Source organism: Aythya fuligula, chromosome 1 (assembly GCF_009819795.1).
Source record: "Aythya fuligula isolate bAytFul2 chromosome 1, bAytFul2.pri, whole genome shotgun sequence".
NCBI classification, from domain to species: Eukaryota; Metazoa; Chordata; class Aves; order Anseriformes; family Anatidae; genus Aythya; species Aythya fuligula.
In genome coordinates, this window is record NC_045559.1 from 177,200,031 (window position 1) to 177,342,735 (window position 142,705).

The 142,705-nt window shown below is 40.5% G+C and overlaps 3 protein-coding genes across 8 annotated transcripts; all 3 read right to left on the bottom strand.

Annotated features, from left to right (window-relative positions):
- Nucleotides 1-1,165: 1,165 nt before the first annotated feature.
- Nucleotides 1,166-48,096, bottom strand: ZC3H13 (zinc finger CCCH-type containing 13). 3 transcript variants are annotated; one of them, XM_032181384.1, is made up of 20 exons: nucleotides 48,068-48,096; nucleotides 42,172-42,297; nucleotides 41,613-41,722; nucleotides 36,067-36,178; nucleotides 29,338-29,446; nucleotides 26,604-26,743; nucleotides 25,681-25,841; nucleotides 24,174-24,371; nucleotides 22,658-22,831; nucleotides 19,059-19,369; nucleotides 17,606-18,070; nucleotides 16,552-16,731; nucleotides 13,788-14,331; nucleotides 12,633-12,736; nucleotides 11,279-12,292; nucleotides 9,741-10,250; nucleotides 6,712-6,861; nucleotides 5,608-5,808; nucleotides 2,257-2,420; nucleotides 1,166-1,651 (listed from the first exon to the last, which is right to left on the bottom strand). In XM_032181384.1, exons 2-20 carry the CDS (start codon nucleotides 42,286-42,288, stop codon nucleotides 1,481-1,483), a joined length of 4,935 nt encoding a protein of 1,644 aa, XP_032037275.1. In that variant the 5' UTR covers nucleotides 42,289-42,297; nucleotides 48,068-48,096; the 3' UTR covers nucleotides 1,166-1,480. The 3 variants fall into 3 exon arrangements, with proteins under 3 accessions (XP_032037275.1, XP_032037258.1, XP_032037266.1); XM_032181367.1 differs by having other exon boundaries at nucleotides 6,706-6,861; XM_032181375.1 differs by having other exon boundaries at nucleotides 6,706-6,861; nucleotides 42,172-42,294; nucleotides 48,068-48,083.
- Nucleotides 48,097-49,761: 1,665 nt separating this feature from the next.
- Nucleotides 49,762-67,209, bottom strand: CPB2 (carboxypeptidase B2). Its single transcript, XM_032205589.1, has 12 exons — nucleotides 67,107-67,209; nucleotides 66,434-66,530; nucleotides 62,810-62,885; nucleotides 60,150-60,274; nucleotides 59,951-60,059; nucleotides 59,279-59,380; nucleotides 58,624-58,728; nucleotides 56,652-56,768; nucleotides 55,597-55,687; nucleotides 52,042-52,244; nucleotides 50,080-50,164; nucleotides 49,762-49,946 (listed from the first exon to the last, which is right to left on the bottom strand). Exons 1-12 carry the CDS (start codon nucleotides 67,207-67,209, stop codon nucleotides 49,762-49,764), a joined length of 1,398 nt encoding a protein of 465 aa, XP_032061480.1.
- Nucleotides 67,210-75,694: 8,485 nt separating this feature from the next.
- On the bottom strand, nucleotides 75,695-121,508 carry LCP1 (lymphocyte cytosolic protein 1). Of its 4 annotated transcripts, none has more exons than XM_032190058.1 (17): nucleotides 121,439-121,508; nucleotides 95,573-95,655; nucleotides 93,482-93,633; nucleotides 92,480-92,609; nucleotides 91,222-91,354; nucleotides 90,571-90,652; nucleotides 88,473-88,638; nucleotides 84,932-85,074; nucleotides 84,058-84,081; nucleotides 83,620-83,715; nucleotides 82,798-82,993; nucleotides 81,450-81,528; nucleotides 81,126-81,240; nucleotides 80,136-80,269; nucleotides 79,102-79,225; nucleotides 78,525-78,649; nucleotides 75,695-77,128 (listed from the first exon to the last, which is right to left on the bottom strand). In XM_032190058.1, the coding sequence occupies exons 2-17, from the start codon at nucleotides 95,637-95,639 to the stop codon at nucleotides 76,996-76,998; spliced, it is 1,899 nt and encodes a 632-aa protein (XP_032045949.1). In that variant the 5' UTR covers nucleotides 95,640-95,655; nucleotides 121,439-121,508; the 3' UTR covers nucleotides 75,695-76,995. The 4 variants fall into 4 exon arrangements, with proteins under 4 accessions (XP_032045949.1, XP_032045933.1, XP_032045942.1 ...); XM_032190042.1 differs by having other exon boundaries at nucleotides 84,058-84,084; XM_032190051.1 differs by lacking the exon at nucleotides 121,439-121,508 and adding an exon at nucleotides 104,937-105,118 and having other exon boundaries at nucleotides 84,058-84,084.
- Between the last annotated feature and the right edge of the window lie 21,197 nt (nucleotides 121,509-142,705).

Genomic DNA, 142,705 nt, shown 5'->3' on the forward strand with positions numbered 1-142,705 from the left:
TATTGTGTGGGAACTTAGGAAATATAAATAATCCCCCCACACACATTTTCTTTAATAACAACTATTTCAATGTAGAATAGCAAGATGTCACTGAAGTAAGAGGCATTATAGGAAAGCATTACAGGTAAGAAAGCTTTGCATGAATGTTCTGAAAAGTGAATTTGAACCAAATTGGAATTTGTATTTGGGTATTTACTTGAAGCCAACACAACTCTAAGCACCAGGCAGATGCTAGATAAGCCCATCACGTCGAACTACACACAGACAACATCCCCCTCGCTGTGTTGGTTCCAACCAGAGCAAAAGGATAAGAAGCTAGTATCAGCCAACCATCAAAAAGACTTGTGGCTCATCACTAATTTCTAACCTGTATGAGAACGGTGAAAACAAGTTGCTTTGCAGCAAGCCAGTACCAGGGTTAAGCTCTGGATTTCTTTCTCATCCTGTGTGAGCAGACTTCAACGCAACAGTTCAGGTTTAAACCTGGGACAAGTATAGAGGTGTACGCAAAGACTTAATTTAAAGTTTCAGAAGCCTCAGTTTCACATGGAGGCTTCCACAGACTACATAAAGATGGCTGACTGGCATAATCCAAAGATCCCACTAGAGATTCGCTTCTCAAACTGAAAACAATTCTTACAAAACTGAGCCCAAGCTTGATGAGTCTCCAATCAAGCCCCTGAACCTGTAACACCCAATAAAACACAACTGCTCACTGCCTTTACTGCCAACATCTGAAAACTTACCAAGTGTGAAACACCCTCAGGCTACTGCAGGAAATTGATCTGTCCTGATATGTACAGAATGTAAAGCGTGCACCAGTCTTCCTTTGTAAGCAGCAGGCATTTCCAAAATGCAGTGAGTCTCATAAATACAGACATCTAAAACTGGTCAGAAATCGCTTCCTGGAAGGTTTTTCTTTCCATCTATCACACTAGATTTTTACATCCCGAAATTATCAGAGGAAACCACTGCTAAAGATACAGACCTAGAGCTTTGTCCAAATCCAGATCCACACCAGAGGCTACTGCAATAAGGAAAGGGATTTGAAAAGCAGAGGTAGAAAAACTCCCAGGAAGCAAGCCACTTAGGAAATTCCAGACACCTGTGAAGGGTCTTCAGTGGTGGTGTACAAACCCATTTGCAATAAGGAAAGAGATACACAGACTGTTTTCTTCACTTTAATATCAGCTGGAGTTATAAACTGCTAAAACCAGACATCTTCACATTATTACACTTGATGCACCATAAAACAGGTTTTTGTTAGTGTAAGATTCATATTACAAAACTTGCAGAGAACTTCACACAGAAGTCTACTTTTTACCACTTTTATTCACAACCAAAATCCCCAATTCTTTTCTGTGTACAAACAGAGTCTTTCCTTCCATCTTCTACAGCTGCTTTCCAACCAACCAGTTCTAAACAGTACCAACACTGGGAATGGGATATCAGCTAGAAAGAACTGCTGCGGTTGTTTGCTTTAAGACACACACACTTCTTGCTGGATAGCTGGCTGTGGAATTTTACTATCCTCTGTCTTTTCTTGCCCAGGAGCCTGGCACACAGTCTTGCGTTTGAATAACCGTAGACTCAACCGTAACAAGTCACTGTCCATGGCTGCAGGATTCGTGTAAGCTTGTTTTGTTGCACCCTATTGAAATTAAAATAAAAACCAAAAAGAGTGGCTTTTAACATGCAAGCTGAGAAATTAACATCAAGTATTCTCAATAATTACAGGTTTAACGGTTTAACCATGCATATTCATTAGTAAATCTTCAAGAACTAAAGATTTTTCTACTAGCCTGCCAGAATACAAAACCTACTGTAGTATAAGAAATGGCTGAAGTATCTTTTGTTTTTGAAAAGTATCTAAGCTCTTTTAACTTGGAAGAACAGAATCTTACAATTCTTATAAAAGTACGTGGACTCTTAAGCAGGAAAATTATTCAACAATTATACTTGAAAATGCATTTTAACCAATTACTTTGATTACATATTCTCTAAATGCAGAAAGCACCTCCAGAATTTAAATGCCACAATAAGGAATAGTTTAAGTCTCCATCTTAAATTAATGTCCCAGCTTAATGAAAACATAAAAACCCTACAATATTTCAATAAGTCTGTTCTCCATTATTTAAAGGACTAGATCTGCTCCAGAATAAACAATTACTGCTAAAATTACCACCCTAGACAAACGTTGTGCACAGTAGGACCTGTTTCCACATTTTAACCCAGCTCTGTAAGTGAACAACTTGCCTTTTCATTCTTCATTAGCTGCTTACGAATTGCAGAATCCCTTCTAAAGCACAGAGCTTTACAGCAAGGACCCAGATTACTGAGCAGACCCGCTCTCTCTTCTTTTCGTAGAAGTGCAGCCATGTTCAAGGCCCCCAGTTCATGTTCAAAAAGGTTTTCCGCATCTGCAAGTAAACGACATTTACAAAGATCAACAAACACATGGCATTTTGGAACAATAATATACAGCAATATGAATTTACTGGAGTTAAAAACAATCTTGCATGAGATTTAACAACTGCCTTGAAATTTTACTGTTGGTGTTTCTGCCTTTTAAATAATGCCAAGCTTTGGGAAAAAAAAGGTATTGCAGCTTGTAGAAAAAATGAATAAATTCCTCACCATCTGAAGGTAAGTATGGGTACACTTGGATGTAGCTGCAGCACTGGAAAGCAATATTGAGACAGCAATCACCAAGTGGCCTAAAAATCGAGTGAGAGCTCTGATGCAGAAGAGGGGATATCATTCATGATCTGACATATGAAGAAAGGTGTTTACTAGCACTAATCAAAAAGTGGTTAAAATTGTACTTCCCTACAAAGAGTAGGACTCTACCAGTGTTAAAACAGGGTTTGTATAGCTAAGTAGGAGTGAAATATACACAATAACTCTTTTATCCATGGTGGTGAACCAGGAGAACAACTGAACAATGCTAATAAGCTACTCCCTTCCTTTAAACTCACTTAAAGCATTAGCTAATAGTACTTAAAGCAGCAACACTAGGCCTTTAATACATTTATCAGAAGAATGTGTGCAGCTAGAACACATTAACCAAAGTTGCTTTTCAAGATGGATCCTGAGGCAAGGCTTGTTCATCTTTTCTATGAAATGTTGACAAAGATCAAAAGACTGCAGCATATTGACTTACAACCAACCCTTTCACAATAAATAAGAAGATACAATATGATTGGAAAAAAGATGCTAAGTTATGCAGTTAGTAGTCCAATCCAATCTTCTGTATTTAACAAAGCACATGGTTTTTAGCAGAGAATCGAATGCCTAACTGCAGACACCAGCAAACCTGGGGAAAATTTAGCAGCTAAAAGCAAAGACGGTAGTTTGGCAGAACACACCCAAGAGAGAGCAAGGACACCACCACTTTAAACCACTGAAGTTGCGATGGAGCTGAGTATGATTAGTTTTCAAAGAAGGTGAAAAGAAACAAAAAAAAAAAGTTAGAAGGTATCAAGGACAGGTTAAAGAACTGCACTGAAGTTATCGAGACAACCCCAACAGACAACCAGCACAAGTGAGACACATAAAGGCCACTTCAAAGCTGACAGAAACTGCTTGTAGTGCCTATGTGCCAGGTGCTGAGCATATCTGACAACAAAATACTGTTTGATGCTCATCCTCAACTGCACACAACAGGTGAGGGAAAGTCAGATACAAATCTCAATTCCATCACATGCTACAACTGATTCTTGGTTTTCAAACGAAATGAACACAAAAATCCCAGTAATAAGCCAGCACTTCCTTTTTTTCTGCATTTCAGAGTATTACCAGGAACTACTCATCCATAAATAAGAACAAAAAAGTGAACACCAGAATCAGGAATAAAACAGGGAAACAAAGACATTATATGACCATGAAGAAATCCACAATGAACACACTGCATTTTCACTGCAACACAAACTGAATGCCTAGCTCAACATCTTCATTTTTCAGGGCACCAAAATTTGTGCCTTGTTTTAGAATACTCACTTTGTGGCTGTGTAATCACTATACAAAGAATCATCTCACCTAACAGCAGATTACAGAGAAAATGCACACGCTTGAAAGCAATACTGGCACTTCCACATGTAGTAACTTTGATGAGTGAGAGACTGCACACGCTAAAGAGAAATTAACAGAGGCATTCAACCTTCCTTCCTCTCCAGAGCAAAGTTCTCCTGCATCTGAGCACGCTTGAGACAACCCAGAGGCAGCGCTAGAGAGACTCCTACCATCACCACTCCCCTGGACTTTATTATTTCTAGAGAAGCACGCACAGACTGCTGAGGTTATTTCAGGCAGCGTATTAAATAGCCAGGTGGATTCTGCACTGCAGCTCCTTTTGAAGTATGCAGCAAAATTAAACCTTAACGGAGAAAGACACAGTTCATGCCTTTACTATGTCAGACAGCTTGCATACTCAGGAAGATACAATAGTGCATCGATTACATCAGTTACTTAAATTCCTACGCATAAGAGCTACAATTTTCTCTTAAGCTAGAAAAATGCTAATACTGCATAGAAATAACTAAGTGTCCACTGCAAAATAGTCACTAATACCAAGCACACACCTCAAATTACACTATATAAGATGCATTTAAAATGTCTGCATAGAATTGGGCTTTAAAAGAAATGTAGGAGCAGTAGCAACTGACCATGATTAACAGTTATATGTTTTTAATGGCTCAAGCAAGTAGTGAAATTCATGAAGATTAACAGGGCTCGGAGAAGCAAGTTAATTTTTTTTTTTCCCTCTCTACTGCTTGAAAGCAATCTTCCTGTAAGGTTAACAAGACAACTGCACAAAGGGTAACGTTGCAAAGAATTAGAGTACTGTTGCAGGGTGTTTGGACAACGCTCTTGGAAATAGGGTTTGGGCTCGATGATCTTTGTGGGCCCCCTCCATCTCAGGATATTCTATGGTGTCATGTCAAGAACTAGAATTCACAGAGTTAAAACAAAAACCTACTCCCTAAGACCAAGGACTCTACAGAAACTGTTATTTCTAAGGCACACTTTTATCATATTTAGATCCTGAAGTAATTTGCATAGCGATCTTATAGAGAGCAAATGTTTCATAGACCTAAGTAACAATTTTACCAAGTAAATTGTTGCAAGCAGCTCAGCTGGTTCCTGGGACGCTAAAATCAGTACCCTCTCTCACACAAAAGCCCTACTTGCCCTACGCAGCTGCAGTGAATACCACTGGTTTAGTTCTTGCCCATTCCATCCATCATGCATGTCTTAGGCCCACGTATTTTGACCCAGTGCTAGACCTGCATACTATTCATTTAATTTCTCACTTCTACTACATAATACACAAATTTCACTGAGTTCTTCATTCTGAACCAAAAGAATATTCCACTATGACAAAAAAAATAGGCAGTTTGTATAGGCAGTTAAGACCTTTCTACCACTGCTAGAATTTAAACATTAATCTGATTGATATACAGCTGTATTACATTCCTGGAATTTTTACACAATGCTCAGGATACACTTTCTATGGCCTGGAAACCTAGAATAATGAACTAGAACCCATTTCATTAAGTATCTTTACTAAGCACAAAAAGACAGTTTAAACCCTGCAGAAATAATTACCTTTAGGTTTTTCTAATACTCTCTGGCAAGTCTCTTTAATTTTGGTGAAGAGTTCTGGTCCTGCCAATCGCTTGGAAATGCCAACTCTCAACATAACGGCCCCTGGTGTGAATTTTAAGAGTGCAGCCCCAGCCTCCCGTGGTTCTTTTGGCTGCTTTGGCATAAGACTGGACCAATCGACATCGATAACATCCACAGGATCTGCAGAAATATTGACAGAAAATGAGTTACCACATCATCGTCTCCTACCACAGCTGATTAATTTCACATGCTGCAGATATCTCTGTCTCCTAAATGCAATGTACATTGGATGAACATTGTTCTGCAGTTCTCAAAGACAGCTCTTTGGACACTTCAGATAAGAACATTCAAACTCACTTTGATCAGTGCTGAAAAGGGGCATATAGTTCCTTAAAATATAAAGCTTCTTGGATTAAAATAACATTCTGTTTCACTTTGATCGTAATCACTTTGGGGAAGGCTGCTCAGACCCTGCTTAGACAGCAGATTTGGACAGAACCACTAACGTGCCACGATATATCCAAATTAAATACTTAAAAAGCTGGCAATTCAACTCTGGATGCTGCTTTTTTCAAAGGAAGGGTATATATTAGTCATTGAATAACCATACAACTGTGGGTGCGTATTTATTACATAAAATATGAACCCTGATCATACAGCCCAGGTGACCTAGAAGATTCCATGTTTCCCGGTGCATTCGGGAAGCATTCAAGCATGGACAAAAATCTATTCCTGAAAATATCAGTTCCAAATAATGATCAGCTCCAAATGGGCTAGCATTTGTAACCATTTATGTTCATTTATAACATTTATAAAACCAAAGCTGCTGCTTCTAGCTATAAACATAATAAATATTACTTCAAAATGAAGTTTCCAGAACTTTTTAGTTACCTCTGTACCTCACAGGCATACCCGACCATTACAGAAAAAATGAGAAATACTGAGGAGCACAAAAACAGTGCTCTGAATTCACAACTACTCTACATTACAATACATTTTGAGAAGGAACAAAGTAGCTTTACATGCAAACAGATCTCATCTTTATATTCAAATAAATGTAAAGGGGTTTTGTTATACTTTTACCAGGCATCTTCTCATCCTCTTGTTGATCCTCCCTCTTTTCGGCATCACCTGCCAGGATTTCATCCAGTTCATCATCACTGATTGGTTCATATTCTCCAGCACCAGATCCCAGCGACTGAACATCATCAATCTTTGCTTCATCTTCTCCTCCTACAGACACAGATACAGACTGTAGCTTTAAAGCAATCATTCTTGTTTTTCAGACATGCTTCAAGCAGACTGACAAAAAAAACAGGGTCCATAAACGAGCTTGTTAATTTTTGGGGGGTTGAGTATATTCAAAATGAAAAAAAAGTATTCACTTATGGAAACAAAGTTATTTCTCACGTAGACAAAGTGGCCGTTTGAATTTCACACATCTTGGCCAATTATTTTTTGTGCAGTTTTACTCAAAGTGCTTGTAGAAGACCATATTCAGAAGAAATGTAAGTTGATGATCTGATATGTAGTTATGCAGCACCACCATGAATTCTACCAGATGCTTTTGCACATGAATCCTAACTCAAATGTAGCTGCTTGCAGCTCACGAAAGGCACCTCTGAAGGTATTCTCTCACCCCCAGCACTGAAAGACCTGACTGAAGCATTCGCAAACCCTGCTGCTCAAAATTCAGGCTTCCTTAGGATTCTCCGCCAAGGTACTTGCAATCAGTTGCACAGTACAAAATTGACACAATTTACAGGGGTCATCCCCTGTGGATGACTAATCTATTTTCTCCAATCTTCCCTACCCAGAAGAGAAACTGCCTCTGTGTTAAGATATCCCCTCACCTTTTTTTTTTTTTTTCCTTTGTAAAGCCTGCAGGAAAAGAAAAGTCACCTCAACTAATCTAAAAATCAGCACTGAAAAGACAAGTAAAAGAGGTGCTAGCAGAGTGTAAATTAACTACTCAGACCACCTGGCAGCACTTTGGAGGAAGCATCGAGTATCTTGGGCATCATTTAAACCTATTCCTGAAGCAAACACATTAAGGTTCAACACATCACCATAATTAAGTAATTATATCCTCACACATCATGTTAGACAATGTACGGCAGTCATTGATCCAAATAAATACCAGATACCTCCTTACCATCACCAGATCTGGAAATTTTATTCAGTTAGTTTGCTATCATCTTTAAAGGGAAAAGTATAGCAATCTTTACTAGATTTCATTTTCTATCTTGTGATTTTAAATATTGACTGCCTGCACGATCCATTTTCTGCTTCCACACGGACCTAGCAGGTACACCAGCTCACTGTGACTGCACGCTTGGATGGCACAGATGGACCATTAAAAATTACTGTATGAAGCAATTAAAAACAACAATCTACAGTTCTCGATATGTAATCCAAAAAAGACTGAATTTCAAATCAGGTTGATAATTTCTAAATTATATTATCACTACCTTTACTGCTTTTTTGCAGAAATGTCATTTTATATTAATTCTGATTTAACACAACACAGCTAAAAAAAGGAACAGGAGTAACAAATTAATGAAAGAGAATAAAATACTCTACCATCTTAGAAGATCAGAAATATGTTGTTTATAGCATGCTTCACTAAAATTGTCACCTGGTATTTTACAAGACTTTTCTTCTAAAAAAAAAAAAAAAAAAAGAGAATCCTAGATCCTAGACTAATATACCATAATTTCCTACACATGATCATTTTTAGATAACACACAACCTTTGAAAAATACACGAATTCATATTAAGATTCTTACAAGAAGTCTGCGGAAAGGCTAGACCTAAGAATGCATTTAATATTCAAAGTCTGTTTGGCTCCAGGCCCTCTCTGAAACAGAAGATAAACCTAAGAACAGCCTTTCACTAACTCTTTTCTGAAGTTACCACGCTGTACTCTCAGATTTACTACACCATTCCTTCCTCTTGCTTAAAAATGGATGAATTCTGTCCATTGTACCAAGATAGGGCAGTCTTTCCCCAGGCTCGCTCCAAATATTATCTCTGACAAATGCTTCCACTCCACAGATAATCTCCTTAAATGGAATTTTCTCAATTGTACCAGTCAACCGTAATGACCATTTTGTGAGCAATCAGGTAAGAGATATTGTACGTAGTAAAACAGCCCTCCTCATCCTCTCCAGACTGCCCAAATGAACAGGTACCTACAATAAGATAATTCTTTTTAAGAATGCAGATATGATGAGACAAGGTGCTGGTATCTTACGGAAAGCCACAAAAGCTTACTTTGTTTCTGAAGACTTCAGGCTTTACCAGCCCAAACACCCCAAATTCCAAATCCTACACATCACCTTCCTTCTTATTAGAGGATACAACACTACGATCACCAAAAAAAAACCCTACTTACTGAACATAACCATAACTTACACCACTTACTCTGGATTTAGATTTCTGCTTTTTGCTTTTTTATAAAGGTTAGATGTACTTCCCAAGCTCTTTCTTCTAGCAAAGCTCAAGCTATGTGAATTTGTCAGCATTTGGCCCTTTATTTATTAATCCTAAGCGTGTTTTCCCCAGTACCATTACAGCCGGCAAATTGAAGCTACAGTTAATAAGATTACTTCAGTAAAGTAATTTTTGGACTGTTGTGCCAAGCCATACATATGTTTCATCTACTAATCAGACTATCATTTCTATGGTAATTGGGCTCTGCAGAAAAAATCCCAAAGAACAGCTGCAATTCAACCCTCATTTTTTTTCATTCATTACCTGTGACTTCCTCACTAAAAAATATATCTTATAGCGGTTTAACAAGGCAATCAAACCTTTGGTGTTTCAGCAAAGTGCCTATGCAGAAATGTTACACCTTGGCAAAATTATATCATTTATGAGGCATATCCTAACGCCTCTTTGACTCCAAACTTTAGAAATGAAACACTACCATTCACACAATTAACATTAAGAAGATGCTGGCCAGAATTCTCCCTTATCCTGCTTCTACAGTAGAGAAGCTGGGGCCAATACACCTTTCAGTAGCAAAGTGTTCTAACACAGTTCAGCGTTGTGCTAAAAGGGAAGAATGAAATACTTGACAGTGAAGGTTCTTTCCCAGAATATCTCACCTTCTAGACTCTCCACCTTCTCAGCCTCATTTCCATCTTCAAAACCTTGTAAAGGTCCTAAATCTTTGTCTGGCCTTTCCTTCTCTGAAGCTGCAGAATCACGACAAACACTGTCAAATTCTTTTTCATGATCTCTGTCCAGTTTTGTTTCACTGTGTTTTGTTGATTCTTTTTGAGAGGAAATGTCAACAGTTCTGTCTCTCTCTCTTTCAACAGGGTCAGGTAGCTGTCTGTCTCTCTCTCTGTCCAGCTCCCTTCTCTTTTCCCTCTCTCTCTCCCGTTCTCGGAGTCTCTCTCGCTCCCTGCTCCTTGGCCAGTCTTTGTCAACATCTCGATCCCATTCTCTTTGTCTTGCCTCTCTCCTCTCTCTCTCCCGCTCTCGATCGTGGTCATGTCGATCTCGCTCCTGAAGCCTTTCCCTGCTGTCAAAGGACCCAGATCTGGAATGAACCTGACGGTCTGATTCAGGAGAGCTTCTTCTTGAACTGTGGCTTCTTGAATCTTGACGATCTGGATAAAGTATTTTAAATACAGGGGCATGAGTACAGCTCATGAACTTAACACCATTTTCCTACACCAAAATGTTTTAAAGATTCTGGTATGAAAGTGGACTTGTGAAAAGCATCATCTTAGGATTAAAAATGGTATTTCTCACTCCCCAAAAAACATTTTTAGTGGCTAATTCAACTATTACAGAAGTCTAACTGAACCTACATAATTTACTCATATATTTAAGCAATAAAATATATATTTTTTAGAAGAATCATCTTAAAATTATTTTCAAAATATGTTTTTTTAAAAGCTAGTATATAATACATTCAGAAAGGTAATTTCAGGCATGTGACCATGTTAAGAACAGAAAGCCAAATGGCTTTCGGAGGAAGATATTTTTCTATTGATGCTGTATGTATTTTAAGCAAATATTTTACCCATTTCTTTACAGGAACTACAGAAATAAAACAAGGTCATTGTGATTACTTTGATTCGCAGCAAAGATGATTTTCATATTTATCAAAAGCATGCCTGAGAAGAACCACAACAGATTTCCCTCAGCTAAAAAAAGCTCCAGAGATCATAATGGATCTCTCTCTCCCAGAGCGAAAGGGCATTTCAATTTTGCCTAGATTTCAGTATTTCCGTATCAAAATGAATGTTAATAGCAAATTTAAAAACATTATTTATACAAAACTAGCTCAACGGTCTTTTAGCAAAAGGACTTTTTCGTTCTTTCAGTTTCATTTGTTCTACAAATTGCTTTATCCTCTAGACAGCATGAACTGCTAAAGCTGACTGAATATTTTGGCATAAACAAAGTGGTAATCATCATGCCCACTGAGGATCAACTTTTCAAGTATGGTAACACTTCCAGGAATCTTAATTTGCTCTGGTTTTACTATGAATTGCATAGAACCTCCCTCTCCCTTCACACTAATTACAAATTAAAAGAGTATAGGGCCACATAAGAATGATTTGGGATTTGTAGCTTTGCACTTTCATGAAGAGTGATAAGTCAGCCTCGCTAAAACATATCTCGTTACCTGAAGACGTGCTGCGACTGGGCTCCCCTCTTTTCAACTGATCAATCCTGGACTTTCGTTCCCCAGTGATTTCTAAGCTTTTCTTCTCTCTGTCCCTGTCCCTGTCCCTCGAGGTACTGTGCAGGATCCTCTTCCGTCCAGTCTGGTCATCGCCACTGCGATGAGCTGACTCGTTGGAAGGGGATCGAAGTCGGCTCGAGGCATGGCTCCGATTGCTGCCGAGACTGCTGCTGCGCTTCTGATCCACGGGTTTACGGTGTGGTCCATCATCTATAGTAACATGAGGGGCTTCCACCTTTTCTCCCCTCGTTCTATGACTTTTTCTATGGGAGTCCTCAGTGCTTCTTTCTGGAACAACGATGTCGCCACGTTCGGGAACATCTTCATCTGACCAGTCACTAAATGTTGTCTCTTCCCTTTTTGGGGGGACTTCTGCCACAGTTTTCTCAGGTGGTGCTTCAACCAATTCTTCTTTTGTGACAGGGGGGGTTCTTGGGCCTTTCTTCTTTTTATGATGTGGAACAATTTCTTCATCAGAAACCTCAGAATCACCCTTGGATCTCTTCCGCTTTTTCTCTATGTTCTTCTTCTTTTGACCTTTCTTGGGTGAGAAGACCTGGCTTTCCTCAGTCGTTGACTCAGTAGCATACCTTTCCACCCCACTGTCATCATCTTTCTTTTTCTTTGTGGCCTTTTTCTGTATTTTAGACTTTTTCTTGCTGTCATCATGCATTCTATCAGAAGCATCTCTTTCTTCCGAGGGACGGTGCCCAAGGTTTTCCTGAACCCTGGACCGGGAGCTTTCTGAAGCATCTGGTTGCTCTCTTTGCTTATCTGCTGAGGAAATTCTCTCTTTAAACTCTGGTTCTTCGTAACGCCGGGAACTTTCCTTTCTGTCTGATTTACGCTCTTCTTCTTTCCAGCGACTCTGCCTATCTTCTGCAGCATGAGAGGGGCTCAGTGACCGGGATTCCTGTGGTCGCACAACCTGGCTCAGAAGTCTGTGCTTTTCATCTACACAATGGGAAAAAGAACACACTTGCATTGTTTAGAAAGGAGAAAGGATGCACATTTGGTATCTTTGCAGGCTAAGAAGTATTAATCAAAACAAAAAAAAAATCCATCATTTCAGTTACACAAAAGTTTTGTTTGTGTTTTTTGGTTTTTAAAACTGCTGCTGCAGCAGCAGACTACCACCATTTTGGTAAACGTACACCTTAACACACGAGAAAGGAGACGAGGACCTTTAAAAACTCTCCCCATGTTTTCTTCTATTTAAGATTACAGATTATTTTCCATAGGCAGAGGATAAGCTGGATCCTGCCTACAGCAGAAAGAGACAACTCCTACTTACTTTTATCGTCTCCACTGTTGTAAGCATCACTATCAGGAGAGTGCTCACGGCGACGTTTGGGTGACTGACGAGGACTTGGGCTGCTTTCATTTCTGTGACGCTTCCTGCAGGACAAACATTTGTAGTCAAATTCCTTGAGGATTCTTTGAAGAAAACCTTCAGTGATTGAGTTTATCATCAATACAATCCCTCAAGTGTAAACACCTCACACAGAAGATCTAAGGATGCTAGGAAGTTTTGTAGCTTTCTAAGTTGTTATTTCAAAACTTCCAGAAGTATTTGTCTTGTCGTATATATATGATACCTTAAAACTAAAACTTAAACACTTAGGACAGCTATTTTATTTTTTTTTTTAAACAAAAAAGTACAAGAGGCAATTAAGATCACTTTTTTCCTATGGCAATGATCTTTGCAGTGGGTTGACCCTAGCTGGCAGCTCAGCCAGACGCTTGCTCACTTCACCCCATGAGGGACTGAGAAGACTCTGTACTGGATGATTTATAGGATTCCATACTTCTCTCACACAAAAGCTGCTAATTATTTCTAGGCAAAGCAGTCCTAGATGGGACAACACTGCTTTGCTCATTACTGATGTCACAATGAGAATGTTATTGTACTAAATGGAAAAAAAAAAAGAGAGAATCAGTGCCATTTAGATAAAACAATAGAAGCACCACACATTTACTTGAAATATTGTTGATGTCTTCATTGGTAGCCTTCTGGTGTTGAAAATTCAATAGTGCAAAGGGTAATGTAAGTTCCACAGAAATCTGATGAACAAAGTCATGAACCCTGACCTGGTAAGTTCCTACCACACTCTTGAGACTTCAAAAAGTACCACAGCCTCCTATTAGGTTTCAAAGAATGCCTGCATTATTAAAGCCAAGGCCAAACAAGCAGACTTTAGCAGTTCCACGATTTTGCATTAGCAAAAAAGCATCAGATTAACATCACCAACACAGTACACAGCCTAGAATCTGATTTTGGGGCCACCAGCACATGGGACACAGATGCAGGGGAGACATGGCTCCAGATCACACCTCTGAAGGGTATCTTCTCCTTCCTTATGATATTCCCCTGCTTACTATCTTACCAAAATCAATATTAAGAGAGTTTTTTATTGATGTTATTGAAGGAACAGTCAGATCCACTCACTTGGATTTTCGTTCTTCATGGACATCTCTTGAACTTCTTTCTTCTCTGATATCTTCTCTCTTGTCCCTGCGGTCATCCCTTCCTTTTTCTTTGTCATCCCAGTCTCTCTGGCGCTCTCTCTCTTTATCTCTGTCTCGACCTCTCTCCCTTTCTCGCTCCCGCTCTCGATCTCTCTCACGCTCACGCTCCCTTTCCCGCTCCTCCCTCTCCCTCTCTCGCTCCTTTTCTCTCTCTCTTTCTCGTTCCCTTTCCCTGTCATGGTCCCTGTCTCGATCGCGCTCCCGGTCCCTGTCTTTGTCTCGCTCCCGCTCTCTCTCCCGTTCCCGAGCACGATCTCGTTCCAGCTCCCTCTCCTTCTCCCTCTCCCGTTCACGGTCTCTCTCCCTCTCCCTCTCTCGATCCCGCTCTCTTTCTCTCTCCCTCTCACGGGCCCTTTCATCTCTCCTATCATCACTCCGATCTACCCTTCGCTCTTCTCGTCTTTCGTCCCGCTCGAGGTCATCACTTCGTCCTTGATGTCGTACCGGTGAACTTGCTCTCGTATCTGTGAAGAGAAGCAAGTTTGATTACCAGAAATTAAAGGGATGTACATTGCTACCACTACACTAATAAAACACCCATGGCTTGGTGTTTTGGCAATCTAGCTACTGGTTTGTGCCAACTGAAAAGCAACTCCCTGTAGCTCTGAAATATTTTTCCAGTATTTCAAGAGTGAGTTATCCTTAGTTTAGAGAAAAGTCACTATAAAAATTTATTTTCTACCGGGCATTTCTGAACGGCTTCAAAAGCTAATTATACTGCCCCAGAGCCTAGCCATTATTATTGCATTACGGAGTCATTCAGAATCTGTTACAGGATCTTGGAAAGCTGAGAATGACATACATATGAAAACCAAGTATCAAGATTTCTGTAAGAAAATTTCACTTCCACAAATTCAGAGTCTCAAGTTGATAAGAACTTACACTGTTTATTTTCCTGTAACTTTACTAGGTGTTATAAGAAATATTGTCCTCTCTCCTCACAGAAGAAGAGATCCCTGCATAGAAATATACAACCAAATCCAAGAGAAAGGGAGAGATGAGGATGAGCTACAGGAAGCATAACTGCTGTAAGCTTCCACATGCATTCACATAAGGTGAGTTTTTCAGTGTTCAGACAGTGGGCTAGGGTCATGGAGAAAATTATATTCATACAGAAAACAACTGATCCAGAAAGATAGTGAAGACAGCTTAGATAAGGGTATTGATTCTCCACAGACTTAAGGCTAAATTTGGCTGCGCTCTGTTAGTTATTTTTTGATATTTTTGGAGTATTTATATACATTTTGACTACTTTATAATAATTTTTATGCTAACGTTTGTAGCATTCGAACAGGAACAGACCAGTCAAACTTCTTTCACAATATATATTCAAAGCATTACAGAAAAGAACAAGAAGGGCTTGAATAGAGGTTGGTATTTTTAGGTCCATTACTCTGATGCTGCGTGTACTTCCCTGTAAATTGAGACCATGTCCACCGGGGACAAGCAGACAGAGCTTGAACAGGGCTAAGTCAATAAAACATGCATTTCCATTAGTTTAATCAATTTTAATCTCTGAGTGAATTAACAATGACTTAATGCTCCCCTGTTACCAGGTAAAATTAAAAGCAAACTCGAGTAACATTTCTGTCATAGATGTAACACTTCTTTTTTTTACAGATTTAAATGATCAGACTAAGCAAATGGTTCCATGAATATGTTTCATCTTCTTTTAATGGTGCCTGTAAGTTTATAATCTGATTTATTGTGCATACCAAGTAGTAGGTTTTATACAAAAGTTCTGTAACACCTGTTTACTGTGTCAGTTTTGGGTGACAAAACATCTACACACAACTCTTGCATGAATCAAGACGCCTGTAAGTGTATTAGACAACTGAACATGGATTGTCAACACTTCTGACACGACTTTGTTGTGATAACATGGTTTTACTTCCAAGTTGTTGGTTTTTTAAAATGAAAAACTTGGTCTGATAAGCAAAGTCCAAATTATATGATAAGGTATCTAGCATTTACTGGAGGTTTGGAGGTGGAAGAGGTGAACGCTAGTCTGCAAGAGCCAACCTTCCAGACACATTCAGACTGCAGGGTTTTTCAGCTGACAAGAAAAAGACGGTCTGGAGATCAGGTTTATTGAAACCCTGCCTTGAAGACATGAGAGAATCTAATGTAAAACCTTTCGCAAGAATAGGTGATATCAGACATTTCAGAGAGCCAAAAAGCATTTCACAGAGTAGCATACAAAACATTCCTCTGAAAAACTGCAGGTGAACAACAGCTACCACACACCTTTCCCTTCCAAAACTCTCTTCTTAAAATAGAAAAAATCATTTTCATTTTGTATTCATTCTTCACATCCTTTCATTTCCATACTATTTTTATTTTCTTGACTCCTCCTATTGTCTTGATTGGTGAGCAATGCAATTATTCTCCAGAGTGACAGTTGGTACTAAGTTCCTCAGAGACAACAGCAAACTCTTTCAGGTGCAAAAGTTTGACATCTTGCACACTAGGTCTGAAAGAACAGTCTTGTACATGCTTTCCATGATCACTGCTATCTGTATTGGCTACCTGTACTAACAACGTTAACTTACATCAAGGATAGCACTAGTTTCAACATGCAATTATTTATGAATTGGTAGTGGAAGGAAATGATAGAAAAACACATTCCTACATATACTTTCAACTCCATATATATGTGTGTGTAAAAATATACATGAAAATACCTCGTTCCCTGTTGTCACGCCTGTCCCGTTCACTATGTCTTCTTTCGAAGGAGGAATCTCTTGCTTGGTCTCGACTATCGTAGCGATCTCGGTCAGGGTAGCTACTCCTTGATTCCCAGCTATCGTGGTAGTTTCCACTACTGCTGTGACCGTCCACCTGGGAGCTTCTAGTCCGACTGCCTAATAGTGATGTACCGATATAGAAGATGAATTCCCACACGTTAGGAAATCCAGTGATGTTTTATAACATCTAACTAAAGCAGCAACTTTTTAACAAACTTCAATTAACCATTCATGGAAATAAAAATTGCACTGTCAAACTCTACTTAACCAAAACCTCTTAAATTTCACACCTTTTAATTGTAAAGTTATTATTTTCCAACCGCAGACTCAAGATTTCCTACCTCACCCTCCCCTAGCCATAACATGAGGTCTCCTGACTAGGAATAAAACAGTTCAAAAGCCAGTTCATATTTGTTCCGAGTATGATGTAAACTTACAGACTTGGCAGCAGGAGAATAAGAAAGATCATTTTCCCTGTAAAAATTGTATGGCCTATTCTTCTTGCAAAAAGTTTAAATGCCATTTATTAGAGAGGTAAAAGGTGATAAGTGAAGCTGTTCTACAAAGTGCATCAAGCTTTCAAAAATACTGCCAAAGGTTAAAATTGCATTTATGGTCAATCAAGAAGGGTGGCGAGAGTGAAAGATGGTTTTCAAGTGCCTACGCAGCTGCATTTGAGAAAACAAAGAATTGCTACCCAGTACTTTGAGACATGCTGCCTCCTGCTAATCCTGCACCACACATATGCCTCCTGCGTTTGTGGCCCATGGGAAAACCTAGGGCTGGGTTGCAGAAACATTAAGAGCGATGAGGTCTCCCCTGAGCCTCCTCTTCCCCAGACTAAACACCCCTAGTTCCCTCGGCCGCTCCTGAACACTTTTATTTGGCAGCATTTGCACATGTTATATCAAACAAGGTAATACAAGTGTCAGTGCTTGATCTCCAATAATAAGGACACTTATTATTTATTTTTCTTTAAATCATGTAATACCTTTATCAGATAGTTCTGGCCCTCTGCCTCGACTTCGGCCAGTTCGATCACTTCTGCTGTCGTTTCTGGAGTCACTTCGGGAGTCGTTCCTTGTTTCGGCACGCGAGCTCTCCTCTCTGCCATGGGACCTTCCATAGCTGCGTGAGTCCTCCTGATACTGGTCATCCTTTTTATGGGCATCCCGACTTTCTCTGTCTCTGTAGTCATGAGAATCTCGCGTGGAACGTGAGTCTCTTTGATCACGACTATCCTTGTTATCTCTGCTATAATCCCTTGTATCTCTGGAGTCTCGAGTGTCTCTGGATTCCCTCGTCTCCCTCCGATCTCTGGTATCTCTCGTTTCTCTCCGATCTCTTCCATCCCGAGATTCTCTGTCATCTCTATGATCCCTGGAGGTACTCTGCTCCTGGTCATAATCACGATCATCTCTTGTGTCTCTTTCTTTTTCCCTTTTCCCTCTAGTTTCTGTAAAATGTTTAAAGGAGTGTTATATACTGAGCTTAATCAAAGCAAGCAAAAATTTAGAGGACAAGTAACACTAAAATAATACAGTCAAAATATACTTCTGTTACACATATTAATTTAAATTTTGTGTGTAAGAAGAAGGGTAAGATTGTTCTTGGCATCCACCTACATATTTCATTAAGCTTTAAACATCTTTTTGTGAATTTGAGCTTTACAAATATTTATGTGTTCAAAGGGGGAGTAAGTACAGTAAAAATAAATTTCTAAGACATTAGAAAGCAAGCACACTTCAGTAATTTAAAGGTAAGCTCACTTTTCCTACAATCATAGGTTCCTTTGTTTTCTCTACACACACTTTCAATAAATTTGTGCTATAATTAGACCATTTGCTTTTAAGACCTCTTTGCCCTGATAAAATCATTTTTTAAAATTATTTATTTACAATGTTACTGCTAAAGGAAAGTGAGTTTACAGTCAGTCTAAAAAAAGCTGACATATGCTCTCTATAATCTGTCTATTTAGAGAAATGGCATGTTTGACCATCACAGATTGCTCAACCAACTTTAAAGATTTCCAGAGGGAATGACTCTTTGCACACACCTCACTTAATGTCAGTGAAAAAGACAATGGACAAAGCAATCAGTGATGACTGGATTAGCATCTGATCTGCTAGCATACGCCTCGTACACAGAGAAGATCACTTACCTACAGAAACGACCACTGCATTACACAAAAAATATCTAAACAGATGCTTACAGGATCTCTTGAACCAGCTGAGCCTACCTAAGCAGTCCTATCAGGAACAATGCCCTTGCACAGTCCCTAAAAACAGCACCACAAACACAGCAAGAATTATACAGATTTCTACCAGTGCTTTCTTCACCACCTGGCCATTGGGATAGGTGCAGATCATGCCACAAACCGAAAATCTTGTTCAAAATGCAATCTGCAAACAAACATCTGTTGGAAGTGTTATTTTTATTCATACCATCCCGCCTTTCGTGGCGCCTATCGTGAGACTGTGAAGTCCGATCACGATCGTGCCTTCCCTTTTCTCTTCCAGGAGACCGGTGCCTTGAAGGGCTTCGCTTCCTCTGAGGAGAAGAGGAAGAGCGTGGGGGGTAGGGGGAAGATGACCGCCTCGCAGGCGGGGAAGCTGTCCTTTGATAGGAGGGAGAAGGGGTTCTTTTGCGGTGTGGGGAAGGAGAATGTCTTTGAACAGAGGAACCCGACTGCGATGAAGAGGAGTGATGTCTGGAGGATATGGGAGAATGATGCTGACCTGACGGAGAGGCAGACCTGCAAGGAAGGGTTAGAATAGCCACATATGAAATAACTTGATTTGAAAAGTTAAATTACTGTACCCTACACAAAATAGAGGGATTAAACTAATTTGTGCATTCTCTATCCTCTGTCTTGTTGAAAACAAGTGCTGTGTCTATAACATTCAACTAATCTGCCCTCATATATTTCAAAGTATACTTATCTCTAAATGGTAATAGTTTATTTAATATCCTAGAACAAGTTTTTCAATCAAAATTACATTACATATACTGCATTACATAGATTAGACTGCTTTCCCAGGGGAAGAGAGGGAAGAGTCGGAAAAAATGCGATTTCTCCCACCCCATGAACCAAGTACAATTGTTTTCTTCAATATATACTACTTCTTGGTCTTCGTGATAAAATTAGGCAGATACCTTTTATACAGTGTTACATAAAAGCATCCCCCCTTCCTCCCAAATAGCATTTTTTTTTTCAGAGAACAGTGGTGTCTCCTTTTTTTATTATTTTTAATTTCTTTCTTTTATTACAAGCGTTGATCTTTGAACTACTTAGGCCTGAATCCTAGAAACAGCATACCTACTTAAAAGTTTAGCAAGCATGAATGTTTCCACAAGCAGGGAGATCTCTTATCTAATGGACTAAGAAAAAATATATACCAAGTGTCTCTCATCTTGGAAATCCCATAGATTAGCTAAATATCATTTACATACCAGTGAACAGATTCCCTCATGTTATCACATGCACAGTCTAACGTGGACACATCCACGCTTCAAGCCTTTGAGCTCAGTAGTTTTCATTACTTATCAGCATCTGAGCAACTTGAAAGCATCTTTTCTCATGAAATACGCATTGCCCTTTATTCCCAACTGCCTTCCACTTCACAAATTTTCAGAGACAACAAAGAGAAAAGTCAGAATAACGACACACAGACAATAAGTTCTCAAAAAAAATCACTTAAGCAATTTACTTTCTGCTTCTGAATATGCATGCCTATAAGTGTCAGTGACTTCAAACAAATACCCTGATCATCCAGATGAATTCTTCAGTTTCAGGTGACTCACAAAGGAAGGAATACTTTACCAAAGGCAGGACCTTCCTGCCATATTCCATAATAGCCCAGCAGTTGTTACAGCTATATAGGTAATGCAGCTTTTGCTGAGTACCTTGCAAATGTCAAGATTTTTGTCTCAGCAAGATAGCTGATGTCAGTTGGGCACTGAATAGAAGGAGCTCTGAAATAATTCAGATTAGCAGGCTTACAGCGTGTCGCAATGCTCTCCAGGACCCAAATGGACAGACATCAATGCTGTTCAGCAGCGGATCTCACAGCTAAGGCCATTTTCTAAAAGACCCAGACATTGTGCAGCTAGAAAGGCTTTCCTTATGTCAAGAACACAGAGCAATGATTCAGCTTCCAAGGAGCAAAGCTCTGGGAACAGAATGTTATGTGAAATCACTGGCAACCTGAGGTAGAAACTCTGTAAGGAAGTCTTTTTTTAGGTAAAATACATCACAGTGGGAATCTTCTATTAATATCAGCGTTTTATCCTTACTTATAGTCAATGTCAGTGACTCAAGAAAATTGCCTCCAGTGCCCCATGGAACAGTACGTTGGTTATCACAGGACCAGTCTCACAAAGGTGTTGGTTCTACACCTGGATTCCATTACAGAACCAGATATACCCACTAACGGATGCACTGTGACTTTTCCTTGAGGCACTTCAACTTCAGACTTGTCAACTGAGGGAAGTCAAACAACATTTTTTACAGCACAGCTGCAACAACACTTGAACAGAACCACTTTGGTTCTATTAGAAAAACACACAGGAAAATGGCAGAAAGAAAGGGGTGAGATAAAAATAAGTAAAATCAGCCTTTATAACATGCTTAACTGAGACACGTCGAGACAGGCTGTATCTGTTTTTTGATTTAATTCACACAGTGTCTGTGAACCTGTATGCTCAGATATTGCCAGGCCTGGAAACTATCCCACTGAGATGCATCTATGCCATGGTTAGTGCCAGAGACTATTTCTAGTCCTCAGCAGTAGACTAAGATTTGCATCTCCTTGTCTGTGTAAGTAAGAGTGCATGGGGTCCAGCTGATGCACTCCTGTAGCTTAGGGATGCCTTGAATGTCTACGTGCAGTCTGACCTCCAGGATGTATGTGTGTAGCTTCTTTTGTCTGGAGAAAGAAAAAACCTCGAAGTCTCCTGTGCATGCTATAGGTAGGCATTCCTCAAGGATAGCAGGAAAGAGTAAACTCAAATTTTTGTTTCCGTGACTGCATATTTATGCTGGCTGTAGCTTTCTACCACGAGAGGAAAGATTTGACCACTGAAAGCAGAAGACACTTTTCCTGAGAGAACAAGTAGCCTGCATGCCTCTACGCTGACCATTTGTACACATGCTCACATACAATTAAAGCAGCCTGGATTTAGTAGTAAAGCTTCCAAAGCACTCAAATTGAAACTCTGTAACAGCCAGAACTGACAAAATCTAATTTAATGACTTACCGTCTTTTAACAAAGACTACATTTACTTTTCACCATTAAACGAAGCGTATGAAACAGACACAGGGTTACCAAAATTTGCTTGCGTGGAAGACTATCAGCTGTTTGGAGACAAACAGAACATTTCAAAACCTGCTTCGTTGCCTCTAGCAGAAGGCAAGAGGCACTTTTCTTCCCTGCTTAGCTCCCTTCCACAACACTTTGTATACCTGCATAGAACCTCCCTGCAAGTAGCAACACGCAGAACATTGGAGTAGGCTAGAAAAAATGGGGAAAGAGGCGCTGCAAAGGTGATTTTCAGTAAATTTTCTCAGAATGGCAAAAGGTTTTCCTCTAAGGCCCCTAGAACCAATAGGAACTGTATCTTCTCTGAAGGGTCTCTGAAACTGTCCTCACACTGTTACGTGTAAGTCAGACACACTTGCTTTTGTAATTTTTGAAAATTTTCTTAAAGATTTTGTGATCTTTAAGAAGCAACGAGAGGAGGAAGAGGAAAAAAAATTCCCAAAGCATCACAGAAAGAGCATGTCTCCTATCAAACTTCTAAAGCTCCACCCCAAGCCAAAACATTTGAGAGGCACTGACGAACAGCAACTTGCACAATGATTTGTGTTCCTGACCTGACAGGTATCTATAATATTTGAAAACAAAACAACAACCAAAAAACCTCACATCAACACCAATACACATAAAGGAGCCTCTGAGCTCAAGTTCAAATAGGCAAAGCAACAGAGGAAGTTTCTAAACTAGATTAATGAAAGTTCTATCTTTGCAACTGACCACCTACCTGCGAGAGGGGGAGAAGTTATGCTTGTGAGTAGTTGACTTTGCTGGGGCTCGGGAGGCTTGTCGCCGCCTTGCAGCAGGTGGTGAATACTCTCTGGAAGGAGAGGAGTTGCTGCCAGAATGATCTGCAGGACTGGGAGAACGCTTCTGCCTATGGGAGCCTTCAGAAGGATCTCTGGGAAACAAAAAGAGCAGTCTGTTCAACAGGCATACCAGGACATCAGTACATTTCTAAGAATGAACCTGTGCTTACGAGGTCAAAAACTACTCTTAAAGAGTGCTTTGTTCCATCTGTAATTTCATGAAATTACCTGAAAGTTAGCAGAACTAAGGAATGCAAGACCCATACTAAATTTCTTCCTGATTTCTGGATCATAAAATCCAGGACTATAAGATAGTAAAACCAAAATACATTTATATTTTTACCTGATATTTCAGGCAGTGGTGAAACAAAATTCCTATTAACAGAGACTCTTTTGCTGCTCTATTAAACATTTCTGTTAACATTTTCTTCAAGAATCCTTAAGTTCACAGACATTTTCAAACACTAATCGCAACTTCAAATGAATTAAAAATATCTCTGAACCTTCAGCTATTTCACATCATGAAGCATTGACATTACGTCTGATTTTCTATTATAAAAAAGTCAACAAAAATCCAATACTGAAATTAAAGGTTGCAGTCACCATAGCAATACCTAAATATAGTACAACCATGAGCCAATTACTCTCTTGACCCTTTCAGCACTACCTAGAGCTTTTTTTTCTACTGCTTATGGCCTTCCAGTAATAGAGTGGGCAAGTACAAGTGAAATAAAATATTTTTAAACAAATTACTGTGTTTTTACTACACTGATTACAAATAGACAATTTACTGGTCTTCAACCTCTTAGTCTTTGCTATACTGGTTACAAGAGATGCACTTGTGAATACATACCCTATTCTCATCAAAGGAATACAGGACTTAAAAATGCAAGTGTTATATTTAACAACTTAAATGGACAACTAAGCTTCAGAAAATAATGGGAATAGTCATGTAAGCTCACTATTTGATTTATACACACACACACACATATGTATCAGTGATGAAATTCTAGAATTGCAACAGCTTTTAACTTCAGCAATACTTTTTAACCTACAGAAGGTCAGGGAAAGTCTAAATGTGCCACCGCCAATTTAGAAAGATATTAGTCCTCTAGGATTTCAGAAAAGCAGGCAAGCAGACAAGTAAATGACTTTGATAAAGACTTTGGCAAATGAATTGTTTCACTGGTGAAGATCCAACTCTCTGAAAAATAATGAGTCTTTCAAAAGGGCATATGAAAACCTTATTGTGCAACTTAAACCTGTTAATATATTAGTTATAGTTTATTAAACTACATAAGGTATTTAAATATTTAATGAGTATTGAAATAGTTGTTGGCAAAGCAGGTATAAATCCCTTATTACTCTGTGTTTTGATAACATTAATGTAACCTTGCTTTTAAGAGTAAAAGCTAATAATGCATTATAACTTACCTCTGCTTCTCTTTTTTCTCTTTGTGCCTTTCAAAGTCACGGCCTCTCTCTTTCACCTCCCTCGTCTTCTCCTCTGAACGTTCTTTTCCTTTATGTTTTTCTTTGTGTTTTTTTCCTAACGGAGTTTCCTCTTGTACTGGAGGAGGAGGACTAGGGGTACGAGGACCTTTCTTTTTACTCTGGTTACTTTTAGAACTCCTAGATATAAACCAACAAGAAAAAAAAATGAAGGACTGCCAACTTCAAATAATGATTTCTCAAATGTTGGCAGGAAAGTACAATGTAAAGGGCCTTGAAGCTTTTAGGATAGGATTTGCCACTCCATTAGCAAGCAGTGCTCAGGAACTTGACTGAAGGGTGAATGCAGGTGGTAAAAATTCACAGTGAGCTCTTCAATTTGTAACCTTTATTTCTGAAGCAAAAATAGGAACTGCTCCCATTCAGAAAGAACTATTTTCCAAGGTTACAATGCCTTTGCACGAACTGCATACACCACAAGACCAGAACTCTGGAATATCTTGTCTGTTTAGACTCCCAATTCTGCAATGCAACACCCCACTCAAGCACGGAAAATGACTTCAATCACTCATGTCTTAGATTTACCATTAACTACTTGATGCAGGATAAAGCTTTTGAGCATGTATTTCACATTACAAAGGAATTTACACCATTTTTTTCATATAAATGATCACTGACATAAACCCTATGAACTAGATAGCTACCATGTACTACATGCCAGTAGCATATTATCCCCGTGCTCCATCCTCCTGTAGCAAAAAACATTGGTTTGTTCTTAAAAGTTTTGTTTGCTTTGCAAATACAGACGTGTCTGCTTATACTGTTCCAGAAATTTTTAATTTCTTCTCTATCTAAAAGCACCAAACAGTCATTTAAAGCTCCTACAGCCATCAAGAACATAGCTGCAGGAGACTGACTTTTTGTGGCAAGGTGCCCAGTCTGACCTTCCTGGAGCTTTCATGTATCTTATCCTTTCCTGTGCTTTTTTTTTTTTTTTTTTTCCCCTCACCCACATTCTGCCTCTTCTTTTCTTCTCCTGAAGCCTGAGAAAGTCTCTGGCTTTAAAATCAAACATTATTTCCCGAACAGCAACATGCAATACCAGCAGAATGTGAAGATGGTCACATTTTAAACATCTCACTTCAGTCTAGATGAGCTACTTTACAGGCTGCAGCATCTCAAAGAAAGCTGTCTCTCACTTTAGTTATTTATATTTCCTCATCACATCCCAGACACTCTGGACATTCAAAGAGAAAAGGCCTGCTGTAAACCATGAAATCAGTCAACTGACAACTATGTGCATGTAGCAATTTTCCACAGTAGATGACTCACGCTGCATAATTTAGAGACTTTTCCCTAAAGTTATAAAATCAATAGTTCTGAAAGCAAGGAAAATGAAAAACTGTGTTAATTATGAAAGCCCCAGTAATAAAAATCAATGTGGTTCTCCACTCCCACGTTCTCCCAAGATGCATCTGTACGGACTGACCTCTGCTGATCCAAAAGCGGGGAAGATACAGCAGATGCTTTCTTTTCTTTCTTACTAGCCGAAGAAGATGATTTGGGACTGGATCTTCGTTTTGGAGACTTGCTGGACTTTCTTGGTGATGGTGATGGTGTCAATTTAGATCTAACCACCTCAGGAGAAATCTTGAGATAAAGAATATATTAAATGTTAAAAGACTGATGCTCAAAAGCTTTGCTGTATGCTGATACATGTCACATATGTAAAAACAGTAACAGACGAGATGTGAGATCTTAAACTTTTACACATCTACCTCCAATAAACTAACTGTACAGTTTTCAAAACAGTTTATTAGCTTACAAGAACACCATAAACGAAACATGTCAAGAAAACGGTGGGGGAAGAAAAGATTTGCAAAAACTGTAACGAAAATTTTGAAGTTAGTATAATCCCAGATAGTATGATCCCAGCTAGCATTCAAGTTTGTCCAGAAAAGAAGGACCTTGTTTCAGACTTCTTTTATTTATTTTTTTTAAAGTCTTCCCCAAAATTAGTCCTTCTAGCACTTTGGTAACAGCTTTGCCCATCTGTCACTCTACTTTCCCTCAGTTACCACAAGACACGTAGGAAAAGGGACTTGGTATAAGTTATGCCTTACGTTTTCTCCTACACCATCTCTGTTAAAGGTTTTATTAGCTTTAAATCATTAAACTGCAAAGTTGCCTATTCATTTAATAGCTGACTTCACAGAGGAGAAAACTTGTTTATGGTGCCAGATGACTGAACAGATGATACGTGACTTGCAACTAATATCCATGTCACACATCAAGTTATAAACATGCCACTTATCTACTACTATGTGCAGAGCAGAACTTTTGTAATCCAGAAAGCTCAGGTCTTTACGAAACAATAAGAAGTGTTTAGTTTTGCATTTACAGAATACGAACCTCTTTTTTAATGACAATTTCCTCTCGTTTCTCCATGTTTTCCTGTTCCAACTTCATGAGTTCTCTCTGAATCTTTTGGCGCTTCATTTCCAAAGACAGCTCATGATCATAATCGTAGTTAACATCTCCATTATCAGAGTCTTAATTAAAACAAAAAGTAAACAGACTAGTAAATGGATTACATATGAAATAAATAACATTCCTTTAGCATGCTGGATGCCAAGCATAAATATTTCAGTGACTTTTAAGCACCGCATAAATGGATCAACAAGGCTAAGCCAAATCTTTTCTCCAATTATCTGTGTGAACCTGAAATAACTCCAGTTAGTCCCATATGACCCACCATTAAAATACTTGAACTTCATTAGTAACACTTCACTTCTTTTAAAGACTTGTGTCAATTATTCATCTAAGGTAGCAAGGGAAACCCAGTACACCATTTCTTTCCATTTATATAACAAAAATATTCCCCAAAAAGAGTGTTTTCACAAAGATTGAAAATATGTGGAGCCCTGCTTAATTGGGAATCTCACATGAAATGGATTAAAGTAGTAATGCACTAGGGCTTTTTGTTTAACATGTCATTTCACACACCTGTCTAATTTCATCTATAAATCGACTTCAAAATAAAAGAAGAGGTCTGCATAACTCCTTTCACTGGGTAAAACCACGCTTAAAACATTCCTACTCCTTGGTATTCACATCAGCATTTTTTTCTTGCTTTTTCATTAAGTCATTTTCAGTTCATACCACACCCTTCAGGCCCTGCAACTGAAATCTTGTTGAAAAAGGAAGCAGTCTTACTGTTTACACTTCTTATTTTGTTTATAGTTACTTCAGTCAAATACTCAGAAAGCACATTGATAAAAGAACCTTCCAAGAACAGATACCTCATTAAAGATTCATTAGCTTTCACCCCCCTTTTGACACACAGAAACTATATAAAAGCTTTGCAATAACTATATTGAGTCTACAAATTCTCTTCATGTGGCTTGAGAGCATGAGAACAGCCTCCAGAAAGGTGCAGCTCCTAACAGCGTAAGTTCTTTCCCAGTCCATCTGTCCAGTTATATTACACTACAACTTCACAGACACCAATTCTGCTTTACCCACAGCAGAGGTTATAACTATGAACAGCACTATTTTGAGAAATTCATAATTCTCAAGCTAGAAGCCTCGATGTCTAAGAATTAAGACATTCATGCTTCATATTTATATAAAAATAGATGTTTTTCTGTTGCAAATTTTCTTCAACTTAGATTCCATTTCCATGCATATACGCCATAGGACAGTCAGAGCACAAATAACCAATAGTACATCTTACTGCAAAAAGATTCATTATATCCGAATTCACTTGAAAAATTTCTACTTTGTTGTTTTGGTTTTTGTTTTCCTTCCCAGAAACAAAGTCTGCCACTTGGACTATTAAAACTTTATTTTCTACACTGACTATATCACAGTTTTCTACATCACGATAAAGCACCAGACAAGCAACCTTCAATCAACTAACAATTCCATTTATATGTTTAGCCAAAATTATTTTCAGGTTATCAGAAAAGGTAAACCACAGCATATGCAGATTTCTAATTTGACAGATTTTTGCTACGACTGTGTAAATTTTAGGCACCTTAATTTAAGTGAAAATCACACATCTCTCTCAGTGTATAACACATGCTTCCCCCCTTCCAAATGCTTACTACAAACCCTTTTGTTTAGGAAGGCACTGTGACTGCATTTGGTTTGCACCATGCAGAACTTCCAGCAGAACATAATCATAAACATAAGTAAAAGTGTTGACCATACAGGATCATTTGTGCATTTTGAAAAGATTTGTGGTTATAGGAACAAAATGTAGATATGTATTCTAATATAATTATTTATAACTAATATCTTGTCTAATAAAGAGCTATAAATTCTTTGGAAAATGACTGTTTCTTTCTTTGGCATCACTACTGAATGGTAAAAAGAATCCTCAACTGTGGACCAGAACCCCCACATTGTCTTGCAATATTTTAATAACTGCTGAAATGTTGATACTTACAAAACTATGTAAGTACCACACTTTATTACAAGTTGCCAGAATTTCAGTGGCAGTTTAACTTGGTCCTGAAAGGAAAAAGGAAAGACTCAGGAGAGGGATGAGAAAACAATACAGATTTTTGCTCAACCGTCTGTGTAGTAAATGGATGAATATTATCAGCACCAAGGACAGTAAAATCACCTTTCAACCACAAGAGCCTACAGTAGCAAAGCTCTCACCACCCCACTAGTATTTTCAGAAGATGATTAGTTCACCAACTGCGCCCTTCAGCTGTTGGCATATGCATTCTAATTAAATACTTGGTTAATGAGATAGTCCACACTAATACAAATTACACCAAAAAAACAAACCCTGCTGACTTTTGACTTGAAAGGAATCATGCTCTCTTCTTGGACTGATGAGTTTCAAAATCATCTTGGATGATTTTTTGTGGTTCAACCACAAAATAGCCAATGACCCTGTTCCTTGTCTGAAGATTCAAAAAGAGAACGTTTCTAAAAGAAGTTGCTTTTACTATTATAGCAGTCCAAATCAAATTGCTTCTTTGCCCTCTTCCAAAAATAAATCTTAATGGCTACTGCACAGAAGTACTCTACTTAAAGACCGAATCTTTAACTATTTTACTTTACATGCAGTCCAGCATTAGTGCAATTCTCTGAGCTGCAGGGAGACCATTAGTTTAATTTTGCTTACCTTCTCTATTTGTTTCCCAATCTCCATTTTCCTCTTCACTTTCTGGTGTTCTCTCCTTTGTAATTTTGATATCCTCCTTTTCTCTATGTCTTCCTCGTGAAGACTCTTTCTATAAGGGAAAAATGCTGCATTAGAGTAAACAACTTCATTTTTAAAAGAAGCCTGAAGAAGCAGGTACATTTTACATGGTATTTTGGCTGTTCCTTTTTTATAATACAAAAAGCAATTTCCCCTTCAGCCTGTTGAAAAAATTCCTTCTTAAATAAGCAGAGACTCCACAGGCAAAATACTCTAATGCAATTTCATATAATCAGTATGCAAATAGCAGATGGGGAAAAAGAAGGAAGAAGGAATTCATAAAATAAGGCTTAGAGGCAGGGCAAGAATTAAGCACGTATCAGAGAATCGAGTTTAAAATAAGAACCAAAAGAACAGAGCGGGTTCTTAAAACCAGAAGTTTAACAGCGTGAATAAGTTCCCAGCTGTAAATAAGGTTGTCATATGCAAGGCAGATGACCCTGTGAGAAGCTGAACTCTCCAGAGGATAAAGAAGGGGGTAGTAAGGCTTGGCTGGCAGAAGAAAGGGGAAAGAAAATCTAAAGCAACAGACTGGAATCGAGTTTTCTTAGTAGCTTTATAGCTGAATGTTCATCGGCTCGATCTTATTAGTCGTGTCTAACCACTGCAGTAGCACCCATTTCACATGGGGCAAAACAGTGCATGTGATGCACAGGACCAGTGGTCCTATGGATACCTAAGGATGCCAGACTGTTCTTACAGAGTGTAAAGTAATTTATAAAGGCGCCTGGTCCTGAGCTGCTCTTCTCCCCCTGCTATATTCCAGTAGTAGAGCTACACAGTTGCATCATTGCCTCTGCTGAATCCATATTCTCTAAATAATCTACCTGGATTTAGTGGAGTACAGGACAAAGGTTTTTGTTTGTTGTTATTTTTTTTATTGTTCACAAAAAAAAAAAAAAAAAAAGACAAACCACCCACGAACATCCAAGCTTAGAAGTATCACAGATTAATTTATGTACGAAACCACAAAAAGCAAATAACAAAAGCCTGCCCCGCTCCCCGTTTGTTCTCACCTCCCAGAGTGCTTTCTTTTGGGGATTCTTCAGTGCTGGTTTGTAGGACCCTTTATGCCAAGAAAAGGAGATGCCTGAGAATTTCGCTAGCTATTTCTTATTGTGACTTAGACCATTACTTGATTTAAATCCTTAAGACCACGTCAGAAACAAGGTAAGGAAATAATAAGAGTGACTACGCAATATTGTAAGTGAATACAATGAAACTATTCCTTTTTATTCTTTAACAATGTTAAAGACTAGCTTAATGAAATAAGTGATCACAGAGTAAGTACTGCATTTATTTTACCTAGTAAACTGAAAAATGCTTCAATGCTCAGTTACCTTCAAGCCCCTCATCTCAACATGCTAAGTATATCATATTCAAACCCTTACAAGATTTTGAAAAACTGACCATTTGCTAAATAACACAAAGAAACTTCACATGAAAGAACTAACTTGAGTCGAGCGTAACTAAAAGCAGCTTGTAGAATAAGGTAAAGTTATGTTTTCTTTACTTCATGACAGGATCTCTAAAGTGATGCACAAGATCCTAACCTATCAGGCCACATCGGTTTCTGACACCAGTTGCAGACAAGTCCACATCAACTAAGCCACCATCACAACAGGCACCAAATGCATTCCAGTCTAACAGCAACAACTCTAACAAGCTCCAAAGCAAGTTACTTGAAGAGAGAATAGACTTTTGTAAGGCTCAAAGTTTGCAGCTTTACCAACAAGCCCCTCCTACAATTATTTTTTTCATACAGCACCTTCATTTTTCTAGACTACTCTCCTTGAATGCTTTGTTCTAGTAAGCTGTTTACTTCTCCTATATGCTAGTTCCTATAAATATAAACAAAAAAAATAAACATTAAATACATGTACTAAATTCTATTAATTCAACCCTATGTGGTACTAGCAAGCCACAAGATGCATGTGAGGTCATACCCTATACATACTAACTTCAAAAAACTTCAAGGCCAATCCACCAAATAACTCATTAACAAAGAGCATTCTGAGTAAACTGCATGTTTCAAGAATAATTTCAGGAATATTTTCATACTCCACATTAGAAGCTGTATACAACCTACATGCATCTCACCTACACCTCCAAACTTACAACACCACGCAAGCATATGGAAACAGCCCGTATTTTCTCCTCTCAGGGGAGACATTTGGTAGTGGCAGCAATGGGACAATCATACTTCTAAAGAAGAATTGAGAACAGAATCATCTATTAAAGGAATTTTATTGAATTATTGAATATAGGGGAAGAGAATAGACAATTTTAATGCAAGCATGCTATTTTAGAAGCCAACACAACTTGATCCAAGCCCATCCATACACTAAGCAACTTGAGTTGTCACGAGAAAAATTCTGGTAAGAGCATCTTGGGAAGAAAAAAAAAAAACAAAACACAAAAAACTGTGTTTAGAAACTGAGTATATTTTCCTGGGGCACATGATTCAAGAATGTAAATTATGACGGTATAGAACACATTCAAATTTGCTCATGGAAAAGTCTTCAATATATTCCTTTCATTGCGTTTGTTTCACTTGCAAGGCATTTCATTCCCTCATACTATGGGTTGTGTTAGTTAATGAGTAAATATTTCATTCATATCAGACCTTCTTACAGACCTTCTTATACTTTACATTGTTTTTTTTGCACCTCTACCTTAATAAGCCAAGAATAAAATAAGTCAAACTCCTACAGGGCAAAAGCATGTCTTTTATTTGTACTAGAAGATACTGTATCTGAAAAAGACTCCATTTACTAGAATAGAAATAAACTTTTATAGTAGTATAATTATTTACTTAAAAAAATGTTAACTGTCCTAAGTGCAGATAATAATTTGGTAGACTTTGTCTACGCTGTTTTCACGTATGTGCTCAAAGTTAAACTATTAACGTGTCTTGAATAGATTACTGCAGTTTAATGTTGAATTTCAGGAGAAATGCTACTTAAGAAAAAAAAAAACACGACTTTATGAACTTATTTCTATGAGATTTTATTTAATTAAACATCTGCTTAAGTTGAAGTTCCCCACCTTGTACGACAATTAACCCTCTACAGCACAAGACTCAATGTCTCCTTGGATGAATTTCCCACGACAGCCAGAAGAGTTTGGCCAAGTACTAAAGGACTTACCCAGTCTGCAAAACATGCTTCTAGCTGAAGTGTTATTTTGCCAACACTGATGAAGAGAATATAAGGCTTACAGTCTACAGTTCTTACAAGGCAGAAGCTTCAGTTTCAGCCTTGTCAGCACATGTGCATGCAGCAGCAATATAAACTAATTCAGAATTCACTTTAACTCCGGAACAAGCTATTGTGCATTACAGCTCACATCTTTTGGGTAAGCACAGTACTGTTTTGCTCTACGTACAATACCTCTATGATGAAAATTACTAGCACATTGCACAAACGTCCAAGAAAATGTATTCCATTTCCCTGAAATGAACAGGTATTGATTCCATTTCAGAGATGGAAGACAACGCTGACCTCTATTTCCAGTGCAGATATTGAAAAGCCACAGTGACAAAAAGCAGATAAAAAACAAGTGATAGATATTCCTTACAAAAACCTTCCCTAAAGGTAAATTAAGTTCTTCCCACTGTTTCCCAAATCACACAAACCTCCCAGAAGTTGCTTTATGTAATGCTTCAAATACTCCAACGTAACTATCTCAGAATTCGGAGAAAAATTCAACATGAAAATTTCCAACTAAATACGGTAACAGCAAGAACCTATCCTAGTTATTTGCAACATATTTGATACACTAACATCAGAACTGAAGTAATTTCCGACACAAACCTAAAAAACACAAAAACAACTGCGTTTGCTGTATTTGTCCACGTAACACAGCATATTGTCTCTGAAAATAATAGTACAAGACATGAAGAAATAATAGAAAATATATTTTTATAAGCTGTCCGGATATGAAGTTTCTTCCTAAATATAAAATAACCAGCAAAAGCTCTGTCTCCAAACACAGAAAAGCTCTTCTCTTCTACTTCCTCAACTTTTTTTTGGAACCTATTCATGTTTTTGCCTCTATCTTCTACCTCTATCAGGTAGAATTGTCATATGTAATGTAAATAGCATTTCCCCTCATTATTTTCAAACTTGCTATTGTTTCTGCTGGGATAAAGTACGAGTAAGACGCATCTAGTTTACATTCTCTCAACCATACATTATATGCATTCGCCACAACTCCTTTCTTCTCCTCTCCGCAGTCTCCTCCCCACCCCTTGCTCACTTCAAAAAGCCCTTGGACTGTATTGTCTTGCATACAGGTGATCATAACCAAACAGCATTTCAAATAAAACTGGACCATTAATTCCTACAGCATAGCAGTGATAATTTTCTATTCCATTTTTATATTACTGAGCATTTTGTTTCTGTGACTGTACTTTGAACAGATGATTTCATTGAGCTGTCCACAATAACTTTTTTCTACTGTATAGTTTTGGTTACTTTAAAAATATTAATTCATATATTTTTTGTCGTAAATACTTCCTTCACTGTGCATTACCTTGCACTCGCCAACACCATGTTTCATCTGCCATTGTACTGTTGAAAATCTTTTCCGCAGTCCCTATGGCATTCCTCTGACTTTATTTATCTCAGTTAGTATCCTCATATCTTCTGCAAAGTTTAACATTTGGGATGTCCATCATTTTTCCATTCTTAAAAAGTAGAATCTCTTTAGATGAAGCACCATAGCATTCTCTGCAACCTCATTTTAAAGTAATCTAAAATTTTCCCTTTATCTGGCTTCTAAAACTTTTGATATTATGCTTGTTATTCACCTATCTATTCCTCAAAAGCTTTGTTTCAAAGGAAGCTATTTAAGATCTCGCTTATATCAGTTTTCTTTTAACCTCTACTCTCTGGTCAAGTTTCAATGCTAGCAGATCAGCGAAGCACAAATTTTGACTGCAGGAACAGTGCTCTTTCTTCTTTATTTAAAAAGAAAAAAAAATCACAAACAAACCACAATTATGAAACTTTTCATGAAACAAGCTACCTTGCATTATTTCAAAATGAAATTAAGACTTCTTATCCGTTTCCTCAGTTATCCCAGAAGCTTTAGTAAGAGATGAGAACGTCAATCATTAGATCTCCACCGTAAGAGTAACTAATGATGGAGCAAGATTTCTGTAAGCAGTTCAGTTACTTCAGTCTTCTGTTCTTTTGGATATCCTGGTTCTTTGCAATGCAACTCTTGATGACTGTCCCTCTTCATCTATTTGTTCCAGAATATTTTCTTTGGATATCCCATATTTTCCACAGTTGCCTCCGTGCAATTAATACAAAAACCTCAGCAGTTTCCTCAGCCTTCTGTTTTATGAGACTGAAGCAGAGCAATTTTTTCTCTGCCGTGTGCTTATCCTGTAAATAACTCTTTGGTACTTTAACAGATGCTCTAATTCTCCAGTTCCTTTTGACTCCTGTTTCCAGTTCACCTTTATTTGGGGTTTAGTTGTTTAAGAGTATTTTATTATTACATGAATAGAACACTATAAAAAGCAGCAGGGTTAACTAATCAAACCCAGAATTACATCAAAATTAAGAGTTATACCAGGAGAGAAGTTACAATAAATTTTTAATAATGGTTGGAAAAAAAAAAAACACTTTTCCCACCAACCATGTACTTAGTAACTAAACAGTTTATTCAAACTATTAGAAAATAAAAGAAACACATTTAAGAAAAGAAAAGACTGAAATTTTACACAAATTAACAGCAACTGAAAACATGATTGGAAGGTAAGCCATTCTGTTAATTTAATGATAGCAGCTGCTGTTGATTTATTTACACCTGACAGAAAAATTCATTTTACATAGCAAGTAGAAACAGATCCAGAGGAAAAAAAAAAAAGAATACTGTTAATACCTGCAGAAGCAAAACTGATTTTCCACAAAAATAAAAAAAAAATTAACCATTATTCATAGGAAGTCTTAAAAAACATGATACAAGAACAAACTGATGCTGATAGCACAGGTGGCAGGATCACACTACCAACTCTGTCCCTATTTGCAACATCAGTGCAGAAGTATATAACACAATTTTAAAGTAAATTTTGATATTTGAGGGGGGTTAGGATTGCAGAAAGATGCTTATGAAGTGAGAATGATGAAAAATTAATTTGTTGCAAGATCCAAAAATGAGCAGTCGGGATGGCTAATGAATACGTGAGGAGGAAGGTGAAATGGACCAGCCCAACAATAACTGTGTTGTCTCATCAAATGCAAATTTGAGATGAACAACTGAAGTCAGGATGCACATAAACAATGGATATGAATAAATGTCAGGGGGAAAAATAATGAATGATTTGAACAATGGTCAGTATGCTTTCTTGGTAATATTGAAGAGTCTGCACTGTTATTAAACAGCTGTTCATCAGTATTTATGGCATTTTAGTCTGTAGGACTTATAAAATCTCTGAGAACCAAAAGACCAAACAGTGCTATAAAATTTCAATTACAACTATTATGACACTTCATAATGAAATATGCCACATACTATGTACAACATCATCAATTTGTTAAACATTTCAAGTATTACAAAGCACCACAATCAGGTTTCTAGGACACAGTGCCCAATTGCTACTGAGGGATTCTGGAGTTCTGCAAACTCCATTCTTACCCTAACAGGAGAGGACGATTCCTCTGTACTTCGTTTCTGTGGCTCAGCCTCAACGTCTTGACGTTTGTTCTTCATTCTTTCCCGAAGATCTCCAGTAGGCCTTTTTGGTGACCTGTATAATACAGAAACATGATATGACCAGTTCTATGGGATCATTTTTAAAGAAATAGAATCTTTTAACTATTTTTGTCATTAATATAGACAGAGATCTAAACCTCCCACCAAAAGCAATAAGGATGAAAAATAAGTATTCAGTTCTAATGGGCTTGAGCACTCAAAGAAAAAACAAATGAAAACCAAAACTCTTTCAGAACATCAAGGAAGACTTGACTCTAAGAAGTAGGATTACTTGTATGTATACATGGTACTATGTCATGGCTCACTAACCACTTTAAATCAGCTTCAGCTGATCCTAGCCACAACAAATCCTCTTTTTCTGACCATCATGCAAACGTTTCACAATCATTCAGACCAAGTCTTTCCAGTTATCTTTAGGCTTCTCCATGTGCTAAGCTGCACTGATTTATATACATAAAATTATTGCAGAGTCAAACTACTGTAGACTAGCAGTTAGTCACATAAAAGCACAACTCCAAATGCAGAAGTGGAGATCATCTGCCCTAATTGCCATCTTCCCATGACCTTGGTCAGACTGCTACATAAAGAGTGGCTGTTGCAAGGCCGTGCATCAGAAATTCACTCTTGGAGGCCTCCTTCATTTTCCATCTTGCAGTAACATAACTATTTCATTATTTAATTTTAAAACTCTACTAGTCTTACAACTGTGTATCTTCTGTAAAATGTATTACTGTGATGTGGGAAGGGGAATATCCTACACTACTACGAGGTATCCTTATAATTTCATCACCTCCTCGTATGGATTCAGAAGCTGATTTATCCACTTCTTATTATAGGTTAAATAGATTAGGTTAAATATATATATATGTGTGTATATATATACACACACACACACCCTATAGGTTAAAAGGATAAAAACTCTTGCATTTAAACAAGTTCCTAAGCAAAAGGGACATAGGAGCTGCTTCAGATGATGTTTTGGTTCAAGAAAACATATTTTCTCTTCATATAAATCTGTCTTCAAACCAAATTTGGTACTTCTGTACCAAATTTGTAATCTGTATATCTGTAATTTGTACCAAATTACAGAATTCTTTAATTACATTTAATTAATTACAGATTCTTTTGTGAAATGGTTATATGGAAGTACTGGATCTGTACCCATCGGTTTACGCTAAAGAAAGAGTTAAAAATGCTACTTTAGTTGATTAAAAGAGTTTATCTAATATTTGGATAATGTAATTTGCATTTGCCTTTTTTTTTTTTTTTTTAAAACTGAATTAGTTTCCATTTAGAAAGAGTTGTTTCTTCCATCCTTCCTGTCATATAACATACAGTAGGAAAACTTTATTTCCCAGCCTAGGCATATTAAAATCTTTAAATTAACATGATTTCATTTTCAACCGGTGCACCTTTGGAACACAGTAATTTGTTTCTACTTCCTCTTTTGAAGTGTTACCTGTATTTAATTCTTTAAACAATGTCACAATGTTGTGTGCCTTAGTATATAAAAAAGAAAAAGACCAGTGACTGCTCTCATTTTCAAATGCGTTTAATTCTTCATGAAACTGCAAATACAGGTCAGTCTAGACCAGAGGAATGGTACAAAACAGTAGCGTGCTGCTTCTTTCAGCACTAACAAGGATCAAAAAAATATCCAGCATACTAATATAAACAAGTTACCTTCCTTGCACACATGGCTATATCATCTTTAAAGTATCTGGCTTTTGTGAAGGTTGTAATTCAGTATCTTTTTTTTTTCCCCTCCCATCTTAGAAACAGAATTCCTTGGTATGACAAAAATTCTCTGAGGCGTTCCAAACCATCAGCTACCTCCACATGCAGACCAGCTTTCAATATTAAAGTGGCAATTCAAAGCTTAGATTTTTAATAGTGTTTCAGGTATGGCACAAAGGATCCAGATTTGTGAAACTGAAAATCAATTTCAAAGGCAAGGAGATTACAGATAGTGTACTTGTAATTATTATTCCTCAAGAAGAGCAATTCTCAGGAAAACTTGGTAGCTGAAGGAGAAAGCAACAGAACTTACAATGTAGCCCACACATTTTCCAGACAGACGTATAATACTGTGATATTTATTGAAGTTATATGCTGGAGTGGAAAAAAATAATGCAAACCGTATCACCTTCAATTAACACCCTTTTCCAGTGTGGAAGGGAGGGAAGAAAAAACTTATTTTATTAAAACAGTATTTAAATCTGCTTTAAGATTATAAAAGTCATCAAGAAATCACAGGAATGAAAAAAGCTACAGCTTCAGGGTTGTGTTGTGCTCTTGGGTTTGTTTTGTTTTTATCTTTTTTGTTCATTTTGTTTTTGTTTTGTTTTACAGCTTTGGGAGAAGACTGGAGCAAAGTCAAGGTAACCATCCAGTTGGTCCACACACTGCCCTCCTTCCCCCCCAAGTATTATAGCATAAAAGCCAAAAATATCAAATATTTGCCAAATTTTCAATCTCATGTTATTGAGGAAATAATTACTCAGGAAGCTGTGACTCTTTCAGATGCTTTGGCTTATGCACAGAAAAACAAGCTGGTCTACTAACTAGTTTTCCCTTCAGGTGCACCACAATTTTTGTTTTTATAAATGGCCTACTGATGCACTTGCTTTTTTCTTCCCTTCCAAAAGGGGTTTTTGTTTATTCCAGGTAATGCATGCTGCTGAATTTCACCCCTAAAAATACATGATTTTAATTCTACAGTTTAAGACTGTAAGTTTACATTGTAACTGGTAGAACCTTCTGCACAAAAGGCTGCACAGTATTACCACTGTACAACGAAAGAAGAAAACTAAATGAAAAATAACTTTAATGAATTAACATTTTGGGAGGGGCCCGTATTTTAAGCAAGGCCAAAACCGCTGAATTTCACCGTTTCCAATTTTAAGCAGAGCAGTTAGGTGATTTTAAACAGCGTTACTTCCTGCCGCAGCTCAGTTCTCCAGGAGAAATGCACATTTGAACAGCACCTCCATCTGCTTCTGTACCTATCTCCCAACACTGGGAGATGTCTGCTAGCAGCAGGCACACATTACAGTACGCCCAGCAGGGAATTTGTGTGTGTGTGCACGTGGGTGTGTACAGCCAGATTAGCATTTCATGTATATAATAACTCAGTGCTCATGAGACACTGTCCTGGTTTCAGTTTCCTGTGCAACAGTGTTTGTACTTTTTAAGATTCATACGTTCTTACCTCCTACTGTTGCTTGTTTATTTTTTAAACCCTGTGTAAGGATGCAGAATTAAGAGGTTCAGGAAAGAGACGGGTACTACAGTGGCACAGATCCTGACAATAATCTAAGACGGATGGGATAGCTGCCAATCCATGGGCAGAGCAAAATTCCTCGCGGGACAGCGTGTTTACACACGGCTCTTCCTTTATTAGCTGCTGCTTCTTTCAGATGCCTGGAAGGGCAGGTCTAGTACTGGGTTCTTACTATGCTTATCAGCAAAGTTTTACATGTAAAAACATGCTAGTTGTTTTAAACAGAAGGATGAAAACTCATGATGTGAGAAGCAGCATTAATGCTGAAACACACACACTACCTTTAGAAGGCTTTTTTCACATTTTAGAGTCAAATTTTCCTATTGTCTGGTGATGATTTGAACCAAGGGAAGAATTATGGTCAGAAAAACCATTAACAATGGGACTTTATTCAGACAGGTATGAAATAGGAGGAGCAAGGAAGGGATAATGATGGGCCGTGTCCTACCAAACTGCCTGCAAAGCAGACAAAAGACTGCCAGCAGTGAACGCTGAACACACGTGTGGCCACACCACCAGCACGTCCCAGACATGTGAATAGGAATACTGCTTAAACTGAACTGGTGTGGAATCAGCATTAGCTTGACTTGCACAAAGCCAATAAAATTACATTTAAACTACCTGGATACATTTGTAAAATGTTGTTGAATAGCATAAAAACTTCTATTATGCAAGTAAAACAGCTTTTTCTGTGCCTAGCCAAGAGCTCTCAGTAGAATCGTCTGAAGACAAGTGTGCTTTTTTCATTTGTCTGTTCTAGTAGCAGGGCTTGCCCCCCTGCCCCTTGTTTTTTTTTTTTCCTTTAAGAACATCTTTATTAAAATGTTGAACATATCAGCCAAATGAGCAGCAAGAACCATCCTTTGACTTTTTTTAGTACATTCCTAATAGGAAGAAAAAGTTAGTAGTAAGTAAATCAGCGTTGTTCTTAAGTGTTAGTGGTGACAGTGCAGCAGTAACAAGGCTTTAGTCATTAAAAGAAAGGTGACTTCTCTTCAAATGACCAAGCAGAACCACAAACTGTGCATTCCAAACTCTGAAAGCAAGGAGAAAGCAGCATGCTACATTGAAGCTTTTTAATTTAATCTCTACCAATAAATCACTGTGTTTTTTTTTGCCCCCATTTGGAACATTCAGCACAGAGCAGAGTAAGATCTTTCACACAGCGAAATGAACATCAAGCTTAGTGATGTATTTCGTATCCCAGAGGCTGCCACGTTAGAAGATCAAACAAGCAAAGTCAAGATCATCCTAAGAGTATGGCACAAGAGCAGGAAAGAACATCAAGCCAACCTTCCTGTTTGACCTTCACCAAGTTGCTTTACATTTTGATGCTTCAGTGCACCCGTCTGTAATCTAAAGGTAACACTGACATCACTGTAGCTCAGGAAACAGCAGAGTTTTTGCATGGTTACCCTTTCTATGAAGTCTTCATTCTCTACAAATGACTGTGTTTGCTTGTTTTTTTTTTTTGTCCTTTATAAAATTAATAGTACAAACTTACTGCTACGTTTAGTTTCAGCTGACAGGCACGGTGTTACACCATACAGGGGACAGTGGGAAAAAACGCATTTTAAAATGAGAGTAACGTGGGAGTAACAGTAAAAATTCTGTTTTCTGAAAAAAAGTAGTAACTTTTAGCATCTCTTGTTTTGATATAGGATATTTAGCCTACAGCTAACGAAGTTACAACACTGTGTTTTGAAGAGAAGTGTTTTCTCACAGCTAGAAAGGTTATACACCTTAATCAAACAGTACAGTGAAGGCAGAAGGGCTACAAATATGCAATTATTGCTGTAAGTAGTTACAAAACAGTATTTTAGTAAAGGACAGAAAGGTGTATCAGAAGCTGCAGTGACACTACACATATAAAAAAATATTTTTTTATGATACTTGATTTCCTTATTTCAAGTAATGTAAGGAATTAATCTGCATCCAGTGGTCTTTTTAAAGTTACATACACACAAAAATCCTGGGAAAACCCACTGCAGGTTGCCAAATCAACTGTTTTGAGCAGCTTCGCAATACAAGTGGTTATTGATAAAACACACCATTAGGCACACCACAGCATTTCATTATTAAAAAAAACAAAACAAAACCAAAAAACACAAAAGAACAGAAGACATAGTTGCAAAAGCTATTTTCCTACAGCATGTGAAGAATTCAAAGTGAGTTCTTGATTTACCTTCTATAACTGCTGCTATAGCCTTTACCTCGTGGTGAAGGGCCATGTACGAATCTACATGTGTTCCCATAGAGGCAGTTGCCAGTCTTCAGCCAGTTACGGCACTGTGTCTAAGAGACAGACATCACTGGGTGAATTTCACACTCATTTCTGGAAATACCATCGGTGTGAGTGTGGCAGAACAAACAAATGACTCCACATTAACTCCCATTTATCTCTACTTTCTGTCCACCAGTAATATAACTCAAAAAAAAAAAAAAAAAAAAAAGAAGATCAACAACGAGAATCAGGTCTGGCAGAGAAAAAATTAGGTTGGTGGAAACAGTATTAAAATGTACAGTACTACTGCTCCTGTCCAGAAGCTGGGACAACACACTTTATTTGAAAACTCTAGCATTAGTATTTTGAACATCCATGAGTTAAGGAGTTCTTTTCACCTTTACTAACACCTGTGACATCTGAGTATTTGGCACTTGTGAGCTACGTTTTCCCACCATCTAAATCCTGGAAAAGAAGATGCTGGGGTGGGGAGGAAAAGAAGAATGCTTTCACAACTCACCTCTGCAGTACTTCCAGTGCTGGGTCCAAGCCTTTCAAACACACTGGGTCTTCGGGATGTGCTATCGGATATGGTCTTGGTATTTTCCACTGTGACCTTCCTTCTAATTTTTGACATTTTGTACTACTTCAACCAAAAAAAAAAAGCAAAACTGTAAAATCCTTCAGTCTGGGGCTATTGACACTGAACTCACATGAATAAAATAGTATGATACGCGTTGCAAGAGTTGCTGCAGAGGTGATGAAGAAAGAAACAGAAGTCATAAATGAGTGAAATGTATTTAATTACAAGGAATGTCTCTGATTCAAACTACTCAGCAGAACACCAGTAATAATCATTTTTCACTTTATTTTATGACCTGCTTTGGATTCTTCAGCTTCCCTTTGGGAAAGATCATATAATGTTATTCGTTTAGGTAGTAAACAATACACAGTACAGATGTTTTCCTTGTTCATGTATTTTTCTGCACCAATTCAAGTGACTTCAAGCGAAAAGAACTTTTAACATTACTTCACCGACCTCTCCGAAAGATTCCAACTACTAAAAATGGCTCCCATTTTCAGAAGCGTGTCTGAAAATGAGAGTTCCTTTTTTTTTTTTTTTTTTTCTTAGTTATGCATGACAGCCTATTGAAAACCACCTTGACACCATCCACACTCTTTACTTCTTACTGATTTATATCACTCAACTATTTGGAACTAGCCAAATATATTAAAAAAAAAAAAAAAAAAAAAAAAAGTAATACAACTATTAGGCTTCCCAAGAAGTAACTATGCTTAATTAAAAAAAAAAAAAAAAAAAAGTAGGTTTTGAAGCAAATACAGCACACATTTGACAAATAAGAAGTCACAATTTATCATTTATCTTACCTGAGAAAAAAAAAGTGTTATTGAAAACAGGAAGAAAACAATCTAAAAATAAAGCATGATGCTGGGCAATAGAGACGGGTTATTGAAAAAGGAGACGATGGGCTCCAGGATCTATTGTGCGTTCTTTAAGTGTTATCAACTTGCACGGAAACAACACAAATTTGGGAAAGTCTGCCAGTTGCAGGACAATTTCCATGCAGCTCAAGAAGCCACCTCTTTGTTATACAGCCAAACGCTACCACTCTGGAGCTCATTAGTCAATGTAACACGATTAGCTCAACACCAACCTGCTGCCCTTCTGCTCTCTTCTGCCCCATCCCCGTGTTACTGCGCTCAGTGCACACGCACTTCAGCTGATTTCTTACACCCAAACAAGAGCCTCAAATGCCAAAAAGCTCGTCCATACAGTCAGAATACATTTTTAAACTAGCCCCCACCACGCTGGGTTAGTACCAAATGCCACTCATCTGACCAGCAGCACGCTCCCATAGCATTGACTGTAAGCTTCCATTCTACAGTAAAAAAGTAGTAATAAGGTATAAATGCGTACAACTGCATACAAAATGTAGCACTGCTGTAACTTATATTTTACATTTCAAAGTTTCATAATACCTGCTTATTTTCCTTGTAGCTTGGTGAAATTTCTGAATCCTACTGTTACTTCAATGGCGAGACCTCCCTAGAAGCTGACATCCGTCCACTTTCTACAAACAAAACTGGGCTGAAGCTCTTGCTAAGTACTTTACCTCATTTTATAGACAACAGAAGAAAGCTTATGCTATGTATTTGTGAGATTTCTCAGCTCTAGTGACTACTTCTAAGCCTTGGATTATCTGAAGAATCACCCAGGTAGGGTTGATATAACCTAGACCTTAACCAAGATGCTCAGAGGGCAAAAAGTTAACCATGTGGTGTGTACCAGACATTAAAAACAATGGTTAACATTCATTAGTGCTCTTGAGGATGGAAGCAGACAGTGAAACAGGAGAATTTGCCAGTAGAAGGAAATTATTTGGGTTAGTAAAAACTGTGGAGATTTCCAGAGAGATCTAATTGAGTTAGGAAATCGAGTAATACAACAGCAGATGAAATGCAAATAAATATAATGTAATGCACACAAGAAGAAATGATTTTATCTAAATACTTGATGAGTTCAAATTAGTCCAGTCTTCCGAGAAAAACAATTAGGAGTCATTGTGGACAGCTCAATGTGCAGCAGTAGTTATAAAGTCTGACAGGATAAACCATTAAAGTTAGAAAGCAAAACAATACCACAACTAATCTAGCTGAGCACCCTTCTGTTTCAGGACTGATCCCCGCTGTATTTTAGCAAAAAACCCGCTGAATTTGTCAAGTTCCATGCAGCTACACCCTTCGGAGGATACAAAAATATACTGACATATGCAGAAGCATTTTTATTATAGGCGATCACATACCAAATACTGAATTTGGTTTAAACGGTTACAGTAAAAAGAGCCATATCTGAAACAAAAAAAGGTTAGAAGAACGGCACTGGCAATGGCAGAGGCGGAGGGGGGATTCAACACATGAAAGACAGATAAAATGGGTGCACCTAATACATAAGTACAGCACAGTGACATGACAGCAGTATACAGATGTGAAAAATTTACAAACGTTTGGCCTCCTAACTTGAACGTCCTTTCATTTCCATGAAAAACAGAGGCAAAAGATATATACAGATATTTTAAAATGTCGCCCTTTACCCAGTAACTAGTACCTTCTTGGAATTCACCTCGATAGGAAATTATGATGATGACTAGGCTTAAAAGGGTAATTGTAAACACGGAGAGGATTAAGGGGGCAATATAATAACTGAACAGATTATTTCATTCCAACTGCCAACTTCCCTGTAATTGGCCTGATAACTACTTACAAGGAAATCAAGAGAACACCATCCAACCCTGAATCTTCTAAGGTTAGGGAAAAAAAAAAAAGGGGGGGGGAAAGGTGCTTTTAAATAAAATAAAAACTTGGAATGTGAAAATAAAAACCAGGTAACATTCTGTCAGTTCTTAGTTCCCTCCCATACCCACTAGTTTGCTATTAAAAACAGATAGTTTGTTAACAGAAGATATATTTCACGAGAAACTATTTCAAGCAAACCAAAACAGCATGCTGGGACTGGACAGCTCGTTACTTTCTGTAAGCACAGGTTATCACACGAGGGCCTCACTCCTGCCGCCAGAACCACACGATGAGATTTCACTTGTAGGAGAATAGACCTGTTCTGCAGGCTGCAGGATCAGAGCCCGGGCATGTTATCCAGAGACAAATCGAGGAATATTCACGCACTGCACACACACATCGCATCTCAGAGACTGTATTTGCATATGCAGGCACTCCCATTCGCATTCTCCCAAAGACCAAGCAAGTCAGATAAACACAGACTATAAGAACAATGCTGCGATTGAGATTTTAGATGAAAAGTGGTGGTTTTGTATTACTGGCAAGCACAGAAATGCTCCCCTTGCTTATAGAAAGCATAGAGGGGGGGAAAGGACCAGAAAAATTTAAGTGAAATATTTCACTTCCAAATTTTTCAGGTGGCAAGTTAACGGATAAACAATTACAATTCAACACCCAATAAATAAATTAAAAAAATCCTGTAACTTGCTCAGTTCTTCCCTGTTTTCATCTTACACTGCTTTACCCTTCTTGATCATGATCCTGCTATTCCTCCCAAACCGATGGCTCCTTTCCATCCAACTCCTTTTCCCGAACTACCATCGCCTTACCAAACACTCACGTGGATCAGACAACACCGAGCATCAGTGCGGACTGGGCCTCAAGCAGTCAGGTTTCCCGTTTGATATTTCAAATATTTACAACAATGATTTTTTTTTTTCCAAGTAAAACTTATGAATTTCTCTATTTCAGGTACACAGCACTGCATTGCTAAATCTACTTAGCGTTTCTGAAGTATCTTCAACTTCTGGAACAGCTTCCTTCTACTAACAAATACGCTAGGTCCCGTAATAGGAAGGGTAAGACACTATGGAAATCAACTTTATACTAATAAATCAAATTCTTGAGCTATGATTTTAACTGTAGAAACTATACTGCATTATTACTTTTCCATACATGAATAACATCTGCAGGAATAAATCTCATAAATCAGAAGTACTTTAACACTATGATAACTTGTTTAATGATAGATAAATCTACGTTATTCTTTAATGCAGGAACTTTGTCTCCCACTGTGGCAATCAGTTAAGGACACTATCTATACTACAATTTGAAGTGAAATATACCTCAGGGGGTTACTTTATGAATAAATCCTAAACGTGGATAGATTTGAGTATACCTACAGGCACTACCCAAGGAACTGAAATCAGTGAAATGTGTTATGATTGACATAATATTCGTAGAAATTCTGTGTGTTTGTTACCAGTACTGCTACGTTTTGGGGTCAAGCATGCTTGACATTTTTCTTCAATAGAAGTATGATATTAGATAAGCCACAATCAAGTGAAACACATCTGAAACATCTGCTTTCCCCCCCCCCAAAAAAACTAATCCAGTACTCTGCAAAAACCAATCCTACTTCTACAAGTAGACTAGTAGCTAAGACATAACAAAATTGAACAAAAGCAAAGTTCACAAAACTCTGTAAAGAGATGAGATCTCTTTAAAAAGTCCAAAACATGACTGGCAAGTTTGCATGCATACATGTACACCACACACAAGCTAAGTATTATGTCAAATATCCTACCTGTAAAATGACAAATAATATTCCATTTAAAGTAACAATCAAACTTTAAAAATTAAAATCTAATACAACTTCAGACACAACCAGATTAAAACTCTAGGATAAACTAAATTACTGATAACCGCTGATGACTAAATAACAGCTTGGAAAGAGGAAAAGGGGCAGAACTCCCCTTTCTTTTTCCCAAATGAAGAGATTTTGAGCTGAAAGGGTTTTGCTTCTAATTACAAGGCTAACATTTTCTGTGACAAGATGCTAATCAAACAGGGGTACCTGAAGGAGCTCCACAGTTCCACTACCTAAAGATAACGTTAAAAATAGTAAAACGTGTAGTTAACCAACTTGCAAAAAAAAAAAAAAAAAACACACCTCAAATACTAGCTGTACTTTTATGGGATGCCAGTCTAGCGATCTTCAACCCACACAGAGAAGTCTGCTTGACAGAAGACTCAAAATTATTCCGAGCTTACTTTCACAGCCCCACGCTGCCAACCCATCGCCCTGCTAACTCGAAGCCACCCCTCTCATTTAACACATGGCTTTTCTCCGTTGGCAAGGATGAGGAACTGCCAATTATGTTTCCACCTGCATAAAACCACGCTTGGCATCCGACAGGTAACAAAAATAAAAGAACCAGGGCCTAGGATGATAGAAGAAGGTCTGCAGCGTTTCGTGCCTTGCCTAGCGAAGCCCTCGTGCTCAAAGATGATGTTTTAGCAGGGTAAGAGACAGCCTGGCGGGGGCAGATCCAAGCTGGATTAGCCCTTAAAGGTTGGAGATGTTATCTGCGAACCGGACAGCCACGTTACGGTGCTGGGGCAGTGGGACACCCTGAGGAGCACGGCTGGTTCCTGAGGGCTCGGCCACCCGCTAATCCACCCCTGCAGCCCGCAGACAGGCCCTGACGGCAGGGCGAGCCCTCCTGCCGAGGGGCACGGCGCTGAACCCTTACAGAAAGGGCCCTGCGAGGCTGCCGGGCCCTGCCTGCTCCTGCTGCACCCCCCCAGCCCCTCAGCATGAGGCCCCACAGCGCAGGCGAGGGCTGAGGGAGAAAAGCCGGCGGCGAGGCCCCGGGCGGGTCGCGGCCGCGCCGAGGAAATGGCGACCCTGCCGCTCCTTCAGAAAAGCGGGAGGAGGCCGAAAACAAACCATAAAAGCGAACAAAACATAATTAAACATAAATAAATAAATAAATAAATAACCACACTCAACGGCCGAGCAGGAGGGAGGCTCAACGGCACCCCCCCCCCCCTCACCTCACCCCGTCCCCGTCCCCTCCCGGCCCGGCCGCCCTCACCTGCTCCTTCCGCTGCCTCCCCGCTCCCCGCCGCCTCCTCCGCCGCCGCCCGGGGCGGAGAGGGTGGGAGGGGGCGAGGGGGGAGTCCGTCCTCCCGGGCCTGAGCGCGGAGCGACACGGAGAGGAAGGCGGGGAGCGCCAGCCGCTCCCGCAGCCCCACGGCGCCCACCGCCGCCCGGCCCCCCTGCCTCAGGGCCGCGGGGAAAGCGGCACGGCCCGGCCCGGCCCGGCTCGGCTGGGATCGGCACGGCTCGGCCCGGCTCGGCTCGGCTCGGCTCAGCTCGGCCCTCCCCTCCCGGCGGCCCCTGCGCCGTGATGGCGGCGGGCAGCGGGGGAGGAGAGGGGGAGGCGGCGCCGCCATGTTGGGGAGGGAGGCAGGGTTTGGGTTCTCTGCCTCCCGCCGCGCCCCTGTGGGGGTCTGCCCGCGGTGAGGTGCTGCTCGCGGTCCCCAAGCAGGGTGGAATCCTCTCCCAGCCCTCTGGGCTTGCACAAAGTTATGGTCCTGCACGCCAGCAGTTAGTTGGATTTGTCTTCTCCGCACACTTGAAGCCTGTCTTGGGATTGTTATTGCATTCATATGGGTATCCCCACGGTACAGGACAGAACCATTAGGGTTGGAAAAGCCCTCCGAGATCACCTGGTCCAACCGTACCCCTACCACCAGTGTCACCACTAAACAACATCCCCAAGCACCACGTCCAACATTTCCCTGAACACCCCCAGGGACGGTGACTCCACCACCTCCCTGGGCAACCCGTCCCAGTGCCTGACTGCTCTTTCTGAGCAGAAATGTCTCCTCATTTCCAACCTGAACCTCCCCTGGCACAACTTGAGGCCATTCCCTCTAGTCTATCACTAGTTACTGTGAGCAGAGGCCGACCCCCAGCTCCCCACCCCTTCCTTTCAGGTAGCTGCAGAGAGCAATGAGGTCTCCCCTGAGCCTCCTCTTCCCCAGACCAAACACCCCCAGCTCCTTCAGCTGCTCCTCACAGGACTTGTGCTCCAGGCCCTTCACCAGCTTCGTAGCCATTCTCTGGACACGCTCCAGGGCCTCCACTCTTCAGACACATGAGATGCATACAAACCGTTGGCCACAGGATAAATGAACTTCACCAACTAATTGCAGTGGAGGAGCCTGCAGGCAGCTCCCACTTAGTATCAGTGATGAGGTTGTCTGCGTGTCCTTGCCTTTATCTAAAAGTGCAACAAGAAGTTCTCATGTGAACATCCTTTCAGTTTGACAGTAGAAGTAATGAATAGAGTTGTTTTCTAGTCAGAAAATCCTGTAATAGCACAAATGACCAAATGGAGGAATCTCTTCTATAGGTAGGGGCAGCCCTGCATGCTGCATGTGGATCAGAGGCCCATGTGATGCTCCAGCACCTGGGGTTCCAACCATCTAAAGGGACGTAAAATTATCAGTACTGTTTTCCCTTTACAGTGCTAGGACTAATAAATAGTATTTTAAATGACTTCTTAGAGACTCTTGAGTGCCTTTCTTAGTGAGATTGAACTACTGTTGTATTCACAGGTGTGGAAATATGGTAAAATAAGCTTGAGGTATTCCAAAATGAAGTGTATGGGGTGTCGCTATTCCTTTTTCTCCTATATAAAAATACTTTTAGTAAAGCAGCAGTCTTTTTATTGTTATGTGACCTAACTAAATATAGCCATTATATAAATTATATAAAACTTTACAAATTTTGAAGAACATGCTGCGCAATCTCTTTGACAGCAGAAAGTGCTTCTAAGCAAGTTGGCTGAATTTCTTCAGGAGGAAGCAAAAATCCGTAAGTTCCTGTGTCCCGAAGCTCAATGGTAAAAGAGTATTTAATTCCAAGATCATAAGCCCAGTCATCTGAACCTCCAGGAGCTAAATCTACACAAGGAAGGGAAAAAAAAAAGGTAAGTTACTTGAAACCATAGCTTCAATTTTCTGTCCAAAAGCTGTGTCCTGAAGATAACAAGCATATGCTATCATGCTTGTTGTTGTAATAAAAAGTCATACTTACAAATTGTTCGTGCACCAGTACCAAGTCTATAAATGGAATTTGTTGTTCTTTTTATAGCTTTAGCTGCTTTCTTTGCCAGACTTTCCTGAAATTAGCAAAACATTATTAGCTTTGAAGCTTTGTGATAATTGTTAATATATATTCAGTTAAGATTTATTTACGTCCTGCTCTGGATTTCGTATTAGTTAAATATGCATATAAAAGGCTCTAAAAAACCAACCAAACAAACAAATATAAAAAAGCAACAGTATGGTTAAAACTTTCAGTGTAAACCCATGCTACAGATTCCATTTCTGTTGTATCTAGATAAAAAATATAGATGGGACCTATATATTCCCACTTGTCTCATATTTTTCCTTTTTTTTTTTGCCACAGTATTTAAATAGTGATTCATGTACTATTGACTAAAACCAGCAGCACATGATTTGCATTGAGGAAATTCTACTCTTAAGCCACATAGAGGACTGAAGGCCCAGAATTAGTGCATTTCCTTCTGCTCTACAGTCACAAATACATTTTTTAATGCAGGCAAATAAAATACTTTGTTTCAGTAAATTAAACAGTAACCAAGACAGCATAAGAACATACGCTGTTTGGGATTATTTTGTTCTATATTTACATTACTGACTTTTTTTTTTTTTTTTATTTCTTCTGAACACACTGGCACTGGTTACCAATGGAAACACTACATTGGACTGTTTTTTTGTTTTTTGTCAAAGTAAGATGCTTCCAATGCATTCCATGTGCACTTTTTACAGTATTCCTATCTATAGAACATGAAGATTAAAAAAAACGTATACGTTAAGTGACCTGGGAGATGCATAAGGTTAAAAAGCAGTGAAAATGACAGCAGTAAGTGTGGATTGTTGCCAGTATATGCAAATGTCAATCCTATATCTTTCTAAACTCTCTTACTGTTTGTCACTATGTAAGGATTCATGTGACACATGAAATGATGTGTGTACCTCAGACATGTGCTGTCTTCCCATATGGCAAATCCCAGAGCGTGAAAATTAGATTTATGGTTCCCCTTTACACAATTTTCTGCTCCTTCCTTAGTGCTGTGCAGGAGCCATTGTTTCAAATAAAAGAATGTGTTGCCTCTGCACTTGGAGCCTAGGAACACCCAAAGTGGGCTATGAAGTGTAGGAGAGGGAATTCCTTGTTCTAAGGAGCTTGAAGACTTTACATTAAAAAATAAATAAATTAATAAATAAATAAAATAAAAATACTAAGCTATGCACCTAATTTTATAGCTTAATTATTTTGTCTTAAAAAATCCCATTTTAGCCTGGATCTCCTTTCCAGATCCAGGAAACTCAAAGTTTTCCAGTTACTGGGGAAAAGCACTGGCTACTTTTTCTATTTTGTGCTCTGCCTGTCTTCTAGAAGAGTTTTTACCATGTGGTCTGGTGGCTCAAGGATCTAAAATTCTGCCTAAGCAGGGTATGGTATCCATCCTACCATTAGAACCATTTTAAGATAAGTATCCCTCACAAAATACCTTTAATAAAAATAACAAGTATCCACCAGAACACCTCATTGCTTTGGTATGTAGAGGGTATTTTTCAGAGTTACACAACCGAGTACTTCCATATAACATAGTCATGTAAGATTATGTGCATGCAAACCACACGACTTCATTATGAATTTACACAAACGTCCTTTCCAGTTGTCCAAAGAACTGACACTCCACTCTTTTACCAACAGCTTCAAAGTATCAGGGATTGATGATGTGCTATCAGTCAGGGATAAATATTTTATTTTTTCCAGTCTCCAAAAGTAGCTGGCTGGTTTGCACACTGCTAGACCAGCCCAGACCTCTGTCAGTTCTTAAGAGGAGAAATTTCACTTCCAATTTCTTGATCTTCAGAATATTGTGACTCCCTTATTACAAGCATAACCAAGCAGAGTAAGAAGTTCTGAAATAAACGTGAAACTTAAGGAAGCAGGAAGACTTACCAGCTCATCATGGTCTTTGCTTTTCTTCGTGGTGTAAGAATATGGGAACAATACCAACTGGGAGTAAGAGTGCATTGTTATGTATGCTTTAATGATGTCTTTGTGATCTCTGATAAAGCGAGCCACTGCTTTAACCTCAGGTTCAGACTCTGGATAGGGTCCACAGTATATCTCATAGCAATCATTGGGAGATGCTCCTTTACCTGCAACAAAAGGGCACACAGTGTTACTCCTTGAGTTCTTCCCTTTACTCCATAAGTTCTTCCCTTCTGCACTCTTGTTCATCTAATGAAAGAATAGAGTATGGTGCCCATATGCAAGAAACAGTGGACCCTGCCATACTGTGGAAAGAACTCTAATTCATGCAAAGATCAGTGCAAGCCTCCTCAGATTTTTCACCTACTATACTCCCGGAGGAAAAAAAAAGAAAAAAAAAAAAAAAAGTAAATATTAAGGAAAAAATAAATCAAAGACTGGATAAAAAGTCTTAGAGGAGAAGATGAAAGTGCTCCCATTTCTACAAATTAATCAAGAACAAGCTTGTGAGATCCCTTCTTGAAATCTAGAAGTACTACAGGGAAGAGATTCCTAATTCTAAGGGCATGTTTGATCTCGGCCAACTATTGATTGCAAGTTGAAAGAACACAAATAAATTGAAAGTAGTGTATCAGATTTTTAAGAATGAGGAAAAGTATACATTGGAACAAACTACCAAGAAGACATCTAGGGTTCACCATTTTGGGTATCTTGACAAGAAGATCAAATTAGTTTCTGGAAGCAACCAGGATATTTATTGTTAAATGTTAACTCCTTGTGTTTTAATAAATTTTGAAAAAATTTCCCTTTGCTACAATCTGATTTTTAAATAAATATCTTATCCTCAAGTCTTTATCCTTAAATCTTATGCAGGAATAAAGCTCATTCAGTACTTTAAAATGCAAAAGTCTTTCACTGGGCACAGGGACGCTTTAACAAATGTCCATCTTCCAGAAAGCAATAATGCCAATGCATCTGCAGAGAAAAATCAACACTAGTGATTATCATATGATACAGGCACAAAGCTGTGTCAGGGGAGGGTCAGGCTGGGTGTTAGGAAAAGGTTCTTCACCCAGAGGGTGACTGGGCACTGGGACAGGCTCCCCAGGGCAGTGGTCACAGCACTGAGCCTACTGAAGTTCAAAAATACACCTCAATACAAGTGTATTTGGGTAAAATGTAATTGTGATAGACAAAAGGAAAATGGCATCTATGTGAAATCATGCAAAAATGACCAAATCATTACGTTAAGTTTTACGCTATTCTGTTTTGTGCAGACATGAGTAACTGCCTAAGGAAGAAAGCAATGAAGGATTTGTTTGCTGGCAATATTGGATGATTGTTCTGTCTACTTTCCTAAATTCTTAGTTGTACTGAGAACAGCCAACTGAGAAAATAGTACGGAAAACACAGAGAAATACTTAAGTCCAAGTCTGAGTCAATTTTAGTTCCACAGAGGAAATTCCAGGTTAGATCATTGCTCTTAATGGAGTAAATCTGAGCTTCATTAGTATAAAAGAAAACCATATTGTATCAGCTCATTAAGTAGTGCTTTTTGCTCTTCCTAAAAATAGTGAGAGGTGTTTTCCTGTTCCTAAGGTTGTTTCTGAACAGACAATGGAGGAAGTACAGTACTAATTAAATGCATAGATATAAAACCTGGAATTTTGCCATGATGCTAAGTATATTTGAAAGCAAGTCTGCAGCTAATGAAAGTCTGAGCATTTTGCATAATGACAACAGCTCTTCTCTGTTTAAAAATTTGTGAGTAAAGACTAAATTACAGGTACCTGTGAATTTGTGGTCATTTCCCATGAACTCAGTTGTGTTACGGTATTCAACTAATACAGCTAAAAATAGTTAAAACATTACTATAAAATGATAAAACTCCAGTTTAGCTCTTCTAAGGATCCTGCTGAACTCCTGACACTTTGCACAGCCACAGCAATAATGGAGATCCTACAGTTATTATGTTCTGGATAAAATCTGTTCAACCACTGCTATCAATTGCCACACAAAGGTATATCTGTTCCTCTATAAACAGCATTTTTATGCTAATTAGGAAAAACATGACTGTTTTTCAGCATGCTACTGAGTGTGCCACTAAAAGGAATAGAAACCTAGGGAGATCCTTACAGTCTTTAAGGTTTTCTGCTTAGGTAATCCTTACAGTTACTTAAGACCTTGTAAGCATGTGGCTTTGGTGCTTAGATTCGTCTGTGCAGATTTTTCTCTCCAATGTACCTGCAAGGTGCTGTGGCTTCTCTCCTCTGTGTTTTCATCCATGTCTAAGAGACAATTGTAGTATGTCTGAAAATAGTATGACTATTTCCCTTGTTACTAAGGTAAAACACTCAGGGTTGTCCTGTAAAAATATGTACAGATTGCCCAAAGACTCCTTTAGTGAAGAAGCACATTTTAAGCTGTGTTTTTCTCCTCTTTTTAAAGTAGAATCACTTCTCTGCTTCAGAAGTTGTTGACCACCAAAGGTGTTTGCCAAGTTAAACACACTATATAACCTTTCCCTGAAACTCGTATGTGTATCACATAGGTTATTTTTGCTGTTATTTCCCCATACTTTCTTCAGAACTCTCTTCTTGGCATATTTATAGTGAATATCACTTTTAAACATATGCATTTGGTCTGAAACTTCACGTTTTTGTGCCTGAAAAAATGCATGTTTTTCACCATGGTAAAGAAACATCTTAATTCCCAGTTTAGCAGTGGACTAACAAACCTGTTAGTTTAAAGGATATGCCCCGAATGCCAGTTTGGGATACCTGACTTCACTGTTAAAAGTGCCTTTTCCTCTCATAGAATAGAAACCCTGCATAGAAAGGGATTGAATGCTATTCCCCTCTTGAGTTTAAAGATCAGAGCAATTGCCATGTTTAAGGCACTTTCATCAGGTCTCTCCAAACGTGTCTCATTACTTTGCTGAAAGTCATGCAGGACATTAGTGCCACTGCTGAGTGAGGCCAGACCTGATCTATGGGGTTTTCGGAGAGCTGTTCTGCAGAATATTAAAAACCTATCAAGTACTAAAAGTGCCCATGGGTAAGTAAAGGTGATATAGCCTTGGCAACAAATGCTGAGAGCCAAGAAATTTTGGTCATTTAAGCATTGCTGAAGGATGACTGAGGTGACCCCGTTCATACAGTGCCCTGGGTACTCCACTGGGTGGTGCGGTAGGCTTTGGGTGACATGGCAAGAGCCACCTCATCCCCCTGTCCTCCTTCTCCCCCACAGCCAGGCGTGTTGTAGTGTGATGCAAGGGACAGGGTCCAGGGTCCTGGCCCCCCTCTCTCTTGTCATCATGCTGGGAAGAGGTTAGTCCCTGGTTCAACATCTTGGGGGTCCTGGGTCCCAAAAATAGGTATCTCAAGTTGGGGAAGTGTTGACAGGTTTGTAAACGTGCTTAGGTGCGTTTAGGTCTTTGTATGAAAATGTTTTCAAAGCTGAGAATTTTACAGGCTGAAACTGAGACAGGGGTACAAGGCAAAGGAAACGGTGTCATACCGCACCACTGCGCGTCAAAATTCCTGTTCATGTCAGTACCGATGCACCTGTTGTTACCGTGCTGTGAGCGGCTCTTTCTCCACAGCCGATTCTGTGAAAGGAGACACGTAAAGCATGTTCAGGGAAAAAATCTGAGAAAAATGATGGCAGCATCTCACCTGTTAGTTAAATGTGACTTCCCACTTGTATCTCTACAGGTTACATGCCAGTGAAGAGGTAAAAGACCACGGAACATTATAAAACCACAGTCTGATTGCCAGTGAGGCTGGATGATAAATGGAAGTGTTGGAGAGGATGAAAAGTGCTCTGATTTCAACGGATTTGGACCAAGGAAGGGGAGGAGAAGTCACACTGTTTAGCCAGGTGTGTGAGTTTACAAATCCAAATCTAATCCTTCAGTAGACATCTTTAGCAGCATGTGTAAAGTTGGAAATTTGATGTATGTGTGTAGCTATCCAAATATAAGCTAAACTGGACGGAAGATCTGAAATGGAAGAACTTATTTTTTAATCTTTTAACGTTTTAAGTGTAGGGCCTAAACATGAAAAAAGCGACAAACCAACAAACAAAAAACACTCAGCGACTCAGAGTTCCTAACTGATAAATAAAATCCTGGACTAAAGATACCTGTTGTACCTCCCTTTATCTGAAACAAAATGTGCTCAGAGAACTGGGCTATCGTGCAGGAGGGAGGAGTGGATTGTTGGCTGTGGTCTATTTGATGCAGTGTGCTATTCAGTTTGTGCTGGCTTTGCAACCTTGCAAAGGCATTCCCGGACAGCTGGAAGCTTTGCCATCTCAGAATGAGATTTAGTTGTTTCTAAATGCGTTTCCAGCAGCTTGGAAGACACAAAGGTACCATGGGTCAAATACCAATTAGTTGCAGTCTCTGTTGTGGTTTAAATTGGGCAGAGATGCAGAAACTGTAAGCACAGATTAAGGGCTTGGGGCATGCGGTTCCAGGATGGAAATTATGCCCTGGACATGCACAACAATAATTTCCATAAACAGCATGTCAGTACGTTGCACAGTCTGTCAAAAAAATCTGTACGTACAGAGGGATGGCTCCACGTGTACTCGTAGCCATCCACATTTATCACAGGCATGACGTAGAAATCAAAATGCTCCAGCAGTGTCGTCATGGTCTGATCTCTCTCACGCGTATTGATTGCCTGTAAAACACAGGAAAAACTTATTAAAGGCATTTGTAACAGAGGTTTTCTTACCTTCCTAGGACGGCAACTGAAGGCCCATGTAAAATAATCACGCAATTATCGCACTGGTCTACCTCCTGATGGAGGCGTATCACATCACAGAAACTGCTAAATAGCCAACGAGCGATTTAGTCAGAGTGGTGGGGAGAGGAGAAGAACCAAACTGATACAGTCAGTGAGATACGCTGCAGTCTTTGAGCTTTAGCAGGTGGCCATGAGATAGAGTTGAAGCTTATTTGTCTGAAGGCTTAAGCTTTTGCTGCTTGTACAAATGGTAGGAACTCTTCTCCCACCCAAAATACCAGCAAGGGAGCATCAAATAAAGCAAGCACAAAAATAACAAATCACATTTTGAGTGGCTGCTGTACATAACATTATTTCTGCTGGTTTCATTATAAGTTCAGTGCATTTGTATGCAAGGAGCCAGCAAGAGCTACATTGCTAATTTGGCCTCACCGCCTATTCTGAAGGCTTTAGTGATACCTAACCTGGTTGTTGGTCTACCACACAGGGATAAATTTTAACCTGGATAAGTGGTTTTGTTCTATTGGAGTAGATTAAGTCCTTAATCATATCTTTTTTCCTTTTTTTTTTTTTTTTTTTTTTTCCTCTTTATACCTTTTTTAAAGCACTTTCTTTCATTTTAAATCCTTCCCAGTTTTCCTCAGGCAATGTGCTTTGACTTAAATGAGAAATGTCAATCTTCCTACAATCTAACAACAAAACTAAATGATAAAGAGTGGAAACATTATAAAGAATGCCTTGTATTTTTAAGAGAGATCTACTGAATTTAGTGTGTGCGCAGACCTGTATTAATATCCATTTTTAAAATGTTACTTCACAAACTCATATAGAAATAAAATCTGGATTTAAAGCATGTAAATTAGATCAAGGGGATGGAGAAGCTAAATGTTTAGCTTGTTACTTCTGAAAAAATGCTGCAGGGACTTGTCACCGGCAAACTGACAGCGTAGCTGGTAATTATTTGGAGCAGCATGAAAAGGGCAAATGCATTTCTCTCCAAGGGAACCTTGAAGGCTGGGATTATCAATGGGTCATAAGGTACATTCGCTGTGTCTGTCCCAAACTCCTGCAATCTCCTTTAAAATGTTATAGTCATCGAGGCATTACAGTTGTGGCTGAGGACAGAAATAAATGTATTTCTTCTTTTTATTATCATCATCATCATCAGGATTTAGTGATATCCTGGACAAACCATAACTCATGTTTTAAGAACACCTCTATGCTGATGCTCTGGCTACAGTGCTGATGATTTTGAAGTCTCAGTCTCATCTAGTTTATTTTTATTGTGAACTTGGCTTTTGTGAAAGGTGTCCTTTGATCTACTCCAGGCAGTGCCAGTTGGAGTAGTATGGATATGAGCCACCATGCACTACATGACACAGAGCCAGCATCACTCCTTGGATCCATGAGGCAATATAGACAAAGCTCTGGCAGATTACCTAATACTTGCTTTTCATAGCATGTCTTCTCCATCCCTCACCATTCCATATCTTTAAAAGTCTCTGTTGAGTCTCCACTTTGAAATGCGTACTTGAGAATATATCTGAACTCTTTTGCATTTAACCCATGTATCTTTCTCTCTCTCACACAGACTTACCTCCATCTACTGACATGCACACACACACTCACTGCTCCATGTACATCTTGGGGAAAATCCTGAGCTGGCGTTGTGGAAGTAGATGGATTAAGACATTACAGAGCTTAGAATGCAATTGGGAAGAGAAGGTAAATGGCAGCAAGATAGTTTGCTTTGCTTTGAAAACGGTAGCCAAGTATGATATCTACTCACATGGCCTATGAACCACAGGCAGAAGGCAGGAGAAATCCATTCTCTAGCATGGATACCACAGTCAATCCATATTGCACTTTTGGGATTTCCCTGCCCTTTAGAAAGCTGACAAAACAAAACAAAATGTTAAAATCACTATTTTAAAGAATATCACATAAAGGTGAAAGTGAGCAGGGTAACTAAGATGTAAAAAGAAGCCCCTGTGATGTAGGGAGTGTTTAGACTGACTGTGGGCCGGGTTGCTGCTCTCATTTATGTTCACATATGGTCAGAGGGCCATATTCATATCCATACTGCTAACATAACAACCAAGACTGCACTAGGCCTTGATTCCAAGACATCCGATCACAAGCTACTCAGGGCAACAGACCAGCAGAGGAAGGTTATCTCCCGTGCCAGTATTTCATGCCTTTGGATGATGGCCTAGATGTGGTGACTTTTTTGTGACCCAACAAGGAACCTAACATGGTCAAATGCCTTTGTCAAACGTAATGGCACCATATCAGAAGAACTTAGGAAACTTCTAAAAAAGACAAACATTTACACATTGTTGAAATATGCATTTAAGTATAGATTTAAGAAAGTGTTTTGGTCAAAACCCGTCACTTGCTCGCATTAGTACCTGGAAAGATTTCTCAGTAAGTCAAAGCCATACCTTCAAAACATAAAGTGGTCGTTTTTCATATGATGATCCAATATGTATTTTCTCAAGTAGGTCAGAATGGACTTGCGCTACGTCTTCTATCCAATAATATATCTGCAAAGATGAAGTAGAGCAGTTTGTAAAAGGACCTTCTCCCTACAGTTTTCCCATGTTCCTAAAAGTAGTCTGGACCTGACATCATTCTTTTTCCCAAATTCCCACCTCTTCATCTGACTGGAAAAAAAAACACACCACCACCACCACTGAAAAAACCCTAGCAATTCAGAACACTGGCCAATTTCCAGGCTGACTTCTCTTGAGCCAAGTGATGAGACATAGTCACAACACCGTCTAGGTATAGCCTTGAAACTCCTCTTTAGTTTTATTTAGTTAAAATATTATTCACTTCATGTTTGAAATATTTATGTGGTGCTTTACTGCTGCATTTCAGTTCTGAGCAGGCTGCTTTTGAATGCTGGTTTGCGGTAATGTGTGTATAATAGGTTTTGTCTGGTGCTTCATTCCTTCTCTATAAAGGCATTACACTAATTACAGCTCTCAGTGGTTGAACAATACAATGATAATTATTTACCTGGTGATGGTTTCTTTTCCCTGTCTCTATTCTCAACCATGAGGTCTTTCACCCCTTACACAAATCTACAGAGTATTACAACAACACCTTACTTCTTTCAGAGAGTGGTAGGTTTGATAGTACGATGAAGAGCTGCGTGGGTTCATTGTGTCATTGATAGTCTGCTTCTCGATAAGTCCTTGAACATCTCCCATCAAAATTCTGAAAAACAAAGAAAGGGCACAAACTCCTGACAGACAGTGTTGCCAATCAAGTTTACTGAAATATTCATGACAAGAAATAAATACGTACCTGTGCTGTATTCTCAGTTTTTTTAAATTAGCTTTTGTGCTGTTTATGCTGGATGCAGCGACATAGAAATGGACTTCCATGTTCTTCTTGATGTATTCAACCACAACAGGTTGCAAGAGGATGACCTGCAAAATTTCCAGGAACATTTAATCTTCCCCCCCCCACCCTTTTTTTTTTTTTCTTTTTTACCAAGGAAAGAAAAACATATATATATTCTTATTAACATTTTGTAAGCACTTTGAAAATTATCAAAGCATACATTTTCAATTTAAGAGATCACTCATAAGAAGCAGTTTAATGTGTGTTGTGTTATAACATTCTGCTACTGCTGGAAATGAAATGTGTGTATTTAAGGAATGTTTATAATGACTTCTGCACATAAATCCATAAATCAAGAACAAAGACAGGAACATAACCTTTATTGAGATAGTATTTCTAGTATAATAGATATGTTTAGCCAGTTATTATGTTACATGTTTTCAAGTCTGCTGAGAGTTATTTTCCCTGAGGGTATTTGGAGAATTAATGAAGATCAGACCAGTCTTTGTAGCTATTGTGTTCACTGATTACTTTGATCAGGGAGGAAATAAATGCCAGAAGGGGTTTGACTATAAGTCAAGATGAAGCAGCAATACAGAGATTAGAAATGGGAAGAAAATAAGAAAATGAGATTCTTCTTGGCAAAATTAAATCTTGTACAATAATAAAATCAGAAGCCAACATATTCAATAACAGAGTGAAATTTTAGAAGCAGCAATAGCAAAAGACCTAGGAGTGACAGCAAGCAGAAAATTAGGCATGAATTTACAATGTGGAAAAGGTCAACGTAATTCTTGGATGCATTTTTAAAGAGATGCAGCATGGAGTCACTAGACACCGGACTTATTTTACTCCTTTCTGGTGCAATTGCACCAAGAATATTATGTTTCACTTAGGGCACCATGTTTCCAGACACACATCAGCTCTCAACTGTTTACCTCACTCATTTCTCAGGGAGAACACATTTGAAAAACCATACAGAAAACCCTTCCATGCTTTCGATCAAGACTTCAGAACAGTAAATGGCAAAAGATTTGGGCCCAATATGTATTACTACCTTGTGCTATACAAATGACTGAGCTAGTCTCGGTGTAGCAATCTCAGGCATTACTGGCAGGGTGGTGCCATCATGTATCTCAGCATTGCTTGGAAAAAGCATCCAAGAAGCAAACCAGATGCTTAGCTCACCAGCACCGATTTCCTTGGGGCCTTGGCTAGCCTGATGTCTTTGCTCACATATAACAGTTCAGATTTAGTTTCTTGTTGATGTAGGCATTCTTTGAATTGGGAATAATTAAAACTAAGGAACTCTAGGTTGGGGGTAAATGGGAAACTTTCATAATGCATGTGGTTATTAGTCTCTTTACCCATCATCAGCAAGGGTCAATACTACCCCAAGGACAGCTACAAAAGACTGTTGTTAGCATTCCTGCATCTGGGTCTTCTGCTGAATGCTATGTGCAACACGTGTGATGTACAGATAGTGTTTCCTTTGTTTTGGATGTTTGGTTTCCAACTTTTGCAGGAGTAACACCTATAATTAGCCTGATGATTTGTTGTGTAAGATGCTAATATTCAGTTGTTTCCTTTTTTTTTTTTTTTTTTTTTGGCTAGATTTTAACCATGAATATTTGCTAGGAGGTGCCATTTGTGTCTTTCGTTTTCCTGTTCCTTTTCTCTCTATCTTTCTCCCTCTCTTCATGGCTTCTTGGGGCTCCTGTGCGCAAGCAAATGAAGAATAACAGAGGTGAGGAAAAGATGGAGGAAAGGAGATCTATTTTAGTACAGCAAAGGAGATGAATATGTGAGTTGACCTGTGGAGGTGGAAAAGAGTAAAGAAAGGTATCAAGGTTTATGTGAACTGGAAGGAAGAATAAGAAACTAGGAGGGCCAGCAGAAGACAGGTAAGAATTTGGGTGGACATAACATTAACAGGAGCTAAGAAAGACAGAGAAAGACTTGGCATAGGCACCGTTACAATCTGCAGTCATCTGAGACACATCCTCAGTCATCCTGTAAATATGTTGGCTGAGGGAATGGTTGCACCTCTTGATGCAGAGTGTTGGCTTGAAATAGTGAGGGTGCGATTGGGGAAATGCTTTTGAAGAGGAAGAGATGCCTCATTTTAATTAAATGCTCTCTTCTTAAATGACACAGTAAAATAATAATAATAAAAAGTATTGCATGACAGATTTTTTTTCCATCTAAATGCTGCTTTAATAAAAATACCACTTTATATTGAAAATCTAGCCCTGATCTTTAAAGCTGTGCAAGTCATCAAGGTCAAGACTGCATTGGGTTGAAGCACTAAGTTTCCCTAGCAAATGCGTTTTCTACTTACTGTGCTCTATCAGTTTTGTGGTGTCTTATACACAAAATCAATTGCAGAAATCTGAACTCTGATATAATAATATTATGAAGTAGAGCTCTCATCATGTAAATTAGGGAGCAGCAGAATGATAAATGCCAAGTATTTGTTGAGTTGCTTCAGTAGGACAGAAGAATGAAATCTTTCCACTAGTGGGGAAAAAAAGTAGTGCACTGTTATTTATTTATTTATTTATTTATTTATTTTGGAAGAATTTGGCCTAGAGATGAGAAAGCCACAGGGAACCATTTACCTCGGTGGTGTTCAGTAAAGTCTGAAGGGCTTCAACCTGTTCGTCAGTTTGTGGGCAAGCCCACAAAACCTCATCCCTGAAAAACAAGGGTATTCAGGTGAAGCACAGGTACTTGAAACTGGAGCCTAACTAGAGAAGCAGCCGTGACCTTCCTCTTCTTCCCTGACTTGGCCATCCAGAAGTCAAAGAAGGTTCAACAGTGAAGATGCTGAGCTCAATTCCAGACCCTTCTGCTGCCAAACAACCAAATATATGCAAGAGCTGGGTGGCTGGTGCAGGGCTTTGGTAGCTAGCATCCACTGCTGTACTCCAAGATTGCTCCTGGGAGCTGGCACCAGCACCACAGCTTTCAGTCCCAGCTGATCCAGAGTACAGCAGGACAGCTGTAAAACCAGCCCAGACCAAGAAGATAGCTCTGCTGTTCTCCTCTGGTATCAACCACCCTTCAGCAGAGACGTGAATACTCCCATCTTGCTGCAGAAGCCCAGCACAGCTTTTGGTAGATGTGCAGAGACCACTGCTATAACCATTCTTACTTCAGTCCAGTTTTCCTGATCTACTTTTTCTCCATCTGCCACTTACCCCTGGTTTCAGGTGCTCTATACCACAGTCTTCCCAGTAATTTTTATTCCTTATTTGCCCAGTAATTTATATTCCTTGAAAACCCAACGGTCCAGACTCACTGTAGAGAGAGATGGCCCTTCCCATCTACTCCATGCCTGACTCCACCATCGGTGACAGAAGAGAAATTCATGCACAGGTCGGCAAGAATTAGAGAAGAACCATCCCTGAGGGTGTTCAAGGAAAGGCTGGACCTGGCACTTAGGGACATGGTTTAGTGGGTGATGGTGGTAGGGGGATGGTTGGACCAGATGATCTTGGAGGTCTCTTCCAACCTTAATGATTCTAGAATTTAGAGTTTTCCACCCCTGTGCCAGTGCAGACCAGTTGTGATAGAAGCACATAATTTGCAAATGAGAGGCGAGAAGTACTTATCTCTCTGAAGAGATCTTTATCATCTGAATGCTGCCTTAAGAAAAATACCGCTTTACATGGTAAATCCACCCCTGATCTTCAGTGCCCTGCAAGCCATGTAGTTCAACGCTGCATAGAATAGATATTTAAAGAAATTCATGCATAGAATGCAGAGGGAGGAGACTCAGAGGAATGTCAAGCCCTTATTTCCATTTTCTGGGTTGGGGTGGCTCTCATCCCATCAGTCATTTGGCATACAAGTGCATAAAAGAGGCACTAACTCCCCACCAGCCCTATCTGAAGAGATGTTTCTGAAAAGAAAACAGGCAGGGCTCTCAAAACAAGCATTTTCAAGCTGTGTAATGTGATTGCCACAAGTCATTGTTGTGACTGATTTCAAGCGGAGACGCGACAGTGTCTGGCAACCAGGTGATTCATCTTTTCTACTTTTAGCCAAGCTCCACGCAATCACTGCTGCTTCTCATGCAGAACCAACAGCATGCCAGCCTTATTTTTGCCTCTGCCATCATTTGATGGAGCATCAGAAAGCAATCAGGGCCAGGCAGGGCTGGCACTTGGCCTTCTTTTTTAGACAAGTGCATGCCAGAGCTTGTGTTGAGGGCTATTTTAAAAATGAATTTGCCCTCTTATATCTGGGAGAGACTTTTCACAGGGGAGATCAGAAAAGGGCTGTTGCATGTGGTTTCATCCTACAATTGCCATGGCCTGACATGGCAGAGGGTGCTGTAACGAGGAGGTTGGTGTGTACCTCTGTCCCACTGTTTGTTGCATAAATAGTTCAGGTGAGTGTGGTTCGTGGCAGACAGCTGGAGGCTAGCAGCAAATACTCATAGCTCTCATTCACAGGATATGAATACACCAACCAAGTTAATCCCAGTTCAGCCCCTGCCCTAATAGTGTTTAACATGGGGGTATTAGCAGCTGGAATTGGGGTCAGTGGACTTCTTGATTCCTCCATTTCAGTTTGACATTATACCCTCTAAATATATGATATCCTTTGTTACACTATTATACTCTCAATAAATTATATCCTCTTAATAAAGAAACGAGCACTGTGAGGATTCAGCAGAACCTGAGGTATTTTAGATCTGTGTGCTAAATCAGAATTGATTGCATCCTAAATATACACATTTCTCTCCACTGGCTGTATAGGAAGATGAGGATGACTTGGTCATACACAGCATTATGAAGAAAGCCCATATAGTCAGATGAATCCCTGCCAGGATTCAGAGGGCCTGGCCACCATCTCACAAACAGATATAAATCAGTGCCAGTTCTGTTCAGGCATCACTGTGCCTTCCCCCTCCTCTCCGTTGCATTTCTCAATCACCACAAATGCTGTCAGCATTGCTTATCACAGCAGCCCTTGAAACAAGGGCTCAGCATGGATGTGTCTCCATGAACTCACAGCCTGGCTTCATTCAAACCTTGCATGCTCTTCTGGAGTACTGTCTCCAGAAGAGAAGCCTCCCTACTTTGTCTCCAGCTGGAAGCCTTCCTCTGGCTCTCAGCAGGTAGGATCACACGTGCTACTTGTTCTGCCTCATGCTTTCCAGTTGGAAATGCCATATTCTTCTGTAAGGGTCAGATATTCTGTGTTTTATTTAAATTTTAAATAAATGGACCTCCAAGCAGCACAGAACAATATTGCTGAATTCACCTACAAGCTTATTTAACTGTCGCCCTACTTCGAACCCCACAACCTTGTAGCAATCCACAACAAAATATGATTGCAATGTGAAACAGAGATGAACGATCCTGTTTTTAAGGCATAAACTCAAGAAGCATTGACCTGTCACAGTCCTGCTACTGACTAGGGGTGCAGAGTAACAGAGGGCCCTGAGACCCAATTCACTGTTACTTGTGTAGGAATTTGGGTTCTGGGAGCAGGCTGTGTTTAATCACGGTTCCTCTAGCTTGTTCAGCTTGCTTAATATCCCCACATGAGGGGCTTATCTTTTTAGTTCTACCTATTAAGACATTGAAGGTTTTAAAGCCAGCTGCCCATATAGAAAATAAAAGCACTTTGGCTGTCTTCCTCTCTGACATATGTTCTCATGTTTTAACAAAGCATTTGGTTGCAGGGTATTTCTGAAGTTTATCGATAGGTAACAATAAAGCTGCTTCTGAAACACTGTACAAATACAAAATGGTTATTCAAAAATGATTTATGATTGGAGAAACAATCATAAAAGCTGCTTTAGAAAGAAAAACAGATTGTTAGCACTTTCTGAAATGGTTTCTCTTTCTACCTCAAGAAGTAATTCATTTAAGGTCTTGTTTTAAGGCAGACGAAGCAAATTATTTTTTCCCATTAAGTTTCAGAATGCCCTTTATTGGCATTTGAAAGCACTGAATGAACAGAATTGATTTGCACTTAGACTGAAAAGAATAGTTTTAATATGATTAAAAACATAGGATTTATGGATGCAAAGAAGACTTAGAATAATTTCATTTCCTCCACCATCTATATATTAAATTGAACCACAGACCCAATTACAAGAGCAATAAATAAATGTCAGCCTTTGCCAAATGTTTTCCTACGCACCTTGGAGTTACTTTACCTCAACATTTTCCCTGTCCCACTCACCACATGCCGAGAGCCCGGTAGCCACAGGAGGTATTTACCTTGGATGAGTGAAGACATGCTTCTCTTGAATCCAGCTGAATAGGGTAAAAAGGAGCAAGTAAAACTTCATCTTCACGGCATCCACAATGAAACCCACTGCAATTGGAAAGCCCAGGGTTCAAGACCCACATTATTGATTTCAAAAATGTTATTTAAAGAGTGGTTAAAATTTAATGCTGCCTCTCACCTCAGCCCCAAGCTGGCGGTGGCTGAGTCAATATGACAGAAGTCTCTGGGCTGGTTCTGCTCATATTGAGGTCACCCAGCACAGAAAGGATAAGGTACATTTTGGACATTCTCATATTGACAAGTCACTTTGTCATTTGAGCCTTTGTTTTATTTCCTTGTGGCTATGAACCACAGACAGAAGAAAGAACACCAAGCACGATGGTTTTGTGACCCTGTCACATTTACAGAGGTCCAGCAGTGTGCTCTGCATCCAGTACTCCTACAGCACATCACAGCTGAGCATGAAGCTGGTTTCAAGAGTGGCAATGAGGTTGTGAAGTCCAAATGGAAGAATCCTAAGCAGAAAAGATCCTTTGGCTGGTATTTGCTAGAGAGAGAACAAGGAGCAAGTGAGATGGATGCCTTCTTGCTATGGAGAGCGGTTCCTCTGGTTCCAGATGGAGCACCTTGACTGGGCCTCCATCTCCCACTGTTGGTCTCTACCTCTTTGGTTATCACTTGATCCATCCAAGGATTTCAGATTGCTTATGTTGCTCCACATCCTCTTCTCTGTGACATTCTGACATCCAGTTTGTGCTTTCCACATGCCGCATTTTTCCAAGGAAAAGTACCACTGACTCTTCACCTCATTATTATTAATTTTTGCAAGCCTCAAGATTTGTCTCCCAAGTTTCTGTGTGTGGTTGTGCAGACAGGACATGCCAAAAGCTGAATGAACTGGACACATCCATGCTGTCTGATTTAAAATGTTCTTCAGGTGAATGGTGCCCAGCAAGGTAGCATGGTTTTGTTCCAGAGGGTTTTCTTTCCAGGAGAGGACCAGGGAGTGAATCCACACACATCCAGTGGGGACAACAGGGAGCCAAGACCTGGGACTGAATGGGGGAACTAAATTATTTGACACTGTAGCTTAAGGTTATAGCTGTACAACTGGATTAAAAAATGCCTAGGACCAATCCCCTGAGCCAAGGCTAGGTAAGACAGACTAGGTTGCATCCACCAGCAACCTCTCAAACAGCTCTGGAGTGGTCCAGATCAGAAACAGTGCTCCAGTTAGGCAGGCAACTGGGGCTTCAGAGCTCAAAATCAGTCCTGGCTTTCTTAGATAGGAGGGAAGATATGTGCTAAAAAGTCAGACAGCTAAGTTTTAGATGGCTGAAGTCAGCAGAGGTGAATATCTCTGTGAAAATACACAAGCACCAAAAATCTCCAAACTGGAAATATTGGGTTAAGCACAAACTGGGCACCAAAGTGAAACTAAAAAAAAAAAAAAAAAAAGACTCACAGGAAGCTAAACCGCTGGCACCTTACCTAGATTTTGCAGTTCCTCCTTTATCTTTTCTAGATGTTGTTCAAACAAACACGAAGTTCGGTAAGTCACACAGGCTGTTTCTGGCACGGGAAGTGGGCAGCGCTCTGCCACTGTGGTTGATTTTTAAACTGATGGCTCAGATGTGCTTCCTTCACATAGGGAAAAAGAAGGTGCCAGCAGAGGACAAAACGTAGGAGACAAAACTTGACCATCCGGTCGTGCTTGCATCTGGAAATGTCTGATGCACAGATGCAAATTTAAAGAAAAATTGAATCTACAGAGATAGGTATAGCAGAAGAAATTGAAAGAAAGAAAAAAAAAAAAAGATGGAGTGGAGTTGCTGGTAACAAAGGAAAGAGAAGAATCATTTTCATCCTAAAATGTTATTTAAGCTGGAAAAGGAAATACTTTCCCATATCTTCCTGAGAAGAAAATTCTGGACAAATGGTAGACATCAGACATGATTGTATGTTGGTTGCTTCTCTTATGCAATGGATGTTGGAGGAAAATAAAGGCACTAGCTGAAACCCTGAGAGGACAAACCCAAGTCCTGTGATGGTTCAAGCACCCCATAGGCTGAAATGCAGAGAACCTAAAGGTATATGAGAGTTAAAAGAATAACAAATGGGTGATGTGACTGACAGAGATGGCAGAGGTGTATACCCACCACTCTTGCTTGGCTGAAAGCCTCTGAAGTGTTTTGGCTCAAGGTAGGACACAAAAAAAATGAGTTTCAAACGTGCTGGATGTTGCTTATTTGGATCATTTTGGCTTATTTTTCCTTCCTTTAGTATGTAAACAACACAGAAAATACCCTTCCCCGCTTGTGCAGCCTGCCTCAGCACCAAGGACATGTGCAAAGCCAGCGTCACTGATCATTGGCCTTGGGTCATTAAATGGCAGCTCCATACCCACCACAATCCCCTGCTCTGTGCCAGCAGCACCCCCCAAGAACAGCACCCATCCTGCTCAGCTCTGGGTGCCTAAAATGAGGCTCCTGGCCAACAGCAAGCACCTCCATGAAGCGGGCTGATTTTCGTAAGCACGGAGGCTGCCATCACAAGGACATCTACAGCGTGCGACGTGCATTTCACACACAAAGACAATTTCTGTGACAGTTCAATCTCTGAGTGAATTCCTTCCAGGATTTCCTCTCCTGATACAATCTATTTATACCATGGTGCTGAGGTTTGCTTTAATGAGAGACCACCTATATTGATTACCCCCAAAGACTTGTCAGCTGCTGACAGAACCTAAGTATAAAAAACTACCGACATAACAGAGAGAGATGGGGATGTATTTAAGCACCAGACTTAAACACCAACTTCCTTGCTTTTCCCCAGCTGTTAGGGGTTATAATTTGTCCTTTGACTTCTGTCGACATTCCCTCCATCTGCTCCTCTCATCCACGTAGGAGGTGAGAGTCAATGCAGGCTGCCTTGCGCTGCTTTCATAGGCACTGCAGAGAAATGGGATTGTTTCAGGAGCAATTCATCCAACCTGCTGTGGACATCTCAATCAGAGGGTAATGAAATGCCTGATCCTGTTCTTTCATGGAGAGTGGAGCTGGAGTGACTTGCTTGGGGATAGGAAGGTGGATTTGTTCCTGTGAATCTTATTGATTCTGTCTCCCTCCCTCTGCTTGGACACTTTGGGTGCTCGTTATGGACAGGATCTATCTCCTGTGTTCCAGGCTACATAAATAAAGATATACTTGCTCTACCTACAACAGTAATTTTTTTTTTCTTAACCTTCAAGAATTACTGAGAATCTGGAAAGTATTTCCCAGCTAGGCTGGGAAGAAAAAATGTGGTCGTGAAAAACACCGTGAAGGGCAATTATAAAAAGAATTGGGCTGGTCAAAATATTTCATTTTGATAATTTCACCTCTTTGATTTTGATTCAATTTCAAAGCTTTTAAATAGTTTTATTGGAAACTAATTCACATTTCTGGACATGTTTTTTTAAGACCTAGAGGAAAAAAGATTGGATGTAGACCTGGATTAACTATTGCTACTACACTGAGCAGACACTGCACTGAGCAAACCACAGGCCATGCAACCACAAGCCTTGCAGTAAAGGGGAGACTTTGATCTGTGCTGATTTCTGTTAACTTTTAGAGTAGCCCTGGGACATGCACAGCCTTTTATTTAAAAAGGGATGATCAGGCCCTATTTTTTAGAGCAGATAATTAACAAAATAGTCTCTTAGTTTCTTTGTTCAATACTACTGCTATGGGAATTAGGACTGGCAGTACATAAAGCCTCCTGGTGCCATTATTATATTGCTTTTTGAAGTATAATCACACTTTAAAGGCAATTCTAATGAGATATTTCCATTCCTTTGGCTGAACCTGCTGTCTCTCCCCTCCCTCTCTCACATGTGGTCATATCCACATCCTTTGGACGTTGCATTGGTGTTGCACCTCATACAGAGCAGGCACTGTTTTGTTTTTGTGGTGCTTTAAGATGTTAGTGCTAAAAAATGTGGCAGCAGAAGAGGCTGGGCACCCATGTTTTGAGATGGTCTCAGGCAGATATGACTAAGACATCTCCAATGACTCCTGTTAGCAGCAGCCTTGGCTTCCAGCAGCCAGGTGCCACAAGGTTCCCTCTGAGCTTAGCCAGGACCGAAGCATGGCTGCCTTCTTTGATCCCTGGACTTGCACAGTGCCCAGCAGCAAGGCTTTAAATAATGAGGCTCATCCTGCCTGGAGATTCTCAGGTCTGAGTTCTGTGTTTCAGCACGTGCTGGAGCCCATGCTAAGTCTGTCGCTAATAGCAAACCTGTTAACAAGCACACAGATGGGGCAGGAGGAGGGGAGGTCGGCTTTTATCAGCAGTCACATCCCTCAGATCATTTTCCCTGTTCAGGATCATCATATTCTGCTCTAGTTTTGATCCTCCCAACTCCTCTTGTTTTCAGTTAATCAGTAACGAGTCCCTCCGGGGATGGGTAAGCACCCCCATGGGTCCATGTGCTGAAGCAGAACATGAAAGCCAAGTGAGTCCGTGCTCTTCTTCTTCTGGTTCTTTAAATCCAGGTTCAAGAGCAAAATTAATCTTCTGAAAAATATTTACAGGCTCTTGCCCTTTTTTAGGTGCATTATCACTATTGATGAGGCCAAAGGTAACTGGCTAGCATCCTTCTTACGTGAGGCAAAGGACGGCTAAAATCTAACTAAACTTTGATCCCTGATGCTTGCCACGCAGTGCAGCTGAGTGCCGCTGCTCCTGAGCCACACGAGGATGCAATTAGTTGAACAGCTCTTTATTATGGATGCGGCAGAGCAGAATTAGAACTCAATTTACAAGTCTCCCTTTCAAAACCATTCAGCCGTTAAGGCCACATCATCTTTCAGTTTTCCGAGGCATATAATTGATAAATGATTTCTCCCTCCACACCTCAGCTCCTCATCTTTATTCATGAGCCAATTAATCTCCGTAGGACACTGTGATCATTTACATACATGGCCAATGTCACCAACCTCTGTCATTTCAGTCTGGAAACAATTTTACAGCCCGCGAAACTACCAGGATGGGAAATTGTGGGATATCTCTAAACTTCTATGCTTCTGGTATTTCTGCCTGATGTTACTCCCAAATATAAAAGTCAAACTCTACCTGTGTTAGAAAATGATGGGTTAACCTGGGAGAAAATGAATGTCTGAGCCCTGTGTGAGTGCTGCACAGGCAGCGCGTGTCTTCTAGATATGAGCAGAAACTGAAAATGTATGTTCACTTTGTGTGATCCTACACCTCAACCTACTTCATTCATTTTTATTCTTTCTTGGTTGTTTCTCTTTCCAGGCTCAGCAGAGGAGAAGATGCTGTAGTGTTTCGGCACCGCATTTTGTTTGTGGGCTGGGGAGGTGCGGATGTGTCAGTGCTGGCTAAACGCTTTCTTCATGATCTCCAGTTCCCCAAGGGCTGTTATCAGCTTCCACCCAAACAGTATGTTCTCCAAGTGACTTGTGTTTCCTTACTGCCAGGAGATATTGATTGATTTGCCTGTATCTTAACAACCAGCACATGCAAAGCAAAGCGCAGCTTTGTTAAACAAAGGATGTCAACGGGAGCAGCAGGAGCACCACGGGCAGAGTTTCTGAGCACTTGAGGAATGTGCCCCATGCACCACGTGCAGAGCGTGCTTTGGCTGAGGTGCAAGAGGATGCATGCACACACCTCTCCCCCTCTCTGTGTATGTGGATATACATACCAGGAATGCAAGTACTCCCGGAAAAGTTGTGTATTCAGCCTGTCACTGAGTGCATCAGCAGTGCTGATTGCTTTACTCTGCACTGCCTGAACTTACCCATTTTGCTTGCATGGCATCTAGCAGAGTTTAGAGGACTGGGCCCTTCCTTTGGGCCTTTGGAGGATGCCAGGACCAGCTTGAGGATGCTGGTGAAGAGAAATGGCATGGAACAAAACTCCTGCCTCATAGTCAGGCACTGGGACGGGTTACCGAGGGAGGTGGTGGAGTCACCGTCCCTGCGGGTGTTCAAGGAGAGGTTGGACGTGGTGCTTAGGGACATGGTTTATTAGTGACATTGGTGGTAGGGGGATGGTTGGACCAGATGATCTTGGAGGGCTCTTCCAACCTTAATGACTCTATGAGTCATTTCATTCATGCCTCTTGGCTGGTGTGGTTCCCGCCTTGGAGTGGTACATCCCAGTCCTGGCTGATGCTGAGCACCAGTATGCTCAAACAGGTCTATGCTGCAGGGACACTCATCAGTGTCCCAGTGTGTCCCCTCGCAGCTCCTAGGGCACCCCCAGCACCCCCAGGAGCAGAACAGTCTTGGCTCTGTGCGAGCGCTGCTCTGCAGCAACCAAAACATCAGTGGGTTATCAGCAGTGTTATCATCCAAAATCCCAAACACAGCATGGTGTGAGCCTCAGTGAAGAAAATTAACTCTATCCCAGCCAAAAACATGACACTCAGCAAGGCAAGGAAGTTCGTGACAGCACAGGGCCCCCTGAGCACTGTTCACAGACCCTGCAGTTAGCAGAACCCAATATTCCCAATATTTATCCCAGCAGAAGGTTTGGGGAGTTTCTCATTAGAAAGAGGCATTTGTGTGTTCTGCAATGCCTGATCACCACATAGGCAACCCTACCCTATTTTGGTCTGGGAAGGGTCATGACTGAAACACTACGGGGGCACTGCAGCCACTTTTCCCCAACATGAAGTGTAATTTGTCAGTGCAGCAAACTGAGGAGGCAGGGCTGGTGGTGAAGGCCTACATTTTTCCTCAGGGATCTTTATCACTTATCACTAATGTGGCTGGTTGAGCCTTTCTCTGTCATGCTGCTTAACCACTGGACTCTTTCCCTGGCACCTGCTAGGAGATTTCCTGGGTGGATGTGGGGGGGTTTCTCTCCATGCTTCGTGTGTTTGCAGATATTCCTCGCTGTGTTCCTTTAGATCCTTAACACGTGCACTAAATGAGTGCCTGCCCTGAGGGAGTGCAGTGCTTATATGCATGATCAGTTTTGCAGCTTTCTGCCTTTTACACAAATTTCAGGCATGTCTTTCCTGGTGAGCACATGGCCTATGGGATTTCAGGCACGTTTAGGCTTTGGACAATTTATTATGGCTCTGTAATGTACTTCTCAAGCAATAATAGCTTGCAACCTGGGAGGGAATTAGGTTTTCTGTAAGATGCTGTTGCCTTCAAAAAGTGAGCAGTGCCCAAAAAGTAAATAATATGCAATAAAGAAAATGCTTTCAAAATAGTTATTAGACTTTAGGACAACTAAGACTCGCAGCTGTGTGTCACTTCCTGAGCAGCAAAGGAACATCAGGAGAGCGATGTGATTTTCCCAGGAGTGGAAGAGGACTTACACTGACCACTGATCTGTGTAAAAAATATGAATAAAATGAGAATGTAATCAAAAGTTGGTCTTAATTCAGACTTGGCTTGCAGTAAGGTATGTAAAGTCCCCAGAAACCACCATAGTTAGGCAATGGTGGACACCAAGATCTGAAGTAGTGGCCAGGCCCGCAGCAGGCCTAAGCTGCCCTTGGCAGAAGGCGTGATGCCAGGCTGGGATTTCGGCTCATTCCCACCTCCAGAGGAAGCAGAAACATGACTTTATCTGTATAAGACCACAGAAGCCAGCCATATCGCTTGCTATCCCTCTTCTAAAGGTGGCCAGGAGGGATGATTTACAACAAGGTGTAAAATCCTCATCATGCGCATGATTATGCTCTATTACACTATGGGGGGATACTTCCTTCCGAGTCCATCTGGTGATGAGACCGTACCCTGAAGCATGTGATTGATTGCCCTCGTACTTTTTTTCTCCTAGTTAGTCTAACTGCTGATGCTTTATTTTTATTCATCTGAATATCTAAGCCCTTTTGAAGCTTTGAAAATTATGATTAATTGTGCAAGGAAAATCAATAGTGGAAGTGCTTACAAAGCCAGCTTGATTTAGGAGTGAATCCCAAAGACAGCTGCTTTCTCTGAGAGTGATGGAAAAAGTTGGAGAAAAGCAACAGCAAAAAAAAAAAAAAAATCCAGATCCCCTTTTTGTTTAGGGGTGATGTTTGTCATGGGATTAACTCTTCCAGGGTCGATAGGAGATTTATTACAGGCTACTGTTACCAGTCCATGAAAGAAAAGCCTCAAGTTCATAAAAAAATAATATATAAATATATATAATAAAGGTTAAAAGTGAAAATGTTTATAGTCCTGTACCAGAATGCAAGTATTCCCACACCTTCAGGTCCATGAGAGCTTTATTTTTCACAGGAGACTCTAGAGATAGGGGTGAAGATCTGGTAAGGCATTTACTGGAGCATCCCTGCCAACAGATCTTGTTCTCTTTTGTGCACTGACAGGTGCTTGCGTTGTGCCTAGGGTTAAATATCCCAATTTTTTCTCCATTTCCCGAGAGATAGCATTTTTGGAGCTCACGAGTGCCAGTCTCCAAAACTCCAGATGAGTGACTGCCATCTCGTGGTTGGCTCTCCTTGCTGCACTGGTGTCAGGGCTCCGGCTGGTGCAGAGCTTCAGCTTGGGATGCAGATCACAGAATTTTGGAATCAGATGCAGATCACAGAATTTGGCACAGATACTGCCTCAAAACGCAGCCTGGGAAACAGGGGACCAGCAACGGAGAGGGCTCTGGGTCAGGCACCCAGCTCCGGTGCTGGGATACTGGGAGGAAAAGCAGCCCCCACCACAAAACACATTTTGAATAGCACGGTACAAGCCCTGGCCCTTCTCCTGAGCCAAAGCTAGAGCCAGACATCAACCTCTTGAAATCCTGCCTATGGGAAATGGGTGATGCATGAAAGCCTGCTCTCCCTGTCTGCCTGAGCAGGCTCCTCTAAAAATCCCCATAATTTCTCCCAAGTATCATTAGAAGAGAAACCAAATGGCATGTTTGCATTGCAGAATGTATAAAGAAGCAAAGTCTACTGGTTTATGAGAAAAGGTAGGGGAGGACAGGTATTGCAAATAAAAATTTTGTATTGCATACCAAATGGTACCAGACTATGGTACCGGCTCAGGCTGCAGGTCCGTCCAGCATTGTCACATCTTTGGCAGTATCTCAAGAGTGGCATGTGCAGAAATGGCCTAGAAAACCATTCTTCCCACTTCCCACAATCTGTGGTTTCAACAACAATATGTAAGATGTCCTCAGTGAGCCCACAGTGTTGTTTTCTAAATTTGTCCCACTTTCAGCTCTGTGATGCTCACTTTCCCATTAGCACACGCACTGCTAACAGCAAAGACCACACGTTTGGCTTTGTAGAACATTTTATTTAGAGAGACTTCTCACATCATTGGATATCAGTTCTTTATTAAGGCAATTCTGAATGGGCTAGAGGGGGGGAAGGAAACTGAGACTGTGTCAACAGGATCACATTAAGGCAAAATTCCCTCCTTCTGCATTTCACCACAGTAAAATCCACATAAAGGCCAGGACAGAAAATGACTCATGCCATGGAAGAGGTTCAGTGCCATCATCCCACTATCCATGGATGGGGCTAGGTCCTCAACCGAGGTAGACTGCTCAGTTGGGGATCCTGGCCTTGGTTCAGGGAAGCATTTAATTTGTAATCACACATTTAAATGCTCTTCTGAATCAGGGCAACAGCCCTTTGAGTGCATGTCTGTACAGTTCATTGTTTAATTTTTACTCAGTACATAAATATATTTTTCTGTATCCCTTTGGTTAACTTCTTACCTCTGCTTTATTATTGCTACTAACTGAGTATACCCCCTTAGTTTCCCTAACATGGTTTTCATTTCTATCATGCTTTGCATTCTGCTAACATTTTGAGTGAATTATGGCATAAAAGTGAATTAACCTTTGGAGAGCACTCCTTGTAAAGGCTCCAGAGTTCGGCTCTTCTTGGAGAACCAGGTTACTGTAAGGTTTGTCCCATGAACGGTAATGTACTCTGTGAGTAACACCAGTGATGGCAGAGGCAAAGCTTGCAGGGAAAGGTACTGCACACATCACATACCAGCAGCACACAGCAGACCCCAAACACTTTTCTCTTTCCACGAGCATTTCCTAAGAGGATTCTATCATTCAAAAAATATAGTCACTAATACTTGTATTGGTCAGGGAAATCCCTTTTGTAACCCCAGGTGCAAATTGAAGGAAAGTATGGCAGAAATACTGCCAGAAGCGTGAAGACGTTTTCAGGCAGAAGCAGTATATAACATTTCATAATCCTAAAATCTGTCTGTACCTCCCGAGACAAAGATCTCCAGGTGACTTCTGACGGATAACCCTGGTATCTATTAACTGGAGGTTATGTACAGACCTCCTGGAAAACTCATTCAGGAATATGAAATGGTTATATCTAGCAAAGTGGAAAATAAGGCAAAGAAATCAAGCACATAGTACTGTTCAAACTAAAACATTTCCTGGATACAGGTGGATACACAAGTTTTGTATGATCTGGAACCACGTACAACATTCATGCCTTACAAGCATGAGCACCCTGCATATTTCCTTGATACAAAGAGCATCCAGTTTGAGGGAATCAAAAGGGTGAATACCAGGCATCAGTGCAAGTCTTTTGTGCTTAAACTGTCTTCATGCCTTTCCCCATAAGGCAAGCAAACACTGTCATGACCATTTTGGGTTTTACTTCAACCAGGTCTTCTGGAAGGGCATAGACTCTTGCTCCAATTTTTCTTGCCATAGAGATGGCATATCTGCATTGCAGGGGGAGAAAAAAAAAAAAAAAAGTTAGTGCAGTAGCATTAATGTTAAGAAGTTCTTTGTTAAAAAGTTTTTTCATGATCAGTACCAGAGAGTGTTGGGAACTTTCTTACTGATTCACCAAAATTCAACTTTTATATAGGAACATATGAACCAGTTCATAAAGAACTACATTTTTAGTAAAAGACAGAGGAAGTTCCCTTATGGTTAGAGTACTGATTACTTGCAGCATTGGAGACTGCCAGTCAAACTCTGGGCTGAAACACATTTAGTCTCCCATACCCTAAAAGTTTATTCTAATGAGGTTGGTCTTGCTTCCTCTCATTCTCTGCTGCTCAATCTTTCTATGCAAGCAAATTCACAAGGAGGGAAAGCACATGGCTGATGCTGGTGGAGATCAGAGCTGTTGGAAATCATTGTTTAGGGATTCCTACTTGAGTCATACCCAGAATCTGTAAGCTGACCTTCCCAACCCCTGTTCAGAGTGTGCTGTTCTCCAGTGTGTATGTGTCTTCTCTCTATTATTTCCATGAAAAATGCTAGAGAAATCCTGGGTTCTTTCCATTGCAGAGCACATACATCTGTGAAATCCCCTCCCCCCAAAAAAATGCAGAGAAACATGAATATGGGAAAGAAAGGGGGGAAAAAAGTCAAAAGAAGACATCAGCAGAGGGATGAAGTACAGAGAGAAGCACATGGAAGATAGCACGGAAAGAAATGAACAGTTAGTAGGAAACAGGAGAGGAAAAGAACAGGGGGAAAAGTCATTATAATAAATATTGGCAGCTGTGACTGCCTTACAGTCATCCTTTTCTCCTTCGTAGTTGCCACAAAGTGAAGGAGAAGCTAAACTGATAACCAAACTGGGAGGTGATCCATGTAACTGAAATCACAGGGAGATGCTCCCAGGATTGCCTTCCTGATAGGAAATGGTTGCAATCAGAAAAAAAAAAATCAATATCCACATCCACAAAAACAGTTTTCCAGGCATGAATCCTGTCCTCCCCTTTCTGCCTTAAATATGCCCGTGCTCCACCTGCATGTGACTAAGGAGGTATCATGACCTCTAATCACTGGTGGAAACAGCTTGTGTTGTTGGTGTTGTTCCCTGATCTCTGAAAGAATCTTAAATTTAATAAGAGAAAACAGAAGCTTGGCAAGCCAAGTGATTTTGATCCCATGAAGGGAATTATAAAACAGAAACTGTGACACTTCATTTTTGGTGATAGCCTTTTTTACTGTTTGACTTCTAGCCTTCATGTTTCTAACTCTGGAGGTATTTCTCAGTTGAGGATGTGCCAGATGAGAATGATAGCAGAGTGGCTGGAAAGACAGTCAAGCAAGGCTGAGCATAGAACTGGTGGTAAGTTTCACTTGGCATGAACATACTTAGCATTATTTAGTTTCTCCTCATCATTCAGGTCCTCTGTCTTCAGGAGGTCGTATTTGATTGATCCTGGTTGAATGGCATCAATGAGGTCCAGGACTGGCATGCTGGTGCTGATTTTGCCATCCTGCACAGATGAAAAATGCAATTAGACGCAAGAACAGGAAGACATGTCTCCCACAAAGCCAGATTACTACCAGATTACACGTGTACTGTTACTGTTGTTTTTTAGTACTATCATTTTTAATTGCTGTTGTTTAATAACCAACAACACAACAGGTCTTGCCAAATACCAGTCATCATTCCCAGCTCCATAATTTCATTTCCTGTGGCAAAGTAACATTCAGGGTGCTTTCTGTTATGTTCATATTATGTTTCTGCTACCTCTTGATAATAAAGGCCCTTGAATAAAATCTGTGTATCTGAAAATGCCTCTAAGAGGGAACGAAAAATATCTAAACAATGTAGTCAATTATATCATAATATAGCATATGATTATATGCTTATATATGCCTATATACACATAAAAACACTGTGTAAGAGATTCCTAAACAGAGACTTCTAACAAAAATCTGTTACCTTGAAACTGGAGATAGTTGAATCCTTTCCGGCTGCAGTCAGTGTTTCATTGACCCAGTTGACAATGATTTCATCATTGACCTTTTCTCCACCACCAATATCTTCAAGGATATTCAGCGTGTACCTTACGAGAGAAGCCAGAATGCTTGCTTTTGCTCATAGTCTACCACCAGAACCACCAGTCTACCTCAGAACCACCCTCGTACATGCATAGCCTGACTTGGACAAACCCAACAATCCTCTTACACCCAATAGCTTCCCACTTTCCACACACTTAAAGAATGAATTATATTATAACATACTAATTCATCTAATGGGTCTCATTCACCCCCAATTCCCTAAGCATTGCTCCGGCAGTGTCAATAGGTTTTGTTTCTCAAAATTCCTAGAAGGTCCCATCCAGCAGATCTCAGTGTAAATGGCTCGTTCACACACTGCTTTAAAAAATAATCACTGACTTTATGGGCAGAAGGAATTTGTTGTACCCCTCTAAGACTGACCTTCTGCATAAACACAGGTCTGGAATATTTTGCTTATATGACAGGATATACTCTGGAAAGACATGCCAAATTGATGGCAAGTAATCACCACATCCCTTGATTAATCACATGCCTGATAATCCACACAAAGAATTACATGAAAGTGGGAAGAACTACCGAGCTGCATCCACTCTAGGTAGCAGATTACAGAATTTCTGCATCAATTCTTAATTTCCAGTATATCCTCCCCACTCCCTGATACAGAGACGTTTCATCTTGTTTTTCTCTCTTCTGTGCAGTAAACATTTATTCACACTATATGGATAGTGACAATAATAAACTTCTGCATGAGCTGAATGTAATGTTCTTGGCCATAAGATAATGTACTTCATGATCTCATCCCTAACTTGGTTACTCTGTCTCTGCATGTATGTGCAAACAGGTGAGAGAAAAAGCTGTGGCCTGTAAAGCCTTCTCATCAGTAGCATCAAGAAAATATTACCACGCCAACTGTGTGCACCAAAACACTCCTAAGCTTGTCCTTCACCAACATACCTTCTCATCAACTGCCAGATTAAGGCCAGCGTGAGTGTACGGTTCCCTTCATTCAGATCCTGCCCAGCGATGCCAACGAGGGAGAATTTGGCTTGATTTTTTCCCAGTTCCACTGCATAGTTGCAGTTTTCAAGCTGTTAACGAGAAGATCAGTTAATATGATTCAAAAATACAGAAAAAAAAAAAAAAGTGGCTATCAAGACATCCACTGCTACTTTAAATTCTTTTGATCACTTAGCCCAGATCCTCCTGGGCAAACAGGTCTATCTTTTTTGATAGATAATACAGCTGTTCGACTACCAGCAGCCAGCACCATCCCAAAGATACTAAGATAAGAATCAGCCTAGAAGGAAATGTTATACTTCATCATCAGGGCTCATAAAACACATTACCCTGGAAAATATGAATCTACAGCTCAGAAGTACCTCCGGTAACATGGCATTGCACTGAGACAAAGGATCGGTGTCCCAGCCAATATTTCAGGCCAGTTAGTCACCCTGCCCAAACGGTACAGAGCTGCTCATCCAGAGAGCAGGGATAAAGCTGTGTATGTAGCAGCAACTCTACGATCAGTTCCTGAGGCACCCGGTGAAGAATGCTGATTATCACTGTCCTCATTTCATGTGGAGGGCAATGGTCCAGACAGCAGCAATTAAGCTGGTGCCATATTACTCATGATGAAGATGCATTACAGTTGGTGACTAAAACCTCAGCAAAAGTGGTCTGCAGATAGAGTTTTTAAATATTGATACAAAAGGTGTCAAGACTTTTTATGTCACAAATACTGTTTACCTGTCAACAAAGTTAATGAGTTAGATACATTTATTTTCAGGGTGAAGAATTATTCACTGACAAGACAGAAAGAATCATCTGATGTCCTGTACTTGGGACTTGAGAGCAACACATGAGTGCCCACGTTACTGCATGAAATGATGTAGACATCTTTTGAGGGCAAGGCATTGCTACTGGAGCTATTCCAGCTATTTGTACCTTCTTCATGTTGCCACCCAGTTTAGGATATGGTGGTTTGTTCACTCTGTTCCAGTCTACTGGCACTTTGATCTTTTCATAGAGCTGGAAGATAACCAAGGCATCTGACAGGTCACTGAAAACAACAAAAAAGGTAGATCATTGACCAAAGAACTGAAGAAAAAAAATCCAATAAAATCAGTAGAGGTAAATTTAGTTTTCTATTAAAAAATAATATATATATATATATATATATTCTTACAGCAACCAAAAGTTCTCTTATGTTTTCTGTAAACAATGCTGGCTGCATGTATTGTCTGAAGGAAGTGTAATGCCTCCCCTTACCTGTATAAGTGATTTACACGTGGATTAACACCCAGGGAGTTCATCCAGTTCCGGAATGTCCTCTCTTCCCTTGTCTCACCTAAAACAACAGATATATCAATCAACAGGATGGCAGACCACAACACTCCAGTAAAATAAGTGTATTGTGATGAAACCATAACTCAGAATTTACAGTGCACTGAACCATAAACAGAACGAGACAGTGGCTGACAAGAGAAATAAGAGAGCACAGTGCAGCACTTAATATTTCTTCATGCCCCAAATATTATAGTATTTAGGCAGACTGGCCTTGAAATACCTTCAAGAATTCAAGAATAGCCTGTGCCCTAGCATGAATAGTTTTGTTATGGAGCTTTTGAGAAACTTAAAAATAATTGAAAACACAGATTTATTCTGTGGGTCTCTTTGTAAGCACGATCTACACTGAATAAATGCTAGACTGAACAGAGCACTTCCATTCATTTTAGCTTTCAAGTACATGCTCAACTGGTTATTAAACTGGTCCCATTGACCCCAAGGACACCATGTATTTTCTTATTTGTCAGTACATGATTAAGTACTTTCCTGACTCACACTACAGAGCTCAGACCCTCAAAAGATTAACAGTCTTAACTGCCACTTGAACTGTTTCAGACTTTTTTTATATATGCTGTCATCAACAGCACAGCTATTTTACTAGAAATATAACATACAAAGAGTAGGCCGCCTTCTCCTAAAATCTCAGAATAACTACTGCTCAATGACAACTAGACCCAGAAACAATCTAGATGTTTTCAATTCAGGTTTTTGTGAGTTATCTTTGTGTATGAAAAAAAATCTTCAAATGGTACCAAAAAAGGAATTTTTTTTCTGTTGCCTTGCTTCATGATGGCTCGACAGACCCTGCCTCAGAAAATTACAAGTATTAGAAATAGAAAGGTTTCATTGAGCAGCATCTTTAAGAAGGTGTAAAATAAGAGAGATGAGAGAGGCATTTTCAAGTGGTCATTCATCAGGAATCACCACCTGCTTCAGAGCTGAAGTAGTCCAAAAGATGAGGCCACTGGGACTCCAGATCCAGAGCACAGGTCAAACAGAAGGGCCCGTAGCTCAGCGAATGGCCCACACAACGGTGGTCCTGACCCTAACCCAGACCAGGCAGGCATTGGGTCCATGTAAGATCAGATTCTTAAATTATGTTCTAAATTAAGAGAATGCCAGATCAACTGTGATTTCAACTAAGAAGCACACTCAATAGTCAGTGCAGGTTCAGACATCCCACAAACATTTTCATCTTTAACATATCATGTTAGCAGGGGATACTGTAGCATGAATGGCCAGAAACATTCTTTACTTGATTTTTTCTTACCTTCAATAGAGCTCCAGTCAATGTCCTGGTTCTCTGGCTTATGCAGGGCAGGGTATTTGTTAAACAAGTTGGCGATGAATGCCAAGTTTAGCTTTGGGTTTCCCCGGACGACATCTGTGGCCGTGACGAACTGCCGGCAGCCCAGCCGCTCTGCCTGCTGCAGCATGCACTCTGCACGTTGGACGTCGTCCTTCTCCTGTGCCAGCCAAAAATCAGGATGAAACCACATCAGCATCAGCCCACAGCCTGGCACCGTGCACACACCAACCCACTCGGGGTCCCTGTATGTGGTGCTAGGTGTGGGGCTGCTAAAATAGGTCCTTGTTGAATTTATAACAATTTCCTCTCCCACCTTTAATAATATCAACTCAGTGTTTCAGATGGGCTTTACCTACAATCCAGCCATCTCACCATGTTCTTTTTTAATTGTATCTCACATAAAAGGGAATTAATTCCCAAATAATTGCATTTTAATATACTTGCTACATGTTAGTAGTTTATCAGTGTGGTTCAGTGGCTGTAGGATGGCACTCTGAGCAATTTGACCTGGTGGAAACTATCCCTGCCCAGGGCAGAAGGGTTGGACTAAGATGGTCTTCAAGGTTCCTCCCAACCCAAACTGTTCTGTGATTCTATAAATATCTAATGAAAGGCAAAACACTTTATTTAATTCTTCAGCTTTGAATTCTGAAACATAAGATCATGTTGCAACATTAAAAAGAATTTGCTTTCTGTGGTACCCTCATGCAACTCTGTGCTGGCCAGCAACGCAAGTAACAGACAGAAAATATAGGCATTTACTCTAAACTTATCTCATCTTACCCTTAATCCTGACATGTCAATAGTAATAGCTGGAATGCCTTCTTCATCTCCCTTGGGGGCAACTTGGTTCAGCAAATGGTAATAAGCTCTTGAGTCCTGTGACAGACAGAGAAATTAAATGGAGAAAAATTACATCTAAAGCCCAGATTTTGCATTCCAGCACTCTCCTGAACAATGTGCATGCATGCTTCATTTTTATTACATCAATCATTGGGCTACATAATGAAATTACTAAAGTTGGAAGCACTTAACAGTCCCCACTCTATGCTGTGTTTGCTGGATCTACCTCTTCCCTAAGCCAATACGTACATGCTACAGAAAGCTCAAAGCACGAGCCAAAATGCTGCGTTGCAATTACAAGAAGGACAGCAACAACAAAGAGATGTTAGAATTGACTCAATATGAACATGATATTAGAGATTAAAAAAAGAAGTATACCTTTATAATGTTGTAGAAGTCAGGCTGCTGAGCATTTAAGAAAAGAAAATGCAGAAGGAGAAAGCAGAGGTTTAAAGCAGATTTCAAAGAAATGCTGGAACACTTATAGAAGAGAAAGCACAAATTTCAGGGACAAAAGTTGAAAACAACAACAGTATCAGCATTTTTTTTCAGGCAAAAGGGCAGGAACAAGACAAGGATATAACATGTTTTGTCTTTAAATTTTTGTGAAAGTTGTTTCCATGTGTGGACAATATTAATATCACTTCAGAAATAATTCAAAGAAGAACTGAAAACAAAGCTGCATGTTAGTGTCTGGGGACTTGACTACCTAAACCAACAAATACTCTTCAAAAATATTAAGTAGATGAGCTGTTCTTTTTATTTATTTTTTGTTTTTATTCCTTCTTGTATGAGAAATACCATTTATCCTAGATAGGATTTAATCAGTTACATTATAGTCCTCTCAGGCAGCCTATGCAAAGATGGGAAAGACCCCACTCCCTTCCCTTTCCATGGATATCCTGCAGTTAACTCCACACAGTGAACCAAAAATCTGTTACAATAAAAATTATAATGTCGAGTGTGACTCTCAGACTCTCCAGTTGTCTTCCCTGATGCTTTTTCTGTATGTCATTTAAGTCATAGTAAATGACTTCTTGTGCTGTACTGAAGGAAACACCAAATGGAGGAATTGGAAGAGCTCCATCCTCTTCCCCCGTACCTAGTTACATGTCTGGGTAAGGTTCAGCCAAATTAAAGACAGATCTAGAAGAATTTATGGACATTCAGCAAGTACATGACCTTTTTTTGAAGGACATGGATTTGGGTGTGGAGCTGCTGTTTTGCTAATGTTGGTAAGTATTCTTTATACCTTGATGTCCGAGCTGAAGTTGTTGACCTTGTTACATCCTGCATTCTCCAGGTGATAGTTTGCCCATCTCAGCAGCAGTTCCTCTGGAGACAATTTCATCAGATCCTCCAGGCTCTCTCCTTCTCTCAGAAGAGCAATCAAGGCTAAGCAGAGACAAAAGAAAAAATGAATAAATAAAGGCCACATACTGCCATATTTTCTTTTTCACTGTATTCCTAAAAAAATAAAAATAAAAATAAAAATTGCCAAATGGTTGGTCAAAGACTGGAGCGGGTTCCTCAGAGAGGCTGTGGAATTGCCATCCCTGGAGGCACTCGAAGCTCAACTGAGCACAGCCCTGAGCAACCAACCTGATCTGAGGTGGCCATGCTTTGAACAGGGAGTGGACTAGATCACCTCCAGCAATCCTTTCCAACCTAAATTATTCTGCACTTCTAACTCACGGATCCTGGTCTTACAGATGCCAACAGACAGTAGCAATACCCACCTGTACAAGAGAGGCTGAGGCAGAATAAGGCTACCATTAGATCTGATATTTTTGATACTGATGTTGTGAGTACTTGTAGAGGAGAATGTATAATTATTTTCTTTCTCACATATTTTGCTACCTAGTTTCTAACTGAGCAACCAAAGGATTGCCAAAATTCAAGGTAAAATTGCGTGACAGAGGATACAAACAACAAAAGGATCTCACCAATAAATAAATTAAAAAAGGGGACAAGGATGTTAGTCGTGGATCTAGGAGTCAGTCATGTATAAATGCAAGACAGTTTCAGTACGCTCTAAAAACTACCTGATTTCCTTGCCTCAGATTTTAATTAAAAGATGATGATATGGAGCACAGGAGCAAGATGGGAATTAAAAAAAAAAAAAAAAAAAAAGAACATGGACTTTCTGCAATTTAGGTGAAACAAGTCTGCATGACCTTCACACGGAAACTGGATCCACACAGGAATCCTGAAGAACTTGCACATGACTGCACAGGCTCATTAGCAAGTGGGGTTTACATATCTGTCAAACTGGAGAATATATCCTATTTCTACAGGAAAATTACTATAATAGTTATGCTTATAAAAGGAGGAAGAAGCCGGAGGGAAAAATTGACCCCTGCAACTGCAGGATATTCAGCTGTACTCTGGAGCATGAAGGGCTTTACAAAAAGTTTTGAAAAGAAACTAAAAATGTGGAAGTTCACTGTTAGCATTATGAAATGTACCACTGGTTTAGAAAGGAACAGTGTCATACCACCGTGATATGTTTCTCCTGTCTGTTGTAATTTCTTGAACAAAATGGGGATTTGCTACTTAAAAGAAACAGTGGAGATCCAATATATCTAGAGTTCCATAGACAATTTCATACAGGGTGCTATAGGATTAAACTGAACCAGAAGGGGGTAATAGAAGCATTTTAAAGTAGACACTGGTTTTTATGAAGAGAAGAACGTTAACACTGAGAGAAGCACAACAGAAGGATTCTAGTGGAGTATATCATGGATGGATTTTTGGATAAATGTGTTTTTTTTTTTTTTTTTTTTTTTTAAGAAAGAATTATTTCAGCACAAATACTAGCAATGTGCAAAAAAAATTATGATATTATCACTAGGTGGCATAGTTAATACGAAGGACAGTCAGGAAATCAGACAGGAAGAACTAGATGGCAGTCAGTAACAGAAATTGACTGAAATTCAATAGTACCACGTTCAAAGACACTCACTGGGGAATTAATATGAATACCCCCTATTAGCCAAAAGCTTCTTATTACGAATAGAGGATGAGCACAACCTGACTGTATTAGATGTCCCCTGAGCTAATCTGAGCCACCATGTGAATGACCAGAGAAAAACAAACATGATATTAGTGCACCCCGGGTATTTCCCACAGAGGCTGGGATGCATGACTGCCGTGATACTAGCTGCTGTACCAGGTCTGGCTGGGATGGAGTTAACTTTCCCTGCTGCAGTAGTCCGTGCAGTTTTGTGCTCTGCACTCACCAAAGGGATATTCCATGCCTTCACTCTCAGGTGGAAAAGGAGAAGGAGAGGGGAGCTCTCGTTATGAAGACATCTGTTCTCCCAAAAAAATGCTACATGCATTGAGGCCCTGCTTCCTGGGACATGGCTGAACATCACTCGTTGATGGGAAGTAGAGAATATTTCTTTTTTCTTCTCTCTGTACTTCTGTGCTGCCTTTGCTTGATTTTTCCCTCTTTCCTTTCCCTTTAATTAAATTAACCTCATCTCAACCCGGGAATTTCACCCGGAACAACTGTAGAGGAAGGCTATCAGGGGAAGAGAGAACCTGAAAAGAAATCAACATGATGTTGGCTTGTCTACCCCTACAAACTGTAGTTTGAGATGAGAGGTAAAGAAGAAAATACCATTAAGGGAAAAGATCTACTGAGCAGGGTAAGGCTGCCAGCTTGACCGCCATTGCTACGTAACAAAGGAATGGGAGCTGGGAATTCTGGAAACTGGTCTCTCTGGCTATGAAAGGGTTAGAAGGTGCAAGGGGTGAAGCAATGAAGGTAATAGCTGAAGGAGGTATGGTAACAGAAGGAAAGTGGTACCAGTACTGGCTGAGCAGGCTATCCAGAGAGGCAGGGAACAAAGCATCAAGAAGAGATGCCATGCAGACTGTATGTTCACATCCATGGCTTCCCACTGAAGCAAGTTTATGGAGAACTTTGGTATTGGCAAGACACATCTGGAGTTTTGTGTCCAGTTTGGGGCTCCCCAGTACAAGATATGCTGATGACTGCACCATGTTCAGCAGAAGGACATCAAGACGTTGGGCTGGAGTACGTGACATGAGTTTGTTCAGCATGCAAAGAGGTCTGAGAGAGGAACTAAATACTGACTTCAACAACTACAGAGGGTATGGAGCTGTATTTTCCTGGTATGCACAGCAAAAGGACAAGAAGTTGGAGCACAAGTTGGAGGAAGGGAAATTCCAATGACATAAGAAAAAAAAAATCACAGTGAGAGTGGCTAGCACTGGAACAGGTTGCCCAGACAGCACAAGAAAAGGCCCTAAACAACCTCATTAATCTTGAGGCTGGTCCTGCTGTAAACTGGTGGTTGGATGCCAGACCAGAGGTCCCTTCCAGCCTAAATTATTCTGTGATCATATAAATAAAATTTTGCCAAGAAAAGGATAAGATTGGCACTGGTTTCATCAAAAGCAAGAAAAAAGAAAAGCTTCCTGAATTCAGTGTAGTGTTTTCTCAATGCCAGATTTAGACAGAATTAATTTTGTGTCAACCAAAGTGCCAAAGCACCAATATACCTTGGTGTACACCATCAGTCCTCACTGAATGAGCATGAAATTGGCTCTGCACGTACAAGCCTACACACAGCCCTGGAGTTTAGAGTGCTACATCTTGTGGAAAGCAAGAAATATGTCAGCAATCAAGAAGACAGTCAACAAAGACTTGGATAAAAAATTTGAATTAAGACTTTTTTTTTTTTTAAAAAAAAAAAAGCTGTATTACGAAGACTGTGCAGTAATAACAATACAACTCTGAAACCAAGAGCCACACTTACCTTCATTCCTGCTGATCTCTATGTCAGCAAAGAGTCCAATTTTGATGACTTGCCACAAAAGACCCAACACCAGGTAAGGTTTCCCTTCTTTTAAGTCTTCTGCTCCAATGTTAACAACGTGGCACCCAATGGCTGAAGCAGAGTTCAGGGCCAGGTTCAGGTTTTCCTAGGGAAGAAAGAGAAGGTCTGAATGATACAATAACTGGGGAGCTGAGGGTACAAGAAGGGAACACAGGTAAAACTACTGAAATCTGTGAGCAACTTCACTGGTACAAGTGGGCCCAGTGCTGGGCATACAGAGCAGGGGAACCCAGAATCTCCTAGAATTACAGATAAATTCTTAGTCCCAACACAAAGATGGAAAGGATCCTTTTGAGAAAGATAAAAGCCTTGGATGGTCTCACTGTGTCTCAAGGCACAAGATGCTCAGAGCATGACTGCACTTGCAGTGATGTTCTGGCTCAGTTACAGCCAGGCTCTCCTCATAGCCACATTGGTGATGCACAAGCACACGTTCAAATTCAGTCCTGGCTTCAGCATGGGGTAAACTCTCCTCCACTCAATTGTGCACACATGCAGGAATGAGGGAGCTGACCAGCAGGTACTCCAAATAAGCAAAAGTCCTAACAGCCAAAATACAAGTAAGTGTCTAGTTGCCAATGTATACAAAAAATACTTGGTCATAAGAATCAGTATGAGTAAACCTGTTGTATTTTTAACCTTGTGGTTAAGCTAACGTCAGAACTGGTCAGGCCCAGGTATTTTCTTTTTGAACATTGGGATGTGGAGTCCTGGGCTAGGAGTAGTTAGTGGAGGCAAAGGGGTTCTGTAATTCACAGTGAGGGGCAGGAAGAAAATGTTTCAGGAACGCTGTTTCTTCGCCACTTCCTTCCCATTTAAAAGAAAGGGTGTAAGAAAACCTGACCCACAGGTATGCAATATTCAGAGAGGAGGCTTGGTAAATAGGGAAAGTAAAGCAGACAAAAAAGCCTGGCAAATACCATTTATCACAGAGATTTGCAATATTCACCTGAATTTCACCGCTGCTAGCATGACAAAGAGATTTGATTAGATACAAAATGCATGGAGAGACATAGTGTAAATTCTCATGAGCTGGAAAAATTGGAGCATTTCAAATTAATTATCTTTTCTCCACCAGACAGCTGTAAAAGGGTTAAGTTAAAGTGGAAGCTGTATTGATCAAATCATGTCTACATGTGACAGGGATTGATCTGGGCTGCATCGCTAAGTGATGCTGCTGACCAAAACGATTAGAACTGAAAAATGTGGTATACAGAACAGAAATCCAATTTAATGGCTTCTGAGCTTACTTGAGCCTGGCTAATGTTCCATCTAATCAGAGTAGCTGAGGGCTAAACTGGGTTAGGTTCACATCCATTCCAAATATCTATTTATATTCTGTACTCAGATATATAGACTCTGTTCATATAAAAATATCTCTCTACATTTTGCTGTGTGAGAAACACAATAAACTTTAAATAGGTGAAAATTCACCTTTTTGTCCAGTTTTAAAATCATATCTATGTGTACATAATAGCAATAAATAAGGGATTCAGTTTTCAAGGTGAAAAAGCACAGATTGTAAAGGACAGGCAAAGGCTCTTGTTCCACCTCAGGCATGTAGCACCACAGTGCTGCCTGGACCAGTTAGTATTTGGGTGAGGGCATCAGACTGCAGCAGGACAGCTGTGAATTTAAGTCCAAGGCCATGCCTGGGTAACCTGGGAGAAGGGATTCATCTTTCTGACAGTTACTGCAGCTGGAATTTATCATCAAATTATCTAATTGTTCTTGCATTCATATGACGTCTTCCACAGAAGTATCCAAACCTTTGACCTGGTAAATATTTATGTACTGGTTTAATGACAAATACAAAATTTGTCTAGCCATATTATTCAAATGCTTACAAAGAAACAGAAATCTAAACCTTCTTTACCACGTAATCCTGAGCATCTCATTTTGCCACAAACAACTTTGCCTGATTGTTTTGTGCAGGACCACCTCCAGCCTCTGCTCTAAGCGTTTACATTGGAGCATCCTAAGTGAAAAAGCAAGGAATCCTGTTACATTTTGGTACCTGTATCGTGAAGGGTGTGAGTTTCTTCTTGTTTATTGTTCTCTCATCAATGGTATCTGGGACTGAAAAGTTGATCATCTTACTGGAAAAAAAAAAATACACTAGTAGCTACATATGCACAAAATACAGACAGAGCTTTTATCACTACACTGAAAAAGTCAATTAAAGAGGGGGAGAATTACAAAGTGAACACAGTCAGCCTCCGCCTTTTACATATACATTAACACATGCAATACTTGACCAACTATTTTGAGTCACATGCCAAATATACTATAAATGCCAGGCAAGAATACCATAACGTAAAGTTGTATAAGAAGTTTCTTTTGCAGAAATTACTGTGAAACCACTCACTAATTTATGCTGATTTGTGTGAAACCCAAAAAGCCCTTGAATAAAAATAGAAACAAGTAATTACTCAGGGCAAGTTTCACTGACTTCATCTCATTTTACGAGTCTGGAGGCAAAGAAAAACTCTAATTTAACTTGAAAAAAATGTTTATCTTTATAAAGAGAAAAGGAACAACAAAACTAGCCCTGAATCTGCAAAGATTCCTGAGCCTAACTGTAAAGTCAGCAGCTTCCATGTAAGCAGTGGCGTGTGTTTCTGCAAGCTTATGGTTTGCACTTATGAGAAATACAGGTATTATTTACCAAAGCACTATGCCATCACGGACCGCCTGGAAGAGATCATCTGTTTCTGGATTCATTGGGACCACGTGTTTACAGTCAGGGTCCTTCTCAAGAGCTTTGTTAATCCAGTTGACGAAGGCATACTTTTCTTCCTCTGTGGACACACCATCAAATCCATCAGTTTGCTGTGTTACATCTCCACCATCATTTTGCTTTCAAAGGAGGGACTCATGGGGGAAAAGACTCTTCTAAATCTGGATGTGACTAATTACAGAACCTCTACAAGGGAAGAAGGCTCTGAGGAGACAGGAAACAGGCATGAGGTTGTGAAACTCATGAAAGGATCAAGAAGGATGTACAGGGTGACTGACCACAGCTGTTGAGAGGGGAGCAGAACTTAATCTTGTCATTAAGGGAAGCAGGGGGTATCATTTATTCTGTACAGGTGGGTTCTGTACTTCAGCTGAGTGAATCAGTGAGCTGTGTAACTGTTCATCCCTAAGTTAATGAAGAGAATGCAAATATATGTCTTCCTGAGTTAGCTAGACCAGTATGGGGGAATATACATGGCTCAGCACAGCACAGAGTAGAAAAATGGACAAAATGAGTTGACAAGAGCAATGGGCTTCAGTATATTCAACCCTCCATATTCCTTTCCACTGAATGGGGTTGCCCATCGTCTTGTGGGTGAGCATGTTTTGAGATGGGTAATGAAATTCCCATGAAACTATATGTTGCGAATGCTATGCTCTGCTAAGCATAATTTGCATTTACACAGTGATTTGAATGCATTGAGGCCTGGTGGGGTTATGCACTCTTTAGCAAAAAGGTCAGGGACCATTTGGTTACAGATTTACAGAGGGACTACTATAGAAGAGGGAAAATGTATGAGGAAATGGGTTAGCAATAGCAGGGGCTCCTTGCCTTGCCTTGCTGGTGAGCAGGGACAGCAAAGGGCCAGAGTCTTCATGCAGCTGAAGCCACGTCAGGATGCTGCAAGGCTTTCCTGATGGGAGAAGCTAAGGCAGATGGAGCTTTCTTTAGTCCCAGCTCTGTCCACCCCAGTAAAGCTGCTCGTTATTTTTGACAAGGATGTAACTCTGGTGTTTTGTCACTTTCACAACTCCTTGCCTCAAATCATCTTCTCCTGAGCAACCTCTACAGCTGCCAAACCTCACAGAAGCCAAAGCCCTTGGATTTGCACCAAGATAAGGTGCAGACAAATCCCCATGAGGACATCTGCTCCTGGTTGCTACCAGCATAGGGCCCCTGTACCTACCTGAGTAGGAGTGCTGTGTGCCGGCACTGGACTGCTCTGACATCCCACCAATAGCACAGATCCCCTCCTTTTTGTTGATTTGTTTTCGGAATGACTTAGCAACATCGTCACTCTTCAGGTTTTGGAAAATCTTTCAAGTAAAAGAGACAATTTTACATTTTCAGAGAGTTAAACCAAGCTAAAACCACGAGCTCCTGGGCTGTAAGACACATCCCCTCTGCTTTACACATATAGAAGCACAGCTTCTGTGCTATTTAGCAGATTTCTGTGTAATAACTGTTATCTGCTCTTATATTTTCAAAGCCATGAACAAAGATCAGCTAAGTGACAGAAGCATATATGGTGTGAAACTACATAGCTGAAGTTTGCAGGTGGAGTGCTTTTGAAGTTTTCAGTTTGAGAAAAGGACAAGTAAAAATCTGTTTCTCCATCCCAAAGGAAATTTTAGCATTTGCTTTTCTCACAGTTCAGGCCAGAAAAAAAAAAAATATATTTTTTTTAATATAAAAAGCATCCCATAAAGTTTTCATTTTCATCTGTATCCTGTTGAAATTTCTCATATCCATGTAGCCATAACATTATCTTCTTTCAACTTATAACTTCATCCCATCACCTTAACCAAACTGAAAGATATTAAGCCTGTTCAATACACAGCTGCATTCATTTAATTTGTCCCAGCTAACTGCAGGATTTCTAGTTTGGTTACACCCTGCTCTTGTCTTCTCCAGCAAGGGAACACATTGGCCAAATGATATGCCCATGAGATCCTGTGCTCATGGCTCTCCTGTGCCCCAGGGACCACTCTGAACACCACAGATAATGAAAACATTTTGGGGAAAACTAAATATTTACCCACAGAAAAGGTCAGTTTTGTGGAAATTGTATTCTCAGCTAAAACAATGAACTGAAAATTCCCAACAAACTCTGTTATTTAAAAATGGTCTTTTTTTTTTTTTTTTTGTCTTCTTCTGTATTTAGTCTCTGAAATAATATCTCACTTACTGAAATAAATTCATCAAAGCTGATCCTGCCATCCTCTGTGGTTGTCAAATTCTGAACGAGTTCTCTGGCTTTATATCCTGGGAGCGGGAGGTTGGCTGCCTTCAACACATCTGTTAAATCGTTGGCATGGATGAAGCCGTTTCCACTAACATCTGCAAAAATTAAAAGGAGTGTTGAGATTCTCTACCAGCCCAATGAAATTTTCTGCACACAAAGGCCATTGCTTTTATTTCACCTGAAGAAGTGTACATTACATATAAAGATTTGTTATCCTGAAGTTCATTATTTTCAAGCACTGCAGTGGCATTTACACCCCAAAAAAATTACAGTCACCATTTAACAAACAAAAACTCATGCTGGTGAATTTACATGTTTTAGACACACAATAATGTTTTAACAAAGCTATGTTTAGATGGATACAGTGGACTTTTCACAGTTTACATACAGAAAAACACATGGTTTATAGAGAGATTATCCTGCCTACGGAGCAGCTAAGAAAATGGACTTGATGCGATATTACGTTAGACACTGCATCTGCATGTATTCATAGATGTAACTTGTGATTTTGGCCTGTTTTTTGCATCTATTATCATCACAAGTCACGAGTTAAGAGGTTTGGAAATGCATGTGTGTATTGGGTTCACATTTGCAAAGAGCTTGGAAGCAGGGGGCTGCAGAGGTGGCCTCTGTGAGCAAAGCCCAGCAGCTGCTCCATGTCAGACCAGAGCCAGCTCCAGGTGGCTCCAAAGGGACCTGCTGCTGGCCAGAGCTGCAGCCCGTGGAGAGGAGCCCACGCAGGAGCAGGGGTCTGGGGGTGCCAGAATCCTGTGGGAGGGACCCCACGGGGAGCAGGGGCAGAGAGGGACTGTGAAGGAGCTGCAGAGACGAAGTGTCAGGGACTGACCACAGCCCCCATTCCCCGTTCCCCTGCACTGCTCGGGGGGAGGAGGTGGAAGGGGGTGGATGGGGGGAAGGTGTTTTTAGTTTGCTTTTAGTTTCTCACTGTTCTAGTCTGCCTGTGATAGGCAAAAGATTGTATTAATCTGCCTATGCCAAGTCAGTTTTGCCCATGATGGTAAGTGCTTTTTTTTTTTTTTTCAATCTGTCTATGTGTTTCTTATTCTGCAGTCTTTTTTCCCCAGCCCAGAGGCAGAGGTGATTTCAAAGAGGCGGGTGTCAATTTCCTGCGTGGTGAGCTGCAAACTGAGTCACTGCATGCTGCAAAAAGGGCTGAGCCCTCAGCTGTCAGCATCCGCAGCTTGGATTAATACAGATTGCAGAGTGCATCCCACCCATCTCTGAAGTCATACAACAAAAGGATCTGGAATTGAAGAGGGAAATGTCTAGAAAAGGCATGAGAGCATCCTTCCAGCCTTTGGGTACAGCCCAGTGCTTTGGGTACACTGGCACACACAATGACCAGGTGTTTCAAATTTTGCCTGGACTGCTGTGTGCTCAGAAATGAAAAGATCATCTGAATCAGTAAGGACAACTGATAACACATAATCCAGTAAGGCTGACGGATCTGTTAATAGAAGTAAATCAGCTGTGAGAGAGACTTTTTCTGAGGATTTGGGTAGACAGTGATAGATCCACATGACTTTAAGGGAAACAAATCAGTGGAGACCTTTGAAGGCTCATAAAGGAAACACACAGCTGAAAAATAACTAGGGCTTAAAAGGTCACAGTAAAGGGATTACAAATTTTGTAGCTATTTGCACATTTGTTCCCTGTAGACTCTTCCTCCCTGGGAGTACTCAATTTGCATTAAAGTAAAAACTTATTATTTTCCGAATCATTTTCCAGGAGTAAACAGCATTTCTAGGAAAACACTTCCAAGTATTTCTAACATGGTTTTCTGTATAGGTGGTTTTTCAAGTTATTTCCTAACATCTGCTGTTCTGCCTCTAGTACTGCTCTGTAGCGTGCTACTGTGGTTTTGGCTGGGAGGTCTGCAGGGGCAGGCAGGACTTGCTGTGGTTTCTGTGACACAGCAGATCAGTGCTGGTGTAAACTCTGTTTCAACGTGGATGGTCAGCGTTGGAGCAAAAAGCCAGCTACAACTTCGCACTCCTTTCCGGTCATACTCACCCACTTTGCTGAAAGCCTCCCGGAGCTCTGCCATCTCCTCCTCTGAGAAGTGTGCTGTCGACGCCATGCTTTATCTGTAAAATCTGCAAGAGGAAAGCACTCATTTTCGTGCAGTTCCCTTTTGGGTTTGTAATCATCACCAAAAAAAAGAGAGATTTTCTTTATGGATTTAATTTTTTGGAGTTAACAGCATGGATACCAGATCCCAGGGAAGTGGTCACTGCACCGAGCCTGTCTGAATTTAAGAAGAGATTGGACTGTGAACTTAGGCACATGGTCTGAACTTTTGGGTAGACCTGTGCGGTGTCAAGAGTTGGACTTGATGATCCTTAAGGGTCCCTTCCAACTCAGGATATTCTATGATTCTATGATTCTATGATACAAATTGTCATAGCGATTCTTCATAACTGAAAGCCCAGTTCCTCTCTGCATCTCAAAACCAAGTGATGGGTTAAAATCTTGAGTACCTGCAGTATAAATCCATGTCACTCCTGTTGTTTTGCCAAATCCTACTAAAAATCCCATCAGCTTTATTTATACTAACTTCACTGGAATTAAATCCTACCCCTCACTTTTGTTTCTTACGGAGAAAAGCAAACAAAATTATGCTGTTTTGTTGTAATTCCCCCTTTGGACACATGACTCGTCATAGCTCAGGGTGCTTCTTCAGCAGCCCTGGCAGCACAAGGCTTCCCAGATGGATGTCCCACCTTCTGGCTGTGGGAAGAGGTTAGGGACTTGCCCACTGCCTAAGATTTAGGGATGGATGGCTGGAAGAAGTTTTCCTGCCTTTCCTTTCACCAAAGCCATGAGGAAGGGTTTGACTGGACTTATTTTATTTAAAAAGGTGCCTAGAAATGGAAAATTTACTTCTGCTTGTTACGTCATCCAACACGCTGCCATAAGATGCACTTTATAATTACCTCTTTGCTTTTTACTTCACCTGCTGTCCCTCATATCTCCTCATGGAGAAAACTATTCAGAAGAAAACCTGTTTATTATTCTGTATTTGTGAGAATGACTTTAGTGTCCTATGTCTTTTTAAGTATTAATTAAGCAAACAACTATAAAATAGAATGGAAACCTGAGTTGTTCTTGGAAAACAGTGGCTGCAGTTCCAGTGTTTAAAAAAAATATCGGAAAAGAAATTCAGAAATACCACATTCCCAGACTAAAAGCACCATTGCATTCTGGATACTTGGATTCCAAACTTTATATAAACATATTCAGGGAAGAATTAAAAAATGGCAGATTTTTTACAGCCCTCTACAAACACACAGAGTAGTGCACAGTGTATCCAGGTTTCACATTTAATGCTGTCCTGAACTCATGCATTGATTCCTTATCAGTGAGCATCACTATGGAAATGGGTTTGAAATTGCCCAAAGGCAATCTCATGTGTTTGGCTTTTTGTCTGCTCTCTCCCAGTGGTGTCATGCGTTAGCTGCCTCATCACTGTGATTTTGGGGTAAGGCCTAGAAACAGCTTCCAGAGAAACATCTGTTCAGCTACTACCTCCAAGTTGTGTAAGTAAAGGAATACAGCATAATCCATAAGGCACTCACTCTCAGGGCCCATGAATGTCTATGCTGTTTTCAGCACAATGGGGCTGATGTTTGGTACTGAAGTACTAAGTAATTCCAGTGATGCTTTCAAGGATTGTCTGTAAAACTCCCTGTGATCCACTAACAACGTGGGTTATGTTGGCACCATGAGATCCATAGTCTTCCTCTGTTATGCTCATCTATTTTCTGCACAATTCCTCACTACTACTCTTTTTTCTTCATGTTTTTGCAGCATGTAGACTACCTAAGAAGCTTCCGGACGCATGAAAATATTGCACCACTATCAGCGAGAAAATCCATATTCCACTGCAAGATCACCAATTCTTCTCCAGTCATTTTATCAAGCAATACAGTTTGCAACACAACTTTTAATAGCACGAAAGACTCTAGAGCGTAACAGGGAAGAAACACAACAGGACATTGCCTACTGCTTTTGCAAAGAGTTTTATAGCCTCTAGCAAAACTTATCACCAACCTAAGCTGGTCTTTTCTTGATTGCACCCAACCTGTTAAATACAGAATCCTATTAATTGTACGTATCTTTTACATGAGATTATACTAATAATACATAACAGGATGAGGGTTTTTGCTGCAGTGAACCCTTCTGATATCTTTATTTAGGTCGGTATTGCCCATTCTTTTGTAAAGGTGGCCACACATAGCAGGGAACACTGAACTCAGGGTGAGAACTGGTCCTACATCACCCAAGGATTGGTTGTACTTGAGTGATGGAGGTACAGTGATGGCCTGCTCCAAAACACAACTGTGTTATACGCTATTAAAAGTCATTATCATTTCTGAAATTGTTTAAGCAGTAAAACAGAACATAGGAAAATCCAGAGTGAGGCAGCTATAAAAGTCCAAAGCAACAGACAGGAGCAGACAGCAAACAAGCAAGTACATTTTTAAAAAGCTTCTTTTCTGTATATAAACTGCCTACTTTGCTCTGATCATTAAAAATAAACTATATTTAGACACAAAGAAATGCAAAATGCTTCTGGATAATGGTATGGAAGGTCAGGCCCTATATCTTCCTTCTGATTTTATCAGCCAAGACCAGAATAATTTGCTTCTAGAGGTCAAACACTTCTAGCACCTCACTGTCCTGAAATACCTTGGGCACCCCATCAAGAGAATTAACTAACAGCTCTAGGAACGATCCAGTTACTGATAGTCCACAAGGCATTGTAAGTACACATCTCTGCTCCAAAACATTTGCAAAATCAGCACGATGAGACCGATGCAGGGAAAAAAATACAGAGAATGATACAGGAGAAATGACATTGAGCACAGAGATGAATGACAAGGAGCAGAGAGAAAAGCTGAGCAGGAGGGAGGGATAGCAAGAGGGAAGGGAATTTAAGAAGGAACAAATGCAAACAACAGCTTAGCTATCAGCACAAATGAGACTTTGAAGGTCATCAGCAGCTGGGAGGAAGGATCTTGAGTTTGGCATGGCTGAAGATCAGTGAAAGCACTGAAGTCCATCAGAGAGAACAAGATGAAAGTCAGCATATGCATGGATGTGGAGGCAGGATGCTGACAGTGAAACTGCCAACAAGAAAGAAATGGAAGGTGATAAAAATTCAGAAGAACAATACTCCTTGAGACAAAGTGAGCTTCAGATCTTTATCAGAACACCTGAAATATACATTGCCTGGACATGACACTTCATTCTTGTTTGCCAAACAGCAATAAGCCCACTATTGCAAAAGCAAAAAAGCTGTTATGCAAATACACTCCTTGCTCAACAGAAGACTGTTGAGTTACAGGTTTACATAAAAAAGACAAAATGGTCTCATGTGAGCTGCCGAGAACTGTAAAAAATAGGTATCAGAACAGCCTCTGTGAAGCATTATTTCTCTTGCTGTCATATCCAGACAAAACCATGCCATAAGCCTCCTTTTATTTGACCTTACAGAAGGATCTACTATCAAACTGTTTTAGGAGATCTGATAACAAACTATTTTCTGTCAGGAATGTAAAGGACGAACTAAAACCCTAACATTACTGTTAAATTGAAACACAGCACTATTGATAAACCTTCATCTCTTTCGATTTTGAGTCCAGAGCCTGCGAAGTGGCCTTGTTATGTATTACTTAGCAAAGCGTGCATTCACAATGCAATCTAAATAATAAATGGCAAAGCCATTAAAACCTAAAGGTTTCCATGACTTATATTAAATGGTTACCTTGTTTCATATTTCCCTCCATTTCTCTGCTGTTTAAGCTTTATTATAGGCAAGAAAATGAAAACCTTGAAGACGTTGAAACCTTGAAAACTGCACTTGATAGATACACTTAAAGTCTCACTTTCCCCCAAAGCAAAAAAAAACAAATTTCATGAGGCAGCATTACATTCTACAAAAAGATATTAAGTGATCAGGATCAATATAACCGTGACTCTGGTGTTGATAAAGTTGAATAAATGACTAATATCTACTCATTTTATACCATTAAGGCTTTATTTTGTTAATGCACTAGCACTTTGCTAATAACATGATCACCCCTCTAAGCTGTCGGAGAGTGACCAGATAATGGATTGCACGTGTGTTCCCTGTCACAGAATTTCCCCAATTCTTCTGCTTTCTTCTCTTCAAACTTGTTTATTTTTTTTTTCTGAAAGTGATGTAACACCAAGCATTTCAGTCTTGCAAAATACAGCTGTTAGAATTGCATGGGGAAGCACAAGACCGTGCCCCTTCCCCCCCTAAAAAAAGTCCCTGCACACAAAATTGTGTCATTTGCGTTATTAGAGTTCACAGCTCCAGCTCCTTCTCTTTTCTGTTTCTTCTCTCATCCACAATTTCAGTTTCCAAATGTCTAGCTTTCCGCAAGGGTTGTGAGAGTACTTCTCCAGCTCTTTCTCTTCCAGCTGGTATCAGACAGACAGGAGCAGCATCCCTTTCCTCGTGCAGAGCCTACCTGGGAAAATGGCACCAGCAGGCAGAAATAAGAGAAGTGCCCCTAAAACTGCCCAGAAACTCTTGAGATATATCTGAAGTGCCAGAAAATTTATTCTTTATCCCATTCTTCCTGGGACCCTCCTCATTCCTGTGTGCTCATGGAAATATCCCCAATAGGATAGTCCATTCCAGAAATATTTCCCTCTACCTTTCTCTTATAAGGTCCTCCCCACAAGTCCATATGTCCTCTGACACAGCTACCACCCCTTTTTCGTGCATTTCTCTTCAAATTATGTCTTAATCAGTATATTTTCTACAGTATGGAAGGACTAAGGATGAGACAAGAGAAGATCTATGAATCAGGCTCTTTTAAGTGTTGTCCAGCTGCAGACAAGTGTTGGCAATTTTGGTCTCACAAAGGAGCAAGAAAAAGAGAAATTCTTCAGTGGATCTCATGTTGAAAGAAGAATCGATGCTATAACCACAGCAGCATTGCCTAGAACTTCCTCAATTTCAAAGTTTCATCTTGTGCTCATTGACCAAAACAAAAAACAATTTTAACTAAAATAATTGAGGCAAAACCATCTTGTTGGCATTCAGCAAAACATATTGTTTTCCATAATCCAGAATACTTTATCTCCCCATGAAACTTCGTGTTCTTGGCACGTGTACTATTCTCATGCATGCTCCTCATACATTCGTTAGTACCTATTGCTGTTGTTTCAGTTCTGATTAAATAATAATTCTGATCCATAATGCACCCACAGCCAAGTAGGATAGCAGCATTAACACTAAATTTCGTCAGAATTACTGCCACTTTGGAGTAGTGATAATTTGTGGTGATGGCTCCAGGGAATCCAACAAGCTTAGACAAGCACACAGTCCCATCAGTGTCTTTTAGTCTAGATCGGTGTCACAGCTTCCAGCCAGATTGCATCAACACTTCTGATAGTTTTTTTTTCTGCTAGTGATGTATGATAACAAACAAAATCCACATGTCTCTATGCCTTTTTCCTCACTGATTAGTTAGTCAGCTATCCAGCTACTCACCATGACTGATAGCATTAGCAAATACCATCAGGTTTTGAGCCACTTATCAATTAGATGCATTTCTCACATAACAGCTTTGAAAATCATTGAAGATGCATGAAGAATTGCAACATATTTGAACAGGTGATGAGGTTCATTTAAAAAGTTCATTTTTCAACTCATGCACTTAGTGGTATGACTATTTGCCTATTTAAATAGCTACAGATACACACATAGATAACAAGTTTTTCTTATTTAACGATGCTAAACTAAATCTTAAATGCTAAGGTAGAAACATATTTGGTTCCATTAGCAATAGATAATTTATCCAAAATCTCACAGTGCCTTCAATCCGAGTAGGATCTTGATGTTTAAATCATCATATATAATACAAACAGGAGTCTTTCGGAAGGTGTGGCGATTAGTTCCTCCCTGATACGTGTTAGAGATTCACAATTAATCTCACAGTAAATGACAATCTTTGCCTCAAAAGCAGTTTAAAAGCCAAGAGTCTGTAACAGCAAAATCTCAATGTGTATACAGACACTGGGATTATTAAGGTTCACATAATTTAATTCACTATGGATTTGAAGAAACACAGAGAGGAGACATTTACCACTGTTTAGAAGACAACTTGGTGATATTCCATGCGTAATTTTTGTAATGTTCCATTTTATAAAGGACTTCATTTGTCACTGCAGTGCATGAATCCAAAATCAAATACAAATCAACAGGCCTTAGGAAGGAAAAATCCACAGAATTTAGAGAGGAATGGAGAACTCTTTCCAATATACTGTCCAGCAGTAGGGAGTGCTAGTCCTTCAGGGAAATTAAGGCACTCAGGACGTAGAGCTGTGAACCCACAAATATTGTCCTTTTATGTCAGATATATCCTACCAGGGAGATGTGTATATTGTATATATGTGCATATTGTTTACACAATCAGAGCCTCCAGAATTTTTCTTGAAAAAGGAAAAATATTTAGCCAGTCAACTGTACATTTTTTGTTGGGTAACTTGTCTTCTCTGTCCCTTTACCAACAAAACCTAGCTAGCTTTTAAGTGAAAACACATCCCCATAAAAATAGGAACAATTCTGATTTTTGAAAGCTTGTGGTGATTTTTTTTTTTTTTTGACTGAAGCTGGTTTTCAACCCTAGCCACGCTAACTGACAGTTTCAGTCTTTAAGCAGATTTCCTATTTGGGAAAGAAAGCCCTGACCCACCCAGTCCCACCTTTGCTCGCTATGGTTGGGGAAGAGGAGAGCATCTCCAGGGGCTGCTTTGGATGCTGGTACGAGGAGCTACCCCACACCTGCCCCATCACGACCAGGGTGGCAGACTGGATACAAAACCCTGTGGCAGACGGATAAAAGCCTCTCTTCCTGTTCCCGTAAGGTAGTCATCATGCTGCAAAACGATGGCAGAAAGCCTGGTCACAGCATCCTGTGACTCAGACCCCGATCTCCTGCAAAAACCCAGTATCTGATACAAGAGAAGGAGAGCATGGATGGTGTTCCCAGATCACTAGCAGGAAAACGGTTCCTACATGCATGGAAAATTATTAAAATATTAAAAACACAGTCCAGCCATAAAAAGGAGATGGAGATATTGTTTTTAGATATAAATTATAAATATATATTTGCACTTGACTGATTCCACCTGGATTTACCGTAGGGTCTCTGGGTCTACACTGGGAAACCACAGCAGTAAGTGGAACAGGAGGAGGCTGAATCCTCTTGTGCCCATTCCCTCTGAAGAAAAATTTGGCTTTATGGCATGCTTCTCTGAGCCCATGACCCTCTCCTCTGCACTTTGCCTCACCTATGCCTGTTTCACCCTACATTTCTTGGTAATTAATGCTCGTTGTTAATTCATCACAGCGAGCAACTTTGAAATGGTCTGAGCTCAACCAATGCAAGCTCTAGAGCAATTTATTTCCTGTCCTGCAGCTCTCCCCTTTGATGACTGAAAAGATGCACAGAATGACCAGTACAGAGCCCTACAGCACAGCTGGATTCAGGATGCTAAATGCCATTTCATTTTTCTTTCATAAATATTTTTCTTTTTGAGGAGTACTTTACATTTTGTATCAGCATGTCACTGGAGTCTGATGTTTTGCATAAAGGGATAAGAGCGTGAAAATCAGCTGCATTTCTGAATGCCTTATAATTTCCTGACCTCTCCCCTTCCTTTTTACTCAACTTTCTGAAGTTCTTTCATAAATTAAAAAAGTATAGTAATTATTTTTACTGTAGGATTTCTATCAAGACAACTCTGCTCATGCTACGCAGCTGAGTGTTAGGCTGCTTATAACTGTAATTAGAAGGGAACAAGATTTTAAGAAAATCGGTGGCATAATAAAACATGATGGCATGCAAGGTAGATTTTGTGAGCAGGGAAGAAGAAGCAGCACTACTTGACTTGTTTAAATACAACAAATTATATATAGGACCTCAAACATTTTGTAGCCGTACAGGTATTCAGTCCAAACTCTTACTTGATTTCAACTGAGGAAGCAGATTCAAAAATCTTAATGTAATGGAATCCCTGCTATTGTTTTGATTTGGTTTGGTTTGGTTTGATTTGATTTGTTGTTTTTTTTTTGACCTATTGTGTGAGCACTTTCTTCAGCTCCTGAGCTAAGTAAATCTGGACCTCACAGTCAGGACTGAAGCAGAAATCCCCATCACTACCAGCAGGTACTTCCCAGTCCCTCCTGCCTCTAGCATCCCTTCTTGGTGGAGTTTCCCACCACAGAGGGGGGTTTCTTGTCTTCCCTTCACCCAGAAGAGCCCCATCCCTGGTGCCAGCACCTCTACAGCCCTTCTGGCGCCATCTTGAGAGGGCAAACCCCTCCTGTCTGACGAGCGGGAGGGGAGGGAGGTGGTTCATGCTGGAGTGTCTCCACACAAGAGGTTTCAGGGTGTTTATCAAGATGAAGAGCCATCTGCTGAGCACCCACCTGCACCTCTGACAGCACCATCTCATCTACTGTTTGACAGAGATCATCTTCACTCAGTACCTGCAGCAGTGAGGGGTCAGTCGGCCAATGTGGCTGCCAACACTACGAAAACCTTAGGTTCTGTTTGTCTGAAAAGTCAACTTGCTTGCAGGCTTATGAGTCAGTTTACAGTGTTCAAACCAAATGCACATAGTGAGGAAACTACTACCTGACAAAAACAGCAAGTCTACAGCTCTTACAGTGCAAAAATGTTCCTGTTCACAATGGCACTACCTAAGATTTTTGTAGACATTTGCAAGTCGAAGTTTATCTAAAGCCTGTTCTAAAATCCCAAAGAAAGTTAGACCAATTTCAACACTCAAAATATTCAAAGGCAAATAAAATGTTAGGACCACACCATATTACTGATTTTTTAAGCAGAAGTCCCTACTACAATCATGCTCCAAAATCATGAATCAATTTGATTTACCGAGAGCAAATTTGTAAAAGCCTACAAAGAATGTCCTAACAGTGTGGTGCACACAATACAGGCCAAAATACATCAGATTTGAGAATCAGTGTTTCTCACCGCTGGAATTAGAATCACCCTTTTACAAGGATCCTCTCTGCAACCTAAACAACGGCTCATTAGTATCTCATAACCCGCCAAATTAATCAAATGCCATCGAATGCAAGTCCAAAGACTGCCACTCTGCTCAGCCATGGACCTCTCTATTCTATTAAATTCACTCAATACTTTCCCGAAGGTCAGCAGAAATGCTCTGCACAAGATAATTGGAAAATAATTACGCTTATACTGAACGTGCACTTCTTTTTCATGGCGACCACAATTTCCTGTGCAGTTCAACTGCTCGTACGCTCAATGAGGGGTGTAAAAAACAGCAGGTGCTGGGATCTTACCTCCCGGGCTCAAGCTGTGGGTCCCAACTGCTGGAGCAAGTGCTCGTCAGTCCGACGGAAAGGGGAGAACTTCTTAAAAAAGTAAAATTTAATGTGGGTTGGTAAATTGCAGAGGAGTATGTCGAAACAGCGTGACTAGAAAATCTTCTGCAGAGCAACTGCTTGAGCCCAGGACTGCAAGCCCAAGACTGAGCCCCGTGAGGGAAGTGACTGGTGACAAAACGTCATAGTGAAATAGATTTTGTCTTTATAAGGAAATTTAGCATTCTCTGGTCTCCCCTCCTCATCACTTCATTACTCATACAATAGGTCTGATACGCGCCACTTCCTCATAATTTCTTTTACCCCCTCTTCAGTTCCTTTCTCTCCCACTAAGTGCGTGCACACACTAACATGATTTTACACCTTCTCTCTTTCATGATAAAACCAGCTGCGTTTTAGGATCACCGAATATCAAAGCCTGCAGCCCCACCCCTGCACCCGACGCAGGGCTGGCTGTAAAGTCAGGTCGAGGCGTTCGCGGCACTGCCTCCATGGTTAGAGACTCCTCAGCATCTCTATCAACACCTGCCAACATTTGACTACGCTGACTGTGAAAACTTTTTTTCCTTGCATGCAGCTGGAATTTCCCTTGCTGCAACTTGTGACCTTTTATTTCCAGTGTGAACCTCTGAAAAACACAAAAGTCTCCATCTTCTCTATAAGCTCCAATTAGGCAGGTGTAGACAGCAAGAAGGTCATTCTCAGACTTCTTTCTCCTCCACAGCCTGAACAAATCTTCTTCTCTTCTCCTCATACCTCGTGTTCTTCATCCCCCTGGCCATCTTGGTGGCTCCCTACAGTTTTCCTTGTACAGGGGAGCCTCAAATAGGACAAGGCACTCATGCAGCCACACAGCTGACACCAACATCAAGGACACATTTCCCAGGTACCTTGAGGATCAAGTGGAAAAAGTGCTTAAAATGGATGCAGACATCAGCTGCCTTTCAACACCGATGACGCAGAGTTTAAGAGAACCTTGAGAGAACTGAAAATACAGCGTCAATATACAAAAGTGATTCAGCAGCCCCGTGGGGATTTTAAGAAATTTCTTGCCTTAACAGCAAAATTCCCACCTCTTTCCACAGGCCAGAGAGACAACCTTCAGCTTTTTAAATAACTTCTGTTCTGACTTTTACCTCTGAAATCATACAGCTGAAAAAAAAGAAACAAACTGAGTGTCTTTCATGAAAAAAACTGTCATTCGTGATTCGTCAGACCAGCTGGACCATCAGCTACATGCTGATGTAGAGGACTTCATTAAAAACTTTGCATGAACGAATCCCCATAATTAAGATGCCATCCAAGCACATGTAGGTTCACCATATTCAGAATTACACTGAAATGGGTTCAAGGCATTTTTGGCAACAGAAGACTTTCTTCCATCAGAAAAAGAAATGCCCAATTATCCCTTTGATATTCTTACAGTGACTCTGTGCAGACATCACTTGTAGATTTTCCATGATTTCTGCCTGTCCCTGAGCGTTTCTGTTCTAATTGCAATAACACATTGTATTTTAACATCACACTCAGTGAGGGAAGGTCTACCAAGATGTGACTATGCAGATTAGGAATGGTGATTTAAAATGCTTTTCAGTTTAATACAAGGTCTCTTTGGCTTGGAGGAGACATTCTTACTCTACCTCCCCTATGGTATTTCATTATGTGATAGACAGAGCCACAGCTCCTCTGCGATGTTTACTAGGCTGTTTGACAGCACCCTGATAAAGGTTTGCCGCAACTTTCTCCTTGCAGGCTTTTAAAAAATCCTTTATTATTTCTGTTGCTCTCTGCACAGCGTCCCCTTGAATGCTACAACATCTCTTCTGAGACAGGGAAAAGGACACCAAATGGATAATTCTGCGCCATTATTTGGTGTTATACTGCATACCTTAAATCTAACACCTTGCACAGGAAAACCAGGGGTATGCGTTTCCTTATCAGACATGTTTGCAACATTCTCTCTTGGGTTGTTATAGTTTATATAAATGGTAGGTGAGAGACTCAGATTTTCCACTCTAATGTATGTAACTTTATATTCATCCTCCTTAGACTGAACTCAATCCTGTGTGATCAGTACACAGCACTGATTCTTACCAGCATGTACCCCAACATGCACCAGCTGTGCTAAAACAATGCTCTAGCAAGCTTAGAAATACAAGTACAGTGGAGATGGGATTTAAAAGCAAGTGTAAACAAAATATTTTGATGCATTTACCATGCAGACCATGTATTCCTTTCCCTTTTTCTGCCTTATTTCAAGGCCTGCTGGAATGTCTCTGTGCATACCCAATCATGCTGCCTCAACAAACATTATAAAACTGAAGTAATCCTTACACACAACTCCAGCTGAAGTCCTGGCACAGGACCCTCTTTGATTTCTGCCCTGTACATCTGTGAAACATCATACAAATAACAATTTCATTGAACAGCATTGAATTACATTTAGCTGGTACAACACAATGATCAACTCCTACCTGCAACTGGTTAACTTGTACCCATGTGATGTTCATTTGTGGCACTGCAGACAATGTATGATTGTAGGACAATGTATGCCAATGATCCCTCTAATGTAATTTCTTACGCTGGGCAGAATGTTGCAGGCAATCTTTAAGAGTATTTATTTTCTGGAAGAGTTTTAAATCATAACTCTTCAAAATAAGTAGCTTGTATTTTGCAATAAGGCACGCTTACGGTTAGCAGGACAAGCTGGTGTCACAATAGGATGTACTGCAATACTGAGTTAAATGTCCATGGCTTTCCTGCATTAAAAAACATAATATACTTGACCTAGAGCTCCACTTTTAGAGCCAAACTCCTAACGCAGCTACTTTGAAATGTGCTTCCACAAAAGGCAGATGAGTTAGGGAGGGGTTGCAAAGACATCAGGAACCAGCTAAGATTGTCTACAAAAGTAAGCGCCATAAATTATCAAGCATTGTGTCTAATAACTCACTGAGGAAGAACAGTTTCCTGGTGGGAATTAATAAACGATATTCCCATGGCAGCTTCTTCTGGCATAGCCGCATCTTGGATCTTGTGTTTGCAACTGCCCACAGCAGTCTCTCAAGGGCTTTGCCTTTCCCTAAACAGTTTCTGCTTCATCGAATGAATTTCTCCAAAAGACGTGTTTTGGAAAATCACATGTTCACATAATGTAACACCTTCCTTGCTTCTGCTGATGTTCTGGGTCTGGCTGGGATGGAGTTACCTTTCCCTGCAGCAGCCCATGCAGTGCTGTGCTCTGCATCTGTAGCTAGAACAGCATGGGTACAACACCTGTGTTGTGTCTGTGGCTCAGCAGTGCTGGCACCACATCAGGACTCGCTCCAACCCTTCCTTCCCCTTCCCCTTTGAGGAGGGGGAGTGAGGGAGCAGTTGTGGTGGAGTTTAGCTGTCCATCACGGTGGATGGAGTGTACCACAGCTGGTACAGTCACGGGTTGTGTACGTGTTGTCCATCCAAGAAAATACGCAGACCAGGAAAGGCATGGTGTGTGGACAGATGCACACATCTTCCAAGATGTCCATGGAAGCTTCCTGTGGACCTTGCAAAATATCTTTGTGTCAATGACAGCACAATTTTAAACGAACCCTTTGAGGGGAGCCTCGTTGTCTGTGAAAAACTAGGACAAATCAAAATTAATGGAAATTATTTAATAAGTGAACTCATTTAGAGCATTATCTTGTTCTTATAAAAATACAGAGGACCCAATCTAATTCCCACTGCAGTTTGATGCAATCTGAGCGACATCTTTGTTCAGTGTGACCCTGTTCTTGTCCCTGTTAAAGTCGGTGACACTTCCTGCAGCCACTAGCAATTTCGGCACTGACACTCCTGCCTCGTTTCTGAAAGCGGACCCATGAACTTAAACGTTGTTGACAGGTAAATGGGTTCTGCTGAAGCCGGAGTCATTACTCGGATGGCAAGCACTCAGGTAGGGGCTGGTAATTCGACCTGTAACATCTGTTTGGGCAGGCTGCTCTGCTGCTGGGACTGCCCATGTTAGCAATGTGTCTTGAAATGCCACGTGTGATCTCTGCAGGAGAGACTTTGCAGAATGCATATAAAAATAATGCCTTTCATGCTGCTTTCACCCTGCATTACATCTGCCAGAAAAAGCCCTGAGAATGCAAAGCCGTGATGGTTGATCCCATTGAACCTGTCACAATACAGATACTGGGAGTCTTTTTGAGGGGTATATCATGATACCACGAAATACCTGTTGGTGCAACAAGAGCTTCTCACTCTTTGTCTCAATCTATTCATGCAGGAAGTAGTGATCCTCCAGCTGGAACATGCCACCATGCTCTCATTCCCTGACGTACAGGATCCCCAACACGAGGATCAAGAGGTGCCAGGTGTACCAAGAGATGCCCAGACCCATCTATGCCCATGGACCTCTTTTAACAGCCAAGTCACAGCGGTGCTGTGCCGCATGGAGCCTCAGCTGGGCTTGTACACTGCCACATACGGAGATACAGGCACATAAAACAAAGTTATCTCATATTGAGAAGAGTGTTTTTGGTGGGGTCTTTCCAAGAAGCAGTGTCTCCAAATCTTACCCCTTCCCCTAGAGCATGACCATGATGATAACATCCTATTAAACCTAGTCTGGGAGCCTTTTTTATGATCTTACCTGCTTGTGTAGCTCCCAGTTTCCAAACTCCTAACTAAAAACCTGGCTTTGAGTCTTGTAAGGAAATCTTCACTTTGGTTTCGCTGACCCACTGTCCTATTTGGTAATCCAGATGAGCCACACAGAGCAAAGGTGCTGTGAGGAGATGGTTTCCACAAAGCAATGCAAAAGATCACTCCTAAAGAGGGGGTACAACCAGCATAGAAAGATTTATACTCCTCAAAACACATGTGCAGGACCTAGAAGAGAATAGTGCCTGTTGGCAGAGGAGCAGATTGTGCAATTATCAATCACGGATCTTGGAGCAGGTTGCTCCCTCAACAGAAGTAACCAAACATCTCCGTACAGCAAAAACCAGATAGCTCTGAGGCCGTGGGTGAACTTTTGGCTGCCAGTCTTGGCACCCAAGTTCCAAAATCATTTGCCCCACCTTCATTAGCTCCATCAAATCATTTGTGCCTGAAGGTTTTTCTTATGGCCAAGTCCCAGACGATTCCAGGAAGAGCTCAGCCTTACTTACAAGGCATAAGGAACGAGATTAATTTCCTGCAAGCAGTCTGAACTTTGAAGGAGAGGCATTTAAGCGAGTAAAAATTGAAATAGCATAGAAAAAAACCTCCAGTAAAATGAAAGCAATAATAAATAAGTAACATGAAAGTGTACACCCCAATACAAATTTAATAGGCTACACCCAAGCATGAATTATTGAGCAGAATTATCCATTTGTTGCAATGGGGAGTTCTAGTGAAATATTAATAACAGTACATGAGCTAATCTTAGGTTTTACTTGGTGGGGGAGAAAGAAGAAGAGGTTTGAAAAGTCTGGCCATTATTAATGCAAAAAAGAGCAGCCAGGGCCACAGCTTTCCATGGATCTGGATGAAGTAGAGAGAAGGCAGCAACACTCCTCAGGCTCTCACAATAAAATACTGGATTCCCATGTCTCAAACAGGGATCAACAACAACCCTATGAGCTGATAAATCCATTTCCAGAAGGAAAGAGGTTCTTAAGTAGCATTCTCAGATGCTGTTTGAACAATACTGGCTCTCAGGATTTTGTTTTCACTCCTATGAAAATCAGAGTTTCAGCTAGACCCTGACTCAGCTGGTTTGCAAGCTGTTATGTGTTTCTTTCAGGAAATATCTCAGCTTTGTGATTGGGAGAAAAGAGCGAGAACGTGATTTTGGTGGCTCAGAGGCTTGCAGAAGTAAAAAGCATAGAGAAACAGAAGGAAAAAATACTTTAATTATAATTATTATGACAGTTGCTTTTGCAAAGATGGGAGGAAACAGCCATGATTTTTGAGCATCTGGATCTCATTTTTGAGAAGCTGTCTCATAGCTAAGTGACCTTCTCATCTATTTGTCAGACTTACAGCCTCAATGTCACTTTCTGATGGCTTTGGCACTGCAGCAAAATGGGCTTCCCAACCCATCCTCCCCTTCCTGTGGTGCAGGCAAGGGGAGGATGTGTGCCTGGGGAAGGTGTCGTGGCAAAGATAAAGCACTCGTGCTGGGAGCAGAGGCGCCGCAATTCTACCACAAGCATTTCAAGGACCTGTCTTCTGCTGCAAACTGCTGCAAAGGCAGGGGGAAAAATGTTTACAGATGCTCTCCAGAACAAGTTCTCCCCTTTGGGCTTTTTGCCAAGGGTTTCAGAAAAGAGTGATTCGTTTTGCTTTATATCCAGAAGGGAACCTGCACACCAACACCTGCATGACTGAACAAAATGTTGTGTGCACGCAGGCACGCTTGCATATATACCCTCTTTTATACTTTATCACTACGCTTTGATTTTAAATGATTTTAAATGTTGGAAAATGTAACTTCCTAGACATTTTGCTTTGCTGTGAACTTGTTTTTCATCACTCAGCTTCTTTAAAAGCCATATTCCTGTATCTCTTCCTCTTTTTTTTTTTTTTCCATGTTTCCCTTTATTCTCTCATTTTCCCTTTGCGCATTTTCTGCATTTTTTCTTATCTCCTGCCATTTCCTCACTCCTTGGACTCCTACCCTAGCAGTTTCTGTTCACTTACTCCCACATGCTGCTCTGCTGCCAATGCTCTTAATATTTCCAAGGGCGTTCAGCTCAGAAGCCCCACTTCTTGCAGCATCTCACATGCATCTTCCAAGCCTGTGGTCAGTGGCCCAAAATTCTGCACTGAAACCACCGCACGCTGCAGCTCAGAAACTCCTTAAAGCAGTTATTAGTTCCTCGTCTGGAGGGGAAGTTTGCCTCCCCCAGGAGGAACTTGCTGTGTTTCTCCCATATGTGCCAAAAAAAAAAAAAAAAAAAAAAAACCTTAGTACAGAATCTGGAGAGAAAATGCCCAAACCATGGGGTTTCATTTCCAGTCTCACCACAGCTGTGTTCAGAGCAGGCTCTGCATCGGGGGGCTCACCACCCTTCTGCAGGTGAAGGATGAAAGCCAGAACTAAGCTGAAGCTGCAGGATGACAAAAAAATAAAATAAAAATAAATAAATAAAAATGTTGGATTGTGTTTTGTGTTTTTTGTTTGTTTTGATGGAGGCATTAGGTCAGAAATCAATCATGGGAGGTAGCTGAGGCCAGGCTTTTGACAAAAGCCTTAATATGAAGATCCTGAATCCAAGAGACTCTTACCTGGTGTATCTCGATTTTTGGAAAAAGGATGTGTATAATGCCACCCTTTTTCCTGACAAATCTGATCTCAGCAATGGTTTTAGATGGTGGCTAAGAAAACCAGAATTAGAGTTTATATTTGGGATGAATCCCTTCCATGACAAAAAAGAGGGCAAAAAAAATTGGGAATGGGGAGACATTTCTGCATCTCCCTGCCAGCTAGTATCATGAACACCAATTACTGCTGGTCTTCTGCTTCAGCCCAAGCCCAACAAAGACAGACTTTTGATTCCTTCAAGCTCCCAGCACCAGCTTTGCTTATCTCAAATAAGCAAAACCAAGATTTTTGCATTCTTTTCATCTTGTTGATCAAACTCCTTCCTGTCCCAGTGGTTGGCATTGACACCTCTTGGAAGCTCAACTGAGACAATGCTGAAGAGATGTGGACACGCTCTCAAAAGGAACCAGTCTGAAGATGCATCTCCCCTATTCTGAAGTCCACAGGGAACAGTAGCCAGGTTTCGGCAGCAAAAGTGGCAAACATTGTGAGCACCTAAAAAATTGGGGTAATAATTAAGTTAGCGATCATACCAAAGGTACATGATGTGAAAAAGAAAACTAGGCTTTATATTCCCTGACTTCTTAGAGTGGAAGACCTTTGAGGGAGCACGCAGAGAGATGGAAGATCCTCCAGTCAAAGGCAAGTACCAAGAGTGAAGTGCCAGACATGTACTAGGTGGTGTGAGTTTTCTCACAGAGATGCTGCCTGTGTTGCTACAAATGGGTGTCACAGAAGAGTAGCCTTTGCTCCTGGAAAATGGGCAGAGCAGACCCTCAGACAAGCTGAACAATTTATCTTCTTTGCCTTTGCACTTGGCTGCTCCATTTTCTGTGCCACCGTGGCGAGCGTGCACCAAAAAATAACAAGACAAAGTCATCGGGTGGGTTTTCAAACGCCAGAAGACTCAAAAGAGCCCCTAAACAACTGCTCTTAGAAAAGAGCACAAAACATGAGCTCTGGAGTGTTATCTAAAAGACAAAGTTGAAGCAAACATTAATTGCTCTTCAGACACAGCACTCGGGAGGCATGGGGGCAACTGCAGTGCTAAACAGTTTGGCAACACAAGAAACCACCACAACCACAGTGATGGTGTGTGTGTGTAGATGGTGACAGGAATTCAGAAACCAAGCCATTGAGCCAGCAAAGCTTGGAGCTGAGAGCCCCGTGCTACCCTCGTGATGCTCCCCAGGCATCCCAGCAAGGCCCTCTGTGCTCTCACAGGTCATGGATGAAAGCCAAGCTCTGCCAGGCAGCTCCCTGCATGGACACCCCGAGGAGGTTTGGTGCATGGAGGGTGGATGGGCACCAGGAATGCCACTTGAGCAGTAGGATTTTCTGGTTCCAAGACAAAGAGGCCTCCAAACACGTTTTGGAGGTGGCCTTACAAACCAGGACTCGCTGTTCACATGCCTGTGCTGACATTCAGCCTCACCAATTGTGGGATCCCAGACAGCTTGGACTTTTGGGGCAGGGAGATGGCTGTGGAGTTTTTGTATCTTAGCATCTTTGTGTTGACCTTCTTTTGCCTGCATGCTCATGCCCAAGAAGCAGAGATGCTTAGGGTGGAGGAAAGGAGAAAACAGGAGCATCAACTGTCACTTCAATCCCTTTTGCTAGTCAGGACTAAAAGACACACAGGTAGAAGAGATGGAGCACCACTGAGATAAAGATTGGCACAAATCACCAAATAGCTGAAGTGAAAGAGGGCTTCAGAGTGGCAGAATCAGTCTACCTGCTGGTTACACCTGCTTTGGCTGGTTTAACACTCCTTCAGGCATCTCTTTCCCTTTCCTTCCCTGGTGAGTTACAAGTTTCACACAAGCAGCAATGAGTTTCCTATGTGACAATAACTCAAAATCCTTTACTGAGCATTGTTGTGGAAAATATCTAACTTTTAGGTACTACAAAACATGCTCTTCAGCTCTTAACAACGTAACATATTACATGGCTGAGTAATATGTCATGAAATACCAGTTTGAGCCTTCAGAAACACTGGACAGCCAAACTAGAGCAGAGCCAGACAAAGATGCCACACTGAAGAAAAACACTTTGCCCTTTTTCTCCTCTGCATGTGAGCTGCTTCTGCAACTGGAACAGGCAAAGGATGAAAAGACTGGGGGATGGCTCTGATGGCCTGCAACAACCCAGCACGAACAAATCTTACCTAATATCACAAAGAAGTAACAGCCAGTGTTCCCATGCAGCACACCAATACAGCGACCACATACTGGAGGCTCTGACTTGCAAATCATGTTTGAAGAAGAGGGTTTGCAGGTGCCCTTGCAAAGACTAGATTTTGCAGCTCAGCTTGTTTACAGTTTCTCGGTAGTTTCAGCTGTGTGTTGTAAGCTCTGTTTCCTGAAGAGCTGCTACCTTTCATATTAAAAATAAGTGCATATCCACACCCCAGTGAGACTTTGGTACTCAGTTTTTCTCCTTAAAGCTCAGGGACACCTCTGGTAAGTGCATTTCTGGCCATGTCCAAGAGGAAAACTGGCATGCAAACCATGATTCTCAAGCAATTCTACGCCCAATATTCCTGCAATGTTGCAAGAGATGTTGGGTAATGAAAGAAAGGGAGGTAAGTTACCCTGCATACAGTAAAATCCTTGAAAATGAGCATTTAAGGAAAAGTCACATTCTTCTGCCCAATATTTCTATAAATATATTCTATAAATATTCTATAAATACATGGGTTCTGTGTGCAGGAGTCTTCAAATTCCACCTTAAACGAACTAGCTCAAATGCTGGTAGCAATATTGTGGCAACTAATTAACGCATTCTGTTTCTATTCAAAAACATACATATTACATATATAGACATATGTGCATATATGTATGTCTATGAGAGAAATCTCTCATGGCTTGGCATAGTGGTTTAACCACTGGACAGTCCATCCTCTCCTAAAATTTTCTTTGCTTGCCCAAAACTTGCCACATGTCTGCGTGGGGCATGTAATTAGGAAAGTAGATATTGAGATGCAAATGAGAACCACACACAAAGGCAAATGCAAAGCTCTGCAGCAAGGGTAGGAGGGGTTATCTGAACATCAGTGTAAAATGGCATTCTTCATGGGAGGACTGCTTTTTAATTGTCTTGAAAAACTGATGGTTTTTTCACCTATGTATGTAGTATCACTGGTGGGAGCATCAGAGGAGCTTTCTGGTCTGACACTGCATTAAGACTACATCGCTTTTTTAACTGAGTGAACACCCCAAAAGGAAAAGAAGGCAGGAGAAGGATGGTAGTCCTTAAAATATTTTGATTCCTTCTGATACTGGAAATCGGATGAAAAACGTGGCAGTTACCCTGATATTTACAGGAGACTGAAGGTGAGTCTAAAAGATATTTAGAAAGGGCATTTTCCTTCTCTGACTATAGATATCTTTCTCATTTTCTGACAAGTACCTCTGTTTTGATAAAACAATTTGTCTTAGGCGAACAGAATATACAAGATCTTTATTTGCGATATAAAAATAACAGAACTGATTACTGCCCCATCCTGTATAATGTTTACCATTGTAAAAAAGGAAAATGTGCAAAAGATTATTTTCCCTGTGCAGGACTTTCAGTTATTTGCCCCAAATAACTGACATACTGACAACTCTGGTACTACGTAAAATCCAGCAACTCTTGTGAATATCAGGATGTGCATATTCGAAGATAGCTTCTTCTTAGAGTTTCTGGTCAGTGCTAGTTCTGAGAAACAAGATCTGATGAGCATGGGAGACCCTAAGTAGCTACCAACCCCACCTCATCAGGAAGGGAGTAGCACAGTGTTAATTCCTCTGTCCCCTTGCAGCATCTCTCTCTTGTGAGGTGTAACTACTGCAGAAGATTACAGGCAGAAGATGTCCCAGGCTTATCACTTGATGGCATCGTAGGGCTCTCCCACCAGGGGGAAGGGACATCACCATGCTCCTGTACACGGTTAATCCCGCCAGCCTGCTTGGCAAGTGGGTGTATTTTAACATAGAGTTGTTAGGAGAAACCACATTATTTTATTTAAGGAAAACTTAAACTCCTTCATTTTAATTCACTGGCAGAAATACATATTCCAGGATTATCGTCCATTGCTTGTCCCTGCTTGCACTCCTTGTATTAATCATGGCTCCAATTAGCTTTGCTCATTAAAGCCAAGCTGATCAAGTCACATACATGCAAATGACCTTCCTGTACCTGCAAAGCTTAATTCAAGCTACTTCCACTTATCCTGTATGGTCTTTACTGTTTGGGCTAACCGTGAGTGGAAATGCACGAACTCTGAGGGCCTGATTTGGAGGACTTCCAAGAACATCTGGTCCATGAGACTTTCAGAAAGCCTGGATGCATCTTCTTCCCTCGGACCTTACAGAGCACAGCTTTCTGACAGCAGCTTGTCAGCACTTTCCAGAGATTTGTCTATTTTTTTTTTCATGTCTTAAACTGGGTACTCTAAAACCTAAGTTTTATTTTGAAAACTCTGAGATACAGAGGTGGGAAAACTATGGACTGAAGCCACATGCCCCTTTTGTAAACATAGCAGCAAATATATGGGTCATGAAAGAAGAAAAAAAAATAGTCTGCCAAAGTTAACTACTAAGTACATTTGCAAGCCTTTATTATCAATATTTCATGATTAAAATATCACAAACTGTACTTCAAGTTTCTCCTTACAGAACATCGGCAAGCCAGGGCTGTGTACAACAACAGGGCAGAAATGCTAGAAAATTTTGCTGACACTTAGGAGCAAGATGCTTTCAAATTCAAAAGTAGGGAAAAGGCTGCATAGCTTGAAATGACATTTCAATATAAGGCTTAAATCATTTATTTCATTACAAATGCAAAGTGTTTGCCTGGAAGATCCACTGAAATCTCATCTGTTGAGTTCCTTCTCATAAGCAACAGAAGAAAAACTGTGTTGGCAACTTCCTAGAGTCAATCAGAAACTTCTGTTTATATAAAAATTAGAGCATTTAGTCACATATCTTTTCATAACCCTGAAATAAAGAAGTTGCTTCTATTTTTAGATATGTCTTCACTGATTCAACTCGAGACTTCTGCTTAAGAGAAGACACTTGTTGGGTTTTGCATTTTTCCTTATTTAACATGATAAATAAAGTCATATAAAACTATGAAAGAAAAAAAAAAAGGTAGAAGAAAAAGCAGCAGTTTTTTTTTTTTTTTTTTTTTCCCAGAACACATCCTTTCCTCAATCCAAAGTAATGCTACTCGGTTCCACTCTTACCCAGCATGCTGGCTCCCTTTTATCAGTACGTGCAAGAAAAGGAAAATTCTCCTGTATTTTTTTCTGCTATTGATAAGGATCAGGAATCCCATCCCAACATAGCAACAAGCATTTGTAAAAAAGAAAAAAAAACAAGTTAACAAAACTGCTTTCATTTCTAGGTTAATCAACATAACAGGAAGGTGACAGGAACTGTATCGAGGCAAGACATTCCGTTTTGATAAGACATACAGCTATTTCTGTTTACAGGAGCAAAGCCATTCTGTAAAATACTCAAGTCTCTGAAACAAACATATCCTTACCACAATTTTACTGTGCTTGATCTATGGGGAAATCAATTCCAGAAATGATTCCGGCCTCCTTTTCAAAACCTTTTGGACCTCACTGACTTCAACATCATGTGCTGCCATACTGCTGTCCCAAATATGTTGACACAGGACTTTTAACCATGCTTTTCCATCCTGTGGTACCCAGCATTAACAAGCTAACAAGGACCAGGGATGTGTTGGTTGGAAGGGACCTCTGGAGTCACCTCCTCGAATCTCCTGCTCGGGGGTGACATGAAAACACAATGCTACGAGGAAGGAAACTTTTCTGATGTGAAAGCACACATGCTTACTCAGCTCATAGGTACGACTGTTCCCAGCCAAAATGATTGACCTTCTGCAGGATAAGGGCTTGCAGGACACAAAGGAATGTTTTGACCTTCTTCTGAGCTTCTGTTTGCGGAAGAAAACCCTAAAAAACTACTTGCTTGGCTTCCTGAAGCAGTAGTTGCCAATGGCATACATTCACAGTCTGAGGCTCAATAACAAAAATGAACAAAGATACAGAAATTTTCAGCTAAGAAAACATGAACTGGGGAAATACATTAAGTATAGATTCAGACTAAAACCCACAAAATAAAAAAAAAAAAAAAAGGAAGTGTAAGGATGATCACAATCGGAACACATTAAACATGGCCAAAACAGATTAAAACATAAAATGGGTTTATTCAGAATGCTGATTAGGTGGACTAGCTGTCTTCCCATTAAGAGAGAAGGAAATTAGTGCACTGTAAATGTTAAGGGTCACCAGAGCACAGACACTGGGAAGGAGAAGAGGCCCACAGATGACAGACATTTATTTACACAGGGAGTATTCCCACTCCCTGGCACCGAGCACCCCACTCAGGTCCCTACGCCTGCATGCAGCAGGACCAACCTCAGGGCCCTGCTCACAGGCAGCACGGGGAGAGCCTGAGAAAAGCAGAATGCAGAGAGGAAAGCAGCAGATGTTTACTTTGCACACCACAGCAGCAATTTGGAAAACCATCCCTCAAGTCCACCTCGTAATGCTATTACTGATTTGTGAATTTTCCAGTCGTGTTCCCTGGGTCTCCAGCACTAAAGGTCAGCAGGCGGACTTGCAGCACGCTAGTCTAGCGCCTTCTCAGATAAAATCAGTCTATTTTGGTTACCCACACTGCTGTGACTGGTACTTATTTCACCCAGCCCTCAAAACTGAAATACAGATTCTGTAATAACATGGGAAAGAATAAAATTTCTGATGAATGATTACACAAATCATGAGGAAAAAAATGACGATCATCTGTAAAACAAATTCAAAATTAAAAGTTGTGTTATTTAGCAACAGCACAGGTTACACGTACAGGCAGAGTGGCAAAAGAAGTTTATCTCCAAGCCCTTCCCCTGGATCTCCCAATATGTGCTCCCAACAGAGCTGTCTACAGTTCTCCGCAGCTCCTTCCTGATTTTGCATTGATGAGGGTATGAGTTATTTCAGGGCTTATATTTTTTATCATCACACCTTTAATGGAGCAAGGGCTACCTGAAACATGCACTGCAGGCAGGAAAATTCAGGAATCGCAGCTCTGTCATCAAGACAGTGGCAAGGGAGAAGGCAGTAGCAGCAAGGAAGCACCGTGGAAGGGGAGCTGCACCTTGTTTTCTAACTCGGGAACAACATTTAGATTTATTACAGGGCTGTTGTTGACCTCCTCACTCACAATTAGTGCATCTTAATGATCGTTAGAAGAGAGGGGTAATTCTGGAGGCAGCTTGCAGACGCACCATCCAACCAGTCAACCCAGACAGACCAGTGGCACCGCCCAAAAGGACCCCTCCAGCCTGGCAGGAGCCAGTACACCTCAGCCACTGGGGTCATGCTACCACGCTACCATCACCTGCTTCACCATCAGCTCACACCTGGCTCAGTGGATGTTAGCAAAACTACGAACCCTGCTCAAGCAAAGAAAAATTACCAATTTTGGCTAGGGTTTGTTGGATTATGCCTACTGCCGGTCACAAAAACCTCACATTTAACTCAATGGGAAGACTGCAAGCCAGTATAGTCATCAACAGTACAAACATACTTGAAATGTTTCAGCAGGAGGACTCCAGTCTCCTTCTGGTTAGCCTTCCTCACGGGCATCATCTTCAGCACACATGCCTGCTTCCAACCAGAGGACTTGGGAGCCCAGATGTGCTCCCAGGTCAGGATGCTCACCCTGGTCCCACCCTACCTCCAGACCCCAAGGCACCCATCGGACACCCCCGTGCTGTCTCCCACAGAACGGGGTGATGGAGCTGGAGGTGGGGTGTCCCAGCAGGCAGATCTCGGGCCCCCGGTGGCCCCACCTGGGTGGAGATGCCACCAACACTGCTGTGGTGCTGATGGTGCCACCACCAGACCTGCCCAAAAGAGCTTACAGTCTAACACGGGAGGGCTCACGGCATGGACATCAGAGGTATTTCTTAGCTGTGCCACCTTGCTTTTCAGCTTGTAACGCCAAGCACGGAAGCAAGCGATCAAATAAATCACTCGGGCACAGGATCAATCCTTGAGTGATGACTACGTTAAGAAAATGTAAATGCCTTGGTGCGTTATGTAAATAATTCCCCGCTGGTGCCTGCTATGCGGGCTGCAGCCATACCTTGGATTTCATTTACACGGCTTCTTCTGTAGAAAGAGACCCAAATTTCTCCCTCAGCCTACTCCACTCACTAACCTTTACGCAGCGCGATATGCACAAGGGAGGAGCAGAAGCAGAGGCAAGACAGGGACATTGATTGCTGCCAGTCGGGTAGGAAAACGTTATAACCTTGCAGAGAGGGGACAAACAGCAGAGTCATCTGCAACATGCAAAACAGCTTCTTCATTTCCATAGTGAGTCAAAGGAAATGACCTTCAGATATTCTCCAAACTATTACTGCTTATAAAGAAGTTGTCTTTAGTGGGACCCTGTGGACAAAAAGGAATTTAAGAAATAAATACTAGGATTGAAGGTATCGGCTAAGTACTTTCTGACACGGGAGATGATGGCGGGTGGGTAGCGTTGGCACAACCCAGACACAGGCTACTCATCAGTCCCGAAACACAACCTGCCTTCAGTACATAGAGATGCTCAGAGCATCTCCCCCTGCCTCCAAACCCTCCTGGCCCCCTCTTTACCCTCTCCCCTATTTCCAAACCCTTCAAAACTGACTTTATTCCACCGACACCTCCACCGCACCTCATCCACGGGGGGCTGCCCACCTCGGGGCTGCAGTGCCGGGTCTCCCAGCACCAACCCAGCCTCCGAGGCTCACCGACGGGCTCTGCCCCCCCTCGCCCCGGCTGGCACCGCACCCCCAACCCTGCGGGGACGGGCACCGGGGGGCACGGCGCTTCCACCCCCCGCGATGCCTCTGTTATATTGCAGCTCCATCCAGCTCGATGCCAACCCCGGGGGGGCTCCGGCACACGCTCCCAGCCGCCCCGACCCTACAAACAGCGGGACCGGCACAGCGGTGCAAGCACCCGGCGGCTCGCTTTAAATTAATTTAATAATTTAATCAATTATTAATTGAATTTCCTCCCCCCTCGTGGAAAATAAAATAAAAATAATAATAAGAATAGTGATAAATAAGAACAGGCAGCGAGGGTAATTACCGGCGAGGAGGCACGCTGCGGCAGGCGGTGCCGGCGGGGGGCGGGCGGGCTGCCGCGGCCACGCCGCCAGTTCCCGCCGGCGCCACGCCAGGCCACGCCCCCTTTGCAGATAAGCCACGCCCCCATTCTACCGAAACCCCGCCCCTTTTGTTGTTAAACCACGCCCTCGTCGCTAAGCCCCGCCCACCGTGTTCTAACTGTGCCCCCCCCGCCCCGCGGCGTGAGGGTGTCCGCCATTTTGTGTGGCGGAGGGGAAGCCCCCGCCCAGCAGGGTGCGGGGGGCTGCTCCTGGGGAGGGGGGTGCCTGGGGGGCTTGGATTCGTATTGGGGTGCACAGCATGGCCAGGAATGGGTGAACCACAAAAATTTGTTGTGGTCAGGGCAGGAGGTAGCTACATTTAAGGCTTCCTTGGATCCTCACCTAAAATCTCTCTTCACGACATGTCCATAAATTGTCTCCCCTTCCCCATCCCCTGGCTTCGCTGCTGTCGCAAGGTCTCTGCCTTCACCAGGCTGAATTTCCCCGCTTCTGATGTGCTCCTTCCCGTCTTCAGCATCGTTGGCTCTGCTGACTGCTCTCCCGAGCTAAATTAGACCTACAGTTGCAACCACAGCTGTGTTTTTGTGGCCACAGTCTTTCAACTTCTTGCTTCTGCTCTCACTTGGATTTTTACCTAGAATTTGGCTATTTATAGTGGCCCGTGTTATCTCATGAGAAAATCAAGTTCTCTCTCCTTTGGCTTTATCTTTCCTGTCTTGAACATCTGGAACAACTCTTGCATCCAGCCCTGCCAAAACCAGCAGGGTTTCTTGTCTGAGCTCAAGGCACTAATGATTCCTCCTTAACTAAGTTTGAGAGCGTTTCTCTCCCTCCTCGACCTGCCAGCCTGCTTCAACCCAGGCTGCCTACACAGGAAAGAAACCAAGAACATATTTCTATGTTTAGATGTGTGCGTTTTCCGGGTATGAATTCTACGTCTCGATTTTTATATCAGTGTTGGAAGGAGGTGCAGAGGTTGCCCAGAGGGTTGTGAGGTCTCCATCCTTGGAGGTTTTCAAGATCAGACTGGTTGCAACTCTACTAGTAAGAGTAATCTGCTCGGACCTCATAGTCAACCCTCCTGGCCCAACGTGAATTATTTTGATCTATGTGGCAGGTGCCAGGCAGAAGCCCTATCCTGAAGAGTGAAAGGCTGGGATGATAACATGCAGTGTATCACCTGGGAAGACCAGACATAGCCATGGAGTGTTTTTCTCCTGTTCTTGAAGTTCAGCTTTGGCTTTGTAATAATTCCTGCCTTGTGTGTTTTTTCTGTTGTCCATGTTTTTTTGTATGTTTGTTTGTTTGTTTATATTCCTACTGTGCCTCTAGTAGGTGTCAACCATGCCACATTGTGGTTATTTTTGTGCAGTGGTAGCTCATCTTGTTGCAATATTTGACCACTTAAACTCAACATGAAAATTGAACTCCAGGCTCCCTTTTTAAGTTTCTCCTGCTTCTTCCTTTCTCCATCCCCTTATTTTGTTCTAGTTACCAAGTAAGTCAGTGTAGTTACTAGTCCATAAGCTGTCTCAAATCTGATCTTGGACCTCCTTACGTGCTTCAGGACTGTGTTCATTCTTCAATGCATATTTTTGTTCTTTTCATCACAGTTTGCATAATGCTGCACTTTATTTAAGTGAATTGTGTCCACATGCAAAGTTGTACTGAAGTCTCAAGTTTATGTACTTTACCAATAAATATTTGAAACTTTTTTTTTTTCTTTGCCTACAGATCCCCTTGTTTCTAACTGTATGTGAGAATTTTCTTAATCTTTGTGTATCTTCCTGTGAGCCAATAGCTTCCTGATGATTGCACTTTTAGTTTCTCTTCAAAGTCACTTTCATCATTGGTTTGTCTTTGTGTTCCCCTTCTGATTTCAAGTTCTTTAGGGAGAGTCTTTGTAGTGTGTGATGTCTTACATGCTATTAGCCCTACACCAAAAAATTAAAAATAAAAAGCCTAAGCCCTGTAACTTGGGACATAGATAATCTTGAAAATTACTGGAAATCAGAAATGTGCTAAACTTAGCTACTAATGAGTGGACTTCTGACACCAAATTGGTAGTTCTGTGATTGAATTCAGTATCATTACAGGCATTCATGAACTAATAGGAAGACAGAAGCTTAAATATACTATTTGCATACTTGGCCTTTTTTTTTTTTTTCCCTTTTTACCAGGGTTAACTGTTGCTCTTATTAAATCTGTTTATGCAGCAGAAAACCTGTTTCCGGGAGATTTCAGAATGCTTAACGTGGGGTGTTTCTCTAATTTCCTGTGCCTCCTTTTCCTCAGAGATGAGAAGCTCTGATTGCTTCACCTCCTGTGACAGAGGTGCTGAAAATCATTCTTTAATGCAAACGTTTCAAGGTTAATAGAATAGTTCTTTTAGATTTATTTTTTTAATAATATCACTGATTTATTTCCTGAAACACTAATGATAATTAGAAAAACTGCTGAATCAGTCACTAAGAGAACAAATCTCCCTTTTTGGCTACTTGTCCTGTTTTATGATTCTTCTATCACCCAGTTTATACGAGCAGACATTAATAGTTTGGCACATTAAACTGGAAATGCCTATGTCTTTTGTTTTGACTTGTCAGATTTTTTTTTTTTTATTTCTTTTGAAACCTCTGCAGTCATCTGTCAGGATCAGAGGCAAAGCAGAAAATGGATGAGCAGCCGAAACTACTTCGTAGACCTCTGCCTCCTAAGCTGCCATCTAAGCTATCTACACCAAGGGAGAAGGTTGGTAAAGGTAAATTGTACAGAAATAGATCATATAGTGCATAGTTTGAGATTCCATGTGCTCTCTAAAATTAACACAGAAGAAGATGTATCTATTGGTTAATCTATGAATACTCAGTGGAGTGCTTGGAGATGCCCACACTGGCTCCAGTCAGCCAGTTCTAATGCTGAAGCTCCTGGATAGTGCTGTCAGAGATCTAGAACAGGCTCCATATGCTAATGTACACTGCAGACACATTAACATGAGCTGATGCTAGCCTGCCAACCTCTTACCCTAGCACAAAATGTGCTGTCTCTATTTCTAATTGCTATGGCTGTTCAGCAAACAATAAACCTCATCTGCATAACCCTTGTCAGCAAATGTTGTAAGCAACCAGTGCAAAGCCTTGTGATTAGGACTTCACGATGATCCATGTGACTTGCATCTCTTTGGGAGGCTGTTCATGTAAAATAGTGGAAGGGTGATTGGGGTATGTGCTGGAACCTGAGTCTTCCACCTGTCAGACTCAAACACTACCAGTGGACAATAGAGGCTCATCTGAAAATATACTATGAAACATGAGAAAATGCTGGTTTCAAGAAAAGCTAGATTGAAACAGATTAATTCATACCATAGAGGATGTGAGATACAACTTCGATTCAGACAAAATGAAGAAACATGTTTGGGGAGGATGGTCCTGGTCTTCTCAGAATATACATTCATGTTCAAAGACAAATATTGGCTTATATTATTTTAAAGGCCTCCAGGAAGTCTTATTTTATAACAAAGGACTTGCGGTGCAGTATGGTTCAGAAATAAATAGACATTTTGTGTGCCAGTATATGTGAATGAAAAGCTCTTTCCAGTTTATATAAAGTAGCTATTGATTAAATATTTAAGCACTAACATTTAAAAATAAAAATGAAAAACAATAACATGATCTATAATCAAAATATTTTTAACCTAAGTGATAAAAAATAAATTAAAAATGGAGACTAGGCACCAATCTTGAAAACAGATCTGTGAAGAAGGATGCTGATGTCTGAACTTATTAACTGACTAGAGTCAAAACTACAAGGCCCCAGGATCTGCTGTAGAAGTATGGTGTACAGCATTTTGTCAATTTTATTTCTCACTGATTGGCACGTTAGAATAAATGTAATATGAAAGAATAAAGGTCACATGAAAGAACAGTGCTGTCCTTACAAACTGGGCTAAAGAAACCAAAGCAAGCTGTTATTTTTTTTTATTTCCCTCTACATTCCATACAACTTCCTAGAGTATCTAAAACATCTCCTGTTAGAGTATCTAAATAGCTAAAACTGCTCAGTCTTCACATGATCAACAAGACAGACCACCAGAAAGAAAAAAAAAAAGTAATAATAATTTTTTTGATGTTTGACTTACTAACTTGTTACAACTGTTTTTTGTTAGAACACTGTCATGCTGTATTTGTTATTAATGAATATTTAACACTAACTTAAAAGGAACGACAATAATATATCAAGAATAATACCTTTATAACAGTATTAAAATATTAAAGAGAATTTAGAGAAATAAGGTTGAAAACTTCAAAGATGTGAAGATTGATCCATTGATATGATGAGGCCCTTCTGAAGATTATTTTGAAGGGCTGGTACAATCTATTTCTATACAACACAGCCTGGTGCTGCCGAAACAGATGTAAATATTTCTGGCTCAGTACCAGAGCTGTGCCTCAGTGATTTAAACCATTTTAAAAGTGATAGATAAACCTTTTATCCCGAAACAAAGTTTTATTATGATGGCTCTCCTTGTAGTAGAGCACGATGATTAGTGATGGATGCTATTTATAGATTGCGTATTTATATAGTACACCTGACAAGAATCTACGAGCTGCACAGTAAAGTTTGTTCAAGGATCATTTCTCCAAATGCAACCATCGCACGTGATAGATGCTTGTACAGCAGCATGACCATTGATCAAAAAGCAGCTCTTTGGCAACGATGATTTGATCGTCTTGGGGAACGGGCTTGATTCATGCTTCATGAAGAGACTGAGACCTGGGACCAGGAGTTCTGAGCTAGGAAAAAAAGATGAGCCTCAGTGGTGTCGCATGAGTGTCTTCCCCTACAGAGGACTGTAGAAAGGGAAGGATGTAACACAATTAAGCAGTAGGCTGACAATGCAGAAGAAATTTCAGGGAGTTGTGGTGGTGGCCTGTGCCTGGTAGAGAGCTTGAAGTTGTCAACCACAATGCTGGGGGGCACGAAAGCCAGGGAGATGAGCCCACAGAATAGTCCCAGCTTTCTTTGAGAGCTGAGCTGTAGCAAAGAGCTGCAGAGAATGACTTCTCCCTCGGCAGGACCCTGACAATGAGTGTCCCTAGGAAAGCAAACAGAGCACCAGGCTTGTGGAACTGCACAGGCTGAACAAAGGTAATTTACCAAGTACTTCTTTGTTGATAAAAATGCCCAGGGCTAAATGACTGCTGGGTGTGGTACTGTTGGAAACTGGGGACTAGCTAAGGAGACAACAGACCTCCAGAATGAGGTCTTTGGGATAGCCCTGGTAGTAAAGTCTGTCTCACACGTGAGGAGTATGAAATGAGCTCTCAGTGGTGTGGGACCAGAAGTGCTCAGCACCATCCCATCACGCATGCTACTCATTGAACTGAGGTGAATAAGCTAGGTAAATTATATTTCTAAGCCTCTCAGTAGTCAATGAAGAGAGGTGAGCAATTCCAGTGAGTTGTTTAGCTGGCCGAAGATCTAGTTCACTCTCTGAGGGGTCTTTCCGCCCTCCCAAAGAGAGGAATTATATATCCTATTGTATTATTAACAGGACCAAGGAGCAGACAGGCTTCTGAATGTGGCGTTTTGGCTGGGTGCTTAACAGCAGAAAAAAAGAATCCAGACTCAAAATAGAAGTGTTTCTGCAAAAGAATGATAAATTCTCTGAAGCTGTCTACAGCTTGGAAAAGATCCTGCACTTACTTTTAAGACAATTTCCAGAAACTGATTTCCTTGTTCCTTTCACAGCTTGGCCACAACTGACTTGGCCACAAGTCCACTCCATGGTGCTTTTTTGATTTGGAGCTTCCCTAAATGTTTTCCGCCTTCCTTTTCAGTAGCGTTAACATGGGATTTAGATTATACCTGGAACAGAATAGAGCAGAAAGAGGAGCATTCGCTGAAGGAATCCCATCTCCTTCCCACAGCTCTCATTGCCTTGTCATGTTGCACCTAGCAGAACAGATGCAGGATCCCTAAATAGGGACCTGGTGGCCACGAATTTCACATGCAGCAGAACGTTGCTCATTCATTTTTCCTTAAGCTACATAACTCACACTTCAAAAACCCTGTCCTTTCTGTCCTGCTTATTATCTAACCCTTCTACTGCATGCTGCATGTCATTCAATATAGTGTATAGGTGAATTCTGCTTGTGTGGAAAAAAAATATGAATTTATTTTGTGATTGGTGATGCTTAGTCTTAACCATTTGTTCATTTCTTCTTCTGAAGAAAAATCTTTAAAGGGCATGGAGATTTGTCACACAAACTTTTCCTTGAAAAGAATGCCAGAGTATGCATCATTCTAAATGTCTTTTTTTTTTTTCTTTCTTTTGTCGCCAACAGGCAAGGTTTCTGGACGATATCTAAGTAGAGTGATGAAGAGTACAAATGATGAAACTAGAAAAGCAGTGCCTGGAGGTCATGCCAGTGCTCAAGGGCAAGTCAAGCAGAAGGATGCTTCCCTCAGACATGGTCAGATTTCCCAAAGTCTGCTGCAAATCCAGCACAAAGATACATTTCTGTCTATTCATCAGATTTGCCACGATCAAACACAAGTCCAACTCAAAGACCTCCTTCAGGCTCAGTTCCTACCTGGCAGTACCCAACCCCCGTCTGAACACATTTCTTCTTGCCCAATGCATTTCCAACGCAGACGTGTATGTCAGCTTAAGCAAGATAGTAACCATGGGAAAATAGAGATCCAGCCCAAAGCTACAGGTCTGCATGACCAAAGGAAATTCCATGACCAATATGAAATTATTCCTGTCTACGCAAGCAGCCAAATGCTAAACCAAAGTGAACAGGAAAACGTCCTTTCTGTCCAAACTCCTAGGAGAAATTTTATTGCTACTAAAAATCTCAGTTTGCCTGATAACTTTGCCTTTTGCAAAAATCATAAATTCTCTTGTGTGAAGCACCAAGAATTACAGAGCACTGTCCCCGACCATTTCACTCCTCCTGTATTTGCACAGGAAAGTCTAGCTGCAGGTTCATCCTTTCACCATCTGCCTTTGATGACAACGCTCAAAAAGCCACTTGTTTCCCACTACAACTGTGAAGTCCTCAGTAGCAAATTAATGACTGAAAACAGGAGCCTGCAGACTGAAGGTAACACAGTGATGTTGTCTGATATCGATTTACCAGTAGTTGAAACAAGAAAGCCAGAGCAACAGAAAATCCTAGGTAATTGATATTAAATATCGTAGTGTTTTTTTTTTGTTGTTGTTGTTGGTACAGTGTTTTATTATAAGATTTTCCTAAGCATCTCTTGCAGGGAGAAAAACAAACAAAAACAACAACAACAACAACAACAACTAACCTTCATTTATGTGTGGGTTTTTATTTGTGTGGGTCTTGGAATTTGCCCTCATTAATTGAGAAATAGTCAGTGGAGAATTACAGCTTGTGCTAACTAAATTAAATGTTGTGTTTTCAGATTACAGCAAATGATGATTTAAATGTAAATGTGTAAGTTTATTATAACTGATAGTAAAAGGGGACCATGAAAAGTCCCGTGCTGGAAATCTTTGAAAATACATACAGAGAGAATGAGCTTATGTCAAATTTCTGTAAGCCCAGGCTTCCTACCCACAGAGCACTGAGTGTTCTTGGTGCATTGTGCTGCTGCTCCAGCTGTGTTAAGCAGGTTTAAATGTTAAGCAGGTCTCATGTTGAGCAGGTTTAAAAATAAATGCTGGCATCTTGTTTCTTCCCCTTCACAACCATTTACCATCTACGTCTACAACTGTACTGAAACTAGTGCTTATGTGGCCATGCTACAGATGAGATCAAGAAATTTATCCAGATTTTTAAAAAAAGCTCTATTTGTGTTGCTTCCAGTCACATCGTAGTCCCATCATAGCATGAAACCTCAGCACTAGAGGCCATACCCAGTCCTGCCTTCCCAGAGGACTATGTGTAGTACACCCCGGGTTTGTCAGTGCTTCTGAACCAGGTCTCCTTCCAGCAGAAACGTCACAGTGATAGTAGAGAAAGTTTTCCCCATGGGTTCCATCTTGAGATGCGTTGATGGTGAAGCAGGGTTGCACAACTGGTTTTAGAAGCATGGAAGTGCTGCTACAAGTTGACATTTTTTAATTACTTCACATTAGATGTATTTGGTTCTCTGGGAGCCAACTCTCAAATGTAGAGTTCCTGGGTACCATTTTTCCACTCCTGGGTAGTGAGTAGCTCTGTGCCATGGGAAGAAGGGTTTCCCTCATCCTTCTACCGTGGTGGTCTAGAAGCAGGTTCACAGTTATTTCTGTGCTTCCACCGCGAATCATTCACACAGTGGAAGCGGTGTTTTGGTGTGTGGTGACCAAGTGAAAGCACAGTCTCAAGAAATCATCACACTTGGGGTTTGCATGTGCTTTGGTACAGGGGAAGTGACTCTCATTGCTGACGGGTTCTGTCACACAGCTTGCATGGACACAACTTGAAGAGAACATCTATTCCACTGGCAGGAACTCTGTTCACCATGGTCAGAGTTTGAGAAATGTACATTTTAGAAGAAAAAAGTGACACTTCGATTTTTCTGATGAGATGCGGTGACAGACACCTGACTGTAGCATTCATGTTCCTATTTGTATCCAGTCTGTGCAAACTTGTGGAAGTATAAAAGCAGCATTTTGTGGTTGCCACAGGCTTTTCTTCAGATTAAATAGTCACACCACTTGTCCAAACTCTGCATGGGTGGGAATACAGGTGCTGTGTCACTAGGGACTAGACAGGTAGTTTTGACGAAATGGATGGTAACACATGGAGGTTTCACCCTTCTGGAAAGGTATCTTGTTAGAAGGGTACTTTGATGTGTTTCTTTTCAGCTGCATTGGAAAGAAGAAAAGTATAATAAATCCAAACTATTTTCTGGGGCCTTTTCTCAGCCTCTCCAGTCCCTTTGAGGAACATCATCAGAGCTGGAAATAGCTGATGCTGTAGTGTCCCCTTCTCCCACTGTTTCTCAGGCAGGTGCATCCCTTTTTCTTCCTGCCTGTGGGTGTTGGCCAAAACATTAAAAAAAAAAAAAAAATCTTTGAGGTTGGCCAAGCACTGCTACCTTGAGTGACAGTGCAGAGTCTCCTGCACTGAACTGAAACTGAAACCTCAAGGGGGCAGTTCATATCTCCTAACTTCAAATCCCAAATCATGACTAGTAATGCATGCTTCTGCCTTGAGCTATGGAGAGAGGGACAGAAACTTCCAGAAGGCAAGTTTTACTAACCCCAGGTAAACATCTAAGATGGGCGGAATGAATAAAGCACAAATCAGATGTCTACTTTTTGACCATTTATAGTAAAGTAGAGCTTTGCAGTGTCATTTGCTGGCTTACACTTTCAGTCATATTACCCACGGTCCGCTGCAGAAGGAGCAGACCATAGCAGGTCTATTTTAAGCACAGAAACTCGTAGCTGTTCACTGTGACCAGTGCTGAGGCTCCGTACTGCTTGCTTGCACCACAGACACAGATCTGGTGATTGTGGCTTAGAGGGAGGTGTTCCTTCAGATTGATTGAGAGAAGGAGGAGAAGGAGTACATGAGTATGCGCAGCTTTTAAGCTGTATATTTATTTATCTCCTGCTAGTGGTCAGCCCTATTAGTATTTGATCTCAAGTTTTAATGCTGAGAATGCTTTTTTGAGAAACTATTTTGTAATTGTTTAAATATAAACCTTCTTATGATAAACTACACAATCTTAGGCTCGGATTTCCTGGGACGTAATTACCCCTTAGCACCAGTACGGGCTGTAAAGTGTATTTGCACAAAAACACCAGGGGCTCTGGTGGATGACAAGCTGAACATGAGCCGGCATCATGTCCTTGTGGCAAAGATGGCCAACCATATACTGGCTGTATTAAACCAAACATAGCCAGCAAGTCAAGGGAAGTGTCCGTAACCTCATATTCAACACTTCTTAAACCACATCTGGAGTACTCTGTCCAGCTTGGGGTTCCCCAGTGTAAGACAGATGGTGATACACTCCAGCTGAGGCCAAATGTGGTGGTCAGGAGGCTGACACATGGTATATAAGAGACTGAGAGCTGTGTTTGTACCATCTAAAGAGGATTTGCTTTAAGGGAGATCCTACTGTTGTCTTCATTTGCACAGTGACAGCGGAAGAGGCAACTCACACAGGCTGGAAAATGGAAAGTTCTGGTTAATTATAAGGAAGCACATTTTCCCCATGAGGTTGGTCAAACATTGGCACAGGTTGCTGAGAGAAATTGTGGGTTTCCGTCCTTGGTGTGATGGGTCACACCACACCAAAACCACCACGCTTGGAGATACGCAGAACTCAGCAGGAAAAGGCCCTGAGCAACCTGACCTGCTGTGAGCAGGGAGTTGGAGCTGATGATGTCTCAGAGACCCTTTCCAATAGGAATTGTTTTATAATTCTATGTCTTTCTCGAACCTGCTTTAAGATTAATCTCTTATGTTTAAGGTCTTTCTTACTGCATTTGCATAATGTACAAGGCTTTAACACAATAAAATTTTGAGTCATTTGTATTAAGGATCGTATTTCTTGTGGGCAATGTCTTCTGCTGTTGCTTTTTCTTTAGAAATCACCTCACACGAGAAAATTAGAAAATCTGGTTCACCAGAACAATTTTTGAAAGAACAAAAGAAAGAAAAAGCATATATTATACACTACGTACAGCTAACTGAACCTGGAAGAGAAGAAGGACCCTTTACAGGTAGGAACAAGATATATGTCAGTTTTGGGAGATGAAACCAGATGAACAGCATGGGGTGACAGTCATAAAGAGGCACTGTGGGAAATCAGATTCTCAGAAATGTGCCATGACAACTCCAGACAGTATGGGACTACCACTACATGCTGCTGCATTAGCAAAATAAATTATAGTGTAACAAAATCATTTGCAATCTTGGCTTGGCTTTGAAGTGACAGTGAGGTTGAAGGTGTAAGACCTAAAGTACTTGGGAGAAAGATTCCACTTCTGAACCCTTTTGTGTTGGGTTCAGTTCTGCACAATGAGAACCCTGTAGTCTCCATCACTCCAAATGGTAACTGTGGAAGGAGGCAAACTGCTGCCATTACTGTAGGACGTAATCCAAATCTACTCCCTGTGACCCTGAAATCTTTATATTTTTATGCAGATATTCACGAGTTAAATTGATTACTATGTGAGAATCTCATCTGAGTATGGCAACAGAGAATCTAAGTGATTAGATTTAGGAGGTTTGCTGAACCCCTCTTATTCAGTCTTTATTTTCTAATGTTTGCTTTCCTCTAAGAAATTCTGTAATGCTTGGCATCCTTTTTCATATCACAGACTCTAATGATGCCCCTGACGGCAATAGTGTGGACGATGCTTGGGAAACCACTTTCCACTTTATAGCAAGCAAGCAAGATGAAGAAGAAAAACAGATGTTCAGATCCCAAGTGAAAGTATGGCATTGCTCCTTGCATCGGAAGACTGCTCTCAGCCTGCAGGTAAATCATTTAAAGATGCACTAATGTTGCTGTGCTTAAGAGCAGCTTTCATTCAAAGTGCCTTTTGGCTTTGAAACTTCATCCACAGAAAAAGTCATCTTAAAATTCTTCCTGGACAACTGCACGAGAAAAGAAGTGCCTGGAATGACTTAAAAATCCTTTTTTAGCAGTAGGGCAGCTGTACAGATAGCTGTTTTACATGCTTTTCTTCTGTAGTTCCCGTGCCTACATTTTCCACTGTTTATTTCTTCTTTCCTTCTATCTCACTTTTTTTCCTCATTTCTCTTGTACATTCACTGTGTCTTATTTTCTTTCTGATGCATCCTGCATAATTTTCATGGCACTTGCTCAGTGCTGTATCTTCTGCCAAAGTGTTTGTAATTTAATCTAAATTATGTCAGCACCGTGCAAAAGAGTTGTCAGATATTGACAATGAGAGAGGGTTTCTTCTGCTTTTGGTAAGGAACAGCAGAGGTTTAATATTTTGGGGTTTCTAGGAATTTGTCTGCTGATCTAAATTTTGTCCCTTGATGGGTCTGAATCAGCAGTTGTAGTCTCCTAGCTGAACATGACAGATAAGACTTCACCAAATTTCTACGTAGGATTCTCTGGCAGAATTTTTGTTTCTGTCCATAAATTAGCATGAGGAAATAGTTTTCTAAGCCACTGCTATACAAATGGTTTGTAGGCTTCCCCCCACTGTCTGCTGCAGGATCCCATTGGAGTAGCAGTTGATATCTGGATAAGCAAAGTCCTTCGTGGAGGTAGACAATGGGTTTCATGTATCAACTTTAATATCTCAGAATAAATATATCCAGTCAGAAGGTTGATCAGGAAAAGTTGATCAGGGATTTTGGGAATAATACTAACTGAATACAGCCTACTTTAAATGCACCTCACTCTTAAGCAAATGCTCTGTGTAAATTAACCGTAAGTATTCAATTACTTTTACTGTGATCTTGAAAGAATTGGTATTATTGTTTTCTTTCTTGTTCTGTCATCTAGAAAACCTGTTGAAATGTCAGTATTCACTGTGAACTTGCTCAGTATCTGAAAATGTCATGCTGTTATGTGGCTCTTTGGAAGACGTGACAAGAAGTACCCCATGTTGTTTTCCAGTTATCAATATGGTACAGATTTTGTCTGATTCCTATTCATTTTGAAGTTCACGGCTACCATATGCATAAGATGTGTCATTATCAAATCAAACAGTTTATGTCACTTTATTATCCATTTCTGCAAGTTTCATCAAAATGGAAAGTGGCAGTAACAGAGTTGGAAATACCAGAACCACCATCATGAGCAAACAGTGCTGACAGTTCTCTTTCTCGGTACTATAAAAAACAATTATTGATTTTTCACCTTCTTGCCAGCAATACCCCATAATGGGTGTAGAAAAAAAAAAAGTCTTTATAGAGCTTTTTTCTCTTTGCTGAAAAGCGTACAGCATATAAACCCCTCAGCTGTATAAATCATCTCCAAAGCATCCAAATCAATGGAGCTACTCTGCACTTTACCTGCTGAGAGCTGCGATCCTCGGACGACACTTCCTCCTTATTCAACTTATCTACATTTTACCTAGTAATTGTTAAGAGAATTATTTGCTGACATGGCTGTCATTTTGCTGACGTTTTGAGAGGTCTCACTGGGGAAAGACAAGCCTTGTCAGGTTATTTTTAGCATGCAGTCAGGCCTCGCCACATACTAAAAAGATTCTTGGTTCATGGTCATCACTGGTGAAATCTTCTTTGCATCCACACTTTTTGGGGGGTAGCTACTTGAATTATTTAAAACTACTTCAGACTAGTTAAATATCGCAGCATTGTGCAATACACCCCACTCTTAAGCAAATACTCTGTGTAAATTAACCGTAAGTATTCAATTCCTTTTACTGCGATCTTGTGCGTGCAATGATCTGTGCAGCTCTGCTGAGGGCTCCAATAACAGAAATCTGAAGATTTGTCATATTGCACCTTTTTTTTTTTTTTTTTTTTTTTTATCTATGAGAGAACTGAGAGACCTGATGCTTCTCTGAGGTTGAAGTTCTGTTCCTGGAAATTCACTGTGTCTAAAAGTTCCAGAAATCTGGGTTGCTGTGTTCTGGTATGCTGTACAGCCGTGAAGATCTGTGTGTAAAGGATTTGCATGATCAATACACAAGAGTCACGCCAGACTTTAAAATCAACATGAAAACTGGGGAGGGGCCTCAGTTCAGAGTAAGTGCTCTGGTGTTCCACCTATTTCCTGGCCACCATTAAAGAAAAACAGTCCAAAATTTTGCAATGGATTGATTTACAGAAGTTGTCAAAACTTCCAATTTTCTTTCATTTCTGTTTCGCAAAACACATTTTTTTATTTGTCTAAGGCATCTTTCCTTTAACATGTTGGATTATTTATTAAAAAAAATGTTTGTAGGTTCATAAAAGGATGAAATAAAACTAGTATCTTTCTGAGTCATCAAGAAATTTAAATTTGCTGAATATAAAGCAGTACTAAATGTTACTGACAGTGCTTTCTATTGGGAACAGGAAATATATTTTTCAGTGTCTCAGAAACATGTGTGATATGAAAACAGGTGTTCATGCAACTCTGCACTAAGTCTTGCTTTTGTGCTTGAAGATGTAATTAGAAGCTCCAGCAAAAAGCAGTCCTTTGACTAAGTGGCACCTGCCCACAGATTGTTGTTATCAGAGACACATGACTCTAAATTTGCCTGACTTTTAAGCTCTTATGATCCTATCAGCAGATGGGGACCAAAGCATCCAGCCCACTGTCTTGTCCTTGGAGGAGTCAAGGAAAAGAGCTTTGTCTGAATGGGGAATGTGACAAAAGAGCCAAACTCCCCCTGCTGCACAGGGCCCAGGAGCTGCTGACTCCAGAGCACTCTGGAAGAGGGGAGAAGGCCGGAAATTCATGTCTTCTCCACACCACTGACTGCCAGCCCTCCTGCCTAAGCCCACCAAGGAATCCTGATGCATTCATCTGGTTTAAGCTGAAGCAGGACAAATTTCCAGGGTTTGCTGCTGCTTCAGATACTCTCACCATTCACACGCTCAAAAACAGAAATGCTGTGAAATGAAAAAAGGAAGGACCTGCACGTGAAGCGGAGCCACCACAATTCACACAGCTCAGTAAATGTCAAGATATTGGTTCTCAGGGTTATCATATTGCTTAGAAGACAAAGTGCTTCTGTTTTTGCTTCTATATCCTCGAGGACAGTTACTTAAAATCAGAAAGAATTGTCGCAGCTGTTTCCTAAATCAGTGAACTTTGTTCCATATGAGGAACTGATATTTGAGAGCTCTTATCTGTTGTTCATGAACTACCCAATTTGAAACAATTCGTCACCATTACAAATGTGAACTCCATGACGAAATCCTTCCAGTATCTCAAACTACCTTGTTCATCTCTGGAATGTTTCACAACTACCAGTGGGAACATAAGCAGTGGATTTTCATTTTTTTTTTTTTTTTTGCTGGAAATATTTCCCATCTTTAGAATTACATTTTGCAGATTTTTGTTAACATCCAGAAGAATTTATTATTTTTTTTTTAATTTAATGAAATATAGACAATCTAGTAGTAGCGTAACCATGAGAAATCTTCAGATGAAACATTGTTTTTCTTGCAAAACAGATTCCAGGAATCTAAGAAAATTCTGAACTCTAATAATCTTCGTTATTTATATTCATGTACCTATTTATTATGTCTTAGATTGTTTTGTATTGTAATCCTTAGAATTAGATTTGATATGACTACAGGCAATTTAGTAGGTAGTGTATGTTATGTAGATATACTTTACTGTTTATCTGTCATGAAAATTACTAATTAATTCTGGCTTGCAAGGAACCAGATGCTAGACTTAGATCTTAAACTGTATTTGAGATTGTGTGTGACACTAATTAAATATTATCTCAGCATCTATGTAGTTTCAGGCAGTGTGTGTAACAATAACTTTATACTTTTCCTGAGATGTCAGAATAATGATAAATAAATCTCTCCTAGCAGAGATTTGTGCAAAGTTTCTTAGGTTAGAAATGAAAATAAGAATTTAATAAATGAACAATGAAACGAACAAGAGTTTCACTGCCTGGGTCTGGAGATGTTTTGTATTGCATGCTTGGATGTTTTGGATCCTTTAACAGATGAGTATATTCCAGAACCTAACAAGTCTTCCTCAGCTCATATATCTTGTACACCCTAAGAAGGTTATAAAGAGAAGTCTAACATAGCTTGAACAACATTAGAGAGTGGGATAAAATGAAAATGTAAGCCAAAAATCACAGATCTTAGAGGCAGCAACTTATTTTATCACACAATTAGGAAAGCAGCCTGAACCAGAGCACTAATGAGAGAGGACCTTGGTGTTCTCAGTGGCTGCAGGTGTAGATCTTGTGTGTCTGTATCTTAGTTCCCCTCTGTGCAAACATGTTGTTTCCCTGTTCATCTACATTGCAAAAATATTCGTTCATCCCCAGTTTTTCTTGGTGTGCGCAAACAATTCCCTCTACAACAAAACTTTATTGTAGTGCTGGGCTGGTTTGTTTCAAAGCCCAACCTAATAAGCAGTGTGGGCAAGACTGCACCTGATTTTTCTCCTTTTTCCATATTCATTGAATGCTTTAGGGCTTGTCCCCCTGTATGTCAGTGTTCCCTCTATTAAGACACCAGTATGGCAGGCTTCGGGGAATGCCTTTTAATTATTTCAGACTTTGCTGTCTAAAAACAACAACAACAAAAAGAAACCACAACAACAACAACCACAACAACAAAAACTTCCAGAATAACAATTATCCATGAAAGCAGAGGGGAGACCCCTAGCCAAGCACTAAATAGTGTAAGTGCAGTCAGCTCTGAAGCAGGTCAGCAAGGCAGCATGGACACATGCCACCCTGTACCACATAACATGTAGCAAGAGTTGATTGCTCCTTGAACGGGTAAATTTAGCAGAAAGTCAAATTCTGGACTGTGTCCATGCTTGAAAAAAAACACAACAGGTTATTTGAATGTGATGGAAAGGAGTAGGAATGATACTAAAGGATTTCATGGCAAGAGGTAAGATGGGTTGGGCTTAAGCTGACTTCATCCATAGGAGAATCAAGTTGTGGTATTTCTGATTTTCATGACAAATCTGTGAGCCGCAAGGAACTGTTCTTAAGGATGTTACTTTTTTTTTTTTTTTTTTTTTTTTTTTTTGCATTTAAATCAAAAGGCTGAGAGGCTTCCTTACACAGCTGACCCATTTTTTATGTATCTTTTAGGCCTACTTTTTGTTTCACCTTCCAGACCTGACCCCTTTAATGGACACCTTGGTCTGCCTTAACCTGTCATTCAATAATTTACTCTTCTTTCCTGTGGAGGTATGTACTGCTTATTTTCCATAGAAAATATTATAAGGATGAAATTTTACAGGTTAGATATGAAAAGTAACTTTCGACAAATTGTGATTTAAACGCAAATGTTAAAAGTAAAGTAAATGCATATTAAAAGTAATAACTTCCAATACTCAAATTCTTTATCGTTCTGGTTATTTGGGGTCAGTAAGAATCATGGGAAGAATCACAGAAGTCTTCATGGCTGTCCTCCCAAGCCTCTGTCTGCTCTCACAGGTCTTGCTGTCCTTCATCCATCTTCTCCCCCCAGCAATCTGTAGCTACAACTCCCAATAGTTTCAGTCTGCCCAACTCACTTAAGGTATCCAGACATGATCTGCAGCAGCTAAAAACCTGCAGTTACTGGGAAAACCTAAATTCGAGCAGTCTTAGCATGGGCAGAATCACTAGGAATAAGGAGCTATTAAAATTTAGAAAAGATTTAGTGGACATATACAGACTATATATTTTTTTCAGACACTTGTAGTTTGAGCAAATTCCTGACAATGCAGACAGATGTGTCCATGTTAGGGGACTGTGGACATTTCCTTACTTCTTGTTTTAAACAAGAATTGTCCAGGATAACACACACACTGCCATGCTACCTGATGCAAGTGTAGCTACATGGTTATAAGGTCTTTCCAGCCCAGGCCCAGGGCTGTGCCTGCTGTGGCAGTCTGTCCTTGACCAGTTTGAAGTTGTAGATGCAGGCTGGAAGGGCTCTGGAGGTCCTCTAGTCCAAACCCCCACTCAAAGCAGCACCAGTTTAGACCTTCAGATGTCTTCCTCAACAGCAGAGGTAACATTTTAGCTGTGGAGCTAAAACGTTATTTTTCAAACTTTTTCCAAAATATGTTCCTCCCTACTCCCTGCCTTTCTGACTCACCATCTCCATGCAGCCAAGCATACAAGACCTTAAGAAATGAGATGAGTAACTTAAATAATGGTGCTTATAGTAGTTAACAATCTCTTTTGAAAACCTTCACTATCCTTTCTGTCATTCTTACCCATGATTTGAAAAACACTGCAGTAGCCCTTTCAAAACCAGGTTGTTTTTTAGGGTCTTCTCAAATGCAGACCAAACAAAATATTTTTCCCCTGATTTCCATTCATATCTTTATTAGCAAAAACATTTTTGAATCATACATTATAGAAATGGAGAATTTAATCTCAAAAAGGTAAAATGCAATGTCAGGAGCAAAAATAAGGCTTATAAAGAGAAATGCTGGACAGTCTTAGCCAGCAGCACTAACAGCTCTGACTGCAATTCTCAATCACAATGCTTTAAGTGATATGGAAAGTGATTGACAGTTGTGTCTCATATTGTATCTGCTGTAATACTTGCAGTAGTTAGGTATATCTACATATGCAGTACTTGTATTAGCTAATCTTATAATACTTATTTCCTAGTTCTTCCAGCATAGTTTGCTGATACTAGAAATGCAGAATACTTATAACAGAACTGTGCCATGCTTTACAATAAACAGCTGTTGGTTTTATCAGTCCCTGTCCCCTTCCCTTCTCAGGTGTTTAATATTAAATCCTTACAAGTGCTTGTGCTCCGCAACAACCCCATCAGAAAAATCCCAAATGACATTCAAAGACTGAAGTCACTCAATAAATTTACAATTTCCTTCAATTTACTATCAGATCTTCCTTCTGGGTAAGGTATTTTTTATTAATCGAAAGGTTTGCCACATTTACAAGCACAAACAAGGATTTCTGTCTTGGCATTTTTATACATCATAATCATTCACTAATTTTGATTCTCACCATTCCTTTAACCCAAACAAAAAGACTTTTTCATAGTACTAGGAGATGGATGTAATGAAGCAGCTAAAATACCTTGCCTTATTGAATCTTCACTACATATATATATATGTTAGACTGATGTCGCTCATTTTCAGTAAATAGATATTTTAGCTAAAAATATTTTAAAGAAGAATGGCCTTGTGGCTTCCATCCTTGGCTCTACTGCCTGCCTTTGTGTAGCAATAAAAATAGGTAGCATTTTAAAATTTAGTCAATAAATTAAAATATAACTGTCTTGTTGAGATGCTGAAATACAGAAGCAAAATTCCATTTCTAGAGTATCTTATATTGCTAAGACCCAGCTTTATCCCCCCGGCTTTAGATATTTAATTAAGGCACCCATCTCAGCATCCACACTGAGTGGAGAGAATACTTCTAGAGACCATTTCAGCTCACAGAAGAGCTGAACCCTATTTTTGGATGCGGAAAAGAGGCTAAGTCACCATACACGTTCATAGCAGGTAATAAAATAGAGACCTGCACACTGTGCAACAGTTAAGAATGATTTGAGCTCCAAGGTTGAACTAGATGAGCTTCAAAGGTCCCATTCAGCCTAAATTATTATGATTCTGTGATATTATTTTTTTTTCTCCTCTAGGTTTCTAATTCATCATTGTCTTTTCTTTTATTATAGTTTGTTTCTATTAGAAAATCTCCAGTATCTGGACATTGCCTATAATGGTATTAGAGTTATTCCTAATGACATCAAGAACTTAAGGTATGTAAGCAAGATAAAATGAAACTAGCTCTCTACAGCATAATACCATAAATCATATTTGGATATTGATTGTATCAGTGAATACATGGGGAATATTCGCTGCACCCTCTCTTCGCTTTCTTCTGTCCTATGGGAAAGGCTCATTTCAGCTGAAGCAGTAGATGGCAGTTGTATAATTGTGCCACTTGAAGACAGCTGTAAGTCAACCTTTCCCATGCAAAATATGATCATTCTTTCATTTGGACCGTATGTGTTTAAATAAACTTGATTTGCATGATGAAGAAAAAGAAAATGCATTTCTAAACCATGTGTGGTGGCTTTCAAGCAATGTGAAGTGTTGGTTAGACGAGAATTAAAACCCAGCTCTATGGAACCCTTACAAGATAACCCAGTTATTTAAACTATAATTAGAAAAATATTGTATCTACAGTTGTGTCCAGTACACGAAGTGCACTGTGAGAAACACAGAGCATTTTATGCACATCTCAGTGCAGTAGTTCATCTAATGGGGATTAGGAAATTATGTAAGCATGGTCAAGGTAGGACAGCCCATCAGTAAATGCCTGGTGGTCCTTAAAATTGCAGGAAGCTCGAGTGTTTGAACACTGAAGGGAACCAGCTCTCTGCTTTGCCATGTGGGGTTTTGAATCTTCCACTAAAATTCCTCAGAATAGAAAATAACTTCATACACCCCTTGTTATGGAATGAAAAGATGCAGAACCAGCCTCAGAAGCTCACTCATCTGGCTGCCCTTTGCTTCTCCAGAAATAACCTAAAGGAAAGATACACAGACATCACAGAAGATATTGAAAAAATACTGGATGAGTAAGTAACAGAAATATGTTCTGCTCACTTGATCCCCCCATAGGAGTATTGTGTGCAAGAAATATGCATAGTTGGCCCCTGATGAGTAATTCTACAAGCATTAGGAGTGTGGAAGTGCCTAATTTGTCCACTGTTTCACATGAAATTGGTGCTGGTCAGTGGTATGCTCTTACATACTGTGGTGTATACAATAGTGCCCATGTATGTATGCTGAGTTCAGATTTTGTGTATATCTGTATGAAAATGAAATTACAGTTAAAATTTATTGGACACTGCATGGAAATTCTTCTATTTAATATTCCTGTTTTTTTACATGGCCACCCATTCTCCAGACAAAATGTGTGTTGCAGCTTCATGTTCTGGCTGCACATGGGGGCTGCACATGGGGGTCCCTTCCCTTCCCTTCCCTTCCCTTCCCTTCCCTTCCCTTCCCTTCCCTTCCCTTCCCTTCCCTTCCCTTCCCTTCCCTTCCCTTCCCTTCCCTTCCCTTCCCTTCCCTTCCCTTCCCTTCCCTTCCCTTCCCTTCCCTTCCCTTCCCTTCCCTTCCCTTCCCTTCCCTTCCCTTCCCTTCCCTTCCCTTCCCTTCCCTTCCCTTCCCATGAATCCAGCGATGAGCCACAGATGTTCTGAGGCCAGATAATTTTTCATTTGTGCTTATGAGTGAGGAAGTTGAACTGCTGTCCATGTGGATATGGTCTTAGAAGGGTGATGCAAAGTTTTTGACCCAGTTTCTTCCCATTGCAGTTTTACTGTCTGTGACTGCTGCAGCGGACCTCGCTATGGTGAAGGACTTCGGCTCATCCAAATTTACAGAAATGTATTTAAATTCGGAAGGCTTCCCTTTTACTTTTATGCTTGCTCATCATCGTGCCTGAGAAACTTTGTGTCTCAGACTGGGGCTTGACAATGGTACTTTGTGGAAAGCGATCTGGATTACAGCAGAGAAACTATAAATGGGACAAAATAGTTCAGAAATGTCTGATCTCATGTTGTGTTATTCCATTGAACAGCCTGGCACTCTGCTGGAGTGCTGGATCACTTGCT

Coding starts and splice junctions, on each gene's coding strand:
- ZC3H13 (XM_032181367.1), bottom strand. CDS start 42,288: ATGTCAAAAATTAGAAGGAAGGTCACAGTGGAAAATACCAAGACCATA. Junction 12,293..12,632: donor CAACAGTGGAGACGATAAAA/GTAAGTAGGAGT, acceptor CCCATTGTGTAG/ATGAAAAGCACAGACTTCTG. Junction 2,421..5,607: donor AGTATTAGAAAAACCTAAAG/GTAATTATTTCT, acceptor GTTTACTTGCAG/ATGCGGAAAACCTTTTTGAA.
- CPB2 (XM_032205589.1), bottom strand. CDS start 67,209: ATGTGGAAAGCACAAACTGGATGTCAGAATGTCACAGAGAAGAGGATG. Junction 62,886..66,433: donor CATGTCTTCACTCATCCAAG/GTAAATACCTCC, acceptor CTTGTTTTTCAG/GGATGAGGTTTTGTGGGCTT. Junction 56,769..58,623: donor GCCTGTGGTTCATAGGCCAT/GTGAGTAGATAT, acceptor TGTGTTTTACAG/GCAATCAATACGCGTGAGAG.
- LCP1 (XM_032190042.1), bottom strand. CDS start 95,639: ATGGCGTCGACAGCACACTTCTCAGAGGAGGAGATGGCAGAGCTCCGG. Junction 81,529..82,797: donor TGACTGGAGCTCTATTGAAG/GTAAGAAAAAAT, acceptor CTGTTGTTTTAG/GTGAGACAAGGGAAGAGAGG. Junction 80,270..81,125: donor TGGGTGGCAACATGAAGAAG/GTACAAATAGCT, acceptor TCTCGTTAACAG/CTTGAAAACTGCAACTATGC.